The sequence below is a fragment of the Schistocerca piceifrons genome, chromosome 9 (assembly GCF_021461385.2).
Source record: "Schistocerca piceifrons isolate TAMUIC-IGC-003096 chromosome 9, iqSchPice1.1, whole genome shotgun sequence".
NCBI classification, from domain to species: Eukaryota; Metazoa; Arthropoda; class Insecta; order Orthoptera; family Acrididae; genus Schistocerca; species Schistocerca piceifrons.
Window position 1 is genome coordinate 156045747 of NC_060146.1, and position 144179 is coordinate 156189925.

At 42.3% G+C, this 144179-nt stretch overlaps 1 protein-coding gene across 1 annotated transcript; it reads right to left on the reverse strand.

Moving 5' to 3' along the window:
* Nucleotides 1-20788: 20788 nt before the first annotated feature.
* LOC124716787 (collagen alpha-1(I) chain-like) lies at nucleotides 20789-21775 on the reverse strand. The gene has a single exon (XM_047243335.1). The coding sequence runs from the start codon at nucleotides 21773-21775 to the stop codon at nucleotides 20789-20791; it is 987 nt and encodes a 328-aa protein (XP_047099291.1).
* Nucleotides 21776-144179: the final 122404 nt, after the last annotated feature.

The window sequence follows — 144179 nt, forward strand, 5'->3', positions numbered from 1 at the left end:
GTTTTTCCCTAATTTGCGTTTTTCCCTAATTTGCGTTTTTCCCATATTTGCGTTTTTCCCATATTTGCGTTTTTCCCATATTTGCGTTTTTCCCATATTTGCGTTTTTCCCATATTTGCGTTTTTCCCATATTTGTGTTTATTGGCGTTATTCCCCTTACTCATGAATCCATCCTACCAAGCGATTCCTTCTTTTAGTCAAGTTGTGTCCCAAATTTCTCTTCTCCCATATTTGCATTTATCCCGTATTTGCGTTTATCCCGTATTTGCGTTTATCCTGTATTTGTGTTTATCCTGTATTTGTGTTTATCCTGTATTTGTGTTTATCTCGTATTAGCATTTTTCCCATATTTGCGTTTTTCCCATATTTGCGTTTTTCCCATATTTGCGTTTTTCCCATATTTGCGTTTTTCCCATATTTGCGTTTTTCCCATATTTGCTTTTTTCCCATATTTGCGTTTTTCCCATATTTGCGTTTTTCCCATATTTGCGTTTTTCCCACATTTGCGTTTTTCCCACATTTGCGTTTTTCCCACATTTGCGTTTTTCCCACATTTGCGTTTTTCCCACATTTGCGTTTTTCCCACATTTGCGTTTTTCCCACATTTGCGTTTTTCCCACATTTGCGTTTTCCCCACATTTGCGTTTTCCCCACATTTGCGTTTTCCCCACATTTGCGTTTTCCCCACATTTGCGTTTTCCCCACATTTGCGTTTTCCCCACATTTGCGTTTTCCCCACATTTGCGTTTTCCCCACATTTGCGTTTTCCCCCACATTTGCGTTTTCCCCCACATTTGCGTTTTCCCCCACATTTGCGTTTTCCCCCACATTTGCGTTTTCCCCCACATTTGCGTTTTCCCCCACATTTGCGTTTTCCCCCACATTTGCGTTTTCCCCCACATTTGCGTTTTCCCCCACATTTGCGTTTTCCCCCACATTTGCGTTTTCCCCACATTTGCGTTTTTCCCACATTTGCGTTTTTCCCATATTTGCGTTTTTCCCATATTTGCGTTTTTCCCATATTTGCGTTTTTCCCATATTTGCGTTTTTCCCATATTTGCGTTTTTCCCATATTTGCGCTTTTCCCATATTTGCGTTTTTCCCATATTTGCGCTTTTCCCATATTTGCGTTTTTCCCATATTTGCGTTTTTCCCATATTTGCGTTTTTCCCATATTTGCGTTTTTCCCATATTTGCGTTTTTCCCATATTTGCGTTTTTCCCATATTTGCGTTTTTCCCATATTTGCGTTTTTCCCATATTTGCGTTTTTCCCATATTTGCGTTTATTGGCATTATTCCGCCTTACTCATGAACCCATCCTCCCAAGCGATTCCTTCTTTTAGTCAAGTTGTGTCCCAAATTTCTCTTCTCCCATATTTGCATTTATCCCGTATTTGCGTTTATCCTGTATTTGTGTTTATCCTGTATTTGCGTTTATCGCGTATTTGCGTTTTTCCCATATTTGCGTTTTTCCCATATTTGCGTTTTTCCCATATTTGCGTTTTTCCCATATTTGCGTTTTTCCCATATTTGCGTTTTTCCCGTATTTGCGTTTTTCCCGTATTTGCGTTTTTCCCGTATTTGCGTTTTTCCCGTATTTGCGTTTTTCCCGTATTTGCGTTTTTCCCGTATTTGCGTTTTTCCCGTATTTGCGTTATTCCCGTATTTGCGTTTTTCCCGTATTTGCGTTTTTCCCGTATTTGCGTTTTTCCCGTATTTGCGTTTTTCCCGTATTTGCGTTTTTCCCGTATTTGCGTTTTTCCCGTATTTGCGTTTTTCCCGTATTTGCGTTTTTCCCGTATTTGCGTTTTTCCCGTATTTGCGTTTTTCCCGTATTTGCGTTTTTCCCGTATTTGCGTTATTCCCGTATTTGCGTTATTCCCGTATTTGCGTTATTCCCGTATTTGCGTTATTCCCGTATTTGCGTTATTCCCGTATTTGCGTTATTCCCGTATTTGCGTTATTCCCGTATTTGCGTTATTCCCGTATTTGCGTTATTCCCGTATTTGCGTTATTCCCGTATTTGCGTTATTCCCGTATTTGCGTTATTCCCGTATTTGCGTTATTCCCATATTTGCGTTATTCCCATATTTGCGTTATTCCCATATTTGCGTTATTCCCATATTTGCGTTATTCCCATATTTGCGTTATTCCCATATTTGCGTTTAACCCATATTTGCGTTATTCCCATATTTGCGTTTAACCCATATTTGCGTTTAAGGGCATACGGAATCACCTATCCCCGCAATGTTAATATATGCCTACTATAGGGAACATTTTCTCACAAACTACTGGAGACAGGGAGGTAAAAATTTTACTGTATGTGCATTCATATGTTACAACAATACTGAAACAACAGTTTATTGTCAAAGTATTTTCTTACAGAGATATTGTACATTTATTTTTAAGTAAATTTTTTCCATCGCTTTTTACTAGACTATCACCCCTAAGTCTTTTGTAAATCAAGTAATTAAAAAATCGTTGTTTCAGTATGTAATAGGGACCTATGTCACTACGTCATAAAAATTTCAGACTTCTAGGTTGACCAGTACCTGAGATAATGTTCCTAGATGAAGTAAAAAGTAAACTTACGGGAAACGGAGAAAGAAGATTAAAACATTCCTGATCCGTAGCTAATACCCCCTTCACAGTCTTCATAATCATCTTCAAGTCTTCTTTTGGCACCCCTCTGCACCTGTCTTGCTTTTTTCACTAATGTCTTGATTATATTATCAGCATGCCTTAGTCTGTGCTGATCTAAAAAGAACATAGCACGTACCGTACGGGAACCAACACACATACCCAACTTTTGAAGGACCTGGCATTTAGTTATATTTCCAAGATTGAAGGTTGCCACAGCATCATACACACCAAAATGTAGTGTATTAATTCCGACAAACACTGTTTTTGGGAGACGATGCCATATCACACTATTCAAGCACTCGTTGGGGTTCTGCGTTTTTCCGTGAAGACATTTCATCAGAAGACTTCTGTCAGCCAGATCTCTGAAAATGGGCTTTATTTCTGCCATGATGGCTGATGGTAGACTGTGGTGGTGAATGTATTTCTCTCCTGTTGTTAGTCCCCTATTGTATTTACACCAGCTGTTTTCACCTTTGGGGCACAAACCATGTTGTGGATGCTCATCCGTGGATGCGGTGTGGAAATATAAAGCCCATATAGCTCTCCTCATTTCTTCAAGATTGCCTGTATTTTGCCTGATTGCAAGGCCATAGCAGTTGTGAATGTGGTCTATTATGGAATCAGTCAATCTTCCTCTGCCATCCAAGGTTTTCCCATCATCTAGTTTTTTCCCTTTCATAATTGGTTTTAACCTTATCAGCCTGGCACCCATTCTCTTCTGCACATGTCCTATACATTCAAGTTTGCTTATATTTACACTGTTCCCATATGGTTTGCTTTCCAAAACTTCTTTGAATGCTTTAGAGTCACCATCTCCCAGATATTTGACATAGCGAACATTATACCACTGTGAAGAGCGATGAAAAATTTTCTTCACCCCAGCAACCTCCATGCCACCACTACTACCATAATAATTAGCAATACAGTCATCACTGTGTTCATTTTTCAGCCTGCCTGTGCACCTACAGTATTTAGACATTATTGCAACATCAATAACCTTGCCAGTATCAACACTAGTTGCTGTTACAACACCGTTGTTGGAGGTGTGGCCCCTTTTCTGCCACGTGCCATCAAACGCCACTGTGAGGTCACGACTGCCGTCATTTTCTTCCACTGCTTCTTCCACAGCAACCTGCATTGACTTCTGTGCTACATCTTCAACTGCAGATCCTAGTACATAATTGTAAGCTTCAAACTTTGAAGGTGCACTTGGAAGATTTAGAACACCACATAGCATATCACCAGCTGCTTTGCCCTTACCAATTGCTCGCAATCCATAAACTAACCTAATATTTACACTATAAAGTTCAGTTTTCTTGTATCCATTATTTACAGTTACTGAAACCGAACTTGGAAACTTACAGCTGTATTTACAAACACTGCATATTAAATTAAACTGGGCAGCCAGGCCAACATGGGATTCTACTTTCAGAGAAACGTTTCCATGACATTTTTTGCAGCACAAACTGTTTTCAAGAGCTTCACACAATATATTCGTATCAATGAGTTCAAAAACTTCATTCCCTCTATCAAGTAAATTATATTTCTCTTCCAAATCTCTTAGTTTTTTATGAGAAGCACTGTTTTCATTTGGTGTAAGTTCGTTCGGCAAATCAGTAATAAGTGGATACACATTTTCCAACAGTGATGATGATGAACTGCTTTGCTTTGCTAATGAATCATTATTTCTTTTCTTTTGCCAGTTCACACGCTTTTTAAATACTTTTGCTTTAGCTCTAGGCATTTACACTGCGAAAAATGAAGCACTAAATACGAAATAACTCAACAACAACTACTTTCTTATATCACACTGTTTACAAAACAGTCCCGCCACAAAGTCAAAGAGTAACTTGAGGAAACCAGAGAGAAACATTTTCGGGCAACTAGTGTATAAATTGTCGCTGGAAACCGGGATATTTGAATTCATGTCACTTTAAAGGTACTGCCAAAAAGTTCATGGTCAGCCACGAGAGACGTGTATAACTAAAGCGCAATACCTGATCTCACAAATATATAAAAATAAAATAGTTATAATTGTAGTAGAGCTATGTATGATACGTCATTTTAAAGAGGAAACATGGCAGAATATAGTACGCCAATAAAAAAAAATTCGATTTTTTACCCCAAAATCCGATTCCGTATCCCTATAACCCATATTTGCGTTTTTCCCATATTTGCGTTTTTCCCATATTTGCGTTTATTGGCGTTATTCCGCCTTACTCATGTACCCATCCTACCAAGCGATTCCTTCTTTTAGTCAAGTTGTGTCCCAAATTTCTCTTCTCCGATATTTGCATTTATCCCGTATTTGCGTTTATCCTGTATTTGCGTTTATCCTGTATTTGTGTTTATCCTGTATTTGTGTTTATCCTGTATTTGCGTTTATCGCGTATTTGCGTTTTTCCCATATTTGCGTTTTTCCCATATTTGCGTTTTTCCCATATTTGCGTTTTTCCCATATTTGCGTTTTTCCCATATTTGCGTTTTTCCCATATTTGCGTTTTTCCCATATTTGCGTTTTTCCCATATTTGCGTTTTTCCCATATTTGCGTTTTTCCCATATTTGCGTTTTTCCCATATTTGCGTTTTTCCCATATTTGCGTTTTTCCCATATTTGCGTTTTTCCCATATTTGCGTTTTTCCCATATTTGCGTTTTTCCCATATTTGCGTTTTTCCCATATTTGCGTTTTTCCCATATTTGCGTTTTTCCCATATTTGCGTTTTTCCCATATTTGCGTTTTTCCCATATTTGCGTTTTTCCCATATTTGCGTTTTTCCCATATTTGCGTTTTTCCCATATTTGCGTTTTTCCCATATTTGCGTTTTTCCCATATTTGCGTTTTTCCCATATTTGCGTTTTTCCCATATTTGCGTTTTTCCCATATTTGCGTTTTTCCCATATTTGCGTTTTTCCCATATTTGCGTTTTTCCCATATTTGCGTTTTTCCCATATTTGCGTTTTTCCCATATTTGCGTTTTTCCCATATTTGCGTTTTTCCCATATTTGCGTTTTTCCCATATTTGCGTTTTTCCCATATTTGCGTTTAACCCATATTTGCGTTTATTGGCGTTATTCCCCTTACTCATCAACCCATCCTACCAAGCGATTCCTTCTTTTAGTTGTGTCCCAAATTTCTCTTCTCCCATATTTGCATTATTCCCGTATTTGCATCTATCCCGTTGTTGCGTTTATCGCGTATTTGCGTTTTACCAGTATTTGCGTTTTACCAGTATTTGCGTTTTTCCCATATTTGCGTTTTTCCCATATTTGCGTTTTTCCCATATTTGCGTTTTTTCCATATTTGCGTTTTTTCCATATTTGCGTTTTTTCCATATTTGTGTTTTTCCCATATTTGCGTTTTTCCCATATTTGCGTTTTTCCCATATTTGCGTTTTTCCCATATTTGCGTTTTTCCCATATTTGCGTTTTTCCCATATTTGCGTTTTTCCCATATTTGCGTTTTTCTCATTACTCATGAAGAAACCTTACCAACCGATTCCTTCTTTTAGACAAGTTGTGTCCCAAATTTCTCTTCTCCCATATTTGCATTTATTCCGCATTTGCGTTTATCCTGTATTTGCATTTATCCCGTATTTGCGTTTTTCCCGTATTTGCGTTTTTCCCGTATTTGCGTTTTTCCCGTATTTGCGTTTTTCCCGTATTTGCGTTTTTCCCGTATTTGCGTTTTTCCCGTATTTGCGTTTTTCCCATATTTGCGTTTTTCCCATATTTGCGTTTTTCCCATATTTGCGTTTTTCCCATATTTGCGTTTTTCCCATATTTGCGTTTTTCCCATATTTGCGTTTTTCCCATATTTGCGTTTTTCCCATATTTGCGTTTTTCCCATATTTGCGTTTTTCCCATATTTGCGTTTTTCCCTTATTTGCGTTTTTCCCATATTTGCGTTTTTCCCATATTTGCGTTTTTCCCTTATTTGCGTTTTTCCCATATTTGCGTTTTTCCCATATTTGCGTTTTTCCCATATTTGCGTTTTTCCCATATTTGCGTTTTTCCCATATTTGCGTTTTTCCCATATTTGCGTTTTTCCCATATTTGCGTTTTTCCCATATTTGCGTTTTTCCCATATTTGCGTTTTTCCCATATTTGCGTTTTTCCCATATTTGCGTTTTTCCCATATTTGCGTTTTTCCCATATTTGCGTTTTTCCCATATTTGCGTTTTTCCCATATTTGCGTTTTTCCCATATTTGCGTTTTTCGCATATTTGCGTTTTTCGCATATTTGCGTTTTTCCCATATTTGCGTTTTTCGCATATTTGCGTTTTTCGCATATTTGCGTTTTTCGCATATTTGCGTTTTTCGCATATTTGCGTTTTTCGCATATTTGCGTTTTTCGCATATTTGCGTTTTTCGCATATTTGCGTTTTTCGCATATTTGCGTTTTTCGCATATTTGCGTTTTTCGCATATTTGCGTTTTTCGCATATTTGCGTTTTTCGCATATTTGCGTTTTTCGCATATTTGCGTTTTTCGCATATTTGCGTTTTTCCCATATTTGCGTTTTTCCCATATTTGCGTTTTTCCCATATTTGCGTTTTTCCCATATTTGCGTTTTTCCCATATTTGCGTTTTTCCCATATTTGCGTTTTTCCCATATTTGCGTTTTTCCCATATTTGCGTTTTTCCCATATTTGCGTTTTTCCCATATTTGCGTTTTTCCCATATTTGCGTTTTTCCCATATTTGCGTTTTTCCCATATTTGCGTTTTTCCCATATTTGCGTTTTTCCCATATTTGCGTTTAACCCATATTTGCGTTTATTGGCGTTATTCCCCTTACTCATGAGCCCATCCTACCAAGCGATTCCTTCTTTTAGTTAAGTTGTGTCCCAAATTTCTCTTCTCCCATATTTGCATTATTCCCGTATTTGCGTCTATCCCGTTGTTGCGTTTATCGCGTATTTGCGTTTTACCAGTATTTGCGTTTTTTTCATATTTGCGTTTTTCCCATATTTGCGTTTTTCCCATATTTGCGTTTTTCCCATATTTGCGTTTTTCCCATATTTGCGTTTTTCCCATATTTGCGTTTTTCCCATATTTGCGTTTTTCCCATATTTGCGTTTTTCCCATATTTGCGTTTTTCCCATATTTGCGTTTTTCCCATATTTGCGTTTTTCCCATATTTGCGTTTTTCCCATATTTGCGCTTATTGGCGTTATTCCCCTTACTCATGAACCCATCCTACCAAGCGATTCCTTCTTTTAGTCAAGTTGTGTCCCAAATTTCTCTTCTCCCATATTTGCATTTATCCCGTATTTGCGTTTATCCTGTATTTGTGTTTATCCTGTATTTGTGTTTATCTCGTATTTGCGTTTTTCCCATATTTGCGTTTTTCCCATATTTGCGTTTTTCCCATATTTGCGTTTTTCCCATATTTGCGTTTTTCCCATATTTGCGTTTTTCCCATATTTGCGTTTTTCCCATATTTGCGTTTTTCCCATATTTGCGTTTTTCCCATATTTGCGTTTTTCCCATATTTGCGTTTTTCCCATATTTGCGTTTTTCCCATATTTGCGTTTTTCCCATATTTGCGTTTTTCCCATATTTGCGTTTTTCCCATATTTGCGTTTTTCCCATATTTGCGTTTTTCCCATATTTGCGTTTTTCCCATATTTGCGTTTTTCCCATATTTGCGTTTTTCCCATATTTGCGTTTTTCCCATATTTGCGTTTTTCGCATATTTGCGTTTTTCCCATATTTGCGTTTTTCCCATATTTGCGTTTTTCCCATATTTGCGTTTTTCCCATATTTGCGTTTTTCCCATATTTGCGTTTTTCCCATATTTGCGTTTTCCCCATATTTGCGTTTTCCCCATATTTGCGTTTTCCCCATATTTGCGTTTTCCCCATATTTGCGCTTTCCACATATTTGCGCTTTCCCCATACTTGCGCTTTCCCCATACTTGCGCTTTCCCCATACTTGCGCTTTCCCCATACTTGCGCTTTCCCCATACTTGCGCTTTCCCCATACTTGCGTTTTCCCCATACTTGCGTTTTCCCCATACTTGCGTTTTCCCCATACTTGCGTTTTCCCCATACTTGCGTTTTCCCCATACTTGCGTTTTCCCCACACTTGCCTTTTCCCCACACTTGCGTTTTCCCCACACTTGCGTTTTCCCCACACTTGCGTTTTCCCCACACTTGCGTTTTCCCCACACTTGCGTTTTCCCCACACTTGCGTTTTCCCCACACTTGCGTTTTCCCCACACTTGCGTTTTCCCCACACTTGCGTTTTCCCCACACTTGCGTTTTCCCCACACTTGCGTTTTCCCCACACTTGCGTTTTCCCCACACTTGCGTTTTCCCCACACTTGCGTTTTCCCCACACTTGCGTTTTCCCCACACTTGCGTTTTCCCCACACTTGCGTTTTCCCCACACTTGCGTTTTCCCCACACTTGCGTTTTCCCCACACTTGCGTTTTCCCCACACTTGCGTTTTCCCCACACTTGCGTTTTCCCCACACTTGCGTTTTCCCCACACTTGCGTTTTCCCCACACTTGCGTTTTCCCCACACTTGCGTTTTCCCCACACTTGCGTTTTCCCCACACTTGCGTTTTCCCCACACTTGCGTTTTCCCCACACTTGCGTTTTCCCCACACTTGCGTTTTCCCCACACTTGCGTTTTCCCCACACTTGCGTTTGTACCCACACTTGCGTTTGTACCCACACTTGCGTTTGTACCCACACTTGCGTTTGTTCCCACACTTGCGTTTGTTCCCACACTTGCGTTTGTTCCCACACTTGCGTTTGTTCCCACACTTGCGTTTGTTCCCACACTTGCGTTTGTTCCCACATTTGCGTTTGTTCCCACATTTGCGTTTGTTCCCACATTTGCGTTTGTTCCCACATTTGCGTTTGTTCCCACATTTGCGTTTGTTCCCACATTTGCGTTTGTTCCCACATTTGCGTTTGTTCCCACATTTGCGTTTGTTCCCACATTTGCGTTTGTTCCCACATTTGCGTTTGTTCCCACATTTGCGTTTGTTCCCACATTTGCGTTTGTTCCCACATTTGCGTTTGTTCCCACATTTGCGTTTGTTCCCACATTTGCGTTTGTTCCCACATTTGCGTTTGTTCCCACATTTGCGTTTGTTCCCACATTTGCGTTTGTTCCCACATTTGCGTTTGTTCCCACATTTGCGTTTGTTCCCACATTTGCGTTTGTTCCCACATTTGCGTTTGTTCCCACATTTGCGTTTGTTCCCACATTTGCGTTTGTTCCCACATTTGCGTTTGTTCCCACATTTGCGTTTGTTCCCACATTTGCGTTTGTTCCCACATTTGCGTTTGTTCCCACATTTGCGTTTGTTCCCACATTTGCGTTTGTTCCCACATTTGCGTTTGTTCCCACATTTGCGTTTGTTCCCACATTTGCGTTTGTTCCCACATTTGCGTTTGTTCCCACATTTGCGTTTGTTCCCACATTTGCGTTTGTTCCCGCATTTGCGTTTGTTCCCGCATTTGCGTTTGTTCCCGCATTTGCGTTTGTTCCCGCATTTGCGTTTGTTCCCGCATTTGCGTTTGTTCCCGCATTTGCGTTTGTTCCCGCATTTGCGTTTGTTCCCGCATTTGCGTTTGTTCCCGCATTTGCGTTTGTTCCCGCATTTGCGTTTGTTCCCGCATTTGCGTTTGTTCCCGCATTTGCGTTTGTTCCCGCATTTGCGTTTGTTCCCGCATTTGCGTTTGTTCCCGCATTTGCGTTTGTTCCCGCATTTGCGTTTGTTCCCACATTTGCGTTTGTTCCCACATTTGCGTTTGTTCCCACATTTGCGTTTTTCTCATTACTCATGAAGAAATCTTACCAACCGATTCCTTCTTTTAGTCAAGTTGTGTCCCAAATTTCTCTTCTCCCATATTTGCGTTTATCCTGTATTTGTGTTTATCGCGTATTTGCGTTTTTCCCATATTTGCGTTTTCCCCATATTTGCGTTTTTCCCATATTTGCGTTTTTCCCATATTTGCGTTTTTCCCATATTTGCGTTTTTCCCATATTTGCGTTTTTCCATATTTGCGTTTTTCCCATATTTGCGTTTTTCCCATATTTGCGTTTTTCCCATATTTGCGTTTTTCCCATATTTGCGTTTTTCCCATATTTGCGTTTTTCCCATATTTGCGTTTTTCCCATATTTGCGTTTTTCCCATATTTGCGTTTTTCCCATATTTGCGTTTTTCCCATATTTGCGTTTTTCCCATATTTGCGTTTTTCCCATATTTGCGTTTTTCCCATATTTGCGTTTTTCCCATATTTGCGTTTTTCCCATGCTTGCGTTTTTCCCATGCTTGCGTTTTTCCCATGCTTGCGTTTTTCCCATGCTTGCGTTTTTCCCATGCTTGCGTTTTTCCCATGCTTGCGTTTTTCCCATGCTTGCGTTTTTCCCATGCTTGCGTTTTTCCCATGCTTGCGTTTTTCCCATGCTTGCGTTTTTCCCATGCTTGCGTTTTTCCCATGCTTGCGTTTTTCCCATACTTGCGTTTTTCCCATACTTGCGTTTTTCCCATACTTGCGTTTCTCCCACATTTGCGTTTCTCCCACATTTGCGTTTTTTCCCACATTTGCGTTTTTTCCCACATTTGCGTTTTTCCCATTACTCATGAAGAAATCTTACCAACCGATTCCTTCTTTTAGTCAAGTTGTGTCCCAATTTTTTCTTCTCCCATATTTGCATTTTTCCCGTATTTGCGTTTATCCTGTATTTGTGTTTATCCTGCATTTGTGTTTATCCTGTATTTGCGTTTTTCCCATATTTGCATTTTTCCCATATTTGCATTTTTCCCATATTTGCGTTTTTCCCATATTTGCGTTTTTCCCATATTTGCGTTTTTCCCATGTTTGCGTTTTTCCCATGTTTGCGTTTTTCCCATGTTTGCGTTTTTCCCATGTTTGCGTTTTTCCCATGTTTGCGTTTTTCCCATGTTTGCGTTTTTCCCATGTTTGCGTTTTTCCCATGTTTGCGTTTTTCCCATGTTTGCGTTTTTCCCATGTTTGCGTTTTTCCCATGTTTGCGTTTTTCCCATGTTTGCGTTTTTCCCATGTTTGCGTTTTTCCCATGTTTGCGTTTTTCCCATGTTTGCGTTTTTCCCATGTTTGCGTTTTTCCCATGTTTGCGTTTTTCCCATGTTTGCGTTTTTCCCATGTTTGCGTTTTTCCCATGTTTGCGTTTTTCCCATGTTTGCGTTTTTCCCATGTTTGCGTTTTTCCCATGTTTGCGTTTTTCCCATGTTTGCGTTTTTCCCATGTTTGCGTTTTTCCCATGTTTGCGTTTTTCCCATGTTTGCGTTTTTCCCATGTTTGCGTTTTTCCCATGTTTGCGTTTTTCCCATGTTTGCGTTTTTCCCATGTTTGCGTTTTTCCCATGTTTGCGTTTTTCCCATGTTTGCGTTTTTCCCATGTTTGCGTTTTTCCCATGTTTGCGTTTTTCCCATTCTTGCGTTTTTCCCATTCTTGCGTTTTTCCCATGTTTGCGTTTTTCCCATTCTTGCGTTTTTCCCATTCTTGCGTTTTTCCCATTCTTGCGTTTTTCCCATTCTTGCGTTTTTCCCATTCTTGCGTTTTTTCCCACATTTGCGTTTTTTCCCACATTTGCGTTTTTTCCCACATTTGCGTTTTTTCCCACATTTGCGTTTTTTCCCACATTTGCGTTTTTTCCCACATTTGCGTTTTTTTCCCACATTTGCGTTTTTTTCCCGCGTTTGCGTTTTTTTCCCGCGTTTGCGTTTTTTTCCCGCGTTTGCGTTTTTTTCCCGCGTTTGCGTTTTTTTCCCGCGTTTGCGTTTTTTTCCCGCGTTTGCGTTTTTTTCCCGCGTTTGCGTTTTTTTCCCGCGTTTGCGTTTTTTTCCCGCGTTTGCGTTTTTTTCCCGCGTTTGCGTTTTTTTCCCGCGTTTGCGTTTTTTTCCCGCGTTTGCGTTTTTTCCCGCGTTTGCGTTTTTTCCCGCGTTTGCGTTTTTTCCCGCGTTTGCGTTTTTTCCCGCGTTTGCGTTTTTTCCCGCGTTTGCGTTTTTTCCCGCGTTTGCGTTTTTTCCCGCGTTTGCGTTTTTTCCCGCGTTTGCGTTTTTTCCCGCGTTTGCGTTTTTTCCCGCGTTTGCGTTTTTTCCCGCGTTTGCGTTTTTTCCCGCGTTTGCGTTTTTTCCCGCGTTTGCGTTTTTTCCCGCGTTTGCGTTTTTTCCCGCGTTTGCGTTTTTTCCCGCGTTTGCGTTTTTTCCCGCGTTTGCGTTTTTTCCCGCGTTTGCGTTTTTTCCCGCGTTTGCGTTTTTTCCCGCGTTTGCGTTTTTTCCCGCGTTTGCGTTTTTTCCCGCGTTTGCGTTTTTTCCCGCGTTTGCGTTTTTTCCCGCGTTTGCGTTTTTTCCCGCGTTTGCGTTTTTTCCCGCGTTTGCGTTTTTTCCCGCGTTTGCGTTTTTTCCCGCGTTTGCGTTTTTTCCCGCGTTTGCGTTTTTTCCCGCGTTTGCGTTTTTTCCCGCGTTTGCGTTTTCCCTTGTATTTGCGGTTTGTCCCGTATTTCCGTTTATTGGCGTTCTTCCCGAACCCATCCTACCAATCAATTCCTGCTTTTAGTCAAATTGTCCCAAATTTCTCTTCTCCCGTATTTGCATTCATCCTGTATTTGCGTTGATCCCGTATTTGCGTTTTTTCTGTTTTTGCGTTTTTCCCGTATTTACGTTTTTCCCGTATTTACGTGTATCCCATATATGCGTTTTTTCCATTTATGCGTTTTTCCAATATACGCGTTATACCCATATATGCGTTTTTCAAATATATGCGTTATACCCATATATGCGTTTTTCAAATATATGCGTTTTTCACATTACTCATGAACCCATCTTACCAACCGATCCTTCCATTTAGTCAAGTTGTACCCCAAATTTATCTTCTCCCGTGTTTCCGTTTTACCCATGTTTCCGTTTTTCACATATTTCGTTTGTCCCATATTTGCGTTTTCCCCAAATTTGCATTTTCGCCATATCTTCAATTTACCCACGTTTGCGTTATCCCCATACTTGCGTATTCCCCATACTTGCGTATTCCCCATACTTGCGTATTCCCCATACTTGCGTATTCCCCATACTTGCGTATTCCCCATACTTGCGTATTCCCCATACTTGCGTATTCCCCATACTTGCGTATTCCCCATACTTGCGTATTCCCCATACTTGCGTATTCCCCATACTTGCGTATTCCCCATACTTGCGTATTCCCCATACTTGCGTATTCCCCATACTTGCGTATTCCCCATACTTGCGTATTCCCCATACTTGCGTATTCCCCATACTTGCGTATTCCCCATACTTGCGTATTCCCCATACATGCGTATTCCCCATACTTGCGTATTCCCCATACTTGCGTTTTCCCCATACTTGCGTTTTCCCCATACTTGCGTTTTCCCCATACTTGCGTTTTCCCCATACTTGCGTTTTCCCCATACTTGCGCTTTCCCCATACTTGCGCTTTCCCCATACTTGCGCTTTCCCCATACTTGCGCATTCCCCATACTTGCGCATTCCCCATACTTGCGCATTCCCCATACTTGCGCATTCCCCATACTTGCGCATTCCCCATACTTGCGCATTCCCCATACTTGCGCATTCCCCATACTTGCGCATTCCCCATACTTGCGCATTCCCCATACTTGCGCATTCCCCATACTTGCGCATTCCCCATACTTGCGCATTCCCCATACTTGCGCATTCCCCATACTTGCGCATTCCCCATACTTGCGCATTCCCCATACTTGCGTATTCCCCATACTTGCGCATTCCCCATACTTGCGTATTCCCCATACTTGCGTATTCCCCATACTTGCGTATTCCCCATACTTGCGTATTCCCCATACTTGCGTATTCCCCATACTTGCGTATTCCCCATACTTGCGTATTCCCCATACTTGCGTATTCCCCATACTTGCGTATTTGCCATTTTTGCGTTTTTGCCATTTTTGCGTTTTTGCCATTTTTGCTTTTTTGCCATTTTTGCTTTTTTGCCATTTTTGCTTTTTTGCCATTTTTGCTTTTTTGCCATTTTTGCTTTTTTGCCATTTTTGCTTTTTTGCCATTTTTGCTTTTTTGCCATTTTTGCTTTTTTGCCATTTTTGCTTTTTTGCCATTTTTGCGTTTTTGCCATTTTTGCGTTTTTGCCATTTTTGCGTTTTTGCCATTTTTGCGTTTTTGCCATTTTTGCGTTTTTGCCATTTTTGCGTTTTTGCCATTTTTGCGTTTTTGCCATTTTTGCGTTTTTTGCCACTTTTGCGTTTTTTGCCACATTTGCGTTTTTTGCCACATTTGCGTTTTTTGCCACATTTGCGTTTTTTGCCACATTTGCGTTTTTTGCCACATTTGCGTTTTTCTCATTACTCATGAAGAAATCTTACCAACCGATTCCTTCTTTTAGTCAAGTTGTGTCCCAAATTTCTCTTCTCCCATATTTGCATTTATCCCGTATTTGCGTTTATCCTGTATTTGTGTTTATCGTGTATTTGTGTTTTTCCCATATTTGTGTTTTTCCCATATTTGTGTTTTTCCCATATTTGTGTTTTTCCCATATTTGTGTTTTTCCCATATTTGTGTTTTTCCCATATTTGCCTTCTTCCCATATTTGCCTTCTTCCCATATTTGCCTTCTTCCCTTACTAGCCTTCTTCCCTTACTTGCCTTCTTCCCTTACTTGCCTTTTTCCCTTACTTGCCTTTTTCCCTTACTTGCCTTTTTCCCTTACTTGCCTTTTTCCCTTACTTGCCTTTTTCCCTTACTTGCCTTTTTCCCTTACTTGCCTTTTTCCCATATATGCGTTTATCCGATATATGCGTTTTTCCTATTACTCGTGAACACATCCTACCAACCGATTCCTTCCTTTAGCCAAGTTGCGTCTCAAATTTCTCTTCCCCCATATTTGCATTTATCCAAATTCGCGTTTATCCCGTATTTGCGTTTATCCCGTATTTGCGTTTATCCCGTATTTGCGTTTATCCCACATTTGCATTTATCGCCTACTTGCGTTTTTACCATATTTGCGTTTTTACCATATTTGCGTTTTTACCATATTTGCGTTTTTACCATATATGCGGTTTTCCCATATATGCGGTTTTCCCATATATGCGGTTTTCCCGTATATGCGCTTTTCCCGTATATGCGCTTTTCCCGTATATGCGCTTTTCACGTATATGCGATTTTCACGTATATGCGTTTTTCACGTATATGCGTTTTTCACGTATATGCGTTTTTCACGTATATGCGTTTTTCACGTATATGCGTTTTTCACGTATATGCGTTTTTCACGTATATGCGTTTTTCACGTATATGCGTTTTTCACGTATATGCGTTTTTCACGTATATGCGTTTTACCGGTATATGCGTTTTACCGGTATATGCGTTTTACCGATATATGCGTTTTACCGATATATGCGTTTTTCCCATATATGCGTTTTTCCCATATATGCGTTTTTCCCATATATGCGTTTTTTCCCATATATGCGTTTTTTCCCATATATGCGTTTTTTCCCATATATGCGTTTTTTCCCATATATGCGTTTTTTCCCATATATGCGTTTTTTCCCATATATGCGTTTTTTCCCATATATGCGTTTTTTCCCATATATGCGTTTTTTCCCATATATGCGTTTTTTCCCATATATGCGTTTTCTCCCCATACACGCGTTTTTTCCCCATACACGCGTTTTTTCCCCATACACGCGTTTTTTCCCCATACACGCGTTTTTTCCCCATACACGCGTTTTTTCCCATGTACGCGTTTTTTTCCCATTACTCATGAACCCATCTTACCAACCGATCCCTCCTTTTAGTCAAGTTGTACCCCAAATTTATTTTCTCCCGTGTTTCCGTTTTACCCATGTTTAGGTTTTTCACATATTTTCGTTTGTCCCACATTTGCGTTTTCCCCAAATTTGCATTTTCCCTATACCTTCATTTACCCCACGTTTGCGTTTTCCCCATATTTGCGTTTTCCCCGTATTTGCGTTTTCCCCATATTTGCGTTTTCCCCATATTTGCGTTTTCCCCATATTTGCGTTTTCCCCATATTTGCGTTTTCCCCATATTTGCGTTTTCCCCATATTTGCGTCTTCCCCATATTTGCGTCTTCCCCATATTTGCGTCTTCCCCATATTTGCGTCTTCCCCATATTTGCGTCTTCCCCATATTTGCGTCTTCCCCATATTTGCGTCTTCCCCATATTTGCGTCTTCCCCATATTTGCGTCTTCCCCATATTTGCGTCTTCCCCATATTTGCGTCTTCCCCATATTTGCGTCTTCCCCATATTTGCGTCTTCCCCATATTTGCGTCTTCCCCATATTTGCGTCTTCCCCATATTTGCGTCTTCCCCATATTTGCGTCTTCCCCATATTTGCGTCTTCCCCATATTTGCGTCTTCCCCATATTTGCGTCTTCCCCATATTTGCGTCTTCCCCATATTTGCGTCTTCCCCATATTTGCGTCTTCCCCATATTTGCGTCTTCCCCATATTTGCGTCTTCCCCATATTTGCGTCTTCCCCATATTTGCGTCTTCCCCATATTTGCGTCTTCCCCATATTTGCGTCTTCCCCATATTTGCGTCTTCCCCACATTTGCGTCTTCCCCACATTTGCGTCTTCCCCACATTTGCGTCTTCCCCACATTTGCGTCTTCCCCACATCTGCGTCTTCCCCACATCTGCGTCTTCCCCACATCTGCGTCTTCCCCACATCTGCGTCTTCCCCACATCTGCGTCTTCCCCACATCTGCGTCTTCCCCACATCTGCGTCTTCCCCACATCTGCGTCTTCCCCACATCTGCGTCTTCCCCACATCTGCGTCTTCCCCACATCTGCGTCTTCCCCACATCTGCGTCTTCCCCACATCTGCGTCTTCCCCACATCTGCGTCTTCCCCACATCTGCGTCTTCCCCACATCTGCGTCTTCCCCACATCTGCGTCTTCCCCACATCTGCGTCTTCCCCACATCTGCGTCTTCCCCACATCTGCGTCTTCCCCACATCTGCGTCTTCCCCACATCTGCGTCTTCCCCACATCTGCGTCTTCCCCACATCTGCGTCTTCCCCACATCTGCGTCTTCCCCACATCTGCGTCTTCCCCACATCTGCGTCTTCCCCACATCTGCGTCTTCCCCACATCTGCGTCTTCCCCACATCTGCGTCTTCCCCACATCTGCGTCTTCCCCACATCTGCGTCTTCCCCACATCTGCGTCTTCCCCACATCTGCGTCTTCCCCACATCTGCGTCTTCCCCACATCTGCGTCTTCCCCACATCTGCGTCTTCCCCACATCTGCGTCTTCCCCACATCTGCGTCTTCCCCACATCTGCGTCTTCCCCACATCTGCGTCTTCCCCACATCTGCGTCTTCCCCACATCTGCGTCTTCCCCACATCTGCGTCTTCCCCACATCTGCGTCTTCCCCACATCTGCGTCTTCCCCACATCTGCGTCTTCCCCACATCTGCGTCTTCCCCACATCTGCGTCTTCCCCACATCTGCGTCTTCCCCACATCTGCGTCTTCCCCACATCTGCGTCTTCCCCACATCTGCGTCTTCCCCACATCTGCGTCTTCCCCACATCTGCGTCTTCCCCACATCTGCGTCTTCCCCACATCTGCGTCTTCCCCACATCTGCGTCTTCCCCACATCTGCGTCTTCCCCACATCTGCGTCTTCCCCACATCTGCGTCTTCCCCACATCTGCGTCTTCCCCACATCTGCGTCTTCCCCACATCTGCGTCTTCCCCACATCTGCGTCTTCCCCACATCTGCGTCTTCCCCACATCTGCGTCTTCCCCACATCTGCGTCTTCCCCACATCTGCGTCTTCCCCACATCTGCGTCTTCCCCACATCTGCGTCTTCCCCACATCTGCGTCTTCCCCACATCTGCGTCTTCCCCACATCTGCGTCTTCCCCACATCTGCGTCTTCCCCACATCTGCGTCTTCCCCACATCTGCGTCTTCCCCACATCTGCGTCTTCCCCACATCTGCGTCTTCCCCACATCTGCGTCTTCCCCACATCTGCGTCTTCCCCACATCTGCGTCTTCCCCACATCTGCGTCTTCCCCACATCTGCGTCTTCCCCACATCTGCGTCTTCCCCACATCTGCGTCTTCCCCACATCTGCGTCTTCCCCACATCTGCGTCTTCCCCACATCTGCGTCTTCCCCACATCTGCGTCTTCCCCACATCTGCGTCTTCCCCACATCTGCGTCTTCCCCACATCTGCGTCTTCCCCACATCTGCGTCTTCCCCACATCTGCGTCTTCCCCACATCTGCGTCTTCCCCACATCTGCGTCTTCCCCACATCTGCGTCTTCCCCACATCTGCGTCTTCCCCACATCTGCGTCTTCCCCACATCTGCGTCTTCCCCACATCTGCGTCTTCCCCACATCTGCGTCTTCCCCACATCTGCGTCTTCCCCACATCTGCGTCTTCCCCACATCTGCGTCTTCCCCACATCTGCGTCTTCCCCACATCTGCGTCTTCCCCACATCTGCGTCTTCCCCACATCTGCGTCTTCCCCACATCTGCGTCTTCCCCACATCTGCGTCTTCCCCACATCTGCGTCTTCCCCACATCTGCGTCTTCCCCACATCTGCGTCTTCCCCACATCTGCGTCTTCCCCACATCTGCGTCTTCCCCACATCTGCGTCTTCCCCACATCTGCGTCTTCCCCACATCTGCGTCTTCCCCACATCTGCGTCTTCCCCACATCTGCGTCTTCCCCACATCTGCGTCTTCCCCACATCTGCGTCTTCCCCACATCTGCGTCTTCCCCACATCTGCGTCTTCCCCACATCTGCGTCTTCCCCACATCTGCGTCTTCCCCACATCTGCGTCTTCCCCACATCTGCGTCTTCCCCACATCTGCGTCTTCCCCACATCTGCGTCTTCCCCACATCTGCGTCTTCCCCACATCTGCGTCTTCCCCACATCTGCGTCTTCCCCACATCTGCGTCTTCCCCACATCTGCGTCTTCCCCACATCTGCGTCTTCCCCACATCTGCGTCTTCCCCACATCTGCGTCTTCCCCACATCTGCGTCTTCCCCACATCTGCGTCTTCCCCACATCTGCGTCTTCCCCACATCTGCGTCTTCCCCACATCTGCGTCTTCCCCACATCTGCGTCTTCCCCACATCTGCGTCTTCCCCACATCTGCGTCTTCCCCACATCTGCGTCTTCCCCACATCTGCGTCTTCCCCACATCTGCGTCTTCCCCACATCTGCGTCTTCCCCACATCTGCGTCTTCCCCACATCTGCGTCTTCCCCACATCTGCGTCTTGCCCACATCTGCGTCTTGCCCACATCTGCGTCTTGCCCACATCTGCGTCTTGCCCACATCTGCGTCTTGCCCACATCTGCGTTTTGCCCACATCTGCGTTTTACCCATATTCGCGTTTTACCCATATTCGCGTTTTACCCATATTTGCGGTTTCGCCATATTCGCGTTTTCGCCATACTTGCGGTTTTTCCCATTATTGTTGTTTTTTCCAATATTCGCGGTTTTTCCCATGTTTTCGTTTTTCCATGTTCGCATTTTTCCCGTACTTGTGTTGTTTTGCATTACCCATGAGCCAATCTTACAAATCGATTCCTGCTTCAAATCAAGTTGTGCCACAAGATTCTCTGCTCCTGTATTTTTGTTTTTCCGATATTTGTGATTTTCCCATATGTGCTATACTCCGAGATTTGCGATTTTCCGATTTTTGCGATTTTCCCATATTAACGCTTTACCGACATTTGCGACTTTCCAATATTTGCGATTTTCCCTTATATCCGAAATCCCTACATTTGGTTTTCAGCCATACTTGCGTTTCTGCTATATTTGCATTTTCCCATATTTGATTTTTCTAGTATTTGCACCTTGCCCCGTGGCTGCGCCTTGCCCCGTGGCTGCGCCTTGCCCCGTGGCTGCGCCTTGCCCCGTGGCTGCGCCTTGCCCCGTGGCTGCGCCTTGCCCCGTGGCTGCGCCTTGCCCCGTGGCTGTGCCTTGCCCCGTGGCTGCGCCTTGCCCCGTGGCTGTGCCTTGCCCCGTGGCTGCGCCTTGCCCCGTGGCTGCGCCTTGCCCCGTGGCTGCGCCTTGCCCCGTGGCTGCGTTTTTCGCATGACTCATGATCCCATCCTACCAACCGATTACTTTTTTTAGTCAAGTTGTCCCATATTTGCGTTGGTTTTCTAGTATTTGCACCTTGCCCCGTGGCTGCGCCTTGCCCCGTGGCTGCGCCTTGCCCCGTGGCTGCGCCTTGCCCCGTGGCTGCGCCTTGCCCCGTGGCTGCGCCTTGCCCCGTGGCTGCGCCTTGCCCCGTGGCTGCGCCTTGCCCCGTGGCTGCGCCTTGCCCCGTGGCTGCGCCTTGCCCCGTGGCTGCGCCTTGCCCCGTGGCTGCGCCTTGCCCCGTGGCTGCGCCTTGCCCCGTGGCTGCGCCTTGCCCCGTGGCTGCGCCTTGCCCCGTGGCTGCGCCTTGCCCCGTGGCTGCGCCTTGCCCCGTGGCTGCGCCTTGCCCCGAGGCTGCGCCTTGCCCCGTGGCTGCGCCTTGCCCCGTGGCTGCGCCTTGCCCCGAGGCTGCGCCTTGCCCCGAGGCTGCGCCTTGCCCCGTGGCTGCGCCTTGCCCCGTGGCTGCGCCTTGCCCCGTGGCTGCGCCTTGCCCCGTGGCTGCGCCTTGCCCCGTGGCTGCGCCTTGCCCCGTGGCTGCGCCTTGCCCCGTGGCTGCGCCTTGCCCCGTGGCTGCGCCTTGCCCCGTGGCTGCGCCTTGCCCCGTGGCTGCGCCTTGCCCCGTGGCTGCGCCTTGCCCCGTGGCTGCGCCTTGCCCCGTGGCTGCGCCTTGCCCCGTGGCTGCGCCTTGCCCCGTGGCTGCGCCTTGCCCCGTGGCTGCGCCTTGCCCCGTGGCTGCGCCTTGCCCCGTGGCTGCGCCTTGCCCCGTGGCTGCGCCTTGCCCCGTGGCTGCGCCTTGCCCCGTGGCTGCGCCTTGCCCCGTGGCTGCGCCTTGCCCCGTGGCTGCGCCTTGCCCCGTGGCTGCGCCTTGCCCCGTGGCTGCGCCTTGCCCCGTGGCTGCGCCTTGCCCCGTGGCTGCGCCTTGCACCGTGGCTGCGCCTTGCACCGTGGCTGCGCCTTGCCCCGTGGCTGCGTTTTTCGCATGACTCATGATCCCATCCTACCAACCGATTACTTTTTTTAGTCAAGTTGTCCCATATTTGCGTTGGTCTCGCGTTTGCGTTGGTCTCGCGTTTGCGTTGCTCCCACGTTTGCGTTGCTCCCACGTTTGCGTTGCTCCCACGTTTGCGTTGCCCCCACGTTTGCGTTGCCCCCACGTTTGCGTTGCCCCCACGTTTGCGTTGCCCCCACGTTTGCGTTGCCCCCACGTTTGCATCTGCCCCATATTCCGATTTTTCCTATATTTGCGTTTGTTGCATTACTCATGAACCCATCCTACCAACTGATTCCATCTTTTAGTCAAGTTGTGCCCCATATTTGCGTTTGTCCCATATTTGCGTTTGTCCCATGTTTGCGTTTGTCCCATGTTTGCGTTTGTCCCATGTTTGCGTTTGTCCCATGTTTGCGTTTGTCCCATGTTTGCGTTTGTCCCATGTTTGCGTTTGTCCCATGTTTGCGTTTGTCCCATGTTTGCGTTTGTCCCATGTTTGCGTTTGTCCCATGTTTGCGTTTGTCCCATGTTTGCGTTTGTCCCATGTTTGCGTTTGTCCCATGTTTGCGTTTGTCCCATGTTTGAGTTTGTCCCATACTTGCTTTTGTTTTGCATTACCCATGAACTCATCCTGCCAACCGATTTCTTCTTCTACTCAAGTTGTGCCAAAAAATTCTCTTCTCCCATATTTGCGATTTTCCGATATTTGCGATTTTCCGATGTTTGGGATTTTCTCATATTTGGGTTTTTACCACATTTGCGATTTTCCCACATTTGCGACTTTCCTGAATTTACGTTTGTGCCGGATTTACGTTTGTGCCGGATTTACGTTTGTGCCGGATTTGTGTTTGTGCCGGATTTGTGTTTGTGCCGGATTTGCGTTTGTGCCGGATTTGCGTTTGTGCCGGATTTGCGTTTGTGCCGGATTTGCGTTTGTGCCGGATTTGCGTTTGTGCCGGATTTGCGTTTGTGCCGGATTTGCGTTTGTGCCGGATTTGCGTTTGTGCCGGATTTGCGTTTGTGCCGGATTTGCGTTTGTGCCGGATTTGCGTTTGTGCCGGATTTGCGTTTGTGCCGGATTTGCGTTTGTGCCGGATTTGCGTTTGTGCCGGATTTGCGTTTGTGCCGGATTTGCGTTTGTGCCGGATTTGCGTTTGTGCCGGATTTGCGTTTGTGCCGGATTTGCGTTTGTGCCGGATTTGCGTTTGTGCCGGATTTGCGTTTGTGCCGGATTTGCGTTTGTGCCGGATTTGCGTTTGTGCCACATTTGCGTTTGTGCCACATTTGCGTTTGTGCCACATTTGCGTTTTGTTGCCGTATTTTCGTTTTTCCCATATTTGTGTTTTTTCCTTGTTAGGTCCCCCAGGGAGCGCTCATCTTGCACATTAGGAGCTTGCACAACTAGGCACAACAATATGAAACACATATTGTGGTGGTCGCGGATCGGGAGACAATTACTGGATGATGTACTGTACCATCTGTCTAACTTCTATACTTACCCAATCTGGAAGCTCAAAGAATATTAATTTCACTTCAGATGCTATGTCCATCAGTAGAGGCCTAAAATAAATCCGCAGTGACCGCACAATGGTCAGCTAGTCTACATCTACATCTACATCTACATTGATACTCCGCAAGCCACCCAACGGTGTGTGGCGGAGGGCACTTTACATGCCACTGTCATTACCTCCCTTTCCTGTTCCAGTCGCGTATGGTTCGCGGGAAGAACGACTGTCTGAAAGCCTCCGTGCGCGCTCTAATCTCTCTAATTTTACATTCGTGATCTCCTCGGGAAGTATAAGTAGGGGGAAGCAATATATTCGATACCTCATCCAGAAACGCACCCTCTCGAAACCTGGCGAGCAAGCTACACCGCGATGCAGAGCGCCTCTCTCGCAGAGTCTGCCACTTGAGTTTATTAAACATCTCCGTAACGCTATCACGGTTACCAAATAACCCAGTGACGAAACGCGCCGCTCTTCTTTGGATCTTCTCTATCTCCTCCGTCAACCCGACCTGGTACGGATCCCACACTGATGAGCAATACTCAAGTATAGGTCGAACGAGTGTTTTGTAAGCCACCTCCTTTGTTGATGGACTACATTTTCTAAGCACTCTCCCAATGAATCTCAACCTGGTACCCGCTTTACCAACAATTAGTTTTATATGATCATTCCACTTCAAATCGTTCCGTACGCATACTCCCAGATATTTTACAGAAGTAACTGCTACCAGTGTTTGTTCCGCTATCATATAATCATACAATAAAGAATCCTTCTTTCTATGTATTCGCAATACATTACTTTTGTCTATGTTAAGGGTCAGTTGCCACTCCCTGCACCAAGTGCCTATCCGCTGCAGATCTTCCTGTATTTCGCTACAATTTTCTAATGCAGCAACTTCTCTGTGTACTACAGCATCATCCGCGAAAAGCCGCATGGAACTTCCGACACTATCTACTAAGTCATTTATATATATTGTGAAAAGCAATGGTCCCATAACACTCCCCTGTGGCACGCCAGAGGTTACTTTAACGTCTGTAGACGTCTCTCCATTGATAACAACATGCTGTGTTCTGTTTGCTAAAAACTCTTCAATCCAGCCACACAGCTGGTCTGATATTCCGTAGGCTCTTACTTTGTTTATCAGGCGACAGTGCGGAGCTGTATCGAACGCCTTCCGGAAGTCAAGAAAAATAGCATCTACCTGGGAGCCTGCATCTAATATTTTCTGGGTCTCGTGAACAAATAAGGCGAGTTGGGTCTCACACGATCGCTGTTTCCGGAATCCATGTTGATTCCTACATAGTAGATTCTGGGTTTCCAGAAATGACATGATACGCGAGCAAAAAACATGTTCTAAACGTTTGTCTGACTGAGTAAAACTACAAATATTCGTCCTTTGAATCCTAGTCTGTCATTAATATTGTGCAGTATTTCATATTTTGCAACATTACTGTCCATCTGTTGATAATACTGAAGGTTGAGTAATTTGACGGGCCTACTGAAATTAGATTTTTTTGTGCAAGTCCTTGGATTCCATAGTCTCTATCTAATACAGCATATCTTCGTCATACCTGGATCTTCCGCTGAAGTGTTTATTTTGCGCAGTTCGCTGTGTTGTGAAGTAGAAATGGGTTCAAAAAAATGTGTGTGAAATCTTATGGTACTTAACTGCTAAGGTCATCAGTCCCCAAGCTTACACACTACTTAACCTAAATTATCCTAAGGCCAAACACACACACCCATGCCTGAGGGAGGACTCGAACCTCCGCCGGGATCAACCGAAATGGGTTCGTAAACAGGTGAACGGGTTTTTCATGCAGAATGCAGAAATCACCAAAAGAGAACGGAGAAGTATGATCAAATGGTTCAAATGGCTCTGAGCACTATGGGACTCAACTGCTCAGGTTATTAGTCCCCTAGAACTTAGAACTAGTTAAACCTAACTAACCTAAGGACATCACAAACATCCATGCCCGAGGCAGGATTCGAACCTGCGACCGTAGCGGTCTTGCGGTTCCAGACTGCAGCGCCTTTAACCGCACGGCCACTTCGGCCGGCTAGTATGATCAGATAATTAAAGAGGTCAAATTCATTACAGAAAGAATTGGAAAAAATTAAGAGATCATCGAAAGGTGGACCTGGTGCTGACGAACTACTGAAGATTTCGCAGGCACAATTTATGTACTTCTTCCTTTTGTTCTTTTTTTAAAAAAATGGGATCTAAGTACATAAATATTACTCAAATATAATGACAATTACAGGTGTGGAGTAAATGTACCAAAGACTGCACTGTCCCAAAGAGAGCGCAGTCCCCGTTCCCGGGAGTTGGCTGAACTGATCATCTCTCCATAGGGCCCAACTGCGAATTCGTACCGTATAGTGTGTTTTTTGGCGTCTCAAGGATAATTTTCGTTTCAGAATGACTTCAAATTACGAGAACCGGACGTGGAGCTAATCTTTACTGAAAAGTTGCTCAGTAAGGCCAGGCAATGGATTGAAAATGGAGCAAACAAGGGAAAGGTTGCGGCTGCTCTTGTGACGAACGAGTCTACTTTAACCCTAGAAACACCAAACCATTTTTCATAATTAGCATTACCAAAGGTGGGGGAAGGGAGCGTACTTTCTGCCAAGCCTGAAATTATTTTTTAAAAATCGTTAATTCTTGTTAATTGTGTAAGGTGTCAGGCAAATCCAACACCTTCCATGAAAACCCTGACATGATAAGCAAATCCAGTAGTATGTCACATAGCTCCGAATAAATCGTGACATGAAATTAACCAAAGTAATACAAGTAACGAGTGAGCAAATGGAATACCACAGACTAACACAAGAATGCGTAAATGCATGTCATACCTACCCACCGTGAGACAGACGCAGTTCCGAGGGAAGAAACGAGAACAGAAGCCGAGAGCAGAACCGTGTTAAGCTAGAAGGCCCTACGATAAGGGACGGATACCCACGTCGCCAGCTAACCGCTAGGACCACCCCCAGTCCATGTTAAAAGCTAGAGCCCTCCAGAAGAACAGTATAGATCTTACGATAACACTAAAAGGGCCACCCCAGCCGCAAGTTTTAGCGTGAGACTTTTTCGCGTCTCTGTTACGTTGCAAACTTTAAAAACATTGCCCCACAACGAAAAGTATAATGTTTCTCATTGGATAGACAGAATTTTTATAGGCGGAGCTTAAGGTTAGCATTGAGACCCTGATTGGTCAGATGAAAACACAGCCAGATAGTTTTTTTAAACTAACTTCGGTAAATTGTAGTAAGGAGAAGTTAGGAGAGGGTTGCTTCCGAGACGGCGAGGTGAGCGGAGCTGTGCTGCCCGTCGCCCCCAGACGAACACCGACAAGGTAACGAACGCACGCGATGCTGCATAACAGTGCATAAAACTTCACTCAGAACTGCAGAAGTCTCATCTGTTACACCCCCTTATTGCATAATACTAGTGTCATTGTCAATTATAGCTCATGGTGTTCACATTTGCCACTTGAAGTAAAAATCTGAAACGCGATGATTTTTCTGTTATATAGTTATTGAGAAGCCACATCAGCCATTATAATTTACGACAAGTTAGATAAGTAATTAAAGATAATTGAGGGTCACTGAAGGCCATTTTGATAGTTTTCTCTTTTGTGAAACTTAATTTAAACCTAGATTATAGATGTGATATGGCATAGGTCATCCTTCGATCCATTGTAGAACTTGGAAACCCACTCAGGGAATATTCGTTCACATTTTTGTTGAACGCAGTTGGTTTTTACCATCCTGTATTATAACATTTCCTTTTATCAATAGTGCAATTTATAAACAATGTTTTGTGAGTAGAATAAAATTTCCAATGGTAAACTTAACTGCTTTTTCGACGTTATTTTACCAGCTAACTAAAAATAGGAAAGCCTCGAACCCATTCCACTAAATTTAGTTAGTATTAAGATTTTTTTACAGGGACTGCAGTGGAGCTGACGCTGAAATCATTAAGTATTTGGTTATATCATCGCTAGCCTCACTGAACTCTTCTGAACTCTACACGTCATGTGTGGTCTGGCGTCTCCTTACCAGCAACAGGTCCCAGGTTCAAACTAGTCAATTCCCTAAAAAACACGCTCAGAGCGTCGTTAAGCGAAAGTGGTAGGGAGACACGATGTAGAACAAATAGACACCACGCAGAATGTTACAATTGTAATAACAACATACTTTTAAAGAGGTATCAATATCTGTCCCGGATCCAGAGTCTGACAATACCTGTTACCAAGCAGTTATAATGGCCTAACAATAACGTGTATCACCGACTTTATCATTTAAAAAATTCAAAAATTTCAAATTCATTCTTTATTGTAGATTTTTACCCCCAGCATATTTTTTAAAGAGATTCTGATGTGTAACTAAGGCCTTGATCCAGGAGAAACTGAATACGACCCTCACTGCGAAATGTCACAACAACTAGCGAAACTTAAACTTTTAGGTTCAATTTAACTAAAAAATCAAAAGACAGTTGGTGAAAAAATTCATTAAATAACATTTTTTAAAAATTTTAAAATATAAACTGCGTAGATTACAATATTTTCAAAAGGTGGGTACTAAGTACCCCCGCCAACCTCTTTTGTATTGCGAGGGTTTTAAAGAAAAGAGTGACTGAAAGCCATGGCCGGCCGCGGTGGCCGTGCGGTTCTAGGCGCTCCAGTCCGGAGCCGCGCTGCTGCTACGGTCGCAGGTTCGAATCCTGCCTCGGGCATGGGTGTGTGTGATGCCCTTAGGTTAGTTAGGTTTAAGTTGTTCTAAGTTCTAGGGGACTGACGACCACAGCAGTTCAATAGAAAAGTAAATAGTTTGTGATCAAAACAACGGTTGTATAAAAAAGAATGACACGATTTTTTTAAAAAATCATAACTATGTTTTTTGAGATATGTGCGTGAATAACATACTGTTGGAAAGAGCAAACTCTAGAGTTTTACATGGTTCCCGCTAGGTAACAACAGTTTGCGCCCACTTCAGTTGTAGTGTGGTCGGGACAACAGAAAGCGTTTTGTGTTCTACGTCTTGCACAGTGCAGGTCAGTAATAACTGTTCAGCTTGACTTCCGTACTAGGTATGGTGTGAATCTTCCTACAGCACAGAGCATTAGACGATGGCATGAACAATTCCGAGAAACAGGTTGTTTGTGTAGAGGCAAACCGCCTGGCCATCCCCGAGTGTCTGACACAGACGTCGAACGCAACCGCCATAGTTTCACAAGGAGTCTCCAGAAGACCGTTCGCCGTGCAGCTCGACAGCTCGACATGCCCCCGATGTCCGTCTGGCGTGTGTTGCGTCGACTTTTACACATGAAATCGTACAAAATACAGCCACTGCAAGCTCTTCGTGAAGATGGCAAACAACAACGTGTGGGGTTCTGTAATTTCGTTCTTGGTAAGATGGAGGCCGACAGTTCTCTTCCACGCTTAGCGTTTAGTGACATTCCATTTACATGGAAAGGTGAACCGTCATAATGTGTGAATATGGGCTACGAAATAGCCACATGAAGTTGTACAACATGACAGGCAGTCTCCAAAATTTAACGTCTTTTGTGCAGTTTCACAAGAAAAGGTGTATGGTCCATTTTTCTTTGCCGAGAACACTGTTACAGGAAGCACATATCTCGATGTGCTTGAGAACTTTCTTTTCCCACAGTTGGAGACTGATTCGAACAACTTCATATAAAAATAGGATAGGGCACCGCCAGACGGACATCTGGAAGTGCGAGAAATTTTAAACCAAAGGATTACTGAACGATGGATCGGTCACACTGGATCAAACGATTAAGCCTTACATTACTGGCCTCCAAGGTCACCGGATCGGACTGTATGTGATTATTTCTTGAGGAGGTTTATAAAATACTCTGTTTATGTGCTCCCATTAGTAACAACAATGAATGAATTGAGACTTCACATAACAGCTGTGGAAGCTACAACTCAAGACATGCTCACTGCAGTGTGGCAACAATATGAATGTAACTCTTCAGGCTTTCCCGGCGATCTAATGACATCTTGGGTTGTCGTGTGTTCTGCCGGATATCAGCGTCGTACTTGCACGATATTTCGGTCACGTAGCTCGTAACCTTCATCAGGTGCGACCGGAGACTGCTCCTCGAGTGGACCTGGTTAAAGGAGCAACGGGGCCAGCTGCAACACTACACAAAGAACCAGAGACATGGAGACGGAAAACGAGCCCCTGACGGACTGCCAGGAGCACCAGACCGAAGATGGAACACCCAGAAGTGGGACTAGTGGGCGCGGACCGCTGAGGGAACACCTAGAACCGCAGCGGACGGAAAACGGAGCAGCAACGCTCCAGCAGGTCGCAGGGAATGGGCACGGACCACAGAGGAAGCGCCTGCAGCTGTTGGTGGAGGGGGAAGGCCATAGGCATAAATAATGGACCAGGTCCACTCGAGGAGCAGTCTCAGGTCGCACCTGATGAAGGTTACGAGCTACGTGACCGAAATATCATGCAAGTACGACGCTGATATCCGGCAGAACACCCGACAACCCAAAATGTCAACAATCTGAATGTCGCATTGACATATACCATGCATCTCAAGAGGTGCTTACAGAACACCTATGAAAAGGTTTGGAAAAAACATTTTTTGTGTTTCCCATTCAACAAAAAACAAAACTCATTAGATATGAAACTTCCTCTCAGATTAAAACTGTGTGCCGGACCGAGACTCGAACTCGGGAACTTTGCCTTTCGCAGGCAAGTGCTCCACCGTCTGAGCTACCCAAGCACGACTCAGGCCTCGTCCTCATGGCTTTACTTCTGCCAGTAGAGCACTTTCCCGCGAAAGGCAAAGGTCCCGTGTTCGAGTCTCAGTCCGGCACAGAGTTTTAACCAAAATGGTTCAAATGGCTCTGAGCACTATGGGATTTAACATTTGAGGTCATCAGTCCCCTAGAACTTAGAACTACTTAAACCTAACTAACCTAAGGACATCACACACATCCATGCCCGAGGCAGGATTCGAACCTGCGACCGTAGCGGTCTCGCGGTTCCAGACTGAAGCACCTACAACCACTCAGTCACACCGGCCGGCCCAGTTTTAATCTGCCAGGAACTTTCGTATCAGTGCATCCTCCGCTGCAGAGTGAAAATCTCATTCTTCATTAGATATGTGTATTACTTTCAGAAATATAGACGTGCCAAATACGGTGATGTATTTTTATAAACGGTGTGCTACTATTATCTGAGTTTTCTTTTAGGTCACTGTACCAGGGTCATAGGGGCGTTCAAAAAAGATTCAAGTGAGCTGGAAAAGGAATTATAGCATACCATGTTAGGGTTCTTGATGCTGCGTTCTGCGGTATTAGCGGGAGGCGGGTTGGCATATGAGTATGCAGAGGGTAAGAAGTTGAATCTACGCATCAGTAACACAAAGGCAGCTGAACAGCTCTGCATTCAAGATTTCTGCAAAAGGCACCACTTACACTTCCGACTCAAAAGCACCTGCGACCGAACGAACATAACTGTATGAATTGTGGTTACAGGAAGATTACGTAGCTCTCAATGTAATGTTGAGTGTGGTTTTTCTGCAAGGCCCTGCAAATGTGCTCCACTGTAGATCTCATTGTAGAGGCCACACTCATTGCAGATCTCTTAACTGTAAATGCAAATGAGGACTTTCAATAAAAAGGTGAAGGCTGTATGAATGACTCAAAATTGTACTATGAATAAAATTGAGTTCATCACACGTCATGACAGTTCATTTTACAACATCAATACTGCACTGAAGGCCATGTCACTGACACTTTTGAAGTTGCCCACGGCTTCACTGCTCTCTTGTACTTATGACAGAATGTATTTTCATTATTAAGAATCTTTCATGTGATTTCCTTTCTTCTCGTGCCATATATGTATATATACCGGGTGATCAAAAAGTCTGTATAGATTTGAAAACGGAATAAATCACGGAATAATGTAGATAGAGAGGTACAAATCGACACACATGCTTGGAATGACATGGTGTTTTATTAGAACCAATAAAATACAAAAGTTCAAAAATGTCCGACAGATGGCACTTCATCTGATTAGAATAGCAATAATTAGCATAACAAAGAAAGACAAAGCAAAGATGATGTTCTTTACAGGAAATGCTCAATATGTCCACCATCATTCGTCAACAACAGCTGTAGTCGAGGAATAATGTTGTGAACAGCACTGTAAAGCATATCCGGAGTTATGGTGAGGCATTGGCTTCGTATGTCTTTCAGCGTCCCTAGAGATGTCGATCGATCACGATGCACTTGCGACTTCAGGTAACCCAAAGCCGATAATCGCACGAACTGAGGTCTGGGGACCTGGGAGGCCAAGCATGACGAAAGTGGCGGCTGAGCACACGATCATCACCAAAGGACGCGCGCAAGAAATCTTTCACGCGTCTAGCAATATGGGGTGGAGCGCCATCCTGCATAAACATCGTACGTTCCGGCAGGTGTTTATCAGCCAGGCTGGGGATGAGGCGATTCTGTAACATATCGGCGCACCTCTCACCCGTCACGGTAGCAGTCACTGACGATTTGCTGTCCAGCGCCATCTGTCGGACATTTTGTGAGATTTGTTTTTTTTTTTTTTTTTTGTTCTATTAAAACCCCATGCCATTGAAAGTATGCGTGTCAATTTTTACCCCTCTATCTGCATTATTCCGTGGTTTATTAAGTTTTCAAATTTATACCGACTTTTTGATCACCCGATATATATACACGGCACTGCGGTTGGTAACGCCTATATAAATAAAACATGTGTCTGGCACAGTTGTTAGAACGGTTACTGCTACTACAATGGCAGGTTATCAAGATTTAAGTGAGTTTGAACGTGGTGTTATGGTCGGCGCACGAGTGATGGAACACAACATCTCCGAGATAGCGATGAAGTGGCGATATGCCCATAAGACCATTTTAGAAGCGTACTAAGAATATCAAGTATTCGGTAAAACATTAAATCTCCGACAGTGCTGCGGTAGGAAAAAGTTCCTGCAAGTGCGGGACCAACTACGACTGAAGAGAATCCTTCAGTGTGACAGAAGTGCAACCCTTCCGCAAATTGCTGCAGATTTCAGTGCTGGGCCATCAACAAGCGTCAGCGTGAGAACCATTCAACGAAACATCATCGATATGTGGTTTCGGAGCCGAAGGCCCACCCGTGTACCCTTGATGACTGCACGACAGAAAGCTTTACGCCTCGCCTGGGCCCGTCAACACCGACATTGGACTGTTGATGACTGGAAACATGTTGCCTGGTCGGACTAGTCTCGTTTCAAATTGTATCTAGCGGATGCACGTGTACGGGTATGGAGACAACCTCATGAACTCATAGATCCTACATGTCAGCAGAGGACTGTCCTAGCTATGTAATGGTGTGGGGCGTGTGGAATCCCTTATACGTCTAGATACGACTCTGACAGGTGTCACGTACGTAAGCATCCTGTCTGAACACTTGCATCCATTCATAGCCATTGTGCATTCCAAAGGACTTGGCCAATTCCAGCAGGACAATGAAACACTCCACATGTCCGGAACTGCTACAGAGTGGCTCCAGAAACATTCTTCTGTGTTTAAACACTTCCGCTGGCCTGCAAACTACCCAGACATGAACATTTTTGAGCACATCTGGGATGCCTTACGACGTTCTGTTTAGAAGATATCTTCACCCCCCCCCCCCCCTCCGTACTCTTACGGATTTATGGACAGCCCCGCAGGATTTATGGTGTCAGTTCCCTCCAGCCCTGCTTCAGACATTAGTCAAGCGCATGCCACGTCGTGTTGCGGCACTTCTTCGTGCACACGGGGGCGCTGTACGATACTAGCCCGGTGTACCAGTTCTTTGGCTCTTCAGTGTAGACATTTCACCTACAGGTTTTGATGAACGAGTTTGAGAGTCTCCAAATATGTCACATAGGTGGCTGTATTTTTTGATTGCATTGACTTAAATTTTTTACACCGCGAAGGGAACGTAGAGCTCAGCGTTTGGTTCGAATGGTTCAAATGGCTCTGAGCACTATGGGACTTAACATCTTAGGTCATCAGTCCCCTAGAACATAGAACTACTTAAACCTAACTAAACTAAGGACATCACACACATCCATGCCCGAGGCAGGATTCGAACCTGCGACCGTAGCAGTCCCGCGGTTCCGGACTGTAGCGCCTAGAACCGCACGGCCACTGCGGCCGGCGCTCAGCGTTTGACATATATTTCAAATTGATACGACTACCCGTTCCTGAGAAAAAGGTGCCTTCACACACGGACGATAAATGGCAAAAAAGTACTTTTTTATTTGATATAGTTATAATTAATTATTTTTGAGTGTTTTTCTTTGGTTGTACGTACTCTATGGGTTTTGATGACTGAGGCTAGAAGTATCAAAACATGTGGTCGTAGCTTTTGATTTAATTGTTTAGAAGCTTATACTTTTTATACCGTTGAGGGAACGAAGACATTAGTATTTGACGCAAATTTCAACTTGCTACCTTCACCCATTCTCCATAAAAAGGGAACCAAAGTGACGGACTGACATACAGAAGGGCAGAAGATGCAAAACCCTTAAAAATTACACGTATTCTTGTTTTTTTTTTTGGAAAGGATTTATTTATTCGTCCACATCAACGTTAACTCCTTGAAAATATTCTCCATTAGTAATTAAAAACTTTTGCAACTGCACCTTTGGGATAGCTTTCAGCTACGCTTGTAAAACGGCCGCCCTTTAAAGTTTCCTTTAATTTTGAGAACAGAAAAAGTGACATGCGGGCGATGTACCCATGTCGAACAGAGCAGCTGGATCATCGCTGTAATATTGCTTTTGGGCAAAAATTCAGGAGCATGCAACGAAATGTGGCACAAGTTCGATTTTGCACCCGGCCATTCTGGTTTAGGTTTTCTGTGATTTCCCTAAATCGCGGGATGATCACTTTTTTAGCCATCACGGTCAAATGTAGACGTTGGTGTGCGGTGGAGGAATGTTAAACGTGGATGGAAACTGCCATGGTGCGCCATATTAGAACTCGGCCGTGATCTTCAAGTGTTTTATTATTCCCAGCTAGAGTGCTGCATTCCTCTCTGTCTACGTCAGGGGGTCCCGCGATGCCGAGGACGCCACTTCGCTGTCTGCAAAACAGCTTGGCGCAGAAGTGCTACCTCAGCGACCCGTGCAACGTACTGCGGTGTGCCGGCCGATTACAGCCGGCAGCCGACTCACAAGCGGAGGCCGCCAATCGTGGAATTCAGATTCGATTCATACTGTGCATAATAAAAGCTCATGGCCAGAGGTGTAATGTGGCAAAGTATCAAGATGCACTTCTCAGCCGTAGTCGAGAAAATCGACAGTTAATAAGAAACCGTTGCGGTGAAATACTCTCTACGATCAATAACTTTCTACAGCGTCGTGGTGCAGCGGTAAGCGCTCGGGTTCGTAATTCAAAGATCGCCGGATCGAATCTCGCGCCATGCAACCTTATTTTTTTTTAGTATTTGTTAGGTTAGGTTAGTGTTTTTTAACGTCCCGTCGACAACGAGGTCATTAGAGACGGAGCGCAAGCTCGGGTTAGGAAAGGATGGGGAAGGAAATCGGCCATGCCCTTTCAAAGGAACCATCCCGGCATTTGCCTGATACGATTTAGGGAAATCACGGAAAACCTAAATCAGGATGGCTGGAGACGGGATTGAACCGTCGTCCTCCCGAATGCGAGTCATATATATATATATATTCACGACAATCAGTTGCAACAATTATGCATATAATAAGTTGTTGAAAGTCGTTTGTGGTGGAAAAACTGCCGACTTCGAACTTCATTATGTTTTCCGTAAACAAAGTTGTATTTCACAAATGTTATTAATTGTCTTGATAATGTTAACCACGTATATTTAACGGAAGACGTAGAAACGATATTCCGAAACGAATACGTATAGCGTAAGTCAAACGTTCGAATTAGAATAGAGTCCCCCACGGACACAAATTTGCTGTGGCAGGTATGAAATATAAACTCCGTTACTCGCTTGTTACACTTGAAGAACAGACGTTGAATGGGCCGAAACGAGCCGCCGCATAACTAGCGTAGTTGCCTGCTAACTTCGAAAGAAGGTAGATGCGGTCCCTAGCGCAACTTATAACATCGTCGAAAATCAGTGCGGACGGGAGAGCTTTGGTACACCCTGTTAAACAAACGGAAAATTGGAGGCAGTACAATTGGAGAGCGATCTGTATTCACCAACATGCATAAGCAATTCATTAATAGTATGTGTATATATATATATATATATATATATATATATATATATATATATATATATATATTTGAATTACAAAAAACTAATTATAAAAAAAAAATTGCATGGCGCGAGATTCGATCCGGCGACCTTTTTATGACGAACCCGAGCGCTTACCGCTGCGCCACGACGCTGGAGAGTATTTCACTGCAACGGTTTCTTTTAACTGTCGATTTTCTCGACAACGGCTGAGAAGTGCATCTTGGTGCTTTGCCACATCACACCTCTGGCCATGAGCTTTTATTATGCGCAGTATGAATCGAATCTGAATTTCACAATTGGCGGCCTCCCCTTGTCAGTGGCCTTTGCCTCGGGATGCCTCCGGCGCGTGTTGGGAGCCAACAAGACTGCCCGTGGAGTGGCCGCCGCTGGTTGGCTACGGACCCCACGTTGGCCTCAGAGGGTCGAACCAGCAACCCACTGTGGACTGCAACACTGGCGCCACATTTGCTTCTGTGTGCAGATGGTGGTGTGACACACCCCACCATCCGGGAGAGCCGCCACACTTGAATCCCCCCCTAGTTAGAAAACCGACACCTACGAGGACAGTTCAATAAGTAATGCAACACATTTTTTTTTCTCGGCCAGTTTTGGTTGAAAAAACCGGAAATTTCTTGTGGAATATTTTCAAACATTCCCGCTTCGTCTCGTATACTTTCATTGACTTCCGACAGGTGGCAGCGCTGTACGGAGCTGTTAAAATGGCGTCTGTAACGGATGTGCGTTGCAAACAACGGGCAGTGATCGAGCTTCTTTTGGCGGAAAACCAGGGCATCTCAGATATTCATAGGCGCTTGCAGAATGTCTACGGTGATCTGGCAGTGGACAAAAGAACGGTGAGTCGTTGGGCAAAGCGTGTGTCATCATCGCTGCAAGGTCAAGCAAGACTGTCTGATCTCCAGCGTGCGGGCCGGCCGTGCACAGCTGTGACTCCTGCAATGGCGGAGCGTGCGAACACACTCGTTCGAGATGATCGACGGATCACCATCAAACAACTCAGTGCTCAACTTGACATCTCTGTTGGTAGTGCTGTCACAATTGTTCACCAGTTGGGATATTCAAAGGTTTGTTCCCGCTGGGTCCCTCGTTGTCTAACCGAACACCATAAAGAGCAAAGGAGAACCATCTGTGCGGAATTGCTTGCTCGTCATGTGGCTGAGGGTGACAATTTATTGTCAAAGATTGTTACAGGCGATGAAACATGGGTTCATCACTTCGAACCTGAAACAAAACGGCAATCAATGGAGTGGCGCCACACCCACTCCCCTACCAAGAAAGAGTTTAAAGCCATACCCTCAGCCGGCAAAGTCATGGTTACAGTCTTCTGGGACGCTGAAGGGCTTATTCTGTTCGATGTCCTTCCCCATGGTCAAACGATCAGCTCTGAAGTGTATTGTGCTACTCTTCAGAAATTGAAGAAACGACTTCAGCGTGTTCGTAGGCACAAAAATCTGAACGAACTTCTCCTTCTTCACGACAACGCAAGACCTCACACAAGTCTTTGCACCCGAGAGGAGCTCACAAAACTTCAGTGGACTGTTCTTCCTCATGCACCCTACAGCCCCGATCTCGCACCGTCAGATTTCCATATGTTTGGCCCAATGAAGGACGCAATCCGTGGGAGGCACTACGCGGATGATGATGAAGAAGTTATTGATGCAGTACGACGTTGGCTCCGACATCGACCAGTGGAATGGTACCGTGCAGGCATACAGGCCCCCATTTCAAGGTGGCGTAAGGCCGTAGCATTGAATGGAGATTACGTTGAAAAATAGTGTTGTGTAGCTAAAAGATTGGGGAATAACCTGGTGTATTTCAATGCTGAATAAAACAACCCCTGTTTCAGAAAAAAAATGTGTTGCATTACTTAGTGAACTGCCCTCGTATTTATACGTGGCTGTGTGCCTCTGTTTTGCTAGTGCACCGCTCCGAGTCACGTACTCATGACACCTAGGTTGGGCCAGTGGCCCCGTCTGCGTGTAACTTGCGCCATGCAAACCGCTACGTTCACTCTTTTCGACGGTTCTACCGCCCTGTGGTCTCCATTCTACTTCGCAACCACTGGTCAGCATAATTTACTGTCAACAGGCCCACGCCTAGCTGTAACTTGTGTGCTCATAAATATAGCACCGAATCTAACTTTTTCCTGTCTTAAACGGTGGTGCCATTACACTTTGAAAGGGCATGGCCGCTTTCCGTCGCCATCCTTGACACAATCCGAGCTTGTGCTCCATCTCTACTGACCTCGATGTCGACGGGTCGTTAAACCCGATCTTCCTTCCCTCCTTCGAAGAACACGGTGTACATAAACTTTGGATTTGACTGCACTTGTCTAGCTTTTGTCGGCCTGGGAGATCCAGAATGATGCCCCTCGGACGATTAAGCCTTAGAATCGCCGTCATATCCGCAAACCTGTTTTCAATTCATGTTATGACACGTTTCGGTAGTTGTGCATCGTTTGTGACGTCATCTAGAAAGTCCTAAGCGACTCACACTCGTTGCTGGCTTTGTTCGAAATAAAACAATTTTGCAACAAATTTTGCTCTCACCAATTTCATACCAAAAACACTCCAAAACCGTTATTGACTCGAGCGAACCGACATTCAGATACTATCACCGAATTTTCTGATTGAGATTCCGCCATCATTCGTAATAGTTTCTCGTCCTTTTTCTTCGATTCAATCGGTTGATGACGTCCTGGTCGGCCGTCATCTTCATCGCCCACGCGCCCTCCTTCGAGACGCTTATCTGACTCGGGTTCGACTCACAGCACACTCGCCAAATGCAATATTTAACACTTCTAAGACTTTGCTGCACTTTATTCCCAGTTTCTGCAGCGAAATTTAATACAAATTATCTACTTGGTCACCGATAGCCCCAAAACACATCTACTCTCTTTGACAGCTGACAAGAGTTTAAGTGTCTAATGTGGCTAATTCCTCACAGCCACTTTCAAACGTAAATGGAAAAAAATCGCCGGAAATGGTCTAATACATCCTACAAAATTGAGAACTTCCCTATTATTTCTTAACATAGCATTTATAATTGTTTCATTTCTACAAATATGTTTCTGGCGGCCACCAGACTGCAGTTATTTTTTACAACACTTAGTCTGAAACAATAATACCTTCCCAGCGCGCACTAGCATTAAAAAATAATAGGTTAGATGCGAGTGGGACTCACACACGTTCAGTACAAACTTAACTATGTATACAGACAGTTCATCCAGGCCGACAGTTGAGAATCTCTACGATTTTTGCGTATTACCGACATTGATACTGACAGGATATCGGTCGCGGGAATGTTTTAATTTTAAGTTTGATGTAGGATAACAAGTGACAAAGGAAAATCTTTTCGTTTGGTATCATTAATAATAAGCAATTTTCTGATTTTTTTCCTTAACTTGAACTGTGGTACCTCGCTGCCTGCCGAATTTCATTATTCTAGGTCAGCAGGGACAACCCTATAGATGTTGATGATTGACTTAGAAGCTTAACATTTATACACAATCGACGGATCATAGACCTCAGTATGTGACAAATTTCAAATTGATACGGCTACCCCTCCCTGACAAAAATGTATGTTAACCGAAGGATAGGCAGAGAGAGTCGGATAACAAATGACAAAAACCTTTTTTCGTATGAGGTGGTGGTGGTGGTGGTTAGTGGTTAACGTCCCGTCGACAACGAGGTCATTAGAGACGGAGCGCAAGCTCGGGTTAGAGAAGGATTGGGAAGGAAATCGGCCGTGCCCTTTCAAAGGAACCATCCCGGCATTTGCCTGAAACGATTTAGGGAAATCACGGAAAACCTAAATCAGGATGGCCGGAGACGGGATTGAACCGTCGTCCTCCCGAAATTTCGTATGAGGTTTTCCCCTTTTACTTGCGATTTCTTCCTGCAAACATCATGATTCTAGCCAATGAGAAGTACCCTATAAGTTTTTATGAGTGAATATGAAAATGAATGGATGTGAAAATATGAGACATAAATGGCCGTATCTTTTGATTGTATTGGCTTAAGAGGCTTCAGTTTTAGACCGTATGTGACATAAATGTCAACTTGATCCATTCAGCGGTCGGACGTTCGGGCAGACAGTCAGACAAGTGTCAGAAATTATTTTCTTCGTTTTATATACAGTCATGCTCATAAATTAAGGATAATTGCAGAATGTGGTGCAATACAATGTGGCACTACACAAAACTGGCGCTAACAGCATAGGCATATAGGGAACACACACGTCACAGATCTGTAAGTCCACGGTATTGGTGACAAGTTGAGAAAACTATCGCTGAACACATGTGCTATAAAACGCGACTGTTTCCCGCGCATGTACCCCTACATCAATATGGGATATGATCACCATGCACACGTACACAGCCGGCCGCGATGGCCTGCGGTTCTAGGCGTTTCAGTCCGGAACGGCGAGACTGCTACAGTCGCAGGTTCGAATCCTGCCTTGGGCATGGATGTGTGTGATGTCCTTAGGTTAGTTAGGTTTAAGTAGTTCTAAGTTCTAGGGGACTGATGACCTCACAAGTTAAGTCCCATAGTGCTCAGAGCCATTTGAACCGATTGAACCACACGTACACAGGCCGCACAATGGGTTGGCATACTCTGGATCAGGTGGTCGAGCAGCTGCTGGGGTACAGCCTCCCATTCTTGCACCAGCGCCTGTCGGAGCTCCTGAAGTGTCCTAGGGGTTTAAAGCGATACGTCGACCGAGAGCATCCCAGTCGTGTTCGATGGGGTTCAGGTCTGGAGTACGGACAGAACACTCCACTCACCTGATATCTTCTGTTTCAAGGTACTCCTATACGATGGCAGTTCGGTGGGGCCGTGCGTTATCCTCCATCAGGAGGAAGGTGTGACCCACTGCACCATTGAAAAGGCGACATACTGGTGCAAAATGACGTCCGGGTACACCTGACCTGTTACAGTTCCTCTCTCTAAGAGAAGCAGTGGTGTACGTGCACCAATCATAATACTATTGGCGTGGAGATTTTTTTAGCATCCATGTACGATTCTCTTACTGATGAATTCGAAGAGTTCAAAGTATGCCAGAATACAGAAAGCGCAACATTTATTTCTAAATTATTTGATTTTTTTTAGTGAGGATCCCAAACAGTCGGGCAGAAGTCAAGACATATAGGAGTGTACGCGCACCAGACATAATCCCACCCCACACCATCGAACCACGAACTCCGTACACGTCCCTTTCAAGGACATTAAGGGGTTGGTATCTGGTTCCTGGTTTACGCCAGATGAAAACCCGGCGAGAATCACTGTTCAGACTATACCTGGACTCGTCCGTGTACATAACCTGGGACCACTGTTCCAATGGCCATGTACTGTGTTGTTGACACCAGGCTTTGGGCTCTCCTGAAACCAGGGGTCAGTGGAATGCACCTTGCAGGTCGCCGGGCGAATAAACCACGTCTGTAGTTTGTGTGTCTGGAGACAACTGTTCCAGTGGCTGCGGTACGGTCCCGAGCAAGGCTACCTGCAGTACTCCTTGGTCGTCTGCGGGCACTGATGGTGAGATATCGGTCTTCTTGTGGTGTTATACACTGTGGACGTCCCGTACTGCAGCGCCAGGACACGTTTCCTGTCTGCTGGAATCGGTGCCATAATCTTGAGATCACACTTTGTGGCATACGGAAGGCCCGTGCTACGACCTGCTGTGTTTGACCAGCCTCCAGTCGCCCTAGAATTCTACCCCTCATAACGTCATCGATACGTGTTCTTTGAGCCAACACACAATCACCATTATCACGTCTGGAAACGTCTGCACACTTACTCGCTGCACCGTACACTGACATACACCAATACACCTCTGCGTATGTGGACTGCTGCCAGCGCCACCGCACGACGACCGCAGGTCAAATGCACCGCATGGTCATACCCCGAGGTGAATTAAACCAGCAAACCGCCCACCAGAGCGTTGTTTCACCATGTATCAGCATTATCCTTAATTTATGAGCATGAATGTACTAACAGATTTACAAATTTGCACTTTTTCTCTTAGTTGTAATGTTAAACCCTGCTCCTTGCCAAACTTCATGTTTCTAGGTTATTGGGAAGTGCCATATAGGTTTTGACGAGTGAGTTTGCGAGTCTCAAAATATGACAAATGTTCATATCTTTTGACGGCACTGACTTAGAGACTTCAATTTTGAACACGGTCAAGGGACCATAGGTCTAAGTATACGACACAAATATCAACTTGATACATCAACCCATTCGCGATCAAAAAGGGCTTTCAACAGTCGGACAAATGGACAGGCAGAGAGACACACTGACAAGAAAACGATCCTATAACGGTTCCGTTTTTACCGACCAAGGCACGGAACCCCAAAAACAAATCATTTGTATACAGATTGTCTTAATAATAATGCAAGCGTCACTTTCCTGCCTATTATTTTGTGACAAACAGTGAGTGTGTCAGTGCATGTTTTAGCATACTGTGCGTTGGTGGTGTGCTCGGGTACGTGAGTGAGTGTGCGCGTGCTGGCTCTTTTGTACGCGAAGGCAGTGACTGGACTTGGACAGGATTTAGCAGCAATACCGCTCACCCTCGGCATGGAGTGCCCTTCAGCATTAATGTCGACATAATGAAGAGGGAGAGTGGAGAGCTACGGCATTTGACACTGGACAGGTGGCAGCATCAGGTTACGCAACCACCTGTCTCACTGTGATGAAGGTAAATTATTTAACCAGCTCTGGGATGTTTATATAAATACACTACTGGCCATTAAAATTGCTACACCAAGAAGAAATGCAGATGATAAACGGGTATTCATTGGACAAATATATTATACTAGAACTGACATGTGATTACATTTTCACGCAATTTGCGTGCATAGATCCTGAGAAATCAGTACCAAAAAAAAAAAAAAAAACCACTTGTGGCTGTAATAACGGGCTTGATACTCCTGGGCATTGAGTGAAACAGAGCTTTAATGGCGTGTACAGGTACAGCTGCCCATGCAGCTTCGACACAATACCACAGTTCATCAAGAGCAGTGACTGGCGTATTGTGACGAGCCAGTTGCTCAGCCACCATTGACCAGACGTTTTCAATTGGTGAGAGATCTGGAGAATGTGCTGGCCAGGGCAGCAGTCGAATATTTTCTGTATCCAGTAAGGCCCGTACAGGAGCTGCAACATGCGGTCGTGCATTATCCTGCTGTCATGTAGGGTTTCGCAGGAATCGAATGAAGAGTAGAGCCACGGGTCGTAAAACATCTTAAATGTAACGTCCACTGTTCAAAGTGCCGTCAATGCGAACAAGAGATGACCGAGACGTGTAACTAATGGCTCCCTATACCATCACGCCGGGTGATACGCCAGATGGCGATGACGAATAATCGCTTTCAATATGCGTTCACCGCGATGTCATCAAACACGGATGCGACCATCATGATGCTGTAAACAAAACCTGGATTCATCCGAAAAAATGACGTTTTGCCGTTCGTGCACCCAGATTCGTCGTTGAGTACACCATCGCAAGCGCTCCAGTCTGATATGAAGCGTCAAGGATAACCACAGCCACGGTCTCCGAGCTGATAGTCCATGCTACTCAAAACGTCGTCGAACTGTTCTTGCAGATGGTTGTTGTCTTGCAAACGTCCCCATCTGTTGACTCAGGGATAGAGACGTGGCTGCACGATCTGTTACAGCCAAGCGAATAAGATGCCTCTGTCATCTCGACTGCTAGTGATACGAGGCCGTTGGGATCGAGCACGATGTTCCGTATTACCCTCCTAAACCCACCGATTCCATATTCTGCTAACAGTCAGGTGGATCTCGACCAACGCGAGCAGCAATGTCGCGATACGATAAACCGCAATCGCGATAGGCTGCAATCCGACCTTTATCAAAGTCGGAAACGTGATGGTACGCATTTCTCCTCCTTACACGAGGCATCACAATAACGTTTCACCAGGCAATGGCGGTCAACTGCTGGTAGTGTATGAGAAATCGGTTGGAAACTTTACTCATGTCAGTACGTTGTTGGTGTAGCCACCGGCACCAAGCATGTGTGAATTCCTTGAAAAGCTAATCATTTGCATATCACAGCATCTTCTTCCTGTCGGTTAAATTTCGCGTCTGTAGCACGTCATCTTCGAGGTGAAGCAATTTTAATGGCCATTAGTGTAGTTCTAAGTTCTAGGGGACTGATGACCCCAGAAGTTAAGTCCCATAGTGCTCAGAGCCATTTGTACCATTTTTGAATGAAAGATCAAAATTGAGAAGTCTCTCGCATTATCATTTAATATTATAACATGAATTATTAACTATAAAAGATCGTCAGCGTCATGCCTGACCAAATGCTGCTACAGAAGATGAGCTCCCCGCAACTCGAACTTCTGAAAGAACTTGGTTAATGATAATTAATGGTTGCGACCATGAGAGGTGACAACTAAGTCTATAATACACACTTTCTAATAACAATTTCTATCATATTTTGCTCAAATACAGAAAAAACTTACATTAATTATCAGACAGCGTTACAATGGCGGCCTACCGCTAGACGAAACAAAAACAGGAGAGAGAGTTCAATCAAAGCATTGTCTCTGATCTTCTTCACCTATTTTACACAGAGATTATACAAAAAAAACTGTTCTTTGTTAATTACATCGATATTTGTGAGTTATGATGATAATAATTTACATTCTTCACTATTTGTTATACATCGCGCAGACGTACTTAGTCTTTAGATAATTATGGTTCACACGTCTCATAACAAAAACTTCTTTTCCCTTTCTCCAAATGTCCATTTATGTGACGTACCGTCACACGACCAACACATGTGACTTCGCTGACAGCACGACAGAGACTGCAGCGCCTCTCCTGGATTTGTCACTGTAGCGGTTGGACCATCGACGACTGGAAAACGGCACTACATGTTCCCAAACCAGGATGGATTTTTTATAGATGACAGTAAGCCATGTCAACGGGCCACAACTGTTCGAAATTTGTTTGAAAAACATTCTGAACAGTTCGAGCGAATGACTTGGCCTCCCAGATGGTTTGGCTGGATATAAGGAGTGGAGGTGGAAAAGGGGTTGTACTTTTCACTAATAAGGATGATGACGTAAAACTGTTTGTGTCACTAAGACAGTAGCCTCTGTGTGCGAGAACCACAAATGTAAACAAAGTGGTCCAGGTAGTTGGTGGACATACCACTAATACATTGAAAATTTTCTTTAAGAGAACAACAAAATTAATTTCCAGGAAGAAGTGTCCTAGTACTGGCTTCTACAGTCACGGGAAAAAAAATCGGAACACCAGGTAGGAGCCGCGCGGGATTAGCCGTGCGGTCTCAAGCAATGCAGTCCTGGACTGAGAGGATGATCCAGACCGAGGTTCGAGTACTCCCTCGGGCATCGGTGTGTGTGTTTGTCCTTAGGATAATTTAAGTTAAGTAGTGTGTAAGTTTAGGGACTAATGACCTTAGCAGTTAAGTCCCATAAGATTTCACACACACCAGGTAGGAGTTGTGTTACATAAGTTAGTAGGTGTGTTTCCACACCTGAAAGCTATGAGGATGCAAATCAGGTCTGATTTAAATACACGCTGTAACTGTCAGTGTTAGACGTGGTAAGTTGATGTTAGACAACAATACCTTTAAAGCTACAAAGAGGGCATTACCAACACTTCACTGAGTTAGAATGACGTCGTGTAATAGGGCTACAGGAAGGTGGCTGTTCCTTCTGCGATACCGCAGAAACACTTGGAAGGAATGTAGCTGCTGTTCGTTTTTGCTGGCAACGACGGTCACTTGAATGTACGCTCGCAAGGAAACCGAACTCCAGACGGTCACGTGGCACTACCGAGAGGGAAGACCATCGTGTTCGGCGTACGGTTCTGACGAATCGTAATGCATCTGCACCAGCTGTTTGAGCAGCAGTTGGTACCACGTGACAAAAAGAACTGTTATAAATCGGTTACTTGAAGGACAGTTCCGAACCCGATACCATGTAGCGTTCATTCCACTGACCCCCAACCACTGTTATATGCGACTTCAGTGGTGTCAAGCGAGAGCCCATTGGAGGGCACGGAGGAAGTCTGTTGTGTTTTGTGATGAAAGGTGGTTCTGCCTCGATGCCAGTGATGGCCGTGTGTTGATTAGAAGAATGTCAGTGGAAGGCCTGCAACAATCCTGGCTGCGTGCTGGAGACACTGGACCAACACCTGGAGTTATGGGCCGGTGTGGGATTTCGTATGACAGACGAAGAGCTCTCGTCGTTTCCTATGCACCCAGATTGCAAATTTGTACATCAGTCTGGTGATTCGATCTGTAGTGCTGGTATTCGTGCACAACATTCCAGGGGGTGTTTTCCAACAGGATAACACTCCCTCACATACCGTTGTCGTAACCCAACAGGCTCTACAGAGTGTCGACATGTTGTCTTGGCCTGCTTGATCACCAGATCTGTCTCCAGTCGAGCACATACCGGAAATCATCGGACAGCTCCAGCGTCATCCAGAAACAGCGTTAACAATCCCTCTATTGACCTAACAAGTGCAACAGGTGTTGTGTTGACAGATTGCCAACACTACGCACATTATTTAAGGGAAGCGGCCATTAAGCAAGCAGGCGGACTTGATGGTCTGTAACAGGATACGTGATGAATGTGATAAAGAAAAGAACGTAGCTACTAGAACACTTAACTTTTATATAGTCTTTTGGTATACAGCATTCTTGATGATACAAGTGAGACTATCTTGAGATACATGCAGTGGTACAATTGGCGCCTTGCTAGGTCGTAGCCATTAACTTAACTGAAGGCTATTCTAACTGTCTCTCGGCAAATGAGAGCAAAGGCTTTGTCCGTATAGTCGCTAGCAATGTCGTCGTACAACTGGGGCGAGTGCTATCCCATATCTCGAGACCTGCCTTGTGGTGGCGCTCGGTCTGCGATCACACAGTGGCGACACGCGGGTCCGACATGTACTAAATGGACCGCGGCCGATTTAAGCTACCACCTAGCAAGTGTGGTGTCTGGCGGTGACACCACATTCCTCCCCCGCAAATCGGCGAACGGTCGTGTTATAAGGCTTCCGCCCGCCGTGGGGAGGACCCCATGTTGACGTATGCGATGAGGTGGGGAGCCGAACAACAGGCGAGGCTGTGCCACCCGCACCCGGCCATTCGGTCCGAGGGGATCTAGGAAACGCCTGAAAACCTAGTCCAGGGTGCACGTCAACATGCGGTGTATGCGCCCATAAAGAGACAGGAGGGTCCGAAGGGTCGACCTCCATGGCGTCGGGGTATCCGACGCGCGAAGACGCCATGTGGTCCGGAGCGGGCAAGAGTTCCATGGCGGAGGACAGCTGGTCACGGGAAGCAATCGGCGGCGCGTGACCTAGCGAGGCGCCTGGCGGCCGCAGCGAAGCGTCCACTGCGGGCGGCGCCGGCGGGAGAATAGGCGGCGGCGGCGGCGGCGGCTGCGGCGGCTGCGGCGGCGCGTCGCCATGGGGCAAAATGGAAGGCATCGTCGGTAACACCTGGGGATGAGGCAAGCCAGTAGATGGGTCCCCAGGGCGCTGACCGGACGGCACCGTCGCTGAAAGCAGACGGGGAGCGGCAGAACCCGTGCGACGACAGAGGCGCAGCTGCTTGAGATGCCTACGCACCTCACCAGAGGCCCCCAAAACCAAATACATCGCGCGGCCGAGGCAGCGAAGAATGCGCCCTGCGAGCCAACGCCGTGAACCGCGATAGTTGCGATAGAATACAACGTCGCCTGGAGCAAAAGTAGAAGTCTGCCGCTGCACTGGAACCTGATGCAGCGGATGCAGCAAAGACATCAAGGTTCGATGAGGACGACCGTGGAGCAACTCAGCCGGCGAGCGACCATCTCGGGGCTGAGAGCAATACGACGACAAAAAGAGCAACAACGCGTCCTCCCGAGAATGCGACTCTTTCAACTTCAACATCTGTGACTTGAAAGTCCGGACCAATCGTTCAGCGACACCGTTTGACTGAGGCGAAAACGGCGCGGATGTCAGATGTTGAATACCATTGGCCTGGCAGAATGACTGAAATTCTGCGGACATGAATTGTGGGCCATTGACGGAAACAATAGTCTGCGGAAGACCTTCAATGCAAAAGATAGCAGACAACGCTTGGATGGTGGCAGATGATGTCGTGGAAGACATCCGGACAACAAAAGGAAAATTACTGAAGGCATCTACCACAACCAACCATCTAGCATTCCAGAATGGACCAGCAAAATCAATGTGCAAGCGTTGCCAAGGGGAACTGGCTTTCGGCCATGCAAAGACTTTCCGCGGCGGTGCGGATTGTTGTTCGGCACACGCCATGCAAGAAGAACACATATTCGTAATCGCAGCATCGATTCCGAACCAAGTACAGTGCTGACGAGCAAGTTGTTTCGTTCGCACTATACCCCAATGTCCTTGGTGAAGAAGCCGTAAAACAGAGGACTGTAACGAACATGGGACCACGACTCTGGACTGATCATTATCAGAACGCAACAACAAAACACCACGTCGTACAAAAAGTCTCTCCTTGTGAGCAAAAAATCGGCGAACCAACGGATCCTCGATCCGAGACTTTGACAAAGGCCATTGCGGAGCATTCACCGGCACGCCGGGGGCGCTGCGCGGCCCCGTAAACTGCCCTCGCGCACGTCCACGCAGCTGCCGCCACACTCTAAACCAGGTGTGCCGCGCCAGCATACAAATGCAGTGAAATCATGCCCGCGGTGTGCTACTAGACATTCGCGTGAACATTGCCCGTCATGCCAAGCTATTTGCTTTTTCTGTAATAAGAAACGACATGTTCAAAGTGTTTGCCAGAAAAAGCTCAGATCAGACGATCACAACCTTTCCAGGCCCTTTGCTTCGCGCCGGAATCGAACCAAGAAAACTCAGGCTCGTGGACCTCCCCCATGGACATTCATGTAGTTAATTCCGCTTCGTCCAGTGCCACTTTCTCTAACAGTGACTGTGTTCGTCCCACAAAAAGTGTGCGTCAATGTCGCCGGAAATCACGTCAATTAGCAAGTGATGCTGTACCTGTCTCGGTTCAAATTGTACAAAACAGTCGCTCTTGTCGTCAGCAGGACAATAAACTTTTTGTAGATTTGGACTTTAATGGCAAGGTCATACCATTCCAGCTCGATACCGGAGCTGCAGTTTCATTGCTCAATCATGACACGTACAAACAACTGGGCAAACCTCCGTTGCGTGCCGCAACTGTTAAGCTCACTACATATTCAGGACAGCAGATCCCTGTGTTAGGACAGTGCACTCTTCTTGCCACACACAAGGGACAAACAAAACTTGTGTCATTTTACGTTCTTCGTTCTTCTACTGCAGTGAACTTGTTTGGTTTAGATTTATTTCAGTTGTTTAACTTGTCTATAGTAAATCAGGTCCTATCAGTGAATCAGACTGTGCCTTCAGACAGTGTTTCTCGTCTGTGTGCAGAATTTGGAGACATTTTTGCACCGGGCCTAGGTTGCGCTCAGAACCATGAAGCCCATTTGGAACTGAAAGTCAACGCGCAACCGACATTTTTCCGAGCGCGCAATGTTCCCCACGCATTGCGTGCTGAGGTCGCAAGAACATTAAACGATTTAGAATCACAAGGTGTGAGTGAATGTCCGCCATGCCTCTTCCATTTCAGCTCCGCTTCATCGCTTACGCCGTACAGGTGTCCCGTTCGTCTGGACGACGGAATGCGAACGCGCCTTTCGCCAGTTGAAATCGGCGTTGTTTTCAAATACTTGCCTTACGCCATTCGGTCCCCAGAAACCCCTTTTGTTGATGGTAGATGCATCGGATTTCGGGATCGGTGCTGTGCTTGCGCACAAAGTTGACTCGCATGATCGCCCTATTGCCTTTGCGTCAAAATTACTCTCGTCTGCGCGACGAAATTATTCACAGATAGAGAAAGAAGCTTTGGCTCTCGTATTTGGTGTTACAAAGTTTCATGATTTCTTGTATGGTCGTCACTTTACCATCATCACAGACCACAAACCTTTGACGTCGCTTTTTCATCCGAACAAGCCTGTACCTCCACGTACAGCGCAGAAATGCATTCGCTGGTCTATTTTCCTCTCGCAGTACCGCTACGATATCTTGTATCGGTCCACTGCTCAGCACGGAAACGCCGATGCGTTGTCCCGTTTGCCTGTTGCTGAGGATAAAGCATTCGATTCTTCCGAACTTGCTTGCATGTTCATTGATTCGGAAACCGATGACGTGGTCGAATCGTTTCCGATTGATTTTCGTCGTGTAGCTACAGTCACAGCTGCTGACCCTGTCCTTGCTACCGTTTTGTGTTTTGTTGCTTGCTTAATGGCCGCCTCCCTTAAATAATGTGCGTAGTGTTGGCAATCTGTCAACACAACAACAGGTATGGAACTCCATGCCACAATCTGACATACGGCACCAATAAGACATAATGCACGGACGTTTGCATGGTTGTGTTCAGTATTATGGCGGTTGTACCGGTTATTAATCTACCAGAATTTCACATCTGCGTGTAGCGGGGCTTTGAATTTCGCCGCGCTACACTCGTTCCCTCAGATAAAAATATCCCGTCGCAGCGATATGAGCGCTTGACGGCAGAGAAAATACCAAAATTGTAACCTTTTTTGTTTTCTATCCGTTTTCAATTGTCTCTTGATAGCCGTAGCTTAAGGCAGGCGTGATCGGATGCTGATGTAAAAACTTAATGGCTAATCTTGATCTGATTGTAATGTGTAGACATTGTGGAAGTTATTAAGAAATTCGGTGGATGGAAGTAGCAAAGTGAATTAAATTGCATACAGCATCAAGATGATTTTAATTGGTATAAATTAGTGATCCCTGGACTATTGCAAGATTTCGGAGCAGATTTTTTCACGCTGAGATGAAGGAGATTTTTGAAGACGTGGACGCCGCCCTAAAGAAGATAAGTTAATCTGGTAAAGGATGATCTCTCGTCTACGCCACTTCCCCCTGTCAGTTACATTCTGTTATTCTCTGTTTCTTTTCAATAACTTTTGTAGTGAAAATTGGTTTAACTTTTGCTCAAAAACGCCACAAGGACCACCCCAACAATAGCTTTTCCGAATAACGAAGTCCGATAGCTTTTCTGTAATACAAAGTCCGATTTGCTTTTCATTCTTTCCCTTTTTCACGGTCTCTCTTCTCCCATTTTTTTTTATTAACCACTACAACTGGCGACTGTGACAGGACGCAATTTTCGGATGTGTCGTTTTTGAGCAAATTTGAAACTTTAATTTGTATTTTTCCCAACAGAGAATAAAATCCTGAAGTTTAAAGGGTAACGAAAACACCAACTTTATTGTACCTAAGCAAATGATACAACAATATTGTAAAGAATTTTTGTAACTAATTCAATCTGTTTTTCTTTGCATGGCATATATTGCTGCAAAACTGTTATTTTGAGACCTTTCGGTGATTATCCGATGAAGATGTATTAAGAAAATCCATATTTTGACAAATACGACTTACGCAGAAGTGATTGACCAGCCGCTGCAGGACAGAAAATTTAATGGTGAGTCACACAATTATGTTTCATTCAAGCATTCAATAGCCAACTGCAGAATCCATTTTTCCCTTTCCACACATCCTGTAGTTTTCTTCTAGATTTTTCCAAAATTATCTATCTCTATTGTACACTCCTGGAAATTGAAATAAGAACACCGTGAATTCATTGTCCCAGGAAGGGGAAACTTTATTGACACATTCCTGGGGTCAGATACATCACATGATCACACTGACAGAACCACAGGCACATAGACACAGGCAACAGAGCATGCACAATGTCGGCACTAGTACAGTGTATATCCACCTTTCGCAGCAATGCAGGCTGCTATTCTCCCATGGAGACGATCGTAGAGATGCTGGATGTAGTCCTGTGGAACGGCTTGCCATGCCATTTCCACCTGGCGCCTCAGTTGGACCAGCGTTCGTGCTGGACGTGCAGACCGCGTGAGACGACGCTTCATCCAGTCCCAAACATGCTCAATGGGGGACAGATCCGGAGATCTTGCTGGCCAGGGTAGTTGACTTACACCTTCTAGAGCACGTTGGGTGGCACGGGATACATGCGGACGTGCATTGTCCTGTTGGAACAGCAAGTTCCCTTGCCGGTCTAGGAATGGTAGAACGATGGGTTCGATGACGGTTTGGATATACCATGCACTATTCAGTGTCCCCTCGACGATCACCAGTGGTGTACGGCCAGTGTAGGAGATCGCTCCCCACACCATGATGCCGGGTGTTGGCCCTCTGTGCCTCGGTCGTATGCAGTCCTGATTGTGGCGCTCACCTGCACGGCGCCAAACACGCATACGACCATTATTGGCACCAAGGCAGAAGCGACTCTCATCGCTGAAGACGACACGTCTCCATTCGTCCCTCCATTCACGCCTGTCGCGACACCACTGGAGGCGGGCTGCACGATGTTGGGGCGTGAGCGGAAGACGGCCTAACGGTGTGCGGGACCGTAGCCCAGCTTCATGGAGACGGTTGCGAATGGTCCTCGCCGATACCCCAGGAGCAACAGTGTCCCTAATTTGCTGGGGAGTGGCGGTGCGGTCCCCTACGGCACTGCGTAGGATCCTGCGGTCTTGGCGTGCATCCGTGCGTCGCTGCGGTCCGGTCCCAGGTCGACGGGCACGTGCACCTTCCGCCGACCACTGGCGACAACATCGATGTACTGTGGAGACCTCACGCCCCACGTGTTGAGCAATTCGGCGGTACGTCCACCCGGCCTCCCACATGCCCACTATACGCCCTCGCTCAAAGTCCGTCAACTGCACATACGGTTCACGTCCACGCTGTCGCGGCATGCTACCAGTGTTAAAGACTGCGATGGAGCTCCGTATGCCACGGCAAACTGGCTGACACTGACGGCGGCGGTGCACAAATGCTGCGCAGCTAGCGCCATTCGACGGCCAACACCGCGGTTCCTGGTGTGTCCGCTGTGCCGTGCGTGTGATCATTGCTTGTACAGCCCTCTCGCAGTGTCCGGAGCAAGTATGGTGGGTCTGACACACCGGTGTCAATGTGTTCTTTTTTCCATTTCCAGGAGTGTAGTTTGTGGTAATTATAGTATTGTTGTAGCATATGAAGATCGTGAATTTGATCACCAAACAGTCATTTGTTACGAAAAATTTTGTCCGCCCTGCTGCATCTTTCTCAACCATTGTTTGCAATAGAGCAATCATTTACATTGACGAGAAAATATTTCAACCTAAATTTGAGTCAAATCTTTATTAATCAGACTTATATTATTCCCTTTTTGACTTACTATTATACATCCTATTACAATGGAACGTGGTAAGGTAGAGATAGTTTCGGCAGATGAGTTAAGTGAAGTAGATTCATCTTTCAACCAACAAGAAAGTCCGCGTTTCCCTCCATGGACGAGTTCACAGATCAATGCAATGATTTTGCCTCAAACTCGCAACATTTGTGATAATACACAGATGGCGATTTTAAATGACGAAATGTGGAATGGACGCGAGAGTAGACCGTCAGCGCCATTGTTAACGTCAATGTCAAAACCGAATATGAGACAAATTCAGCAATGTGACACAAATCGGACACAGGAAACTGACAAACTGGACCGACTATTAGAGTTATTTGCAGACATGAAACGAGACGTTAGAAAATTTACATATTAAACCATACTATGACCGAAAATTTTGAACGGACGACAAAACAGATGACAGAATTAAATAACACCACTCAACAGCTCAGCCAGCGATTTGAGACATTGTCCGATCGAGTCACTAAACAGGAAGAAACTTTGGTTACATTCACACACGAAACAAAAAACAGTATCACCCGATGTGAGAATCGGTTAACTCAAATAGTTAATGTGCAGCAGGAAGTGAACACTCGTACGGAAGAGTTAGCTCAGGCCCACACTTCAGCTAGCTCCACCCAAGAAAAGCTGACTGAAGAAGTGGGAAATATTACCCAACAACTCACAATGGTAGTTCTTGAACAGACCCACCTCGAAGAAAAGATAGAAAAATTAGAAGACCGAGCGGACCTCGCGTCACTAAACAACGACACCAACATGGCCGAAAGAATTGTACATGAATGTAAATTGTGTGACGACTATATGGACAAAAAACTTGAAACAATTACACAGGACATACTTTCAAAAGCATAGACACATGTTAAAGACGAGACAAAACACACAGAAGACGAAGTGACAAAATTACGAGACAATGTTGTGCCGTGTTTGGCGATTGGTGCAAACGCATCGCTAGGAAACGAAAAAAGAGCTAAAACCATGGCTAATGACACAGACAGAACACCTACTGTGGAATCACCTATTTCCAATCAAAATTACAATGTGCCGCCTTCTTTTCCACCAAACGAGCAATATTACGATACGACACCTAGAGTAGCAAGTGACACAAACTACGTCAATACAGTTATGCCAACCGGCATGGCCGATGACACGTTTGTAAGACATGGGCATTTCCAGACATTTTCCAGTGAGGACAAGCACAAAGTCCACGCTATTGTGTTTATTAGATCATTTGACGGTGTTTTTCCACGTAGTTGGTCAGAAGTCGATAAAATCAGATACGTCACCAATCTCATGAGAGGACGAGCAGCTAAGTGGGGTGCTGCTATGAAACGGCGGTGCCTGACGTTTGAACAGTTCGAACAAGCCTTCTTGGACGAATTCTGGTCCGAGAATGAGCAACAGAGTCTAAGGAGAGAAGTGTGCAACCCCGAGATCTATGACCCTAAAAAAGAGACATTAAGACAATACTTTGAGAGGTACGTAGACAAGACACTGTACTGGTCCAAACCAGCCGACTTGCCAGCGATAATTGACACTTTAAAGAGCCACTTACCCTTCCCATACCGAGACAGATTAATAGGAGTACCGGAGAATGACGTTAAGACTTTCTTAAACTTCTTAGATCAAATGGACGTAGTTTACAGAGGCGATTCACGCCATTCAAATTTTACTCATATTAGTAACCAAAATCAGCACCGACCCCAAAGGAACCGTAGTGACGGTGGTTGGTGGAACCATCCGTCCGCGCCGCGACACAATACGATGCCTGCGCGCGAAACATATTCAAATGGAAACGTGTATGACGGTAGGAACAACCGCAGAAATTCGTGGAATAATAATAGCAACAATAATTATCACCCATATCAAAATGGTAACTACAAGCAAAATGAAAATTACAGACAGTACAACAACAACAACAATAGGAGACGTGAGAATAACCGGTACAACCCGGGCTACTTTGACAGGAACATGACTTATAACAGACATAATTACCACCAAAACAATGACAATCCCAACAATCACCGACAGAATATGTGGAACACACAAAATTCACGCATGACAAATCATAACCCTCCACGGAATCCACCGCCGTTCCCCAGTACAGTTTTGCACTCCCCGCCACGAAGTAGCAATAACAATTGCGGAGCGCCATCAGCTGACGCGTGGGCGCCAACCGGCCGGAATGTAAACATAGTGGAGCTGGTCAATGAACCCGGCCAAACACAGCAGACGACGGAAAACAGTCGACGACTGAGCTAAGCGCTCGTGCTTTGGTCGTGAGGTGTTGTAACAGCGCAACGGCTGAGGCGGTTTGTTTCCTCAGGTACGACGACAAAATGACAGCAGAACAGGAATTAACGAACCTATCAGGTCGATGACCTCGTTCTTTTGCGTTCACATCCCAAGTCTACAAAATTAAAACAACTGAACAGAAAATGGCAGCTATTATATTCAGGTCCTTTCAGAATAGCAAGCATACCTCACCCAGGTTGTTACTCCCTAGAATACCCGTTATCTCACAAACCGAGGGGGCTGCATCCCCACAGACATTTGAAACCCTTTGTGCACTAAAAAAACATAATATAATGATAACTAAGTTGAACATGAGCAAGTTGCTGTGAAAACGAGATCATAAATATTTGTATTGAATACACGAACATTAAGTTATACAGCCTAAGAACACAAACATTCATTTATGGAAATTATATACTGCAGTTACACTTGTACACATAATTATGAAGAGAAGGTAAACCCAGGCGAGTACACTTACTAAATGAGAAAAGATATTCATATAGGAATGAGATCTACACAGGTTACATTTGTTGTTAATTGTAAATTATAAGGTGAATCAACAATTAGTTAGTTATTTCAAGGCACTCTAATGACAGGAGATAATAGCTGTTGAAATCAGTAATGACATAGGTATGTAGCAGAATGAATGAGGATGTAAGAATGAATGATCAGTATGAATGAGTTAATATTTAAGTTAATATAAGAAGATAAGTTACTGTGAAGTAGTTGATGGAGACAGATTATTTGAGGAAAATATTATTGGAGTTTTATGAGAATGGAAGTGCCAAATGGCCCCACGTATGTGATATATTAATGTTTGATGAGGAATCTGTTTAATGTATATATATATATATATATATATATTATGATGAATATGTGAGTAAGGAATGAGTGAGAATGTTTGGTAATATTGTGCTACATAGAGAAGTGAGTAAACAGTCTACATCTTTAAGATTACGTAAGAATTTCAGTTTGAAAGAAAACATTTGTGATGAGTTAGAACACGTGAGTACAAGGCGTTAAAGGTGAATCTATTTACAGTGCCATTGAAAATGAACGAATGCAAGAAAAGCAGAGTGAACATAATGATGATTACAGCTGTTGAAAGAAATGTAATAAGAAGGTAACTTGGAAACACATTAGCTTTAATTTATTTCAGAAGTGTAACTTGGTAACCTTTTGTTAAGTTTTGTTAAGCCACTGTGTGGAAGAAAACATTTATATTTCGTGTTCAGACAGGAGAATGATATTTTAAGGAACCTAAGTTGAAATATAGCTTTTACACAGCCCTCATGTGAATACATTTGTATAGAAAAAAATTTTTTTACACAAGACAGAAAACCCTGAGGAAGCAAAAGATAGAGTTATTAAGGCCGTTTTGCGATTCGTACAACTCCTCCACTTAAGCGAACAGATGACAAAATTACATCTACGTTGAAGACATTTGACTTTTTAGGCTACGCAAGGTAAGTGCAAAGGAGCAGTGACCATCCGTGCAGCCGACGTCGAGCAACGGACAGTGAGAAAGAGACATTTTACTGTCAATTATAATAATATGTTCTTTATTTATAATTTATAGATAGAAATGATATATATATACTACATACATGATGTTTAACCTTCACTAAAGTAGAAGAAAGTTCATGGTTGAACTCTTGAGAGGAAATTTGATATGTTATCATATAATACACATTATGAGAGAGACAATCTCTGAGCTACATTTTCCATTTGTATGGGCGGTATCCACAAGAAGTGGAGATATTGAGGAAGTACTGAGCAGACATGCGATTCACTCATGCAAGGATTTGTTAAGGTATAATACACTAAGTCATATGAACAGTCAGAACACAAACAGAGAATCTGTCATGATGTTACACTACACAGACTTGACGTAAGGACACTTACATTTACCCATGATTTGGTAAATTGTAAGCACCTCCTTTCACACACCCCTTGAAGGTGATGCAAACGTTATAATGTATTATGTTCTCTTTTCTTTTGTATTAGCAGTAGGATTTGGCAGTTATTAGGTAGTGAATAGTTTCTTCCAGTCTATCTTTCTTTCTTTCTCCATTATCCTACCACGTACTGCAGCTGGGTATTGTTTGTTTATGGAATGTAAGAATATAATGTGTGACAGTAAACTTTCAGGTATGAATAAAAAGACATGAATATTAATGGCATTACAAGCCTGGTTAACCACTAGCCAGCCAAGATATGGAATCAAAAGAAAGAAAGAAATAATAAATTAAGGAAAGCCCGTGCTTTAAACATTAAGTCTTATATCCCTTGGCACGTCAAAACCTTAACAAAGAAAATCAAAATGACCATAAACCCCAATAAAAGAAAGCCAATGGGGCTTAGTATAATTTTTTTAGTGTAAATATTTCACATGCATATTCTTGTAAATTTATATGTATTTGTATATGTGTTAAAACTTTGCATATTGTCAACATATTTTGAAACGTGACCACGAAATGTAAGCTTTCATAATTAACGATGTAAACATGCTTGAACAAAGTGAACTGTTAAAATGTAAATGTGGCAAAAAGTGTTGCAAACTGTGTTAAACAGTGAACGTTATAAACGACGAATTTTGTGTTGTTTGTGAAACTTATGGCGCATAAACCAAATAACTGTTTGTAAATCGATATAAACTGCAATTTACTTCGACGATAATGAGGATTTTCACGCTGCAAATGAACGTTTGTTGGCAAGTGTAAACAACGTGGTGAAACAGCTACCTTTGCGAACATCGACGCCGTTGTTCCTGGCCGGCCTTCAGATGCTTGGAGACAATAAACTCAGCACCTGTCGTAGGCGATGTGGAGGCTAAAAACTACATCGACCATATATGCCCCGGGAACAATAGTCATGAAACCGCACAAGGACCTGGAGTGTTGTGTCGTAACAGAAGACAGACATTGCTTCAGATCACGCACACGCTCAATCTTATGGTGTCACCGGACTTAACACGCCATTTATGCTGGAATAACAACTTGTAATGAACACTATGTGAGAGTGAATACTGTTGAAGACTGTCATAATACAGCGATTTTGAAACTGCCGCACGCGAAATTCAGTGATGCTACTGCGCATGCGCAAAGACTACGTGCTGCCAGAGGTGCATTGGGAAACCATCGCTGGGAGCAAACAACATTAACTGCTCTGGCGAACAGCTTGTTCACACAAACTGTATGTACATATATATATTAATTGGGTAAAAAGGATCCAAACTGTAATAATTGTATTTAGTATATAGGTTTAGAAAGTAAGTGTTGGTTAAGATTATCCCCTATGGATGCACGTGGCCTTTCCAATGAAAATATACATGTATTGACTTTTAGGTTTGCTATCCTGCGTGACAGTCGAGGGGGCGATGTAGCGGGGCTTTGAATTTCGCCGCGCTACACTCGTTCCCTCAGATAAAAATATCGCAGCGATATGAGCGCTCGACGGCAGAGAAAATACCAAAATTGTAATCTTTTTTGTTTTCTATCCGTTTTCAATTGTCTCTTGATAGCCGTAGCTTAAGTTAGGCGTGATCGGATGCTGACGTAAAAACTTAATGGCTAATCTTCATCTGATTGTAATGTGTAGACATTGTGAAAGTTATTAAGAAATTCGGTGGATGGAAGTAACAAAGTGAATTAAATTGCATACAGCATCAAGATGATTTTAATTGGTATAAATTAGTGATCCCTGGACTATTGCAAGATTTCGGAGCAGATTTTTTCACGCTGAAATGAAGGAGATTTTTGAAGACGTGGACGCCGCCCTAAAGAAGATAAGTTAATCTGGTAAAGGATGATCTCTCGTCTACGCCACTTCCCCCTGTCAGTTACATTCTGTTATTCTCTGTTTCTTTTCAATAACTTTTGTAGTGAAAATTGGTTTAACTTTTGCTCAAAAACGCCACAAGGACCACCCCAACAATAGCTTTTCCGAATAACGAAGTCCGATAGCTTTTCTGTAATACAAAGTCCGATTTGCTTTTCATTCTTTCCCTTTTTCACGGTCTCTCTTCTCCCATTTTTTTTATTAACCACTACATGCGCTTGCATTAAACTGTGATCCTGCAGTGTTAAACACTTGAATGTGTTACCTAAACAAATGTGTTCCCAAAATTTCATTACTCTACAAATATCATTTTCTGGTGTTGTGAGCTACGTACACCAGTCCATTCTTGAGATAAGACGTTGCAAAGTTTGCTGTAGAACTTCACTTGCTGTTGAGGAAAAATGGCAACATCGTCAACACATCTTTCTATTTTGCAACTGATAAACGTGACTGGTCTTTTAGGTTAAGTATGTCATGGCATACACCAGCTGTACTGTTTCCCTTTCGGTACATCGACACAATCATATACCTCTGTTTTTTATAAGCTGTTTGAGATGGAAGAGTTGACAAACTTTAATCATACTGCATTTAGGGATCTTACACACTTGCATTGACAACTATGTTTCAGCAGTATCTTTAAAATCAAAGAAGTCAGCAGTATGTACTGGTATTATATGGACTCAAAATCGTGTCTAGATCTTGCTGAACAAAGGCCTTGCCTACCTTCCTCTGTTTTTGTATAACTGTGAAATCTCTCTTGGATCTCAAAAAGTTCTACCCATTCGCCAAAAAGGTGGTGTCATCTCTTCAAACAATCCCAACCGAAACGCAGGAGTCCTTGACGTATGGCACTTGCAATTATAGAGGGAAGCACTGCTTAGTACAAAGTCCATGCGCCGTATAGTAACAAGTGTATAGTAACGAGTGTTTGAAACATTTTCTCCATGATCTGACTTGCATTAAATTTAGGAACATACAATAGAGTGCCGAGAACTCAATAGCACTGTAAATGCGTTTTGTTAGAAAATATCACATAGACCGTTTGACATTCCTGGTCTTCATTTATCTCATAAACAACGCCTAGGAATTATTGAAGAATGTTAGCAGCTTTCACTCAGTTCATAGTAGGCAGAAATCAAATCTGCATGTGGAATTCACTTCCTTGACTCTTATTCAGAAAGGAGTGCAGTATTCTGCTGCATGCTTTTTCAATAAGCTACCACAAGAACTCAAAAATCTTAGCAGTGGCCCAAACACTTTTAAGTCTAAACTGAAGATTTTCCTCATGGCTCACTCCTTCTATTCTGTCGAGGAGCTTCTGGAAGAGCTGAAAAATTAAGCAAATTCCAGTGTTACATTGTTGATTTTCTTTATTTAAACTTACGAATTGTCGCCTGAATATGTTACTTATATTTCATTTTATCTGTTTCTAATATCGTGCTATAATTTCATGTATTGACTCGTTCCATGACCATGGAGACTTCTCCTTAATTTGGTACCACGGAACAATAAATAAATAAATAAAATCCTATCCTTCCTCCCATGGGGCCTTAGTTGAGTATAACATGGGAGAAGACTCTCAAGAAAGCTGGATATCAACATGGAAATCGTGCCATTTTCATAATTTGACCCTCTCTGATAGGTGTCCTGGAATGGTTCATTCAGTAGAACGATCAGGATTAGAATTTCGGTCTGGTAGGCAGTTTAAATTTCTCATCACGGATAATCCTCTTATCCTGTCTGGCAGATAGAGACGAGCGAAGGTCTCTTCGCAGCCGAGACTCGAAATGGTTTCAGCCTGATCGAGCAACCAATTCTCATTGCCAGTCACTATCACCAACAATCAGATCAGATGTCACTTACAAGTACTGCATGTCATTGAAAATATATAGCGACTAGTCACCTGGATTAGATAGGGTAAGAAATAACTGTTGTCAGCTCAAGATACGTGCGGCTCTGCTCAAAGTACACATAGAGGCGTGATGCAATAGCAGTCGAGATAAGAACCCCAAACACAGCGGGAGACGTTGTTTGCTTGTGACAGGAGAGGCTGACTGAGACAACACTCACCTGGTGATGTCGAGAGCCAGCTTGTGCCACAGCAGCTATGCAGCGGAAGTTCCTCATGCCTTGACACCAAAGGAAACTATGCGAATGAATTGGCGTACACTGCACAAAATGGACATCGTCGACATTCAAGAAATGCCAATAACTGGCACCACGAACACCGAATGAAAAATGGCGCGCCACGGTGATCACGAAGGTTACCACCATCAAGATCGAAGGCGAACTCCTTAGGAACTACAAACCGTGCAGGACGTTCAGCTAGGTATCCACTCCTAAATAATGCATATCAGCGTAACGTGGTGATGAGAACTAATGGAATGTGATGTCGTGCAACCGGAGAGCTTATCGTGGAACTGGAAGACCTTTAAGGTGTAACTGCAGATAGTGCGATAATATGTTTCATAGGCACCCGAGAAACAAACATCCAGAGGCTGAATCTGTAAAGTGGTTCCAGGTGATATGAACTACAAGATCACAAACTTTTCAAGGGGGATGGTCTGCTCTAAATGAGTATGATTTTTATACGCCGTCCAGGAGTCAAGCAAAAGCGAGTTATCTTGACCAGTTGCTGGCCAAAAGCAGTGTTCATAACGTAGTTGTAATTGTGTTTCGCCCATGTTCCCATACTTACTTGTTGTGACGTAAATATTCCCCACTGCCCTAGTAATATCATGCACACGAGAAATAATTGTACGGGACGGAGCACCTCCAACTTCTCGCAGCTCAGTATACAACTTTTCAGCTAATTTATCATCCAGATTAACAGTCGGCTTAATTGTGTACGAATGCGTTAAGGCACTGCTGTTAATTGATCTTGATACAAATCTCTTGGTACCTCTAATTACCAGGGATCCCTTCATATGCATTTCCTCTTCAAATTCAGATTGGTCGGAGCTGAAATCATATTCCTTACTGAACGACGGGATAACTTTGTTTATTATTTAAAATTTCAGTATCTCACTGTAATCTACGTCGCTCGCAATTAGATGATGAAAACGTAATTGGTCACTATCATGCACATCTTGTAAATTGTATCGAGCATCCTTGAAACGTGCAGACACCAGTTTTTGTAAGAACTGCTCCCTGTACTCCCTTGAATATACGTCATTCTTCTTATGTACTACACGGTCGCATTACTGCGGACATTTTCGAAAGCTGTTCATAATTGTCTTTTTACTATGCTTCGGAGGATCTTCCAACTTGCGCAACTACGTTTAGTAATCGCTCCTTGTACAACGGTTAACTTTTACTACGTTTCAGGGGGGGGGCCTTGTTTCAGTACGACTTTCACTTCTTAAGCAGGAATCGTCATCATCGAACTCCTCACGTACACTACTGGCCATTAAAATTGCTACACCTCGACGTGCCACAGACGCGAAATTTAACCGACAGGAAGAAGATGCTGCGATATGCAAATGATTAGCTTTTCAGAGCATTGCCGACCGCGGTGGTCTAGCGGTTCAGGCGCTCAGTCCGGAACCGCGGGACTGCTACGGTCGCAGGTTCGAATCCTGCCTCGGGCATGGATGTGTGTGATGTCCTTAGGTTAGTTAGGTTTAAGTAGTTCTAAGTTCTAGGGGACTGATGACCACAGATGTTAAGTCCCATAGTGCTCAGAGCCATTTGAACCATTTTTTTTTCGGAGCATTCAGACCAGGTTGGCGCCGGTGGCGACACCTACAACGTGCTGACATCAGGAAAGTTTACAACCGATTTCTCATACACAAACAGCAGTTGACCGGCGTTGCCTGGTGAAACGTTGTGATTTCTCGTGTGAGGAGGAGAAATGCGTACCATCACGTTTCCGACTTTGATAAAGGTCGGATTGTAGCCTAACGCGATTGCGGTTTATCGTATCGCGACATTGCTGCTCGAGTTGGTCGAGATCCAACGACTGCTAGCAGAATATGGAATCGGTGGATTCAGGAGGGTAATACGGAACGCCGTGCTCGATCCCAACGGCCTCGTATCACTAGCAGTCGAGATGACAGGCATCTTATCCGCATGGCTGTGACGGATCGTGCAGCCACGTCTCGATCCGTGAGTCAACAGATGGGAACGTTTGCAAGACAACAACCATCTGCACGAACAGTTCGACGACGTTTTGAGCAGCATGGACTATCAACTCGGAGACCGTGACTGCGGTTACTCTTGACGCTGCATCACAGACAGGAGCGCCTGCGATGGTGTACTCAACTACGGATCTGGGTGCACGAATGGCAAAACGACATTTTTTCGGATGAATCCAGGTTCTGTTTACAGCATTATGATGGTCGCATCCGTGTTTGGCGAAATCGCAGTGACCGCCATTGGAAGCGTGTATTCGTCATCGTCATACTGGCGTATCACCCGGCGTGATGGTATGGGGTGCCATTGGTTACATGTCTCGGTCATCTCTTGTCCACACTAACTGCATTTTGGACAATGGACGTTACATTTCAGATGTGTTACGACTCGTGGCTGTACCCTACATTCGATCCCTGCGAAACCCTACGTTTCAGTAGGATAATGCACGACCGCATGTTGCAGGTCCTGTACGGGCCTTTCTGGATTCCAGAAAATGTTCGACTGCTGCCCTGGCCAGCTCATTCTCCAGATCTCTCACCAATTGAAAACGTCTGGTCAATGGTGGCCGAGCAACTGGCTCGTCACAATACGCCAATCACTACTCTTGATGAACTGTGGTATCGTGTTGAAGCTGCATGGGCAGCTGTACCTGTACACGCCATCCAAGCTCTGTTTGACTCAATGCCTAGGCGTATCAAGGCCGTTATTACGGCCAGAGGTGGTTGTTCTGGGTACTGGTTTCTCAGGATCTATGGACCCAAATTGTGTGAAAATGTAATCTCATATCAGTTCTAGTATAATATATTTGTCCAATGAATACCCGTTTATCATCTGCATTTCTTCTTGATGTAGCATATTTAATGGCAAGTAGTGTACATCGTCCGCGCAATCGAACGTGCACGACACTACCCTACACATTCCCTGACTCATCTTGCAAAAACGCTAACATTTCATCTGGCACTTCTTTCTCATTTTGCACAATTCCTTGGTTCTTTTCTGAAGAAATGCCAACTTCGGTAGCTGTTGTTGTATATACAATGTAACGTTTGCTTTGTTTATTGTTGGCATTGTTTGCTCTGATGTATCAACACCACTAGCACTGCATCACTGTTGTGAGTTACTGAGCAGCTCAACTACGCTCTGTAGCCTCATGCTTGGCTCACCATCGGATACCTCTAGTCCCACCTCCTGTTGCCATTAGCAGCCAATTTTGATGTTCTATGCAAGACAATATGTTTGGCTTCGAATGTCACAAACAGTGTGGCATATGCCTTCAACCAGACAATCATCGGTGACGTGTTTGGAGGCAACCCGGTTAGGCTGAACGCCTTAGACGCACTGTCCAGTGAGTGCAGCAAGGTGGGGGTTCCCTGCTGTTGTGGGGTGGCATTATGTGGGGCCGACGTACGCCGCTGGTGGTCTTTGAAGGCGCCGTAATGGCTGTACGATACGTGAATACCATCCTACGACCGACAGTGCAAGTATATCGGCAGCATATTGGCGACGCATTTGTCTTCATGGGCGTCCAGCATGTTCTCCAGACAGGAACCCTATCGCACATGCCTGGGATAGATTCAAAAGGGCTCTTTATGGATGAGGTGACCGACCAACTACTCTGAGGGATAATATTCTTCTGGGGTATGCAGCCGGATCATAATGTCTTCATGACACAATATTTCCGCGGTCCATCTAGGGTTTATGCAGGTTAATATTTAGAACAAATTAAAAATGTCAACTGGTAATGTTAATAATACTATTTATGAAATGGGCCTTTTTTTATAAATAACACTGGCTGGCTGCTGTTTTCTCTTTTTTGAGGGAATTAACTTGTACTTTCACACAGCCCAAATCCCACCAGCATTAAGATTAGTGAACAGTGTCCAGTCGACAACAATGTCGGATTGGGGAAAATGTGGGCGAAGAAACGATTTATTTCTTTTTGGAAGAATCTCGTAGGCACCTGTCTTAAGTGACTGCGTAGAAACGAAAGTTTGAAACAGAGGAGAAACTCGTATAAAATGCCAGAAACAAAATGTTTTAGTGCAGTGAGATGGTGATTTAAGAAAGGTTAACACGAAGAAGCAAACACACAGATTAACAATCATATTTTGTGTAGGCAGCGATGGACAGCTTGCAGGTACTGAAGAAACTTCACTGTATGATTACAGAACTGTAATTCTTGTATAGTAGGAACAGTCAGTATTCAAGGATATGACATGAATGATCATTTGAAGCAAACAGGCTTCTCATGGATATATGCCCTACTCTGAGTGGTTTCCAAGATAGAATACATTTAATGTATATTGTTATTTTTTCCCCACAGTATTGAAATATATTGTTGTTGTTGTTGTTGTTGTTGTTGTTGTGGTCTTCAGTCCTGACACTGGTTTGATGCAGCTCTCCATGCTACTCTATCCTGTGCAAGCTTCTTCATCTCCCCGTACCTACTGCAACCTACATCCTTCTGAATCTGCTTAGTGTATTGATCTCTTGGTCTTCCTCTACGATTTTTACCCTCCACGCTGCCCTCCAATGCTAAATTTGTGATCCCTTGATGCCTCAAAACATGTCCTAGCAACTGATCCCTTCTTCTAGTCAAGTTGTGCCACAAACTTCTCTTCTCCCCAATCCTATTCAATACCTCCTCGTTAGTTATGTGATCTACCCACCTTATCTTCAGCATTCTTCTGTAGCACCACATTTCGAAAGCTTCTATTCTCTTCCTGTCCAAACTGGTTATCGTCCATGTTTCACTTCCATACATGGCTACACTCCATACAAATACTTTCAGAAAAGACTTCCTGACACTTAAATCTATACTCGATGTTAACAAATTTCTCTTCTTCAGAAACGATTTCCTTGCCATTGCCAGTCTACATTTTATATCCTCTCTACTTCGACCATCATCAGTTATTTTACTCCCCAAAATAGCAAAACTCCTTTACTACTTTAAGTGTCTCTTTTCCTAATGTAATCCCCTCAGCATCATCCGATTTAATTTGACTACATTCCATTATCCTCATTTTGCTTTTGTTGATGTTCATCTTATATCCCCCTTTCAAGACACTGTCCATTCCGTTCAACTGCTCTTCCAAGTCCTTTGCTGTCTCTGACAGAATTACAATGTCATCGGCGAACCTCAAAGTTTTTATTTCTTCTCCATGGATTTTAATACCTACTCCGAATTTTTCTTTTGTTTCCTTTACTGCTTGCTCGATATACAGATTGAATAACATCGGGGAGAGGCTACAACCCTGTCTCACTCCTTTCCCAACCACTGCTTCCCTTTCATGCCCCTCAACTCTTATAACTGCCATCTGGTTTCTGTACAAATTGTAAATAGCCTTTCGCTCCCTGTATTTTACCCCTGCCACCTTCAGAATTTGAAAGAGAGTATTCCAGTTAACGTTGTCAAAAGCTTTCTCTAAGTCTACAAATGCTAGAAACGTAGGTTTGCCTTTTCTTAATCTTTCTTCTAAGATAAGTCGTAAGGTTAGTATTGCCTCATGTGTTCCAACATTTCTACGGAATCCAAACTGATCTTCCCCAAGGTCCGCTTCTACCAGTTTTTCCATTCGTCTGTAAAGAATTCGCGTTAGTATTTTGCAGCTGTGACTTATTAAATGGATAGTTCGGTAATTTTCACATCTGTCAACACCTGCTTTCTTTGGGATTAGAATTATTATATTCTTCTTGAAGTCTGTGGGTATTTCGCCTGTCTCATACATCTTGCTCACCAGATGGTAGAGTTTTGTCATGACAGGCTCTCCCAAGGCCATCAGTAGTTCTAATGGAATGTTGTCTACTCCCGGGGCCTTGTTTCGACTCTGGTCTTTCAGTGCTCTGTCAAACTCTTCACGCAGTATCTTATCTCCCATTTCATCTTCATCTACATCCTCTTCCATTTCCATAATATTGTCCTCAAGTACATCGCCCTTGTATAAACCCTCTATATACTCCTTCTGCCTTCCCTTCTTTGCTTAGAACTGGGTTGCCATCTGAGCTCTTGATATTCATACAAGTGGTTCTCTTCTCTCCAAAGGTCTCTTTAATTTTCCTGTAGGCAGTATCTATCTTACCCCTAGTGAGACAAGCCCCTACATCCTTACATTTGTCCTCCAGCCATCCCTGCTTAGCCATTTTGCACTTCCTGTCGATCTCATTTTTGAGACGTTTGTATTCCTTTTTACCTGCTTCATTTACTGCATTTTTATATTTTCTCCTTTCATCAATTAAATTCAATATTTCTTCTGTTACCCAAGGATTTCTATTAGCCCTCGTCTTTTTACCTAATTGGTCCTCTGCTGCCTTCACTACTTCATCCCTCAGAGCTACCCATTCTTCTTCTACTGTATTTCTTTCCCCCATTCCTGTCAATTGTTCCCTTATGCTTTCCCTGAAACTCTGTACAACCTCTGGTTCTTTCAGTTTATCCAGGTGCCATCTCCTTAAATTCCCACCTTTTTGCAGTTTCTTCAGTTTCAATCTGCAGTTCATAACCAATAGATTGTGGTCAGAATCCACATCTGCCCTGGAAATGTCTTACAATTTAAAACCTGGTTCCTAAATCTCTGTCTTACCATTATGTAATCTATCTGATACCTTTTAGTATCTCCAGGATTCTTCTAGGTATACAACCTTCTTTCATGATTCTTGAACCAAGTGTTAGCTATGATTAAGTTATGCTCTGTGCAAAATTCTACAAGGCGGCTTCCTCTTTCATTTCTTCCCACCAATCCATATTCACCTACTATGTTTCCTTCTCTCCCTTTTCCTACTGACGAATTCCAGTCACCCATGACTATTAAATTTTCGTCTCCCTTCACTACCTGAATAATTTCTTTTATCTCATCATACATTTCATCAATTTCTTCATCATCTGCAGAGCTAGTTGGCATATAAACTTGTACTACTGTAGTAGGCATGGGCTTTGTGTCTATCTTGGCCACAATAATGCGTTCACTATGCTGTTTGTAGTAGCTAACCCGCACTCCTATTTTTTTATTCATTATTATACCTACTCCTGCATTACCCCTATTTGATTTTGTATTTATAACCCTGTAATCACCTGACCAAAAGTCTTGTTCCTCCTGCCACCGAACTTCACTAGTTCCCACTATATCTAACTGTAACCTATCCATTTCCCTTTTTAAATTTTCTAACCTACCTGCCTGATTAAGGGATCTGACATTCCACGCTCCGATCCGTAGAATGCCAGTTTTCTTTCTCCTGATAACGACGCCCTCTTGAGTAGTCCCCGCCCGGAGATCCAAATGGGGGACTATTTTACCTCCGGAATATTTTACCCAAGAGGACACCATCATCATTTAATCATACAGTAAAGCTGCATGTCCTCGGGAAAAATTAAAATATATACTGTTATTTACTTTTCACAATATTGAATACACTGTGATGTTACACATGTACATATGTACAACATACAGTAAACATTACAACGTGTTTTAGAAAGTATCAAAATAAAAATATGTTTTTTTAACACTACATCTTTATGCAGTATCATAGAATGGTATTCTTCAACAGCAGCAGAAGCACAACCAATACAGGGGCTGTAAATATACACCGTTTCTGCATATTCTTCATTAGTACAGATGTGTGACACATACAAACAAGAGTTAACTGATGCTTGTTGCTGATACCCTCTCAATCCCTCACACTACTTCACTCACAACACACCGCACACAGTTGCAAGTTCAGTGGACTAGCTTAATGGCAGATAGACATCCCGAGCAAAGAGGCTGAAAGCAAGAAGACGGGTCAGGCTAGAATATAACATCAAAGAGGGTGGTTAAGAGACATATGTGCATGCCACAAGCCCAAAAGCAAATTTACAATAAATGTGTTCTATTGCGGAAACCATTCTGAATAGGGCATTTGTGCATTTGATGTTCCTTAATTCAAATGAATATTCCTGTCATATTGACTATTTCTCCTGGGGCACCCAGTATATATTCTAAAGATGACCTTATGGTAGACTGAAACCCTTTTCTAATAAAGAATATGTACAACTGTCTAATCGTACAGTGAAGTTTGTTGCAAATGTTAATGTGAAGACAAGCTGCATTATGCAACACTAGATTTATTTAGTAACTACTGCGCCACGACCAGAGATCCCGTAGCAGGGTTGAAAGCACAACAGACGGGGACCGGAGAACTTACAGCCCAGTCACCGCTGTGGAAGGCACCGAGGGCTGCTTCGAAGCCCGACGTGACGTGCGGCGTGACCAGCTCCCCGAGCTGCGAGTTGCGGAACAGCGCCCGCAGGATATTGAGGGCGTGCGTCCGCGCTCCGGGACAGAGCCGTCATCCAGTGCAAGTCCCAGCAGGATATCCATTGAGTCCTGGAAGCTGCGGGCACCGCAGCCGCGTGCCTGCGCCTCCGTGCTGACCAGTGCCTGTACATAGTGGGGGAGGCGTGTTGAGACGGTACAGAGTTTGACAGAATTAAATTTTGGGAAACTTCCCATGTGCATTGAAAACTGTGAAAATTTCTGTGCGCTAATTGTCTACAAATAACCGAGCGTGTGTTGAGGTAATTGTATCGTCCAATTTAATAATAACTGAAATGAACAAAAATGTGCAAGTAGAATGAGATTTTCACTCTGCAGGGGAGTGTGTGCTGATATGAAACTTCCTGGCAGATTAAAACATTGTGCCTGACTGAGACACGAACTCGGGACTTTTGCGGGCAAGTGCTCTACCAACTGAGCTGCCCAAGAATGACACACGCCCTGTCCTCACAGCCATAATTCCACCAGCACCTCGTCTCCTACATTCCGAGTTCGAGTCTCGGTCTGGCACACAGTTTTAATCTGCCAGGAAATTTCAGTGTGCATGTAGTCCACACTCAGACAATATCTTTTATATCTTCTGATAGTCTTGTGAATGAAAACATGGTCCAGGTAGGCTGTATTATTTTTTTATTATCTATGTGACTGGCCAGTTTTGACGTTTGGTCATTTTCAAGCATCCATCTTAAGCTTCCAGCTTCATTTTACATTATAATGTATTACTGGTACGTGTCAAAAGGAATACATCTTACATCTGTGTGTAGTTGGCGAAAAAACAATATACCATGGTACACAGTTAAATCTACTGACCTGAAGCTGGAAGCTTAAGACATCTGCTTGAAAATTACCAAACATCAAAATTGGCTAATCACAATAGATATTTAAAAAATAACACACCCTACTCGGACCATGTTTTCATTCACAAAACACGCTGAGGCTGTGGACCACTACATAAACAAAATTTAACAATTCTGATAGTTGTTTTGTGTTTTTTATTTTGTTTGGATGACAAGCAGTGGGCAGAATCAGTCAGCAAAAATCCCGACATAACAGCAGGTGCCACACAGAATTACTGATTTCCCTCAGAGTGCTGAGGGGAATCTTAGAAAACTCCATTCCATATGTTTGTATACATAGTTAGTACGAGTCTAGCTCTCGTTTCTGAAAGAACATCAGATGAGAAATTGTTAAGCATTAACGCAGGCAACTGAGAAACTAATTCTTTGAAAACTGAGAAAACAACAGAAGGTAAAAACACAATCACTTAATTATTTCTGAATCTGAATGACGCACACAATTCACAAGGAAAGTGTGACATTCTGGTGTAAATGCAGTAGATATGCAATGATATACTATCTCCAGTCCTGTATGAAGTGACCAAAATGGCTAACTGGCAGCACAAAAAAATGGGATGTCTTCAGTGATATTGTGAACTATATAGAATTCCACATTCAAAACAAAAAGGAACACAAGCAAAATATGACGGTTAAATTTTTAATGAAGATTCATGGGTGTCCCCATAGAGGCAGCCGGTATTAAGAAATGCAAGAGGTCTACAGCCGAAGCCTTCCTGCCTCCCTGCACCATGAAGGGCAGCCCAGCACTGCGGCGCGTGGCGTCGCCTGCCCCCTCGCGGACGTCGGTGAGCAGCTGCCGCAGCCACTGTGGCGGCAACCGGTGCAGCCCGTCCCCGCCCTCGCTGCGGGGCTCGCCACTCCACAGCCGCCGGCACAGACTGCTGAAGCCGACGAACGCGCCGCGGTGCTTCGTCTCGGAGAGCAGCTTCGTCAGGTGGGCGCCGATCGCCAGCAGCTGTGCTTCCTTCACGAGCCCACCCTCGGCGAATTCCCTGAGTGTAGCCTGAACAAATTCTCACGATGACAGAGAAGACGTGCACAAAATATGGGGATAAATGATTTGGAGTATCAAAAAATCTCAAACCAGTTTTACACACATCACAAATGTTCAGACCGTGCACCCTCTGCGGCACTACCAGAGACACACCACTGCCCACCCGTAGCTTGCGAGTCAAATAAGCTGTTGGCTGTGATCTGATGCAACTGCACTGTTCAATACTTCGACTGTGTTGTTACTGTGGGGTAACACCGGTATGCAGCATCAGAGAGATGTGATGAAAGTTTATTTTATTATTGTTCAATGAAACAGTGATTTAGGTAATAATAAGTAAATATATTTTATCATTGTTTAACTAAACTAGATGAAACTGTGCTTTTGCTAATCCATGTTTACTTTAGTAACACAAAGGAGTTATTCTTTACGTGTGTACAAAGCGTGCCGCACGTCCACTTGCGTTACAAAAAACAGTGCGCCCAGTCAAGGGTTAAGGATCATAAAGTTTCATACAACCTACCTGAGGGTGTAGGATAATCTAACACTGGTAGACCTCTTTTGCTAAATTATAAACAATACTATATAAGGGATTTAATTAAATGTAGTTAAAAGTGCATCCATTTCAAATTAAGCTACCACAAAAATCATATCTATATGACATTATCAAGAGGTAAGAAGCAAGAAGTAGGTATTAGCGAGCTGATTTTTATGGTTTCATACCTCAGTCAGTAAAATCAGAACCCTTATAGGTTCAGTTTGTTCTCCATCAGCTTGTCAGTCTGTCAGACTGTTAAGAACTAGAATGGGGAAATGTATCTAGTTAAAGTTTATACCACATACTAAAGTTTATGATCCCCAGCTGGTGTAAAAAATTTAAGCTTTGGCATCAATGTGAACAATAAGGCCATTTATGTCATATTTTATTATTCAAAAACTCACTCATCAAAACCCATAGGGTATTTTCCGTTGATCCAGAATCATGAAATTTGCCAAGAAGCAATATGTTTTGCTGAAGAAGTACATGAAAAAATTGACAATTTGTTATTATATCACATGAAAAAATGTTTTTTTGAGACATTATCTGACTGACTGTATGTCTGTCCATCTGTGTGTTAAGAGTGCCATGACACGCAAGCACGATTCTTATGCAATTGCAGCACCATGGGTAGGTGGTGGCCCTGTAGGGCATTTGATCGTGAGCCATTGACAGAAATCACTATTGATGGATCTCTTTGATAATAAAATATTGTCAACCAATGTAAATAAAAATCCTGAAGAGGTTTTGGTCATTTATAAAATCAATAGGCAGTTTGAACTGTTCTATTCATTCTATAAGTGACCATACCATACCAAAATGGAAGATAACAGAGAGAAGGCCAAAGTACTGCTGAATTTGGTCTTCTGACATTGTTTCACCATGGAAGACTATAAAACTGTCCTTCTTCCAATCACTGTACCAAAGTTGAGAAGGCAGATAACAAGATAATCAATTGTAGAATAGAAAAGCAATTACAATCATTTTGTAGTGGTAAATCATCAGGACCACATCTGATAACTATAAGATTCTACAAAGATTTTGCAAAATCACTTGTTCCCCTTCTAATAGCAGTTTATCATAGATCGCTGATGCAACGAAGGGTACCTAGCGACCAGAACAAAGTGCAGGTCATTCTCATTTTCAGGGTGGTTCCTAAGACAGATGGACATAATTATTTGCCTATATCTTTGATGTTAATCTGTTGTAGAATTATGGAACATCTTTTATGCTCAAGAACTATGAAGTTTAGGTGAACAAAATTCTCCTCTATGAAAATCCACACAGATTCTGCAGAGAGAGATATTCCATGAAACTCAGCTCGCCCAGTTCCTCCATGAGTTTCACAGTGCTGTAGACAATGGCGCTCAGATTGAAGTCATGTCCTTGACTCCAGGAAAGTTTCTGATGGCATCCCACACTGTTATTTAATGAAACAAATATGAGTTTAACATGTCTTTGACCATATTAGCAACTGGAATCAAGGCTTCCTCACAGATAGAACACAACACATCACTCTTAATGGAACAAAACTGAGAGATGTCATGGTAATTTCTGGAATACCCCAAGGAAGTGTGATAGGACCGTTACTGTTTACAATGCATATAAAAGATCTAATAGAAAGTGTTGTAAGCTCTTTAAGACTGTTTGGAGATGATGCAGTCATCTGTAAAAAAAATAGCACTAACAGAAGGCAGTATTGATATGCAGAATGACCTACTGGTGATTGATGACTGGTGCAGGCTCTGGAAGTTGACCCTGACTGTAAATAAATGTAACATATTGTGTGTACATAGGAAAGGAAATCCACTACTTACAACTACACTATTGATGAGAAATTGCTGGAAATATTATCTACCATAAAATAACTTGGACTAACTATACAGGGCAACCGTAAGTGGAATGACTACACAAAACAAATAGCCATAAAAAGCAGATGTCAGACAGAGATTCATAGGAAGAACCTTATGGATGTGTATCTCATCCAGAAAGGAAGTGGCTTACAAGATACATGTTTGACTGATACTTGAGTACTGTTCACCAATACAGGACCCTTGTCGGGTAGGACTGACAAAAGACATAGAGAAGATCCAACGAAGAGTGGTGTATTTCACTAAGCATTCATTTAACCTGCATGAGAGCATTACAGAGTCCAGTGGTAGACATTACGAGAGAGGCATTGTTCATCACGGAGAGGTTTACTATTGAAACTGCAAATAAATAGACAACATATTACTTTCTCCCACATACATCTCACAAAATGACCACGACAAGGTAATATGAAATTAGAGATAATATAGATGCTTATTGGCAAATATTCTTCCTACACACCATTTACGAATGGAACAGGGAAGGTGGGATCAGTTAGTGGTACCGAAAGTACCCACCACCACACAATGTTAGGTGGCTTGCACAGTACAATGTAGTTGTAGACAGCCTGAAGCAGCACTCCAGTCATGGACAATTTAGGTAATGTTTTGCAACTGGAGACTATTAGAGTAATGAGAATATCACACCTACTTTAACAGGCCTTAGTTTTTCAAATTTGGTTGCCTCACCACCAGATCAAGAAATTAAAATTACATCACAAAAAATACACGTTCTAGAAAATTAAATGCCACCACTCATCACGTGCTTTCGACTTTAAAACTATCTCTGGCTAGTGCCATCTCTCTCGATTATAGGTAATCGATAGTCACTTCATTGGTACAGAGTTGAGCGCCTTGTCTTGTCTAGTTTTAATCCTTCTTCTTTTTTATTAAAATTATTTTCGTGCTTGTAGATCTCTATAGCTTCTCTATGCATGCGGGTATAATGATGTGAGGTCCTAGCTATCACGTTTGTCTCACTAAATGTTATTTCGTTATCACTGTTTCTGAAAACGTGTTCCACTACAGCCGATTTGTCGATTTGTCCCAATCTACAGTTCCTTTTGTGTTCCGTTAGGCAGGTATTAACACTCCTTTTAGTTGTTCCAATATAAATCATGCCACAGCTACACGGAATTTTATGCACACCTGGGGTAGCTAAGGGGTGTCATACATCTTTCACCGATCTTAAACTTTCACTAATTTTCTTGGTAGGTCGAAAGATTGTCTCCACTTGAAACTTGGCCAAAGCTTTCCCAATACGGTCGTAGGAGTCATAAAAAACTTTAGTGGATAGGGCTAATAACATCTGTGAGCCAATTTATTTGCTAGATGAATTAAGCCATTTGCGAACGGCTTTCAAGAGAAATGGGTACATTGACAACGAAATAGATCGAGCACTCCACCCTAGAAGAAAAGTGTCCAAAAATACACGACAACAACAACCGTTGGCTGGAAAAGTTTGGGAAAGCTATTTGAATACCACAACATGCTAACTATATACTGAATGCTTATTATTTATTTTAGTAGCTGCTATCACAGATCAGTTGGTTAGTTTTTGAGAGAAGAATTAGCCAGTTTGGTGACAATTTGTGCAGTTGTCATTGTGGCCATCTCACTGATAGAATTATCTTTTATATTTACTACACAGAACCTTCATGCTTTATCCTAATGAAGTCCATTCTATCAGCATGAACAGAAACTGATGCACTTATAATTTTGAAGATTCCTAGTCATAAAATTTTCAACCAAGCCAATTAATTCTGAAAGAAATATTTTATTTTCACACATTTAATGATGGAAAGAGAGAGAGAGAGAGAGAGAGAGAGAGAGAGAGAGAGAGAGAGAGAGAGAGAGAGAGACAAGGATGGTAATATTATTATGAAAAACTCAGCACATTTTTCTCTCTCACCACTGTAACGGGAGTTCTTAGGTGATATGAAATTATGATTCACTATTGAATCAGTCCGACATTGGTTATTTGATTAAGCTAAAAGATTTTTTGTAATTCCTTCTTGTTCAAATTGCATATAAACTAAGTTACAACTGGCTGGTTTGGCTCTTGCCGATGTCTGAGAATAACGAGAAGAGAGAATGCAAGGAAATGGAAATGATAGAAGCATACCAATAAAGTGGACGATTAATGCTCTACTACACGGACTCCAATCACCAAATCTTGTCACAACAACAAAATAATAAAGTCAAAAGAATTTCCATTTGACACAGCCATTTCCACTCATAAAAATGTCTTTCTATGAAGCCCTTGCAATGGCGTACCCACCTAGGTAAAAAGCACTCTGTTAACTTGATGTGTCAGACTGGGATAAAACCACAAGCTTTTGATGGTGGATGCTGCTGTTGAAAGCTGGAGACTTTATTCAAAACCAAAAATCCCTCCTGAGGTATATCCTCCAAGTACCTCTTTCCTTCCACATCTTAACATTCACATGTTGGCCCAGTAGGGTGCTCAGTAACTCCCCATTATTATATTTGCAGCAGAAGTGTGTTTACAGTGTTCATATATTACCATTCGATAAGTATCTCCTGCTAGATTACATCCACCTCAAACTAGGCAATTTAAATGATGACAAATAAAAATATGTAACAAAAGTTGATTCCCACCATTTGAAGATACTATATACAAAACTGTGATGGTAGCTGTCCTTTTATTATCGAGCAGATTTTTCATGTGAAACAAATAAACTGTCTGTGAATATGCTGTTTTCTCTAAGGGTCAGAGCATATTATTTCCACCATCTTCCAGGGATGATGACTGGAGGACCAAGAAACAGTTTCACATCACAAGTCATCGGATGTTCCTTTTGTTTCCGCACACAAGCTCACATGATCAGTCAAACTGATGATTATTGTTCTTTCATTTTTCAAACAATTCATTTGGATATCCTCAACAACTATGTTTACCAGACAATTATATCTTGTGCTAGGTGCAAATGCTTCACCTAGAGACAGCAAATAAATGAAATACTTGTTGGACTGCCACAATTTTTTCTCAGAAGAAGTGTAAAAAAGTGAAGGTTAACATTTTATTACAAGAAACCAAAAGAAAAAAACTCAATGATCAATAACTTTTATTTCTTCTTAATTTTGTCTAAGACAGTGCACACATAGATTGTGTGGCCTCGTGCACAGGATGCAAGCGGAGCTTGCAATTTGTGGCATTGTTCCCACAGTTGATCAGGGTCCTTTGGCTTGGAGCTGAGTGGTGGGTCTCAACTGACACTCTGTGACACTCTTGGCTGTAGATTTCTAGACTTTGGTTCTCTGGTGAGGATTTGTAGGACTCACCTTGATAGGTCATGGGTGCACTACACATTTTTATTTATTTATTTATTTATTTTTTGAAGGTGGTAATTTGAGATTCTCGGGTGAACATTTGCCAGTCGATACGCAGGAAAGGGAAGTCAGACTGTATTCAGAGTAAAGACACTTTGACTGTGAAAATTTTATCAGTAAATTGTCGAAGTGTTTGAAAAAAAAAAAAAAAACTTACCGGATTACTGCCCTCCAGGGAAGTTGTCAGGCTCAAGTTATTCTTGGGACTAAGAGCTGGATGAAACCTTAAGTAGAAAGCTCTGAGACTGCCTTCATCACAAATTCTTTTATCATGTCGTTTCACTTTAAATCACTCTGTGTGCATTGGTCCTGATATTTAATGGATATGAATCTGCTTCCAGTGCTTGTTTGGTATAATTCAATTGCACAATAATCAGTCCTCCTGGAAATTTGGGTGCAGTACGTCACATTTATTTAAGTTGAGGCTAAACTGGCAATCCTTGCAGCAAGTCTTGGTCTTCAGCATGTACTCTTGTATAAAGCTAAAATTTTCTAATGTTGTGACTTCTCCGTATAAAATAGCACTGTCCACGTACGGCCTCGGTGAGCTTCTAGCGTTATCGACCTAGGTCATTAACATATAATCACGGTCCTACACAGTTCCTCAGTGTGTGCCTGAAGTTACTTTTATGCTGGACGATTTAACTTAATTAAAAATCATGTGTTCTGTTCTGTTTGCTAGGAACTCTTTGATCTAATCAGAAAGCTAGTTCAATATTCCGTAACTCCTATTTTGTTCGTAGGTGCCACTGTGGAAAGAACAGTATTGGACACCTATCGGAAGATGAAGAACACAGCATAGAGCTGGGTGACAGTATTTATTGTATTCTATGCCTCATGAACAAAGAGAGTGATCTGGGTTTCACACAATCACTGCTCATAAAGGTCATATTGATTCACACAGAGGATGTTTTTTTCTCACATGAGATGTGTTCTAAAACTCAAGAGAGCTACAGTTTGTGCATACTTTTGATGACCCTTCTTAAAAAGAGGAATGTGTCACGCAGTTTTCACATGTATAGCATTGCCTCATTTCTCCAAAGACCTTCAGTAGATTGCTGCCAGAAGAGGGGTGAGTTATTTTGCATATTCTATGTACAATTGTACCAGGTAAAGGTCTTTCTGCTATTGTGTGATTAAAAAAGAAACACACACACACACACACACACACACACACACACACACACACACACACACACACACACAATTCCACAGTCACTTACCTAGACATCTGTCAATGTCTGTAAATGTCACCTTCTGTAATCTCAAACCACTCACCCTGAGGCCACGGGCGCTCTCTCGGCGATGTCCCCAAGCAGCAGCGAGACCTCCTTGACGGTGCGCCACGAGCAGAGCAGCAACATCTGGGCCGAGCAGTTGACGTTCCGGAAAGTCACAGGGGAATCCTGTTCGGCACTCTGCTGCTGCAGCCGCCGCTGCAGGTCTTCGGCTGCAGATAAGGGGGCGTCACAATAATATAAGTACGTCTCACAGTGATAACGGAGGTGTAAGGTCTTCTCTTACATCTGACTGGGCATCCCTCATATGTTACACTAAATGCATTATGACAGCAAACATGTTTCAAGATTTCTTCAATTTAACACAGAGTTTAACAGTTAGTAATACTAGAAACAATAATACATCAACAAAAATAATGAATTTTTGAAAATATAATGTAATTAGATAGATAAAAAAGTCTAATCACTAAACGGTGCCAGGAAAACACACGACAAAAGGTATTAGCCCACAAGTTTTCAGAGCTAGTGGCTCCTTCTTCTGGCAGAAGGGTTGAAGAAGAAGTAAAAGGGGCGAAGGAAGAGGACTGGTGAAGTTTAGGAAATGGGTAAATTTCAGAAAAGTCACCCAGAACCCTGGGTCAGGGAAGTCTTACTGGATGAGATGAGAAGGACAGACTGATTGTCGAGGATTGCACTGGGTAAAATTTGTACACGTGAGAGCTTAAAGGTGGAAGACAGGGTAATATGCAAGAAACATATTACTGCCAAAACATCGTGCACAAGTTAGTAAGAGTGAAAAGCTAAATGCATTGTGTGTGAAAGAGGTGGGAGGAGGATGACAAAAAATAGATCAGAAAAGGAAAGATGTAGAAACCTAAAATGGAGAGAAGAAAGGATTAGTTATTGAGAAGAAATGGTGAGACCAAAGGAATTAACATAAATTAAGGACAGAGAACATGTTGTAACACAAGTTCCCAACTGGGGAGTTCTGAGGAACTAATGTCTGGGGGAAGAATCCAGAAGGCACGCACATCTACATCTACATCTACATCTACATCCATACTCCACAAGCCACCTGACGGTGTGTGGCGGAGGGTACCTTGTGTACCTCTATCGGTTCTCCCTTCTATTCCAGTCTCGTATTGCTTGTGGAAAAAAGGATTGTCGGTATGCCTCTGTGTGGGCTCTAATCTCTCTGATTTTATCCTCACGGTCTCTTCGCGAGATATACGTAGGAGGGAGCAATATACTGCTTGAATCCTCAGAGAAGGTATGTTCTCGAAACTTCAACAAAAGCCCGTACCGAGCTACTGAGCGTCTCCCCTGCAGTCTTCCACTGGAGTTTATCTATCATTTCCGTAACGCTTTCACGATTACTAAATGATCCTGTAATGAAGCGCGCTGCTCTCTGTTGGATCTACTCTCTCTCTTTTATCAACCCTATCTGGTACAGATCCCACACTGCTGAGCAGTATTCAAGCAGTGGGCAAACAAGCGTACTGTAACCTACTTCCTTTGTTTTCGGATTGCATTTCCTTAGGATTCTTCCAATGAATCTCAGTCTGGCATCTGCTTTAACGACAATCAATTTTATATGATCATTCCATTTTAAATCACTCCTAATGCGTACTCCCAGATAATTTATGGGATTAACTGCTTCCAATTGCTGACTTGATATATTGTAGTTAAATGATAAGGGATCTTTCTTTCTATGTATTCGCAGCACATTACACTTGTCTACATTGATATTCAATTGCCATTCCCTGCACCATGCGTCAAATCGCTGCAGATCCTCCTGCATTTCAGTATAATTCTCCATTGTTACAACCTCTCGATATACCACAGCATCATCCACAAAAAGCCTCAGTAAACTTCCAATGTCATCCACAAGGTCATTTATGTGTATTGTGAATAGCAACAGTCCTACGACACTCCCCTGCGGCACACCTGAAATCACTCTTACTTCAGAAGACTTCTCTCCATTGAGAATGGCGTGCTGCGTTCTGTTATCTAGGAACTCTTCAATCCAATCACACAATTGGTCTGATAGTCCATATGCTCTTACTTTGTTCATTAACTGACTGTGGGGAACTGTCATGACACAGGCACTGAGGTCTTCATTGTTTGGTTTTAGAGCACGCTCTGCAACAGGATATTGTCTGTTGGCAGAATACACCTTCTGCCTATGCCTATTAAACCTAACTGATAACTTGGTGGTGATCATGCCAATGTAAACGGCCAAACACAGTTTAAAAACAGCTGGTATATGATGTGTCATTTCACAGGTGGCTCTTCCTTTGATAGTATGTGTTTTGCCACCAGTTACAGAGTTGATACAGGTTGTGGTAGTACGGTGCATAGGGCAAGTCACACAGGAGATGGTCACAGAGCCAGGAGCCATAGGGTAGGGAGATGGTGGAGCATAGGGTATGACAAGGATATTGTGGAGATTTGGAGAGTGACAAAGAGCTATTCTAGGTATGTTGGGCAAAACGTCAGGCAGAATGGACATCATTTGAGGACAGGATTTTAGGAAGTGATAGCCTCGTCGAAGTAAATGATCAATACATTCAAGGTCAGGATAATACTGAGTGACAAGTGGTGTACTCCAAGTTGTTTTCTAGAGGATCAGCATTATCAGGACTGGATGCGGTGTATTGCTGTGATCTGAACAAATATGTTTGCCTCAAATGCCAAAGCTGTATGGGAGGGAATGTTTGACATGAAAAGGATGGCAACTGGCAAAATGCAAGTATTGCTGTTTGTTGGTAGGTGGGAACTGGCACTACAACATGTCCTCGGTTCTCGCCATCCACTTGGTCTTAATTTAATTTCTTCGGTCTTGGCATTTCTTCACAGTAACTATTCCTTCCTTCACTCCCTTTTAGTCTTCTACATCTTTTATTTTATGATGTGTCTATTTTTCACCACTTCCTCCTATCTCTGTCACATAATATGCACCTAGCTTTTCACTCCTATTAACTCATGCATGATGCTTTGGTGGTACAGTGAAACCTCTATATAACGTTTTTCCAAGGGACCACAAATTCTGAACACTGTGTAGAGGAAAACATTATAAAGAGGAGGGCTTCCAAATAATAATTATAGGGCATTACTGAAGATAGGGATATCACTAATCAGCTTTGACAAATGGTGCCACAGATGGCATTTTACATTTTCACAATACCGTAATATGATATTCATTGCAAATGGTCAATGTATCAAATGATTAGTATTTTGTAATTAAAACATGGGGCCCGGTAGGTGGACGTGTAAAAGTAAATGGATCAGTTTGTACTGTAAAAAGTTATAACAGATTCATAAGATATGACATCATTGTCCAAAGCTGACAGGTGGTATCCCGTTCTTCAGTTGATCCAATTATAGAATATGAGCCAAATTTTATTTATGATATACTGCACATATTACATAAAAACACAGTAAGTGGTACAGATTAAAAAAGAATTAGTTACAAAAAAATTACTTTAATAATTAAATTATGAAATGGAACTTAAATTTCAACAAAACTCTAGGAATCTAAGCAATCTGAAAATCACAGACCTATGATTTTTTAAAATATTCAAGCAAGCATATTTCTTTTCTGTTTCTCCTTGACTGTATGGCAATCATTTATTGATCATTCTGTCTTCAAGTCTATAGGCCATCATATATCTCCTAAATGTCTCAAAGGCTTCAGCTGCCTTAGTATATGAGGGCACAGGGTCATCTTCCTTGTCACTGTCACTTTCACTACCACTATTATTCTCCAAGCTTCTCTCTGCTGTCACCTCCTCAATACTTTGTACTCCTGTGGTAGCCACGTTGTCATCCACAGCCACGAAGTCCTCAAAAGTGCAGAATCACTACCTATTAATTCCTGAAACTCTTGCAAATCACTTGCAACATCTTCCACAGGAGCTGCCATTTCATTCTCACAGAATCCGCTTTTGTGAAACAGTTTTTAATAGTTTCAGCACTGACTTCCCTCCATGAGTACATAATTAAATTCATTGTCTGTAAAATATTCAGCTTCAGTTGTGAGCTCTGCTGGCTTCCTGGTTTTCTTTGGTCCCTCAAATTCAAGGCCTTTTTTACAAGGGCTGTCCGATATTTAACCTTAAGGGGGTGTAGTATTCCCAAGTCCAAAGGTTGCAGGTGGCTGGTGCAGTTGGGTGGCAGGAAAATTACTTTCACATTTCTCAGAAAGGATATGTCTGGTGGATGGGCCTCACATCTATCCACAAACAGCAGCACTTTTCTTGCAACACTCCCCATTTTGGCATCAAATTCTCTGAGAAAACAAAAATATATCACTCATCATCCATGCCTTGGCATTGTTTGTATATTTGCACGGAAACGTAGAAATGTTTTTAAAGCACCTCGGATTTTTTGGCTTCCCGATAACCAAAGGTTTCAGTTTTTCACTGCCATCGGCGTTTGTACACAACAAAATGGTAAGATGTTTCTTGCTCTTCTTACTGCCATGGCAATTTTCCCCACGAAAAGTAAATGTCTTATCCAGCATTAAATTGAGAAACATGCCAGTTTCGTCAGTGTTATGAATGTCACGCAGTTTGTAGCCATGTATCAGATTAGGGAGAGTCTGCATCCACTGAGTTACAGTTGGTTTGTCCACACTTTTACTTTCCCCACATTCCGCTTTGTATACAGCACCATGATGCTGTCAAAATTTATCAATCCATGCATTGGACACCTTAAAATTTTCCATTCGTAACTGCAGTGATATTTGAAGCACCTTCTCCTTCAGAATAGTTGAGCTTATAGGAATGTTTGCAGTGCATGCTTGCTGAAACCAAGTTAATAAAACTTCCTCCATTTCGTCGTAAGTCGATGGTTTCACAAGCATACGTTTCGAATTTCCACAATTCTCAAACCCTTCGATTATCGACGATCTGTTTTTCATAGTAGTGTTGAGTGTTGAGGGGGCCAGTTCAAATTGCTTCGCTAGCTCCACGTGACTCACACCAGGAGATGCCTCCACTTTTTAATAGAAGAAAACTTCTCTTCCTGAGAAATGTTCTTCCACTTTTCACTCATGTTCACTGATGAAAGCTTAAAAAATAAAGTTATATCGAAGACACACTCTCACTAGACGCACAAACTGTTTGCTGCTCAGCTCACACAACATGCTATGAATACAAAGCATCGACTGAAATGGCACCAGAAAGATTGCAAGCAGAACGTGCGTCACATGTCATGTGACCGGGTTCTGCCACTGACATATGAAACACGCTGAGCACAAGCTTCCTGAGCCGGTGCAAATTGTGAATCCACAGAACAAAAATCTATGTGTCTACATCCAGTCACTTAAACGTTATAAAGAGGTAAATAATTGACCAGGGTTCCAAAAATATGAGCGTTATATGGAGAAAATTGTAATATAGAGGAAACTTAGTAAAGAGGAAAATTTAACATTGTTTATAAGGGTTTTTAGTCGGGACCGAAAAAAACGGACTTAATATAGAGGAAAACATTATATGGAGGAACATTATAAAGAGGTTTCACTGTAATCTTTTTCTCGCGTATTACCCTATATCCCATCTTTAAGCTCTCATGTTTTCAAATCTCATCTGGTGCAGTCCCCAACAATCAGTCCCTCCTTCTCATCTCAACTGTTAAGTCTCCCCTGACCTGGGGTTTGGGGTGACTTTCCTGGATTCTACCCCTTTTTCTAGATAACACTAGTTCTTTTCCTTCGTCCCACAGCCTGAAGAAGGAGCCACTGTCTCCAAAAGCTTGCAAACATTGATACCTTTTATGTGTGTCACTTCTTGCCACAGCTTGATGAGTAGAAACAATAACAGCAATACAAGAAAAAAGTAACTGTTTATATATCTCTGTGGTGAATAGAATATAGGAGATGAGTTTCAGGCAGGTAGACTGAGACTCTCAGCTGTGGCAGCAATGAATTTGACAGGAAAGATGGCAGCATTTTCAGTAGCTGCCTATGTAGCTCTCCTCAAAAGTACATTAATACGTAAGTACATAAATACATAAAAGTACATTAATACATAAGGGTTCTAAAAAATGTACAGCACATGGTAACATATGTTTATTTCAAGTGAAATGAGATAAAAATGCAACTGTGCTTCTGGCTTGTGGCTTCACAATAGTCACAACTGGAGGAGGTATAATATAAGGAAGTATAAAAGTAATGAGGTGTGGAGGTGCACGCGTGCATGTACGCACACACACACACACACACACACACACACACACACACACACACACACACACACACACACACAAAATGGGAGTACAGTGTAGCTTCTTCCAGACAGCAGCAATGTTTTTGTTTTATGAGGTGTGTTCGAAAAATTACGGAACTTTGTCCACAAAACTTTTCTTTGCTTACCTTCCCGGAAGCTGTCTTGGTATGCCTCTTGTTGAATTGTGTGAGACACCATCGCAAAATTTCTTTCATCTCACATATCGTTGCAAATCTTTGTCCTTTCAACTTTGGAAACAAGAAAAAGTCCACAGGTCTGGAGAGTAAGGAGAATGAGCCAACATAGCGATTCCGTTTCTTGCGCAAAAGTCATGCATTAACAGGGATAAATGTGCAGGTGCGTTTTCATGATGCAAGAACCATGAATTGTCTCATCACATTTCAGGCTGTTTCCTCCTCACATTTTCTCCCAGGCGTCACAGCACGCACCGATATCCTTCAAAGGCAAAAGAAACCATCAGCATGGCTTTTACATTTGACCTGACCTGACAGGCTTTTTTTGGTCATGGAGAACCCTCCGACCCATTATGAAGAGTGATCCTTGGCCTCAACATCATAACTGTAGATCCAAGTCTCATCATCAGCTACAATTCTTCTAAGGATCATCTTGTTCTCGTTTGCATGATCCAAAAGCTCTTCACATATTGCAAGGTGAAGGTCTTTCTGGTCTTGAATCATGAGCTGTGGGACGAACTTGGCCGCAACATGATGCATTCCAAGATGCAGTGTCGGGATTTTATGACTCGATCCAACTGAAATGTTACATTCTTCTGCAATCTCTTGGACAGTCATTTGACTGGCATGCATAATTTAGTTGACATTCCTGACATGAGTATCACAGGGTGTTCTGAATGAGAGTCATCTTAACTTCAGTACGGCCATTTTTAAACTGTGTGAAACATTCATAACACCAAATATAGCTTATGTACTCATTACCGTAGGCTTGCTGTATCATTTGGTGTGTGTGTGTGTGTGTGTGTGTGTGTGTGTGTGTGTCCACGCACGTGTGTGTGTAAAGATATTGTTGAGTTTCACAGAAAATTTAATGCAAACACGTTGCTCCTTACTTTGCCATCTCGAAATTCACAATCTGTGTCACACAGTGTTCTACACAATACAGCACTGAACAACAACTAACAGACATGCAACAATGGAACTACTGGCAATTACACATTAAACACAGACATGTGCAGCGATGCCAAACACATTTCGGTCAGACACACCATTGGCATGAAATTAAGGATATTACGGAATTTTTTGTTCAGAATTCATATGGATGGGCACAGCTAGATACTAGATAAGCAAGACCTTGTGTTGTGACTATTATGTATCAGGTTCTTAACCTCTGATGTGAGCTAGTAGGTTGCATGTACGCTGAGGATCCAATGAAGTAGACATAGGGTGTGGCTGTCACATAAACTTGTGGACAGAATATAATAACGAGCTAAGAAGGAAAGGTCCCCAGCAGTGGAGTTGACTTTTTGAAATCACCTATATGCTGACGTAGGTTAAGATCCCAAGTTTCACACCCTGTAACCATTCACCCTGCAGGGTCCTCATTTGTGAGTAGTTAATGAAGGAAAAAAGTTCAGAATTTCATGTCATGCAATTTAGCTTTAAGAAGGCCACGTACAACAAACTCCTTGGGCAATATTACGGTGGAGGTACTAGCCTCATGTGTCAGAGCTTGTGGGTTCAAATCTCGTCAATTGTGTTGAAATTTTTATTTTTACATCTTTATCAAAAAGACTGATCATAGTTTTCATTCAATTAATTGGATTAAATGCAACTTTTTAAAAATTTTCATTGCTGTATCACACCATTTTAATCAACGTATTAACTTTTTCAATTGCTTCCTATCATTCTTTTTTCAGTTGGGGTCTTTGTGCAAGTGAATTTAATTATTTTTATTTGTCTATAAGAATATTTAAATATTTGAAACTGCCAATTTACTGGTTGAAAAACAAAAGCTGGAATAATGTATTTAAATTGACCGTGCAAAAAGATGTCCATTTTTTTGGATGGTTAACATCATAAACTCATTTAAAACATTAATCCTTATTTCACTGTCGACAAAACAATGCAGATAAAGATTTAAATGAAAGAATGGATTATAAATAAAACAAAATTTAAGCAAAATGAGGATAAAAATATAGAATGATAAATCAGAAGAAGTTACATCAAAGTTAATACGTAAAAATAATTAATATCACAAGCACAAAAATTCCAAGGGGAAAAAGAATGATAGGAAGAAGAAATGAAAGCAACTGTAAAAGTTGATATGTTGATTAAAATGATGCGACGAAGATAAAAAATTAAAAAAAATACATTTAATTCAGTTACCTGGATAAAAATAATGATCAATATCATTTTAATAAAGATTTAAAAATAAAAAAAATTTCAAGGCATCTAACCAAATTCAAAACCTCAATGTCTTAAATGTGAGGCCAATAGTTTAACCATTATGTTGCACAAGGAGTCTATTGTACTTTTTTTTTTTTTTTAACTGAAGCGGATCACGAAAAATTCTGAAATATTATTTTCGTTGGTTACTCACAAATGAGGGTCCACTAGGGTGAATGGCTGCACGGCGTGAAGCTTGGGACAGCAATGTTTGTAACCATATAGATGACTTCATAAACTTGATTCCACCACAGCAGACCTCTCCTTGTGAGGGGACAGGTCATCACTCACCTACAACATGCACCGAGTTGCACGTAGGCACACAGAAAGTATATACTGGCCACAAATGAGCAGAGGAGTAGGGGCTCAAGTTGCTCTGTGATGGAAACTAACCAACCCTGAGCTGCAGTGAAGGTGTGACGCCTCGTATGTGGTAGCAGATCATGTTACATATTTATAGCTGCATCTGCAAAAATGTCTGCAGAGTGCATTTGGTGTACCTGGTGTGAAATCCATGGGTAGGTGTCCCTCAGGTGATGAACTGTTCACCACTTCTTCCACAGCCTTGCAGGCCTCAAAGGCGAGCTCAATCATGTATTGCATAAACTCCTGCCAGTCTGGATCACTGCTCACTTCCCTGCGAAAAGGGCCAAACGAACAGTTAAATGTCACTTCTGTAACATGAAATTACAAGGCTGAAATAAACCGTCCAATAAATAATATAATGTCTGATACACAATAAATTATGACAGTGGTGGAAGGGAATTAGGTATTTGCACTGAACCAAAGACACATTTAAAATAAAAACACATTTACTAACTTTCTATGTCATTTACACTGGCTACAGGAGCATTTCACGTGGTTATCATTTTCACAACAGTTATCAAAATCTGCAAACACAAGCATCAGTACCTAACATAGCATTCTGTGTATAAAAGAGTGTAAATTTGTGGCCAATTTATTTTCAGTTCTGTGACATATTAGTTCCATTGCCACAAACACAATACATGTAATAACTTTTGTATCAAATAAAACAGACAGTTTAGAAAAAGACTATAAAACTTACAAGAGGGATAACCAAAAAATTTTGAATATTGTCTTTAAACCTTAAGGTTGCTTAAATAAACGTTTGGCTATTCACAAGTACATGCCTGTAGTCCCCGTACATATTGAAACCCTCTTTCTACAGTACTCTAGCCAGACCAAAATGACCCGACCCATTTGTAAAGTGGAGTATCTTGTGGAAATATGTTTTCTGTATTTGAAATGGAACAATGCTAATGTGTGTCGACTAAGTGGAAGTGTACTGCAACAACGCATCATCACATGACAGTGGAAAGGTGGGGTACAACATTCTGACCACAACAAAAGTCGCCACCCACTCACATCCACTGTAAAAATTCTGGTGAACCAAGACAGCAGTACAAATGTTGCAGCTGTCTAAGACTGATCCAGATGATTTCTTTAGCCACACAATCACTGCAACTCGCCACATACAGGAGGCACTGAGTCAGGCCAGCACAGCGAAAAAGACAGCTAAAATAATTAACCTTTCTGACAAAGTCATTCTTCCAGGCTAGACTGCTTCTCATTACATACAGGAGGCACTGAGTCACAGAAAGGCACAATGAACAAGAGTACAGAAACAATTATGAGCTGTGCACGCTCCCATATTAATACTGGGATTTAAGTGCATGCTCAGCTCCTACCAGAGGTATGTCTGCTGTGTGTTGACTGTTTCTGAAGGAGTCTCTCCGGATCATGGCCTGGACTTACTAACCATGAACATCTGCTCACCACATTTAGATGGCGCACATTTACTTTGGGGAACACACCTAGGCCTACCAGAGAGTCGCAGCATTCCCCTACCTGTGTGGATACAAATCACACTCCAGAGTTCGACTGGTCCCATTCCTGTTGTCTCGGTTGGTGGACATGCCCACGTACACTGTTTGTAATTCTCTGTCCTGATGCAGGAATAACAGTGAGCACCTCGCAGATAAGTGTCCACTGAGTTTCAGTTGGTGTTCTTCTTGTAAGTTGTCCCAGTTTATACTGCTGATGCCTTTTATGTGGAGCAGAATCCCATTAGTAAGAACATACCCAAGTTAAACAATGACTATGTGATAACAGTTAGGGTTGCGACCCGCCCCATTTTTTATGGGATGTCCCATATTTTACAGCTGAAATTCGTGTCCCATATCATTCACCTTCCTCCTGTTAAATTCGATGAGCTCTAGATTCGTATAAAAGAGGATATTTTAAGTTTGAGGTCCTGTTGGCCAGCAAATCACAATATTCTGTTTAATACTATTGCGAAGTCTATAGTTGAATAGCTGAACTTATGGAACAAAAGGAAATTGCCTCATTCACAGTGTTTGTGGTTAAACAACATTGTTGGAGACTGCTCAGTCTTTCCTTCTCAACCCGACTGTTAAGTCTCCCCTGGTCCGAGATTCTGGCCAACCTTTCCGAACTCCACCCATTTTCTCCACCCCACCAGTCCATTTCTTTCACCCCTCTTCTTTCTCCTTGAAGCCAATGGATATGAAAGCCTGCAAATGTAAATACCTTTATATGTGTGTACTCTTAGTACCACTCGTTGAGCAGATTTTTTATCTATCTGATTAGATTTAATTTTCATGAAATACTACTGGAAACATTTCTAAACTGATGACTATCGACTTGAGGAGGAGAGCAGAGAGAAGACACTTTAAGGTTAATTTTCCATTATTATTTCTTGCACTATTCTAGTTAATGATGTAAGACCTTTAACTCCACTGCTGGATATCTAACATCTATGTTTTCTGACATACTACTCGCAGTTCTTCAACATTTCCAATCATGTCCCTTATTTTTGTTAAATATCCCTTATTTGTGAGCTAGTGCTCCTTATTTCATTGTTGTAAAGATGCCAATCCTAATAAGAGCTGCTTATGAGAGATTTCTGCGTGTATTTTCCTAAGTTTGATGTTGTTTTTGTTGTTGTGGTCTTCAGTCCTGAGACTGGTTTGATGCAGCTCTCCATGCTATCCTGTGCAAGCTTCTTCATCTCCCAGTACCTACTGCAACCTACATCCTTCTGAATCTGCTTAGTGTATTCATCTCTTGGTCTCCCTCTACGATTTTTACCCTCCACGCTGCCCTCCAATACTAAATTGGTGATCCCTTGATGCCTCAGAACACGTCCTACCAACCGATCCCTTCTTCTAGTCAAGTTGTGCCACAAACTTCTCTTCCCCCAATCCTACTCAACACCTCCTCATTAGTTATGTGATCCACCTATCTAATCTTCAGCTTTCTTCTATAGCACCACATTTCGAAAGCTTCCATTCTCTTCTTGTCTAAATTATTTATCGTCCATGTTTCACTTCCATACATGGCTACACTCCACACAAATACTTTCAGAAATGACTTCCTAACACTTAAATCAATACTCAATGTTAACAAATTTCTCTTCTTCAGAAGCGCTTTCCTTGCCATTGCCAGTCTACATTTTGTATCCTCTCTACTTTGACAATCATCAGTTATTTTGCTCCCCAAATAGCAAAATTCCTTTACTAATTTAAGTGTCTCATTTCCTGATCTAATACCCTCAACATCACCCGACTTAGTTCGACTACATTCCATTATCCTTGTTTTGCTTTTGTTGATGTTCATCTTATACCCTCCTTTCAAGACACTGTCCATTCCATTCAACTGCTCTTCCAAGTCCTTTGCTGTCTCTGACAGAATTACAATGTCATCGGCGAACCTCAAAGTTTTTATTTCTTCTCCATGGATTTTAATACCTACACCGAATTTTTCTTTTGTTTCCTTCACAGCTTGCTCAATATACAGATTGAATAACATCGGGGAGAGGCTACAACCCTGCCTCACTCCCTTCCCAACCACTGCTTCCCTTTCATGCCCCTCAACTCTTATAACTGCAATTTGGTTTCTATACAAATTATAAATAGCCTTTCGTTCCCTATATTTTACCCCTGCCACCTTCATAATTTGAAAGAGAGTATTCCAGTCAGCATTGTCAAAAGCTTTCTCTAAGTCTACAAACGCTCGAAACATAGGTTTGCCTTTCCTTAATCTATTTTCTAAGATAAGTCGTAGGGTCAGTATTGCCTCACATGTTCCAACATTTCTACAGAATCCAAATTGATCTTCCCAGAGGTCGGCTTCTACTAGTTTTTCCATTCGTCTGTAAAGAATTTGCATTAGTATTTTGCAGCCGTGACTTATTAAACTGATAGTTCGGTAATTTTCACATCTGTCAATACCTGCTTTCTTTGGGATTGGGATTATTATATTCTTCTTGATGTCTGTGGGTATTTCGCCTGTCTCATACATCTTGCTCACCAGATGGTAGAGTTTTGTCAGGGCTGGCTCTCCCAAGGCCGTCAGTAGTTCTAATGGAAAGTTGTCTACTCCCGGGGCCTTGTTTCGACTCAGGTCTTTCAGTGCTCTGTCAAACTCTTCACGCAGTATCATATCTCCCATTTCATCTTCATCTACATCCTATTCCATTTCCATAATATTGTCCTCAAGTACATCGCCCTCGTATAGACCCTCTATATACTCCTTCCACCTTTCTGCTTTCCCTTCTTTGCTTTGAACTGGGTTTCCATCTGAGCTCTTGATATTCATACAAGTGGTTCTCTTTTCTCCAAAGGTCTCTTTAATTTTCCTGTAGGCAGTATCTATCTTACCTCTAGTGAGATAAGCCTCTATATCCTTACATTTATCCTCTAGCCATCCCTGCTTAGCCATTTTGCACTTCCTGTCGATCTCATTTTTGAGGCGTTTGTATTCCTTTTTGCCTGCTTCATTTACTGCACTTTTATATTTTCTCCTTTCATCAATTAAAATCAATATTTCTTCTGTTACCCAAGGATTTCTGCTAGCCCTCGTCTTTTTGCCAACTTGATCCTCTGCTGCCTTCACTACTTCATCCCTCAAAGCTACCCATTTTTCTTCTACTGTATTTCTTTCCCCCATTCCTGCCATTTGTTCCCTTACGCTCTCCCTGAAACTCTGTACAACCTCTGGTTTAGTCAGTTTATCCTGGTCCCATCTCCTTAAATTCCCACATTTTTTGCAGTTTCTTCAGTTTTAATCTACAGTTCATAACGAATAGATTGTGGTCAGAGTCCACATCTGCCCCTGGAAATGTCTTACAATTTAAAACCTGGTTCCTAAATCTCTGTCTTACCATTATATAATCTATCTGATACCTTTTAGTATCTCCAGGGTTCTTCCATGTATACAATCTCCTTTCATGATTCTTGAACCAAGTGTTAGCTATGATTAAGTTATGCTCTGCACAAAATTCTACCAGGCGGCTTCCTCTTTCATTTCTTACCCCCAATCCATATTCACCTACTACATTTGCTTCTCTCCCTTTTCCTACTACCGAATTCCAGTCACCCATGACTATTAAATTTTCGTCTCCCTTTACTATCTGAATAATTTCTTTTATTTCATCATACATTTTTTTTCAATTTCTTCGTCATCTGCAGAGGTAGTTGGCATATAAACTTGTACTACTGTAGTAGGCGTGGGCTTCGTGCCTATCTTGGCCACAATAATGTGTTCACTATGCTGTTTGTAGTAGCTTACCCGCATTGCTATTTTTTTATTCATTATTAAACCTACTCCTGCATTACCCCTATTTGACTTTGTATTTATAACCCTGTATTCGCCTGACCAAAAGTCTTGTTCCTCCTGCCACCGAACTTCACTAATTCCCACTATATCTAACTTTAACCTATCCATTTCCCTTTTTAAATTTTCTAATCTACCTGCCCGATTAAGGGACCTGACATTCCACACTCCGATCCGTAGAACACCAGTTTTCTTTCTCCTGATAACAACGTCCTCTTGAGTAGTCCCCGCCCGGAGATCTGAATGGGGGACTATTTTACCTCTGGAATATTTTACCCAAGAGGACGCCATCATCATTAACCACACAGTAAAGCTGCATGCCCTCGGGAAAAATGACGGCTGTAGTTTCCCCTTGCTTTCAACCGTTCGCAGTACCAGCACAGCGAGGCCGTTTTGGTTAGTGTTACAAGGCCAGATCAGTCAATCATCCAGACTGTTGCCCCTGCAACTACTGAAAAGGCTGCTGCTCCTCTTCAGGAACCACACTTTTTTCTGGCCTCTTAACAGATACCCCTCCATTGTGGTTGCACCTACGGTATGGCTATCTGTATCACTGAGGCACACAAGCCTCCCCACCAACGGCAAGGTCCATGGTTCATGTGGGGCTAAGTTTGATATCTTTAAAATTTCTTGTTAATTACTTTAATCTGGAAATATTTCCCTTTACCTGCACTACTAGTGCATTCTTTTCTAGTTTTAAGTACCTTGCAAATTTTTTAATTATTCTCTGCTAGACTCAATCTAAAAACACTTGCTTTCACTTGCACTACTCGTGTGCGCACTTTCAGACTTTAGATACCTTTAAAATGTTTTTGTCAGTTTACTTTTATGTAGAAAAATTTGCCTCTACATGCACTACCAGTGCATGCATTTTCTAATTTCAGGTACCTTTAACTTTTTATTGTCAGTTAATGTCAAAACATACAGTGTGTGTCGTAGTTTATTTAGTTATGTAGACTGTACTCTATTAAACTACTTGTAGGTTGAAAGGACTCAGACGTTTGTCGTCATTTCTTGTGTCATGACAGAGCCCGTGTGCTATTTGCCACTTACATGGTATGTAACTTTAATGTATTTTCTATTTGTATGTTTTATAATCTGTTGTGAGTTGAGCAACCATTCCGCGTTTGGGGCTAGCTCAAGCCAGTTGCTGTGAATTTGTTAATAAGCACCTATCAGGCCAATTACTTTTTATTTGTCCGTACTCTGTTTTGTGAATAATTATTACGCTCTTTGATTTGCTAATGCTCATCTTCCAATTTTAAAGCCACTGTAGCAGTATATGTTAGCTCATATATTTGGTTATATGGGAAGTTCCTTTCATGATTAAAATGTGTGCACAGTGTGGTCTTTGCAACATCGATTTATAAGTGACCAAAAAAGTACCGAAATCCAGTAATTGTCTCTGAGGTCATTTTCTAATGCTATAGAATTCAGTGAGTTTTGGTCAATATTAAAACTCTCTGTGTAATTGACCCTTGCTCTCCACCATTCCAGATTAAGTCCTTGGACTACTACTTTGAAAGAAGGAGTTTGTCTCAAAGATTAATTATTTTAGCAATTCTTTTCAATGGACCTGTCTCCAACTCAACACTTTCTATATGTAGGGAATAGCAATCTATCCTTTCCATATTGTTGTTTTTCTATCCTGGACTTTCCCTTTTTTAAATTAATATATTTATGACACTGGAAAGTTCTGAAATACAAACAGGGGATGGAGTAAAGGTAGCCACCAAGCACTGCACAGTGGATCAATTGATTGATTGGCACATAGAAGGTCACTGTAAGCTGCATGATTTTTCCTGTTTCTGCAGTTGTCAACCACTCAGAGCATTACTATCAGGTGAGTTGTGGGAACATTTACTCTGACATTTAACATTAATATCATGTTACACATAATGCAATGGCTGCAGTGAAAGTGCTACAAAACTGGTCACAACTTCTTTGTTAGCGATGCAGATAAAGAAAATTGTGCTTCAGCTGAATTGCAGTGATTACTTTCGTATGCAGATGTTTCTGAACCCTCCCTCCAAAGCACTGGCCAGCCTTTCTATCTGCTTGTAGTTCACACGTAAAACACTACATACAGCCATTTTTAGTTCAGAATGTTGTGCTCTCTGGCACTGCTACCGAATTCAAACATGACGACAACAGCAGCATTCCGGTCCTCACCTGAAGTCGACACCCTGCAGGAGGTGCCGTATGCAGAACAGTGGCCCGTACATAGGGTGGGTCGCAGAAGCTTCCAATAGGTTTCTGTTGGCGGCATTAACCAAATCTATCAGGCGGTCCTGCAGCAATTTCACTATGGCCAGAATCATGTCTTCATATGTAGAGTCACCTGCGGAAGAACAAATAATGTTTACAAAAAAGGAGAGAGAGAATAGAGGTTACTGGAAAACAGATTAATCCTAAAATTTAACAGGAGATGCTTATTTTCTCTTTATGTGTTTAATTCTTTCATCACAAGAACTGTGAGGATTTTGAAAGGAAAAACAGCTGGAATTATAGTGAAAAGAATTGGCAAGCAATGCTTATGATTTGCAGATGATACTGCCCTAAGAGTTGATAGTAAGAAACATATCCTGAATATCCTTTCTAAATTTTCAACAATACAGAAAAGGACGTTATATATTACACTATGAGACCAAGATGCTGCTGTGTTCGATTATATTTTTACTACAACAGGCGTATATTGGTATGACTGCCAATTTCAGGTTGTATCGGGTGGTCTTGATATCTATACAATATCGCTGCCTTAGTTGCCGTCACTACTGTATAAGTTTGCTGCTTTGATGTTGGTGTAGCTACAGTACTTGTTAAATTTTAGCTGGAACAGTTATTTCTGAAGTTGTTGAATTATGAAAGTTTATTTCATAACAGCATTACTTGACAGATGTCTTGGCAGTTGACTCAGAGAAGTGTCTTGGGATGCTTACTGCTCATGTTTTATATTAATGACCTCGTGGATAATATTAATAGTAACCTCAGACTGTTTGCAGATGATGCAGTTATCTATGGTGAAGTACTTCCTGAAAGATGCTGCATAAATACTCAGTCAGATCCAGATAAGATTTCAAAGTGGTGGAAAGATTGGCAACTTGCTTTAAATATTCAGAAATGTAAAACTGTGCACTTCACAAAACAAAAACAAATATGAAACCCTATGACTATAATATCAGTGAGTCACTGTTGGAATCAGACAACTTATACAAATACTTGAGTGTAACACTTGGTAGGGATATGAAATGGAATGATCACATAGGCTCAGTTGGGTGTAAAGCAGGAGGTAGACTTTATTTATTGGAAGAATAGTGGGGAAGTGCAATCAGTCTATAAAGGAGATCACTTGTGTGACCAGTTCTAGAATATTGCTTGAGTGTGTGTGATCCATACAGAACAGGACTAACATGGGATACTGAATGTATACAGAGAAGGGCAGGACAAATGGTCACAGGTTTGTTTGATCCATAGGAGTGTTACAGAGATACAAAGGAACTGAAGTGGAAGACTCTTGAAGATAGATGTAAACTACCCTGAGAAAGTCTATTAACAAAGTTTGAAGAACCTGCTTTAGACGATGATTCTAGGAATATACTACAACCCCCAACGTACTGCTCACATAGGGATCACGAGGACAAGGTTAGAATAATTACAGAGTGCATAGAGGCTTTAAACAATCATTCTTCCCATGCTCCATATGTGAATGGGACGGGAAGGAACCCTAATAACTCATACAATGGGAGGTACCCTCTGCCATGCACTTTCGGTGCCTTACAGAGCACGGATGTAGAAGTAGATGTCTAAAAGTAAAATACATTCTACTGTCAATAATATAATGTACCAAACACTGTTAAATTTTATGTCCCTATTACAGATGGTTTCAAGCATTTCAGGGGGAGGCTCTCCAGATTCATGTAGAATACCTCCACACTAGTGACCCTAACATTAGGAGATGCCACCTCAGCAAAGCACATACGGTCCAGGGGTAGCGGGCTCTCCGACCCAGACTCCAAGTCCACCGCCCTCCGCACGGCAGACGGGCCCGTCGTGAACCTGGCGAGGGTCGCCAGCAGGTAGGCGGCCGTCACCGAGTCTGGGGGGCGAGAGCTCTCGCAGAGGGTGAGCCCTGCCCGCAGCAGCGTGGGGCACTGCGTCTCGTCTTGCAGTGACACGTCACACAGTGCAAAAGTGAACTGCCGGAGCCTAAAAACTGAGAGGGGCGGTCACGCAGGGGCTGTAGCACTCTAGTTATGCTCAGGAAGATGAACAGGAGGAGGGAGGGAGATTGCTATTTAAGGGGGAAGTAACAGATTTGGGTCCAAAAAAAGCTATTTTGCAAAAAAATTATTTTCTTAACCTACTGAGTTTAATCTATGTTGTGTAGTTTCAGCTCTCTGAGACTGCAGATGTGTGTGTGTGTGTGTGTGTGTGTGTGTGTGTGTGTGTGTGTGTGTGTGTGTGTGTGTTTTATGTGCCTATCGTGATTCAGCACCTCCACTACATGGTGAGTAGCAGCTTTCCTTCTCTCGTATTGTTACATTCCATCCTGGATTTTCCATTGTTTGATAATGATAGGAGCATTAGAAAAGCCTTTAAAACATTAAACTGTTTAATTCTGCACTGGCAGACACTCCCACCTTTTCTGGCATTTGGGAAACTGCTTGCTTCCGCAAAATTTTTGAGAGTGACATCGGTCATTTAGGATTAGATCTGGACCGTGAGCAAGATGTTTGTTAACTTCCAGGGCTTCCAGCATAACATAAGGTATCACACCAAATATCTTCAAGTCAAAAAGAAAATAAGGTATTGTAAATATATGCAGTTCACCAAATATCTTCAAGTCAAAAAGAAAATAAGGTATTGGAAATATATGCAGTTTTCCATACCCAAGAGGGTACTGTGGCCATTGCCATTGCAATGGTAGCCCATGTTTGTTTTTCTGATTTATGGGGACATTTTCTACACGTCTTCACATCCTGGTATCTAAAAGAATACCAAGTGGCTGCAGCAGAGCATTTTGAATCAGACTTTTGTATCAGCCGTAATCCAAGAAAACAGAGTTTAAAATAATATTACTTAATTAATTCAAAATTGTCACAAAGGGATGGAATGTTGGATAATAGCTTCGTCCATAACAGTGATTAGAAATCAGTTTTATCTGTTACATTACGCATGTGTTTTGGAAGCGACTAACTCTTATTTGGGTAAACACCTTGGCACTTTCCCAGCGAGTAGTGTGGCTACTTTTCTGATAGGACAACATGTGTTGGCATTTGTGACCCACAGCAGAAACTATCAAACTGGAATAAATAACAAGAAACCATGTTTGTACGCCAGAAGACAGTGTTTAAACATTAATATTGTCAAAAATTATTACTATCCTCGTGGGTGCCCCAACAAGAATAATACACATAACATATTACATGAGACAACTTTTTTTTTTTTTTTTAAATATATTTTTGGTAAAACATAATGGGACAAATTTCCTCCACCAGTCTCACTGACAACAATGGCGATGCATATTAGAGGTAATATGACCACTTCTCAACAGGCGGCAGCAGTGTTCTGGACAAAAAATATGCAGTGGCTATTCTGTCATCCTTGCCACTTCACCACACCTTCCACTACCGATCTTACTATTAACTGGTAACCTAAATAAATTATTTTATAACAACAAAAACAATCAATTATTGACAAAATTATTTAAATGGGTAGATAAAAAATCTACACACCAAGTGGTGGCAGAACACACACATAAAAGACTGTTGTAATTGGCAAGCTTTCGGAGCCAGTGGCTCCTTCTTCAGGCAGAAGAGTTGAAAGGGAAGGAAGAGGGGTGAAGGAAAAGGACTGGAGAGGTTTGGGAAAAGGGCTAGATTTCGGGAAAGTCACCTAGAACTGCAGGTCAGAAGAGACTTACTGTTTGGGATGAGAAGGAATAACCCAAACGGTAAGTCTCCCCTGGCCTGCAGTTCTGGGTGACTTTCCTGAAATCTATCCTTTTTTCTAGACCTCTCCAGTCCTTTTTCTTCACTCCTCTTCCTTCCCCTTCAACTCTTCTGCCTGAAGAAGGAGCCATTGCCTCCGAAAGCTTGCCAATTACAACCGTCTTTTATGTGTGTGTTCTGCTGCCGCTTGGTGAGTAGATTTTTTATCTATCCAATTAAATAAATTATTTTGTTATATTAATGACAGAAACGGTAATATGAGACATGATCACGAAAGTTTACTAAATGTTTTGAATGTTATTTTTTGTTTACTCATTGCATTGTATTACAACAGCCTTAATTTGATTTCAAATTACTCGCTACAAACATGTACCAAATTTGAAGATGACCATTTGTATAATGTGCAAACACACACGTCCATATAATTTCCATTTGAGATTCATACCATTGTGGCTGATCAGTGCTAGCTGGTCACACTCGTGAGTTGTCAGCACTGAAAGACATACAGTAAAATATTAGCCCCCCTCACTTCTATTAACGCCGCAGTAGCCGCACTACATACCACTCTGCCCCTAACGTAAGCAGCAACCTTTACTTAGCTTAAAGCCAATTCAACGTCAATTAAAGTGAAGCATATATTAAAATGTTACTGTCTCAGCGAATATTTTTGTTTCTTAGTGAGAAAGAAAAATGCACTGTTAAATCTCTTAGCATCAGTTGTTTTTGAATTCTCTGTAGACTGCTATAAGCACATTGCTAGTATTATAAAATATGGCTGAGAACGGTGGGATGCATGTGGTCTGTGGGCCATAGTCTGATGGCCACTGACATAGAGGAAGTGTCGTGTCACAGACAGGTGCAACAGGGGCAGAAAAAAAGTTAGAAATTTTCAGCTTTCTGACTAAGTCTGTCTTCAAAACTAGAAAACTCACTCACACTCCCAAAAGTACAATTCTCACTGCATTTCAGGTGAGCAGCAATGGTTGGGTAGTGGGGTAAGGAGGCAGCATGGGGTGGAGAGGAGGAGGGATAGCAGGGCAAGGGTGGGGAAGATGCTGTAGTACTGCCTGATGGAGTGGGGATAGAAAAGAGTTGGTAGGTGTAGAATCTGGAAGCTGTGCAGGGAAGGGGGATGGGCTAAGGGGCAAGGAAAAGGGAAAAGGGCAACAGAGAAAAGGGGAAAGATTACGCAGGTGTGGTAGAGGAGTGGAAGCAGGGAAGGAGATATGTAGGTGGAGCGAAGGTCGAGGCAGGGGACATTAGGTGAATGAAGGATATGTTATACGGAGAGCTCCTATCTGTGCAGTTCTGAAAAGTTGGTGTTGGTGGGAAGAATACAGATGGCACAGGCTGTGAAGCAGTCATTAAAGTGAAGCATATTGTGTTGGGCAGCATGTTCAGCAATAGGAGGATTCAGCTGTCTCAGCCTCAGTTTGGCAGTGGCCATTCTTGCAGACAGACACCTGGTCGGTTGTCATGCCCATGTAGAATGTAAACCAAATGGCTGCATCCACAAGTGGCCTGCCTTTTATGGGGTAGGAGATGCCTGTGACCAGAATGGGGTAGGTGGCAGTGGGTGGATGTACTGGACAGGCCTTGAATCTCGATCTACTGCAGGGATACAAGCCACGAGGCCAGGATTTGGGAGCTGGGGTGGAGTAGAGATGTACGAAGATATTGCCTAGGTTCAGTGGGGTGGTGGAATATCACTGTGGGAGGGGTGGAGTGAATAACAGGGATCATATATCTTCCCCCCTCCCTGCCTTATACCTCTTCTGTACCCCCATGACGCACTCCAGCAAGATTGCTGCTAACCTCGAACACAGTTGCAGTCATACCTTAGGATCCAGAGGTGACAGAGGCCATGCGTGTGTGAATGTGTGTGAGTTTTCGGCTTCCAATGAAGGACTTACAAAACGGAAGAGCTTCTAGCATTCAATTTCATTGTGCATGCCTGCGTTTCGAAGGCTCCTCTAGGTAGTGAGGTGAAGTCTATCCATTCCATATCACTGTTTTTCCATCACGGACTTTTCACTGTTTACATTCATATTCTATGTCAACAAATTTGTCTTCTTCAGAAATGATTTTCTCATCCATAGCTGCATCACCAACAACTGTTGCAAAATCGATGTTGTTGCCACTGCAGGTCAACAAGCTGTATCTGCGATACGAGACTGTTCTTGCTGACAGGTTGTGGAATTAATACAATCAAAGCCCTTCGTAGTCATAGTCGAAATTTTCTGCATGCACCGCTTCATGATTGTTGTGATCACCATGAAACTTTTGCATTAAATCTAACACAAAGGTGTACATATTTCACATGTTTTGTTGTTTGACCACGTATAGTGCTAGTAGCTTGCAGCTCTCTTTGTGTTGCTCTGATGTTTTTGGTTTAACAGCAATATTTCATTATTTTTTGTGATATTTCACAAACAAGCAATGTAAGGGATAGTTTGTGTGTTTGTAGTTTTCTGCCTAATGGAGCAGACACAGTATAACCTCAAAAAGACGACTACTGTGCAAGAGATGCAGACAAACACAAACGCAAACAGCACACAAAATAATTAGGTCAATATTTGCACTTTACAGTGACAATAAATTCTTGAAACTCACTGTGGTAAGCATGAAAGAATACGTAACTGGTACAGAGTTTCATTATTTAAATAACAGATGACAGTTACAGGGTTTCCAAAAACATCAATTACGATGTATGCAATTAAGTCACACATTTCTACTTCCCAGACAGTTACAAGTTCCGGTTACATCAGCAGCTAAACATATTACAAAATTTACATAGCAAAAATCAAAACAATGGAAAATCGAAGATGGAAGGTAACACTATTGTGAAAAGGAAAGTTGCTCCTCACCATACAGCAGAGGTGCTGAGTCGCAGATAGGAACTATGAAAAGACTGTCACAAATGTAGCTTTCAGCCAGTAAGGCCTTCGTTAAAATTAGGCAACACACACACACACACACACACACACACACACACACACACACACACACACACGTAAACACACACACAAATGCAACTCACACATATACGACTGCAGTCTCAGGCAGAGGCCACACTGTGAGCAGCAGCACCAGTGCATGATGGGAGTGGTGATGGGTTGTTGTGTGGAGGAGGCTGGGGCGGGGAGGAGGAGGGGGAGCGATAGTAGGGTACGGTGGCAGACAGTGACGTGCTTTTCGGGAGCGTGTAGGACGAGGTGGAAAGAGGGTAGAGCAGCTATGTGCAGTCAGGAGGTCAGACAGAGGAGAGACGAGCTGTGGGAAGGGGGATAGCATAAAAGGAGAGAAGTAAAAAGACTGGTTGCAATGGACGAATGAGGGTAGTGTAGCACTGGAATGGGAACAGAGAAGGGGCTGGATGGGAGAGGACAATGACTAACAAAGATTGAGGCCAGGAGTGTTACGGAAACGTAGGATATATTACAGGGAAAGTTCCCACCTGTGCAGTTCAGAAAAGCTGGTGTTGGTGGGAAGGATCCATATGGCACAGGCTGTGAAGTGGTCTTTGAAATGAAAGATGACATGTTTGGCAGCATGCTCAGGAGCAATGTGGTCCAATTGTTTCTTGGCCACAGTTTGTCTGTGGCCATTCATGCAGACAGCTTGTTGGTTGTCATGCCCACATAGAATGCAGCACAGTGGTTGCACCTCAGCTTGTAGATCACATGACTGGTTTCACAGGTAGCCCTGCCTTTGATGAGACAGATAATGTTTCTGATCAGACTGGAGTAGGTGGTGGTGGGAGGATGTCTAGGACAGGTCTTGCATCTAGTTCTATTACAGGAATATGAGACAAGAGATAAGGAGATGGGAGCGGGGGTTGTGTAGCGATGGACGATTATATAGTGTAGGTTAAGTGGATAGTGTAATTCCACTGTCGGAGGGCTGGGAGAGATAGTGGGCAGGGCGTTTCTCCTTTCAGTGCATGACAAGAGGTAGTTGAAACCCTGGCGGAGCATGTAATTAAGTTGCTCCAGTCCTGGGTGGTACTGAGTTATGAGGGTAACACTCCACTGTGGCTAGATGGTGGGAATTTGAGGAGACTGGAAATATAAGGCGTGGGAGATTTGTTTTTGTGTAAGGTTGGGAGGATGATTACATTTTGTGAACACTTCAGTGAGACCCTCGGTATATTTCGAGGAGGATTGCTCGTCACTGCAGATGTAACGGTCACAGGTAGCTAGACTGTACGGAGGGGATTTCTTGGTACGGAACGGGTGACAGCTGTTAAAGTGGAGGTTTGCTGGCGGTTAGTAGGTTTGACATGGACGGAGGTAATGATGTAGTCATCTTTGAGGTGGAGGTCAACATCTGGGAAGGTGGCTTGTCGGGTTGAGTACGACCAGGTGAAGAAAATGGGGGAGAAGTTGTGAGGTTCTGGAGGAACGTACAAAGGGTGTCCTCACCCTCGATCCAAATTGGCAAGATGTCATCAATGAATCTGAACCAGTTGTGGGATTTAGGATTCTGGGTGTTTAGGAAGAATTCCTCTAGATGGTTCACGAATAGGTCGGCATAGGATGGTGCCATGCGAGTGCCCACAGCTGTACCCTGGATCTGTTAGTAGGTAACGCCTAATTCACATAACTATTTTTAGATAGCAAAAAGAGTCCCCGAAAATTGTTCTGATGCCTATTATGTATATACATCATACATAAAGCGAAAAATGAAAGTGGAGTATACGACACATAATGCTCACATTTTCCCACATTTTTGCAAAGTCCCTTGGAAAGTGTAAAAGTGGGGTTTCACTGTATTTTTCTTGCCCTCTCATTTCAAACTCATTTACAGCTACATTTTTTGATTACCATAAAAAGCTCGAGCAACGTAGCTGACAAACTGCGCAGGCCCCTCTCAGTGTCGACACGTGTGAGGGTCGAAAACATATGAGGTGTCCATGGGAAGTAAAATTCTCCTGTGGGTGCTGCTCTGGCCTGTGCAATGTGTGACACTCACCTCCAACTGCAGTGCCTGCGGCGGGTACTTGGTAATGAGGTGGTGCGCCAGCAGCTTATTGTTCTCGTACGTGTCCTTGAGGCACTCCAGCAACGTCACGCCGTTGCAGGGCAGCCACATGTCTGCCGGGGTCCTCTCACCCATTATCTCGGTGCACAGTGTCAGGATCTGAAATGGAGGCATCTGTTACGCACGTGCCACACTTTTAGGCACGGTGAGGCTGACAACCGACTGAACAAAACTGCAGCCCTACGATTTAAAAACTGTCATTCGAGCTCTACGGCCTTTTACTGTACGGTGACCCTAAAACTCTGTCGACTAAACTCCTGCACTTCAACTCGGGGTGACAACGTGAGATATCATTCACTGAAATGAATGCTGCTCCACATACTTGCATTATTTTGTACTAAAAGTAACAGTCTTATTACCTATTATTATTCTAGTTAGGATATCGGTTGTGTTTACATACTATTACGAACTATTACACTTGTGATAGCACTTTCATTACACTGCCTGTGAAGAGAGCTTCCTGTAACAGTGATGTAACGCCAGGTCTATACAAATATCTTGATATTTCAAAGTATCACTGTTTGTTTTTACTTATCATTAACACCTGACTTCCTCTTGGCATAATCTAAATTTACACAGAGCATTAGATACAGGAAAAATTCTACTGGTCTAAAGTTACCCTAAATGAAAGTGTAACTTTGTACCAGTATCAAAATAGAAATTTTACTGTAACTAGTCTTTTATCACAGACTCATTATATTTCTTGAAAGAAGTATTTTTCCTACAACAGTCTGTTTTCGTTTCTAAACATACACTTCACTTCAAGTCACTGGCACTAAGGAAATTTCTCCTTTATGGGGCATTGCTGAGCAACCTAGAGGCAAAAACAAAAAGGAATAATAATAATTATAGGCAGTTTCAAACAAACTAGAAGTCACGAGAAACATGCCACAGTTAATTACGTAACACAAAAGTTATGTTACATGCATCAGTTTGTCTGCACATCACGAACTACACAGTAGTGTAGAAATGATTGAAACATCACAGTGTCAACTACAAGAAGTGTAAAACATCATAGATATGGGAGCTGCTTGCATGAAAGTCAGCATTTAATGTAATTAACACCAAGTCAAACAATGTAAAACCCAGTATGGAGTAATGGCAATATTATCAAAAGGACAGACTGCTACTCACCATATAGTGGGGATGTTGAATCACAGACAGGTACAACAAAAAGATTGCGAAACATGTGAGCACTTAGCCAAAAGGCTTCTAAAGTAGAGAACACATATATTAACATATGCACAACTCACACACATGACCATTGTCTCTCCAGAGGAATGGTGGCCATGTGCGAATGAGTTGTACCTGTTTGAATGTTTGTGCATTGTCTACTTTAGAAGAAGGTCTTTTTGGCCAAATGCTCATGTGTTTAGCTGTCTTTTTTTTGTGCCTGTCTGTGACTCAGCATCTCCACAATATCATGAGTAGCAATCTGTCCTTTCCATAATACTGTCATGTTAGTACAAATTACACCAAGTGTTAAAGTACAAACAGATGGTTCACATACCGGCTTGGCTTTTGTGACATCTTACTAGTGACACTCTGACACTGCCATATAGATCATGGCAAATGGTCAGTCTTCACTGCCATTTTTGTGACATAACTGGAGATGTATTTTGTGAGTTGTTTGCTTGTATGTCAGGACAAATGTTTTGAAGGCACGTACGAGGTGCGTTAGAAAAGTCCGTGCAAAAATAAAAACTATTTACCTGTTTGGGGTAAACCTTTTTTATTTTTCGGCATAGTCTCCTTTTAGACTTAGACACTTCGTCCAATGCTGTTCTAATTTGTTGACCCCTTCCGAATAATAGTAATTGTCCAAGTCTGCAAAATAGCTATTAGTTGCTGCAATCACCTCCTCGTTTGAATAAAATCTTTGTCCCGCCAGCCATTTCTTCAAATTGGGGAACAAATAGTAGTCCGAGGGAGCCAAGTATGGAGAATAGGAGAGGGGGGGTTGAGGGTGAAATGAGTTGGAATCCTATTTCCATTAATTTTGTGACCACAACTGCTGAGATGTGTGCTGGTGCACTGTCATGATGGAAAACAGCTTCTTTGCGGTCCAATCGCCGGTGTTTTTCTTGCAGCTTCGTTTGCAAACAGTCAAATAACGATGAATAATATGCACCTGTAATAGTTTTACCCTTTTCCAGATTGTCGATGAGGATTATCCCTTTTGGTGAACATTCTACCATGGTAACCCATTGTTTGGATGGTTGTTTGGTCTCAGGAGTATAGTAATGTATCCATGTTTCATCCACAGTGAAGAAACAATGCTTTAAATCCTGAGGATTCTTCCTGAACAGCTGCAAACCATCCTTGCAACTCTTCACACGATTCCGTTTTTGGTCAAGTGCGAGCAATCGCGGAACCCATCTCCCGGATAGCTTTCTCATGTCCAAATGTTTATGCAAAATATTATTTACCCATTCATTCAAGATGCCCACAGCACTAGCAATGACAAACACCTTAACTCTTCTGTCATCCATCACCATATCATGGATTTTATCAATGATTTCTGGAGTCGTAACCTCCACAGGGCATCCAGAACGTTCAGCATCACTTGTGCCCATATGGCCACTTCGAAAATTTTGAAACCACTTATAAACTGTTCTAATCGAAGGTGCAGAGTCACTGTAATGTTCATCAAGCTTCTCTTTATTCTCCTGAGGCATTTTGCCTTTCATAAAGTAATGTTTAATCACCACACGAAATTATTTTTTGTCCATTTTTTGAAAATCACTCGACTTCCTTGATTCACACGAATGCCAAACACAAAGAAATAGACCAATATGGCTGAAACTTGGTGTGCATTCTTTCCAAAGATGCTACTAACTAAACATGACTTCAATATGTGCCGTCGGTGCCATCTCTCGAACTTTCCACGGACTTTTCAAACGCCCCTCGTATACTAGGATGTAGGCATAACATTTCTTCTCATTTTACCTCTGGGCTGCTTGATAATCCACAACAGAAGTGAAATTAGCTAAATGCCTATGACAAAGTGTTTGCTGCAGAAAATAGATTTCTTTCAGCAAATATTGCACCATTTCAGTGACACCATTTGACACACTGTAAAAGGACCACAGCATCACTTTTCATGTGAGGAAATGCTTAGAAAGCACAGTGCCCTGGAAATTCATAAATATGTTAATGTTTGGTCACAACAAGTACGAAGTGAAAAATATGAATGCCTTGTTCATGTGGAGCAATGCAGATGAAAATTTTCCTGAAATCAGACCCTGTAAAGTCCGATATAAACTGCAAAACAAATTAGAAAAAATTGGCAACTGACACTAAATAATGAAAAGTGTGAGGTTGTCCACATGAATGCTAAAAGCAGTTTGTTAAACTTCAGTTACACGATAAATCAATCAAATTTAAATGCCTTAAATTCAACTAAATACCTTGGAATTACAATTACAAACAACTTAAATTGGAAAGAATACACAGAAAATGTCATGGGGAAGGCAAACCAAAGACTACATGTTACTGGCAGAACACTTAGAAGGTGCAACAGATCTACTAAAGAGACTGCCTACACTCTGCTTGTCCATCCGCTTTTGGAGTGCTGCTTTGCAGTGTCGCAGTGTGGGATGCTTACCAGATAGGAGTAACAGTACACTACTGAAATTCACAGAAGGGCAGCACATTTTATATTATTGACTAACAGGGGAGAAAGTATCCCAGACATGTCACAGGACTTGGAATGAACATAATTAAAAAAAGGCATTTCTTGTTGTGGAAGGATCTTCTCATGAAATTTCAATCATCAACTTTCTCCTCTGGATGTAAAAATATTTTGGAGACACCGACCTGCATGGGGAGAAATGATAATCATAATAAAATAAGGAAAATCAGAGATTGCACAGAAAGATACAGATGTCCATTTTTTCCGCTTGCTGCTCAAGAGTGGAATAATAGTGAATTATTGTGAAGGTGGGATTGATGGAGGACATCGAAAGGGTGCAAAAAAGGGCAGCTCGCTTTGTATTATCATGTAACAGGGGAGAGAGTGTGGCAGATATGATACGCGAGTTGGGATGGAAGTCATTAAAGCAAAGACGTTTTTCGTCGCGGCGAGATCTATTTACGAAATTTCAGTCACCAACTTTCTCTTCTGAATGCAAAAATATTTTGTTGAGCCCAATCTACATAGGTAGGAATGATCATCAAAATAAAATAAGAGAAATCAGAGCTCGAACAGAAAGGTTTAGGTGTTTGTTTTTCCCGCGCACTGTTCAGGAGTGGAATGGTAGGGAGATAGTATGATTGTGGTTCGATGAACCCTCTGCCAAGCACTTAAATGTGAATTGCAGAGTAATCATGTAGATGCAGATGTAGATGTAGATGATTAACTCTCTGCCAGGCATTTACAGGGATAAGTGTGATTTGCAGAGTAGCCATGTAGATGAACCTCACAGGTATCTCACCTGGTCCAGTTGACCTTCCGCTGTTGAGCGATTTTAGTTGGCTTTCTATACCACAATCGATTACCTCAATATCTGCCATTTTGGTTTTTATACAATTATTGAAAGGAGAAGCCACAGTATGATCTTTAGTAGTGAAAGAGTTTCTCAAGACAGATTTCATTATTTTAGCATTCTATCTGTAATTTTTCATTTCGGTACCAGTACATTCACTAAGTAAGTGAATGGATTTATTTATTTATGAATAACTTTTCTGCTACCAGTCACAATTTTCTTTTATTTATATTTTGCAGGCTGCATATTGGGAATGATTCCCATTTTCGAGTGTGTGTTTCTCTGTGTACTATGCCATTTTACATAATTTTTTGGTAGCTATAGGTGAAATTTTGAAAGAACTTTTAGTTAGCTTTTTCTATGGACCATTTGCACACAGTCTCGGAATGAAATGAAACGAAATGTCATGTGGCTAGGGCCTCCCATTGAGTACACCGGTCGCCTGGTGCAAATCTTTTGAGCTGACACCACTTCGGTGGCTTGCGCTTAGATGGGGATGAGATGATGATGAGGAACACAATACAACACCCAGTCCCTGAGTGGAGAAAATCTCCAACCCATCCCCCTTGGCATGGCATTCCGTCATGCTGACCTCTCAGCTATCGAGGTGGACATCTCAGACTCATCAAACATCCCCCCCCCCCCCCCCCCCCCCCCCCCTGGACCCATTCTTCTGTGCACAGCATGCATTCAGAATTACTTAAGTAATGAAACATTTACAACAACTTTTTAGATGTAGCAGACAAAGATAATGTTGCAGGTCTTCCACAGAGTTTAATGCATTTAGTACAGAGGGTATTTGTCTTAATCATAATTTGCTTATATTTATTTTACAATGGTGCTTATTTCTATGTGTTACTATTTTTATTTAAGTGTAGAGTTGAAGCATCTGAAGAAATTCACTGATTCACTTTCAAGTTTTTCATTTCATATTTTATCTTCATATCTTCTATAATGTGAATACAGCTCCAGTTTTTCTAAGATATCCATTTTCTGCCATTTATTTAGTCAGTATGGTGCTTTGACCTTTTGCTCTACTTTTCCAAATGAGTGTTCTGATTATGTATGTGTGTGGCTACTTCCAAAGTTGTGTGTCTGTTGTGTGTACAGGCTTTTAAGGTGCTATGCGTACCTGGTATTAAAATTTTGGTCTGTTTGTCCTAGATAGAACATGGAACACTGCAGGCATTATTTTGCATATTTCAGAGTCTGAGTATGGGAGATGATTACATGTTGTATTATGTATTATTTTTGTTGTAGTTTATTACCTGTAGAAAGTCCAATTTTTACTTTGCGACTGTTGAAAATATTTGCAATGTTTTGTGATCTATTGCCAATGTATGGGATGCTAGATATGCATTTGTTTTTGTCTTTCTTTTGTGGTGCAGTTCGTATCTGGTCTTTCTTCTCTTTGTCTATGGCTGTCTCAACCATGCAAGCAGTATAACCATTGGCAACTGCAATCTGTTTCACTACATTTACATTTCACTATGAGGTATTTTAGTTGCCCTATGTGGTACTGACCTGTATCCTGGCTGTTTATGGATGTTTGGGTCACATGAGGTTGCAGGGCTTGTGGTGTCAATCACTTTATTTTTCCTATAAATTTTGGCTGTGCATGTGTTGCTGTGTCTTGCAATATTTAGGTACCGATAGTTGATACTTTTCTTTTGTTCATGTTCTACGGTAAGTCTAAATTTCTCATGCAGATTACTCAAGCAATTTAAAATCCCTGTCACGTGTTTCACATCCCATTTCACCAACAGTAGGCTTATTCCATGTCAAGTGTCCTAGTTTAGAAGACGCTCACAGCTTGACCATCTTCAATTTTGATGAAATTTGTACAGTATGTACCTGAGGGCCCTACATGAACTTATGCCAAGTTTCAGGCTCACCTGCAACTTGGTTGAGGTGCTAGAGCCACTTTTGTGAAGACCACTTTTACCGAGACCGAACAGTCGCAAAGAAATCTTCAAGTTTGGCATTCCACTGTTCCTAATGTAAAATGGCTAGACTCTTGCTTCTGTTTATAGTGGTACAACCTTTTGTGCTCTATACACAAATGATGGAAGTAGAACTCAGAAAGCAATGCATTTGGCATAATCTCAGTTCAAAGTGGGCAACAAATCATGTCACGAGAAATTTGTACATGCTTAAGCGAGGCGTAAGTATTGGAGAAAGTGCGCTATGGATCTGGTCTTTTGCCAAACTACTGTCTGTCTGGGTGTTTAATACTAGGTGATCAAAAAGTCAGTATAAATTTGAAAACTTAATAAACCACGGAATAATGTAGATAGAGAGGTAAAAATTGACACACATGCTTGGAATGACATGGGGTTTTATTAGAACAAAAAAAAGTGCACAAAATGTCTGACAGACGGTGCCGGACAGCAAAACGTCAGTGACTGCACGTGACAATCGTGTAATGAGAGAGAGAATGAGATGCGCGCCAGCAGTCGCAGCATGTTGACATTACCTGAAAAGACGCTTTTAGTGAAGCTGTATTATCAGAATGGGGAACGTGCTAGTTCAGCATTACAATCCCATCGCCATAGGAAGGGGATTCGCGCGGGTAAAGGTCCGTTGACAAATGCAGCTGCGGCGAGAATGATTTTGAAGTTTGAAGCCACGGGCTATTTAGACGATAGACCCTGTCGTGGCCGACTGAGCACAAGGTGTAATGCTGCTGAGACAGTTCAGGAAGAAATGGAGACTGTAGCGGGTTCGTCTATGCACGGGGAACTCAGCGCTCGTGCAGTCGCACGTCGCACCGGCATTCCATACACTACTGTTTGGTTGGCACTGAGGCGTATTCTCCGATGCTATCCATACAAAATCCATCGGCATCACGAACTGTTACCTAGCGATTTAGTGAAGTGGAGGGCATTTGTGGTGTGGGCGTTTCAAAAGATGGCGGAGATTACGATTGGTTGAGTAACGTGTTGTGGACTGACGAAGCTCATTTCACGCTCCGTGGGTCTGTTAACGCCCACTACTGCAGAATTTGGGCTATCAAAAATCGTAGACCTGTCGTGGAAACTCCATTGCACGACAAGAAAGTCACGGTATGGGTCAGATTTACCACATCTACCGTTTTCAGGCCTTTTTTCTTTGAGGAAATGCGTGATTCTGGTTTTGTACCTGCTACTGTGATGGGTGAGAGGTACGCTGATAAACACCTGCTGGAAAGTACGATGTTTATGCTGGATGGCGCTCCACCCCATATTGCTAGACGCATGAAAGATCTCTTGCACGTGTCGTTTGGTGATGATCGTGTGCTCAGCTGCCACTTTCGTCATGCTTGGTCTCCCAGGTCCCCACACCTCAGCCCGTGCGATTATTGGCTTTGGTGTTACCTGAAGTCGCAAGTGTATCGTGATCGACCAACATCTCTAGGGATGCTGAAAGACAACATCCGATGCCAATGCCTCACCATAACTCCGGACATGCTTTACAGTGTTGTTCACAACATTATTCCTCAACTACAGCTATTGTTGAAGAATGATGGTGGACATATTGAGCATTTCCTGTAAAGAACATCATCTTCGCTTTGTCTTATTTTGTTATGCTAATTATTGTTATTCTGATCAGATGAAGCACCATCTGTCATTCCAAGCATGTGTGTTAATTTGTACCTCTCTATCTACATTATTCTGTGATTTATGCAGTTTTCAAATTTATACTGACTTTTTGATCACCCGGTATATCACAAATTTGGGCCAGGCTTGTATAATTCATTACTGTACTACCATCCTGTACATTTGCTAAAAAACCATGAATGTATCAAAATATACCCATGTTCAAAGTCGTGTATCAAAATGGACACCTACCACATTACGTTCATTAACACCATTCAACAGAGCACATTTCATTCTATTAAAATAACTTATTTTCATTTTGGTGTCTCTTTGGGCAAGGTGCAAAAATTGCACCTAAACTATTGAATTTTTTTGTAATTTGAGAAAAATTCTTGTGTTGGTCCATCGTGGCTATGTCACAACCAATCTCAGCGACTGGTAGCAAAAGGCTATTTACAGTTCGTACAAAAACCAGATGGCAGTTGTAAGAGTCAAGGGGCATGAAAGGGAAGCAGTGGTTGGGAAAGGAGTGAGACAGGGTTGTAGCCTATCCCTGATGTTATTCAATCTATACACTGAGCGAGTAATAAAGGAGACAAAAGAAAAATTTGGAGTAGGAATTAAAACCCATGGAGAAGAATTAAAAACTTAAGAGGTTTGCCGATGATATTGTAATTCTGTCACAGTAGACATGGAAGAGCAATTGAACAGAATGGACAATGTCTTGAAAGGAGACTATGAGATGAACATCAACAAACATAAAATGAGGATAATGGAATGTAGTTGAATTAAATCAGGTGATTCTGAGGAAATCAGATTAGGAAATAAAATACTTAAAGTAGTAGATGAGTTTTGCTATTTGAGGAGCATAATAACTGATGATGTTCGAAGTATGGAGAATATAAAATGTAGACTGGCAATGGCAAGAAAAGCATTTCTGAAGAACAGAAATATGTTGACATCGTGTATAAAGTTAAGTGTCAGGAAGTCTTTTCTCAAAATATTTGTATGGAGTGTAGCCATGTATGGAAGTGAAACATGGACGATAAATAGTACAGGCAAGAAGAGAATAGAAGCTTTCGAAATGTGGTGCTAAAGAAGAATTCTGAAGATTAGATAGGTAGATCATGTAATTAATGAGGAGGAATGGAATAGAATTGGGGAGAAGAGAAATTTGCTGCACAACTTGTCTACAAGAAGGGATTGGTTGGTAGGACATGTTCTGAGGCATCAAGGGATCACCAATTTAGTACTGGAGGGCTGTGTGGAGGGTAAGAATCATAGAGGGAGACCAAGAGATGAGTATACTAAGCAGATTCAGAAGGGTCTAGGGCGCAGTAGAGATTAAAAAGCTTGCACAGGAAAGAGCAGCATCGAGAGCTGCATCAAACAAGTCTCTGGATTGAAGACCGACAACCAACCGTGGGAAAAACAACACTCAATTTGGCAAAAACAGCACTGAACTGGCAAAACATTATGGAATTTGGAAAAAAACATTAATTTGGCAACACAATGGATCTGATAATAACAGAGAAATTGGCAAACACAAAACATAAATTGGCAAACAGTAACTTGCAAAAAATTATGGAATTTGGAAAAGAAATAATAAATTTGGCAAAACACCACCAAATTTGGTAAAAAAACACCAAATATGGTAACAACAAATTTAGGTAAAAGTAACACCAATTCTGGCAAAAAATAACACTGACATTTTAAAAAAATAACGCCAATTTTGGCCATACAATAAAATGATTTCCTCTCGTCCCTAAGTATACAAGATGCCAACTGGGATGTAATTATTGCCAGTGTAAGATTTCAGACAATAGTCTGATCTCAAAACCTAGTCACATAATAAACAAACAGTTTAATGGTTTGTTTGCTCTAAAAATGTCTTATCAAGTATATGGTTGCTGCAGAGCATCCAAAAAGCAACTGTAAATAAATACATTAAATAAAAGTCTACGTAGAAAGTCACTGTCTTAAAACTATCCACAATGCACCTTCATGTGGGAAGAAACTGGTCACATGTCTTACATCAGAAGGTGCATTAACATTCAAGTTTCCATTCCTCAGAGAGTAAGTACCTGTGGGCACACATAAAAAATTGTTTGGCAGCAGAAACGACTGCGAGAAGTCCGACATGTGTACCTGAAGAGCGGAGCCCCGCCGGCTGAAGTTAGCTCCCGGAAAGATGCTGGAGAAGCTGAACTCGACAAGCCACTGGAGGAAGAGTGAGGCAGTCGCCAGAGCCTTCTCTGCCTCCACTGCCCCCTCGCCGGACTTCTCAGCTGCCTTCACCTGGCGCTCCAGAGACTGCCAGGAGTCCCTCAGTCGCTCCAACAGCTAGAAACGGGAAACCACAGGACAATATTCGGCACGCCCAAGAGAAGAAAATCTTACACAAACTCAATGATACAGGAGCAAACCGTGATCGTGATGCACAATGTGTGGTGCAAACTCCTGATAAATCCTTCTCCTCAGCTTGAAACAGTACAAGACAAACTGCACTATCAGTAATTTACCTTATTTGTTCAATTAGTAACAATTTAAGACACTCATGCCTCTAATTTTTCAATTTATCAACAAGAATCTCAGAAACTCTATGGTTAAAAGTTTGCTTCAGTAAGACCTCAAAGCAATGTGTTTCAGAATTAACACACATTATTTTGCAGAGTGATTGTTACAACCAGTAGAACATCCTAAAATGCCATAAAATCACAGAACATACTCAAACAAAAATTCAGAGTGCAATATGTATTAGCCATAACACTAGTACTAAATATCGTCCATCCATTCATGTATGTATTATATGTAGAAAAAATAAAGAATTTCTCATCAGGGGGTATATGCGGACAAGAAAAAATTCCCTGGATTTCCCAGTTGAAAATACTCTTCTTATCAGGTGAAAATACAATGTACCTCTGGTGAAAGCAAATTTTTTTCCGTGTTAAGTGACAGTATATCATACCAATCACAGCTGATATTCAGAGCATAGCACACCTGATGTAATCAGCTAACACCAACATAACTGTTAAGTAGCACGAACATGCAAGTAGGAAAATTTAATGGTTTAAATTAATATACATACTGTATAGCTACAAGAAAAGATAAGCTTTCACATATAGTATTAGGCATTCAAAAATTTTTGCAGTTTTTTTTCTGGGGTGTAGTCAAGCATGGTTCCACGAGCACAGCTTAAATTGCAGCAGCTGAATATTTCTGACAAGAACAATTATAAATTTTACTATTGTGCAGTGCACCTAAGATTTCATGGGTTACCTGGCCCAACACATGTTCCATCAAGCACTTTAACTTTTCCACAGAAAGGCCAATTACAGGTGAAATTGCTCAAGAACTCACTTCACAATTGTTTTTCTTTCTTTTTAGGATAATTATACTTCTTGCCATTGTTATTTCATAATTTGTAATTGATGAAAGAGTTAAAATAAATATTAAACATTAACCTTTAAACTTGGTCTTTTTTAGCGTGTGTTACCCTTTAAGATATATCAAACACAAATGTGCCAGTAAAATTTTAAATAAGAGGACAAAACACTGGTCTTCTGGGCTTGAAATTTTTCTAAGTGGCTGGTTCTCAATCAAGTTTTGAATGAGAGACAATGCTCCATGATTTAAGAAATTCATCACACATTCTCACATGTAAGATAATTCATTTTGTGTAAAAGAAAATTTTCTTTGAAAGTAGCGCTTCTCAAACCACCATTTGCATTTTATTTTCCCACAACCTGTTAGAAATGTAAACAGTTGTGACGTCAGCCCCACTAAAGGGAGGCCCACAGGAAAGACGCATTGATAGCAGTCTGTTGTTGCGAAGTATTGCACAGTCTTTGATACGTTCTGCTGTCGGTAGATGCTTGTGTGTGCACTGTGTTTTGCTGTAAATGGCACATTTTCTTTGCAACTAAAGTTTTATTTTGGTGTTATTCACTTGTTTATGTTTTATTGCTGCAGTATTATTCTCAGTAGCAGCCTAAAGGAAAATTCTTTGGTAGAGTATCAGTTCTTACCAGTCAAAATTACAAAAATTTAACTGAACACTAAAACACTGAAAAATTCCTAATTCTAAAAAATTCCTGGGTTTTTCTTGGATTTATGAATAATTCCTTGCCACCTGAAAATTTTCAGTTTATTTTTGAAATATTCCACTCTACAAATAAATTTTAGATTATACACAGTTGAAGTTGTAAATTCATTAAAGTTACCCCCACTATATGACCCTACATGCAAACAGTTAGATAAATATGGAAGACATACTATGCATACATGTATCACCTAACATAATCTTCCAGTAAATTGGTAATATTTGCCACTATAGATTTTTGATGTTGAGATATCTAACAAATGTATATCACAAGCTACTGTAACTAGCATAATCTAAGTTCTGCTTAGTCACAGGTTTTTACTTTAACTAGAAGAATATTCTGAAGATCTAATATTGTTTTTACTAAAAAGAATTTTAACAAAGTACTTGAAGATGGCCTAAGACCAAAATTGTGCAATACCATGAATATAATCTAAAAGGTAACAGTTGCAGGCAGTATGGACTCATTTAAACCCAAGTTCAAAGAAACTCACTTTCTATATTTCTGCAACTATTATTTATTTACACACAAACCAGTTCAACTTTTCTCATTTTATTTATTTATTTTTTATAATGAAATACTTCTGTTTCTCAGAACTATATAACTACATAACTAATAACTCTGTACATACAATAAAGGAAAGGCAAACACTTATCTTTAGCAGACAACAGAACACAGTATTAACGACTAGGATTCGAGCCCTGCCTCTGGCTCACAGGTCAAACCTCATTTTATCTGAGACTGTGTCATTCAGTTATCGCCTGACAATGGCCTCAGAAGCTGAGGATGAATTTGTGAGTATATAAGTATTAGCTTCAGACTATAGACAAACTGTTTAGCTATTTTATAACAACAAAAATAATCAATTATAATATACTGTAAATGGAGAGCAGCATCAAACCAGTCTCAGGACTGAAGACCACAACAACAACAACTGTAAATGGATAGATAAAAAAAATCTACGCACCAAACAGCAGCAGGCATTCACACAAAATGATTTAACTTTTACAAGCTTTCAGAGCCAGTGTCTGCTTCTTCTGGCAGAAGAGTTGAAGGAGAAAGAAGAGGGGTGAAGGAAAAGAACTGGAAAGGTTTGGAGAAAGGGGTATAGTTCAGAAAAGTCACCCAGAACCCCAGGTCAGGGGACACTTGTCAGACAGGATGAGAAGAAAAAACTGAATGCTGGGGACTGCACAGGATGAGGTTTGAAAACCTAAGGGCTTAAAGGTGGAAGACAGGGTAACGTGCAAGACAGAGATTACTGCTATAACATCGTGCACAAGTTAGTAAGAGTGAAAAACTAAATGCATTCTACGTAACAGAGGTGGTAGGCGGGTTGGCGAAAAATAGACAAGTCAGAAAATGAAAGAGAAGAAAACTAAAATGGAGTGAAGAAAGGAGTAGTTACTGTGGATAAATGCTGAGACGGAAGGACTAATGTGCAATAGTATTGAAGGAAATTGACGGAGATCCGAAATGTGAAATAATTTGGGTGAAGGTCATGGTTAAAGCAGGCTCAAACATGGTAATTGGATGTCTCTATAGGCCCCCTGGCTCAGCAGCTGTTGTGGCAGAGCACCTGAAGGAAAATTTGGAAAATATTTCGAGTAGATTTCGCGACCATGGTATAGTTCTGGGTGGGGATTTTAATTAGCCGGATATAGACTGGGAGACCCAAAAGTTTTAACAGGTGGCAGGGACAAAGAATCCAGTGAAATGTTTTTAAGTGCATTATCTGACAACTACCTTGAGCAGTTAAACAGAGAACCGTCTTGTAGCGATAACATATTAGACCTTCTGGTGACAAACAGACCCAAACTACTTGAAACAGTTAACACAGAATAGGGAATCAGCGAACATAAAGCGGTTACTGCATCGATGATTTCAGCCGTAAATAGAAATATTAAAAAAGGTAGGAAGATTTTTCTGTTTAGCAAAAGTGACAAAAAGCAGATTTCAGAGTACTTGATGGCTCAACACAAAAGTTTTGTCTCAAGTACAGATAGTGTTGAGGATCAGTGGACAAAGTTCAAAACCATAGTACAATATGCATTAGATGAGTATGTGCCAAGCAAGATCGTAAGAGATGGAAAAGAGCCACTGTGGTAAAACAACCAAGTTAGAAAACTGCTGTGGAAGCAATGGGAACTTCACAGCAAACATAAACATAGCCAAAGCCTTGCAGACAAACAAAAATTACGCGAAGCGAAATGCAGTCTGAGGAGGGGGCTATGCGAGAGGCGTTCAATGAATTCAAAAGTAAAGTTCTACGTACTGACTTGGCAGAAAATCCTAAGAAATTTTGGTCTTATGTCAAAGCAGTAGGTGGATCAAAACAAAATGTCCAGACACTCTTTGACCAAAATGGTACTGAAACAGAGGATGACAGACTAAAGGTCGAAATACTAAAGGTCTTTTTCCAAAGATGTTTCACAGAGGAAGACTGCACTGTAGTTCCTTCTCAAGATTGTCGCACAGTTGACAAAATGGTAGATATTGAAATAGACGACAGAGGGATAGAGAAACAATTAAAATCACTCAAAAGAGGAAAGGCCGCTGGACCTGAAGGGATACCAGTTCAATTTTACACAGAGCACGCGAAGGAACTTGCCCCCCTTCTTGCAGCGGTGTACCGTAGGTCTCTAGAAGAGCGTAGTGTTCCACAGGATTGGAAAAGGACACAGGTCACCCCCATTTTCAAGAAGGGACATCGAACAGAGGTGCAGAACTATAGACCTATATCTCTAACGTCTATCAGGTGTAGAATTTTGGAACACGTATTATGTTCGAGAATAATGACTTTTCTGGAGACTAGAAATCTACTCTGTAGGAATCAGCGTGGGTTTCGAAAAAGATGATCGTGTGAAACCCAGCTCACGCTATTCATCCATAAGACTCAGAGGGCCATAAACACAGGTTCCCAAGTAGATGCTGTGTTTCTTGACTTCCACAACGCGTTCGATACAGTTCCCCACAGTCGTTTAATGAACAAAGTAAGATCATATGGACTATCAGACCAATTGTGTGATTGGATTGAAGAGTTCCTAGATAACAGAACGCAGCATGTCATTCTCAATGGAGAGAAGTCTTCCGAAGTAAGAGTGATTTCAGGTGCGCCGCAGGGGAGTGTTGTAGGACCGTTGCTATTCGTAATATACATAAATGACCTTGTGGATAACATCGGAAGTTCACTGAGGCTTTTTGTGGATGATGCTGCGGTATATCGAGAGGTTGTAACAATGGAAAATTGTACTGAAATGCAGGAGGATCTGCAACAAATTGACATGGTGCAGGGAATGGCAATTGAATATCAATGTAGACAAGTGTAATGTGCTGCGAATGCATAAAAAGAAAGATCCTTTATCATTTAGCTACAATATAGCAGGTCAGCAACTGGAAGCAGTTAATTCCATAAATTATCTGAGAGCAGGCATTAGGAGTGATTTAAAATGGGATGATCATATAAAGTTGATCGTCGGTAAATCAGATGCCAGACTGAGATTCATTGGAAGAATCCTAAGGAAATGCAATCTGAAAACAAAGGAAGTACGTTACAGTACACTTCTTCACCCACTGCTTCAATATTGCTCACCAGTGTGGGATCTGTACCAGATAGGATTGATAGAAGAGGTAGAGCAGATCCAATGGAGAGCAGCTTGCTTCATTACAGGATCATTTAGCAATCGCGAAAGCATTACGCAGGTAACAGATGAACTCAAGTGGAAGATTCTGCAACAGAGGCGCTCAGTACCTCGGTATGGGCTTTTGTTGAAGTTTCGAGAACATACCTTCACCGAGGAGTCAAGCAGTATATTGCTCCCTCCTACGTATACCTCGTGAAGAGACCACAAGGATAAAATCAGAGAGATTAGAGTCCGCACGGAGGCATACTGACAATCTTTCTTTCCACGAACAATACGAGACTGGAATAGAAGGGAGAACCGATAGAGGTACACAAAGTACGCTAAGCCACACACCGACAGGTGGCTTGCGGAGTATGGATGTAGATGTAGATGTAAATTAAGGCCAGGTGGGTGGTGAGAACCAAGGACTTGCACCACAATGTGCTTTACTGTTCAGTTCTAAGAGTGTACATTCTACCTTTAGTGAAAGGAAAGATTATTAAAGTAAAATTAGAGAAATCTGAACTCCCGCGGAAATTTACTAACAGTTGCTCTTCCTGCACATAATTTGTGAGTGGAACAGCACAGAGGGAAAGTGCTCATGGTACACAAAATGCTCTCTGGCTTTCAGAATGCAGATGTAGATGCAGAAGAAGAGTTTGACATTTAGCTCAGTGCTGTCCATCATCCAACGTGACAGTCAGAAAGCAGAGGCTGCCACCGACCACATGACCACGTACTCGGGGGCTCACCTTTTTGATGAGGGTGAGACCCCGCTGGCGCGCAGACGGCTCCTGCACGTTCACGTTGTGCCGTAGGAAGGTCCAAACCAGCTGCAGCTCCGCAGGCGAGAACGGCTCCGTTGACCTGTGGCCCTCGACTAACAGAGAGAGAGCCGACATCCTCGTCTGCATCAGAAAGCAAAATGTCTAGTTGATGGACAAATATATGAAAATGATTACAACATGATAGAAATAAATAAATAAATAAACGCCAACTGAGTACATGCATCAGCTTGGTGTGAGCCTTTGTATTTGATGCCAGTTCAGTGGGTTTCCTATCAGTCTCAGTGCTTACTTTAGAAGGTAGTCTCACAATGCTGTGCAGATGCCATTCCAGAAATTTCCACCACAGAAAAATCTGAGGAGGTCACTGAGAATCAAGACCAGGACTGCCTGCGATGTCAACCAGAGGACAGTGGAGGTGGTTCATCATGACATAATGACCACACGAACCCTATTTAAAATGAGACCTACGACAGAAAATCAATGTTAGTACAAAGCTCGACCACACTGCTGTTTGAGTGTTGTCATCGGCCATTCAGTGTCCACTGCTGAAGTACATCTCTACGCATTTACGTTTATCTATACTCACTTGTGTTGCTTGTAGTGGGTAAAGACCACTAGTATCACAGCTGTCTTTTTCTGCCAAGTGACATCAGGTAAATATGCATAGTTTTATACCTCAAATACATTTCAATACACTCACATCAGACCAGTTTATTCATGAGAATGCAGTTCCAAAATGCAGTGTGTTAAGTTTAACACTATTTGCAATAGCTATCAATGGCATCTCAGTCAGTCACAGTCAGGAACCCTTGTTAGGCGTTCATTCTTTGTGGATAATTTTGTAATTTTCTATTGTTTATCTGCTCTTAAATCAACAATTCACCAAGTACAGGTGATCACCACAAGGCTAAAAAATGTGTGAGTACAACTGGTTTTACGTTCTATTCAGAGAAAACTGGGTAAATTGTAACCACATTTGAGTTTTAAGCAACCAGAGCTCAAAATGGTCGACAGTGTTTTAAATTTCAAGGAACTAACATGGATGCTGCACTTTGGAGGGGCATAAAATCATTAAACATTTGGAAATGTCTCAGAGGAAAGACACGGTGTGCAGACAGGTCCATCTCCAGCAGTTTATTGGAACACTTGTGAGATCCCCACAAGATTATGGCAGCATTGTTCATATATCGGAATGAGCCTCCTACCTCAAGATGCCATATGCTGTCCACTACAGAGGTATCATGCTGTCAACAGAGGCCTGTCAGCCCGGACCAGTGTCGAGTTTAGGCTAGTAAACCACCACTACAAATATGCTCACACATCTTTGAAGTGAGGCAAGGTCTGAAAATACTAGCACTGCCTCAGCTGTTGGCAGTTAGTGAACTATGTACATTAAAACCCCTATTTTAACTTTTTGTGTAGCCCAGACTTTAAAAACACAAAACAAGGAAAATGCAGAACTGAGGAAATTGTTAAAACCCCCACAAAATATAAGCAAAAACAAATATAATTGGCATATATGATTAAAAATCACAATCCTCTATAATACTCTGCATAAAATCTGTCTAAGTGAAGGAAATTAAAAGTAAAATACAATGTCTATACAATAATTTGTGGCAATGAATTTCATCAGTTCTTGAAAAATCACAGACGTGTATCAGCAAGTAAGAAGTCCTCAAAAAATTTACCCTGCAACCTAGCAGTAGTTGTATCATAATTGTGCAGTGAAGCTAAATGTTGCGAAGTTGTGTTGGCAACACTAATCGTGGATTATGTCAACATTTCCTCTTACACATCGCCCCTCTCCACACAAAGGCCTAAAATATTTCCTTAATTCCGACACCACCTATAGAGTGTCATCACTCTCTTGAGTCACTTTTAACTTGTCAGTCATATTGAACGTCAACAGGAAGAAAAATGAGAGAAGTGAGCCATGGGGTAAGAACTTAAAATCAAGGTAAACCTTACTAGGAAGAAATGTACAACCGAGGAATTTTTAACATTGATCTTATGGGTTTTTCAGAGGAGCTACAAATTTATGGCGAAAAACATAAAATTGGAGACTGTAAAATCGAAGTTCCTCTGTTATGTGTTTGTGGGAAGACTGTTAGACACAGAAAAAACGGAACACTAATACACTGAAGTGGGTACTTATTAAGATACCGTAAAATGAGGTAATCAGATCAAAAAGAGCACTTTTTTCCCCATCCATTTACTCTTGTGATATGAGAATAAAAATTCAGTAAATTAATTTCACAACCCTGATAATGATATATTCATGTTTTACGTTATTTTTGGTTTATAATTACAGTTATTATTTTAAGTTAATTGCTGACTGGTGTCACCTCCCCTGTGGAGGCGAATCCGATCACCATTGTATTTTGTATGCAGGAACAGAATCAGATGTCCAGTGGAGTGAATCTGATCACTATTCTGATTTCTTAAAAATATACTGCTTTACTTGCAACAAAATTTTACAATTTCTAGACTAAACAAATTTTTACAAGCACATTAAACTTGAGATTTTTGCTATAAAAACACTTGCATTCACAAAAACTGGCAAACAAATATTAAGTTTTAGTTATTGAATGTCACAATCAATGTGAAAAGTATTTACTTAATGTCAATCATCTATCCCTTCAAAAATTAATTTACCTTGCCTTCTATGTTCTGGAACAAATTTTTAAAATAATTTGGCCTCTTTCTACCACATTTGCATCACCAGTTTCTGGAAATACTAAATAAACATTACCATCAAGAACTTTCTTTCTCACAAACATCATTTCATAGGTGTCATTAGACATGCTTTCAATTTTACCAATAAAAATTCTGAACCTTTTTTTCATAGGAAATTTTACTACTGTGAAATTGTTTTTATAAATACATGCCAATCTTTACTCTTCTCCTTGTCCATTTCTTCATTTTCATTTGACTCATGCTGTTATAGATCACTGTTACATGTTCTGGATAGGGAGTCCCTTATGGCAGCCCTGTCACTATCATTTTCATTGAAGTCACCGAGTTAATGCTAAACGCTTTGTTTGGCGCGGCTTTTCTTTTGTTTAGTTAGAGCGAGCGTTTTTGGATTGCATTTCAAATGATGTAAAAGTGCTATGGTCATAAGTGCCCATTCTGTGGCTTGGTGAAGGGTAAAAAGCTGATATTTAAATCGGCAGCAATGGAGGTGAAACTCAAAGAAAGAGGGAAACTAAAAACGACAGGAAATCTTAGAAAGTTGCTATTGAAGGGTGTGTTGTTTTCCCCAAAACGAGCTTCAAATGACCGATGTCATCTCACTAACACTGATAAATTCAAGAACATGATTGGCTGAGCGCATGTCATCTGCTAAAAGTGAAAATATATGACGACAGCTGTAAACAGGCATGTAGCAGATTAAAATAGGGGTACTGAAGTTAAAGATGTCTCACCATCCACGATTGAGAACAATGGGGGAAAACGGGGCAGGATCGCCACATAAAAGATGTCAACGGCTAAAAAGATAGTGCCCAACCCAGAGTCTAGTTAAAATTACCTCCCCTCGATGACAAGACCAGGAGGAAGAGGTCCAAGAACAGGGAAGAGATTTTATGTCCCGTAATTTATTATCCTGTAGTGCAGACCAATGTGTGTGCCATAAAAGAGCAACATGATGACATAAAACACTCTGTAGATTGGCAAAGGGAACCATGCACACAGCAGGCCAAGGAAGAGAGACAACAGCTTTTGCCGCTATATTGGCTGCCTCGTTTCCGCATACACCAACATGCCCTGGGATCCAGAGGAATGCCACAGAGATGCCCCCCAAGTGGAGCCCATGGAGGCAACCCTGAATTCGATAGACCTGAGAGTGGACGGGATAAAGAGCTTGGAGGTTGAAAAGAGAGCTGAGTGAATCTGAGCATATAATATACTATATCCCTTGATGGCAACGGATGTACTGGACAGCCTGGAGAACAGCGTCAAGTTCTGCAGTAAAAACCGAATACTGGTTGGGAAGCTGAAATGTAATGGGGGTTTCGTCAATAATATAGGCACTCCCAAAACCAAAGGTGATCTTGGAGATGTCAGTATAGATAATTGTGGCATCCTCCATTTGTGCACATATAGCAGCAAATGCCCAATGATAAACTATATGGGGGGGGGATACTATCCTTGGGAAGCTGACAAAGATCACGGAGAAGGCAGGTCCAAGGGTGAAGCCAAGGTGGTGCTGTACCCCCATTTGTCAAGAAAGTTTTAGGAAATTGGAAGGAAAGTGAATGTAGCTGTTGATGAAAGCAGACTCCTGGTGATAGTAGAGAGGAAGGGCTGTCTGCATATCCGAAATCCAAGGAGGTGTCGAAAAAAAGGGCACAGGTTGGATGAGCAGGCACGGAAGCCAGATGACTAGCATAATGACTCAGAAGGACAGCTCGCCAATTGGACAATGGAGGTTCAGCAGTCTCAGCGTAAAGGGTCTCCACGAGGTTAGTGTAACAAGCTCCAAATGCTACAGGCAGAATCTAGACGCCAAAGAATAGACGGCGATGCAGAGGAGTAAACTATGCTTCCACAGTCCAATTTCAAGCGCACTAAGGTGCAATATAGGCGGAGGAAGATGACTCGGTCTGTTCCCCAGGGGGTACCACTCAGAATACGAAGGGTGTTGAGGGATCGTAGACAGCGACCCGAAAGGTACGAAACACAGGAAGACCAGTACAGCTTTCTGTCAAACACAAGTCCCAAGAATTTGGTGACATCTGCAAACAAAAATTCAACAGGGCCAAGATGTAGGGAAGGCGGATGAAACTCCGCAAGAATTAACACAGACAGTCTTACTGGGAGAAAGTCGGAAGCCGGTTTCGATGCTCCACGAGTGGGTGTGATCGAAACATCCTCGAAGAGATCGTTCAGGAACACTGGTCTGTTGAGAGCTGTAGTAAATCGCAAAATCATTGACAAAGAGGGAGCCCGAGACACTGGGAAGAAGACAATCCATAATTGAATTTATGACGATGGCAAACAGTACAGCATGGAGCTTAGGGGCACCCCATTTTCTTGGGAGAAGGTACGGAATAGAGTAGTGTTCACCTGCAATTGCGTTCGTGCTTTTGTTTGTGTGTGCATGTGTGTGTGTGTGTGTGTGTGTGTGTGTGTGTGTGTGTGTGTGTGGAGACGTGGTGCCAACTCCCTACAGTAACCTACCAAGGCCTCTGGACATACCGGCCGTAAGGTAGGTGGTCATAATGTTCTAGCTGATCAGTGAATATATATCTACTGCTTGTTTAGTTGTTCTCTGAACTTTGATTATCATTGTTGCCACAAATGCATCACAAATAGTGATACCAGTTTCAATGTGAACATCTCCAAAGAGATTATGTCTATTTGTAGCCATTAGATCCTATATATTACCATCATGAATGGGGTTTATCTGTTCTAGGTAGTTTTCATAGAAGACATTTAGTAATGTTTCAAAGGATCATGCCCACCACTAAAAAAACTGTAATTTTCCCGATTGATTGTTGGATGACTGAAGTCTCCACCAATGCTTACAGCATGATTGGGGCATGTATGTATAACTGAATTTAGGTTTTCTCTAAAGTTTTTGGCTACATCAGAATATGTGTCTGGTGGGCAACAGAAGGACCTAGTTACCACTTTATTCCTACCCTTGATGCTGAATCTTGCCCACACAATCTCACAAGCGGCTCCAATATCTATGTCAGTGGATTTGGGTGTCTTGACTACTGCGACAAATACACCACCAATTCCCATTTGCCTATTCTTTTGATATACACTTCAATTTTCCCCGTAAATCTCATTGCTATCAATTTCAGGTTTCAACCAGTTCTCCATACCTAGTATTACGTGAGAGTCATTGCTTTTCAGAAGTGCTTCGAACTCGAGCACTTCGTTGTGAATGCTTTGGCAGTTAAGCACTAGGAAATACTCTCACCTGTGGGAGGCATTTCTTTCCCTCTTACAGTGACACTTCTGGGTTACCTGGACTGGATGGAGAGTCGCCTAATCTAAAAAACTGTTGCGTGCGCCCTGCCTACCTAGGTATCAGTCTCTGACATGTAGTGCACACGTGACCCATTTAGGGGCACCCTACAGTTTTCTATCCCATGGCACAAGGCCAGGAAGTCGCAGCCTCGCTTTTCACAGAACCGTCAAAGTCGTTGGTCGAGTCCTTTCACTTGACTCAGAACCCAGAGGCTGCGATCAATTCTGGGGACAATGCTGCAAATTGTGACCTTAGTTGAAACTCTACATGTAATTCTGGTCTTCTCAACATTCTCTGTCAATCGCTGCAAAAATCCAAGTACGATGTCGGAGCCCAACGACATATATCTTTTGTTCGAGCATGTGCCACAATCAGCAGTTGCTTGCACCCTGTTCCTCAATGGCTTCCAGAATAGCCTTTTCAATACATTGAATGAGGCCCCCAGGCATACATACTGACTGCACCTGGTGTCCTTTCTTGTCCCTTGCTGCCATTTCCCTAAGATGTATCCCGAAGATCCTTCAAACAAAAAACTGTGCCCAGAGGTTGGAAGAAATCACAAGTGACACCCACCTACAAGGAGGGCAACAGAAGTGAACTACAGAACTATTGTCCAACATCCTCGACATACATTTGCTGTAGAATCTGAGAGCATATGCCAAACTCAAATGTAAAGAGGAATATCTAAGAGACTGACCAATTTCATGCTAATCAGCACAGATTTCAAATACACTGATCATGTGAAACCTGACTTACACTTTTCTCATATGACAGATCATGGCAGTCAGGTAGATGCAGTATTTGTTGACTTCTGAAAGGCATTTGACTTGATATTACCTATACACTTATTATCAAAAGTACAATCATTTTGAATACTGAATGAGATTTAAAACTGGATTGAGGAGGTATGAAGGACAATGCAAGATATCTTGGACGCAGAGTCATCAACGGTTAGAGAATACAGCCAATACGTAGCTGACAAGGGACAGCAGATATGCTGCAAATGTTTGAAGGCAAGACTGACAAGTACTCGCAGTCTCCTTTATCGCCCTAAGTTTATTTGGGGAGTCCATGATGGACCACTCAGAGTTCCAGACATCTAACAATGATGGTGTAGGAGTAAACTCAATGTCAATTTCTGAAACTCCCATTTCCAAACTCGGCATCCTGGTAACCAAATTTGCCAAGTGCATTATACAAGAACTGTTGGCAACTTTCCCTCCACTTACCTCCTCATTCTCGTGCAGCAGTGCATCCTCGAGGGCTCCGTAGGACAGTACGCCCTTCCAGAGACCTGGACGGCCGGCACCCTCACGCAGCCGCGCATCCAGTGCACCTTGCCGGTGCGCCACGCGCAGCCACGCCAGTGCCGCCCGCGCACTTCCACCGGCCTCTGCACCGCCTGCACCTCCGCCGATGGCGGCGAAGGCCGCCGGGCAGGCTCGCGTTGCCGCTGCCACCAACCGCTCCGCGCCGGCTGCCGCTCCGTCGGGCACCTCGAGCGACGGCAGCAGCGGACGCACCCACGTGCGCACCCACACCTGTTCTGCCTCCTCTCCACAGCCGCGGCTCTCCTCCCAATGCTTCAGCATCAGTGCCTCGTATGCCGATATCACCTGCGGCAGTGTCACCGGTGGCCACAGTGTCAGTACAGAAATGGAAAGTCCTCAGGAAAACTTAAATTACGTAACGAGTACAGTCAAGACTAGAGCTAACTAATATGGAACATCGTACAACTGCACAGCTACTGTGACAGCCACCTATCCACATTCTGTGCTGAATACACAGTGTAGCCACCCAGTTCTACATTTTTGTACAATGCATATTTTGAATAAGTTAAACAATGGAAACTCCAGATTGGAATATTGAGGTGTAACATGTCATTCACAGAATGACATGTTCCATGTCCTCAGTATCCACTGGCCAATGCGGGATGTTCATCCGTTAAGCAGGAAGCACCCCCCCCCCCCCCCCCCCCTTTCAGGAGGTTTTTTGACAGTTTGTGCAGGTCGGAATTGTAGAGATCCTGTCCTGTTCGCAGCGCAAGCCACGAGCTGGTGATACTACCTGCTGACCTGCTGATTGGAGTTGTCTGCTCATTAAGAGAAGTTAGAGTTGTACATTACAGGTAACACATTGAGTTCAACTTCTCTAAGAGCATTATTCCACTGGAACAAGAAAATCCTCTTTTGGCATCTTTGATACAACAGATCAAAATCCCCACAGGAGGAGCCGTGTCACGATTCAAGTGCACTGAATAGCAGAACCCTTACAGCACTGATATTGAACAGTGATTGTGGAAAAAAGTGAGAGGAGCAAGAAACCTAGCAAGGCATGGAAGTTACAGATAGACTACAGGAATGTTTCAACGGCCTATTCCTAACACCTGTGTTAGGGAAATAAAAGACCAAGGAAACATTCTAATATCAACAACACGAGGAAAAGAAAAAGATTGTTACCCACCATAAGATGCCACGTTAAACCGAAGACAGGCACAATGAAGAGACACTTCCACATTAGCTTTCAGCCAAAGGTTTCTTCAGAAAAGGAAACACAACATTTATTCACACAAACAAACACACCTCTCACACACACATGTATGCCATCTCTGGCAAATCAGACTGGAATGAAACCGTCACTTGGAATGAAAGCAGCAATCTGGAGGGGGCAGGGAAGGGGAAGTGATAGTAGAGAATGGGTGAGCGGAAAGAAGAGCACTTTCTGGTGGAGCAGGCAGGAAATGCAAGTTGTACAACAATTTTGCTTCCACCGTTTGCCAATAGGTGGCAACAACGGTAAGTAGCAGTCGAAAGAAACAGATCACAGACATCAGGCAGTTAGCTTGGACCTCGGTCAACATAACCTTATTCAAACATTAGTCGATTTGTGTCTGCATCATAAAGTTGTTCTTGATTGAAAATGTCAGTTTACGAGTCTAATTCTTGGTATTTGTGGGAGGTGTTACTGTTTTATTTCAATATGAAGAAAACAGCAGCTGAGTCTCATCGAATTCTCTCAAGTATGCATAGTAAGGACGCTATTAGTGAAAGAACGTGTCGTGAGTGGTTTCAACACTTCAAGAACAGTGATTTTAACATCTTAGACTGGCACAGTGGTGGAAGAGAGAATGGTTTCAAAGATGTGGAATTGGAGACATTGGTGAGTGAAGACTCATATCAGACAAGAAGAATTGGCACGGTTAGTGGGAGTGACACAGCAACCCATCTCAAAACGTCTCAAGGCTATGGGCATGATTCAGAAAGAAGGAACTTGGGTCCCATGTGGGCTGAAACCAAGAGACATTGAATGGCATTTGTGTGTTTGTGAACAGTTGCTTCAGCGGCAAAAACGGAATGGATTTCTGCATCGCATTGTGACCAGGGACGAAAAATGGGTTCATTACAATAACCCTAAATGCAAAAAATCATGGTAATATCCCAGCCATGCTTCCATGTCGACGGCTAAAGCGAATATTCACGGCTCCAAGATCATGCTCTGCATTTGGTGGGACCAGCTCAGTGTCGTGTACTATGAAGTGTTAAAACCAAGTGAAACAATCACAGGTGCTCATTATTGAACGCAATAAATGCATTTGAGCAGAACATTAAAAGACAAACGGCCGCAATACTGCGAGAGGCAAGATAAAGTGATTTTGCAGCACGGCAACGCTCAATCCCACGTTGCAAAAGAGGTCAAAACGTACTTGGAAGCGTTAAAATGGGAAGTCCTACCCCACCCACCATATTCTCCAGACATTACTCCCTCTGACTATCACCTGTTTAGATTAATGGCGCATGGCCTGGCTGACCAACACTTTCAATCTCACGAAGAAGTCACAAATTGGATTGATTCATGGATTGCTTCAAAAGACAAACAATTTTTTCAACATGGGTTTCGTACACTGCCTGAAAGATGGGAGAAAGTAGTGGCCAGCGACAGAAAATACCTTGATTGATACATGTGTAACCAACTTGTTTCATTAAAGCCTCAAAAGTTTGGGAAAAAAACGTCGGAAGCAAAGCTGTACACCTTGTACATGGAAGCATAACAAGACAGTCACCAGGCACAGTGTCAGTAGTCTGTGGGGCAGGAGGGGGGGGGGGAGCAGAAAAGGAGAAAGGGAAAGACAGGCAGGTGGCAGGTGCTTTGGTAGAGGGTGACACACAATGAGGGTGAGAGACATGAGTGGATAGGACAGAGGGGGTGGAAACTGTTGGATGGAGGGGTGAGGACAGTAGATTACCATAGGTTCGATTCTTCAGGTTGGCTAAGTTGTTTTGTAGGGGGGGGAACATACACATAGTCTTAAATGAAACCCCAGAGAAAGAAATCCAGTGGCATCAAGCCTGGAGATCAGTGAAAGTAGCCATTTTATCTGTGTACTGAGCTGGTACTCCTGGTGGTGAAATGACGTTCTGATGTACTGTGTGAATCAAACTTCAGGTTGTTTTCTACAAAATGACACATCTACTGATTCTGCAAGATATCTCAAAAACTTTCTGTAATATTCCAAAGTTTTAAAGTCCTTTTTGAGTCCCCCAGTGTAAAAAGATGTGTAATTATTGCAGCAGAGCTGATATATGACATGGCTGCTTTCACAGGTAGCCCGGCCTCTGATGGGGTATGAGATGATGATCACGCATGTCAGAGGTGTGGTTGTTTGTGTCTATGAATGTATGTGTGTTTTCTTTTCTGAATAAGGCTTTGGCCTTTAGCTAAATGTGTAAGCCGTTTCTCTATGCTTGTATGCAACTCAACATGTCATCCTTTGTACTAGTTCGCTCTGAAGGAGACACTGCCAGAAAGCTTAGTGGAATTTGTGATCTCCCTTACATTGACAATGACCAAAGAAACAGCATACCGTAACTATAACTCAATTCTTACAAATGAAGTTCGGTTTGTTCCTTAATCGAACATTTAATTGCTTTGCTTATTGTTATTTTGCCCCAAGTTTGGATACATTTTTAGTGGCGTGAGGTGCAAACAGTGTCTCAGGCTACAAATCCGTGCAGGATGAAATCCAACCCCTGAAGAGCATCTTGAACTGAACGGATATTACTGGCAACAGATTTGCAAGACGTTGCACATGAAATCAAGGTGCAGGTGTGCAGTCATGAATATGAGGGCGGCACTTTCCTCAAGAAACACAGTGCAAAGTGGTCTTCCAGTCTGCTAAGAAAGCAGGTGCCTTTCTCAGTTCTGTGAAGGATGACTCTTCAATTCCAAATGCGAGTGTGTACCAGGTTCCTTATGGGTATTGGAGCACTTCATGTATTGGTCAAACAACATGAAGTGTTTGTGGCAGATGCACTGAACATCGGCAGTACACTGGCTTGTTACATCTGGACAAGGCAGCAGTGGCAGAACGGTGGATATATACGTGCCACTCTAGAGACTACAAGGCCACAGAGATTGGATTAGTAGATCACTTAACAAACTGTGATCATGGTTTTAATTTGGACATGACATGAGACCTGGATCTCACTAAAATTAAATCACACAGAAGTTCCCACAGTGTTGCCGTCATCAAAGATACATAAGAGTGCAGACTCAAACATCTGAGTGCTTTCTCAACCACCCATGGGGCCACCAAAACAGAATTTCCACGGGTGCATGACAGAAATTTAATGTGTTATCCAATACACTGTGAAAAGGTGAAAATGCATGCTTATAACTCTCTTGCTTTAAAGGCTCCTGTTTGCTATTTATGCCTACTGGCTGTTGCAATTGTCATACCCACCTCAAAAGGATGAAACTGATTTTTACATGTGTCTACTTTGCACTCATATTTCATCTTGCTGTAAGATCAGCTGAGGGATATGAGACAGCTCTAGAGTGGGTATGGTGAATGTGGAAACAGTTCGAATGGCACTGGGCTACTACTATTAGTACTACGTCATGCCTAAATGGCTGAAGACCAGTACCAAAAACAGAAATAATAGGACAACATTTCTACCTGTGTGCATCGAACTAGGGAAAAGTTCCTTCATTATCCATACAATTAATGATACATAACAGACATGAGAAAACATGCTTGTATGAGGTGATACCAAAAGTATGTTCTCCACTTTTTAAAAAAATATAAAGAAGCGTTTATGTACAATAAATTGTGCATAGTTTGAAGCTTGAACATTTTTCTATTTTTTGACATAATTGCCATTTTGATTGCTACATTTCTGGAAATGCTACAGCAGTTTTTGCCTATGACATACCAGCCTGCTGCCATGCTACTGTAGAAGTGTCAAACCTCATCTTTCCCCTGTGCATTCAAACCAAGTGTTCTTTCAACTTGGGAATCAAGTGGTAGTCACTGGGTGCTAAGTCTGGACTATAGGATGGATGAGTGATTATGTCCCATCCACAATGCCGCAGAAGATCCACAGTTTGACAGGCAATGTGGGGCCAAGCATTGTCGTGGAGAAGGCTTCTGCCCTTGCTCAAAATTCCTCTTCTTCGGTTCTCAATCACCCGTCTGAGTCTTTTTGATGTCTGACAATACCTGTTGGCATTTATTGTTGTCCAGGAGCCGTGAAGTCGACGAACAATATCCGCTTCCAATACAGGGACACAACTGCAACAACTTTACTGGCAGACTGCGTTATTTCGAATTTTCGCAGCTCGGGTGAATCTGAATGTCGCCACTGTCATGCTTGTTGTTTCATCTCGGGTGTGAAATGGAAAGCCCAGGTTCCATCGACTGAGACTATCGAATCCAAAACAGTGATGTTTTCATCTGGACAGCATTGAAGAAATTGGCAGCAAGCTTCAACGTGTTGCCATTTGTGGTCTTCTGTCAGCATTCTCGGGACCCATCTTGTGCATACCTGAAGTTTCAACACTTTGCTCAAAGTCTGGTGAACGGTGCTTCAAGAAATCTCAGGAACAACATTGCAGAACTATACCGCCATCTCAAAGCACAATTTGTTCAACTTCTGTGACAGTCTCTTCGGGAATTGGTGGTCTCCCGCTTCTTTCCTCATCACAAATTTCAGTACGGCCGCTGAAAACTCTCTACACCACTTGTGGACATTTTAGACACCCATTCAAGACTCTTCACACACTACTGACATCTGTCAACGAATGTCGATCAGTTTAATGCCTTTTGCACTAAAAAACTGGATAACTGTGTGAACTTCACACCTGGCTGTAGTGGCTAACAGGAGCTCTATAAAAACCGGCTGCCAAGCCGAGGCTAAAATCCCCAGTGGATGTGCAATGGTTTCTGTAGAGAAAGGAGGGAGCAAGGAAAAAAACAGTGTGGCCAACAGCCATGCAAACAAGCGGCCCCAGTACTTTGGAGACCTTGCTTTCGGGATTACCCTCATTTAGCAATTTGACCCAGAGCCAAACAGAGAGAGGAAGGTGAGGCTTACGTGTGGTGCGAGCGTCCTGTCCTGGAGTGCAGCCAGCAGGTCTTCTGGCAGGGTGGGGGCTGCAGCCAGCAGTGGCAGGCAGCCGGACTCCGCGCAGACGGCGGCCAGCGCGAGGTAGCGGCTCTTGCGGTCCACAGGCGCCTCCAGCACTGCCCGTCTCACCCTCTCCAGCACGGTAGGCACCTCTACAACACCGTCAATCCCACGCTTACTCCTCAGTACCCGCTACTTGACGCAATTCTCTGCATTTGCAATGCAGAGGGGAGAGACTCAGCTGGTCATATTATTTCTCTTATGTCTGTAGTTCGGATATCACATGTACAAAGCCCTATTTTCTGTTTCCCCTCAGTTAAGTTAAGCATTTTACACTCATTTCAGGTTACAACAGTAAATTCAATTTTATTTTTCATTTTTTGTGAAAAACATTGATTCCTTCACAACATAAAAAGAAATAATTTGTCTTGTAAACATGCCATATCTCTTCATTTTATGTATCTATAACAATGACAGGATGATACTCAAACTTGGAAAAAAATCCCTGCGAATTCCAGGCATGGGGAGGTTGATAATGCCATAAGAAGCCCCTGAGAAATTTAATGGTAGGGGGTGGGGTGGGGGGAGTGTACTTTGAGGATCTCACAACAGTGACTTTTCTTTCCTCTCAGCTGTAGTTCCAAGCACAGCATTTAAACATCAACATAATTTATATGGACTAATATTCAAATAATTAACTCACTTTAAAATATTAAGTATTTTAAAATTTGTGATTTATAAAGCTCCATAAAATTAAATTACAATGTTCAGTTAAAACACAGAATCCCTTGAAATTTTACACAATTACTGAGATTTCCCTGATTTTTCCAGGTAAAATGCAATTCCCACCGAATTCCAGGTTTTCCAGAAAACTTGCCACCATGAGCAATGTCTGTGTATGTCGTTAAGTCATTTCCTCTGCAGTTCCAATGTCATCTGAAGATGCCATATGGAGACAAAAGCTGGTTCTCTATTATTTAAATAGTTGTAGAAACTGTTCTCAGGCCAGACATCAGATGTCGTCGTGAAATTCACTTGGACAGGGTGCTTATAAATTAGTTATACAGAAGTAATCTTTAAGTATGACAAAGGTAAGTAACTTACAGAAATGTTTGATACAGCACAGAGCATAATATATATCTTCAAGAATAAATACTAGAAGGTACAGTCTTGAAACATTAAATGGTATTTTATGGAACCAACAAATTAGAAAGAAAACAAAACAATTATGAGAAACAGATAAGAAGTATGAACAGTTAAATCTCAATTAATGAAAAGACAGATGGCAGTTGAGCTGCACTTTTGTAGACAGTGTGCAGTCCAGGCAGAAAATGATCAGAAACGAAGTCATCAGAAAGAAAATGGATGTCACAATTCGAGTTCCTGATTTCTTGGAAGAAACGGAACTCATATGGTGCAGACATATGAACAGCAGATCATAGAATGGAAACTACTAGCAATGAAGAAATAGGAAAACCACAGACCACATGGATACAAGACATTAACTAGAAGAAGAAATACAGAAAAAAATTTATGGACACACAGGCATAAATGGAAAATGAAAATTAAATTTGATGTATAATCTTAGGTTACCAGAAAATGTTAATATACTGGAAAACAAAGAATAATAATAATTTACGAAATATCAGGACAGCACTTCCTTTTCAGTATTATTGTCATCATCTGCCAACCACTGACTGAAAATTAAGTTAAAATTAATATCAAATAAAAATCAATATACATATCATCAAACTATCAGCTTGAATGCTAAACAACAATTGTGTATACTACCTGAAAGTGACTCTGACAAACTAAATGTAGGCAGGCAGGAGTCGGTTGATTATGTTTTTTTGGTTGGCTGCTGTATTTCTTCAATTAATTTAACCTGTAGCCACAGTGCTCAACCAACACTGTCATGGCCAAATGAAGTTACTATCTGCTTCATAGGAGACTAACTGTTTCGCCCTTCATCATCCAAGCTAATGGAACTCATTAATCCTCATTTAATTTAAAAAAGTTATTCCATTAATTTCCCAATTACAATACCAATACCACCACCACCCCCACCATCTTAAAATCAGCCACTCACACACAAGCAGAGAAAATGCAATTACAGAAAATACCCTTCTCATGTTATACGGTTTACTAGCCCTTCAGTAAGGAATCCCAACTGCAACTTTAATTCCTGTAAACAACACGGTCTAATTGAAAATGACTTTGGGTTCCATCTATGCAGTAAATCTGTAGCTACTGTATCTGCTACAGGCAATGAAAGTTTATATACACCTTGTATAGAAACAACTAGTGGAGAAGTGGAAGAAGTGATCAACAGGAGAACTGACTCAGCATACAGAAGTCGGAATAACCTTCAGTGAAATAAAAAGCAAGGACAGAAACATTAAGAATGTAATGGGAATTCCACTGTTAAGAATATAGGAGAGAGCTGATAGGTGGAAAGAGTACACTAAAGGTCTGTATGAAGGGGAGGACTTGCCTGATGACATGACAGAATAAGAAATTGGAGTTTAGACAGATGACACAGTGGATCCATTAGTCGAGTGAGAACTTAAAAAGGCACAGGAAGACTTGAGATCAAGTAAGACAGATGGGATAGACAACATTCTGTCAGAATATCTAAAATCATTTGGGGAAATGGCAACAAAATGACAATTAAAGTTGTTGCGCAGAACATACCATCAGACTTTAGGAAAAATATAATCCACTCAAGTCCAAAGAGAACACCAGCAGATAAATGCGAGAACTAGTGCACAATCAGCTTTAACAGCTCACGCATCTGAGCTGCTGGCAAGGATAATAATATACAGAAGAATAGAAAAGAAAATTGAGGATTGGTTAGATGATGATCAGTTTGACTTTAGGAAAGGTCAAGGCACCAGAGGAGTTCTGACATTCGGCTTGATAATGGAAGCGAGACTGAAGAAAAATCAAGTCTTGTTTATTGGGTATGCTGACCTAGAAGAAGCATTCAACAATGTAAAATAGCACAAGATGTTTGAAGTTATGAGCAAAATAGGAGTAGGCTATAGGGTAAGACTTGTAACATACAATACGTACTGCAAACAAGAGGGAACAATAAGACTGGGAGACCTAGAATGAAATGCTCAGATGAAAAAGGGTATAAGAAATGGATTGAGGTTGCCACAAGTTACCCCTAGTGAAATTCCCTAATATTTCCCCGATTTCCAGACAAGTTTAGCATTTTTCCCTTACAAATTTCTAGATAACAAGGGTAACGACTTAAGCTGTAAAAAAGTAAGGACTTCCATATTTCTAAACGTGTGAGCAAAAATCTTAAGTACTAAAATCAACATCTTTTGTAATAAACTGTTTTTAGATGGAGAAGGCATGCAAAATGGTACATATATTTCATTAGGACCACTAATGTTATTTTATTTCAATAAAATGAAACACATTTCCTTAGAGTCACAATACAGATTTAAAATATCTTCACTGATTTCAGAAGTGACCTCAGAAAAAAGTGAGCCTCTTCAAAGAAGTGAATACGGCAGAGAAAGTTGTGTAAACCAGCACTATAGGTGATTGCGAATAAAATGTTGGTTTCACTATGTTTGTTATTGGTGGTTATTACCTACTGTGTTATGTCTATTATTTTACAGGTATTATGTGATTTTTCTGTCAAGAAATACACGAGTACATAGCATACAAACTGTTAGCGACTGCCACAATATTCTGCTTCTTATCGTCCGTACTTTCTAACATATAAACTACTTTCAAAGTGTCAAAAATGTACCAGAATAATAAAATGTCTATAAAATGTCACACTGTACAATGTACTTGCAGTGAGACAGTCATAATTCCTGAAATCCACCAACCGTGGCCCCTGGCCTGCCGAGGAGCGCTACAGTCTGGGGTCCATGGGTAACCACAAAATCCACCACATTGTGCCATACAAAAACAGACTTGGCTTGCGGACAGATCGGTGAGATGAGATCCGACGGGCAGGACCTCCACATTAGTGGGAAATGATGAGCTTCAGATTGGCAGGCATGACCCTTTAGAGATACCCACAGAAATGGTTTGCAGTTTCGGCCTGTCACGGAAGTCCACTTGTGTGGCCAGCTATTCACGTGTCACATACACCATGTCTCAAAAAGAGTTTATGCGATAAATATCGACAACAGTGAAACACTGGTAATGGAATGTAGTGAAATTAAATCAAGTGATGCTGTGGAAACTAGATTAGGGTGTAAGACAATGAAAGAATAGTAGATGAATTTTACTATTTGGGCAGCAAAGTAAAAGGCAGTGACCAACAAAGAGATGTTAAATGCAGAGTAGCAATAGCAAAAGGACGTTTCTGAAGAAATTATATATGAGGCTATCTTTTCCAACAGTATTTTTCTGGACTGTAGCCCTGCACAGAATTGAAATGTAGAAGCTCTGGAAATTTGAATTACCTTTGGTGTGACGTCATAAGCGAGTGACTGCGTGTGAGATCACTCTCCAAGTTTTTATATATTTTTAGGTTTCAGATACATATTTTAACGGTTTTTGTGATAATATTTACTATATAAGTGACTTATTAGTGGTTTCTTCATTCACCTCTGCCTTTCTTGTGTTGTGACCTGATATTTGTGAGTGTTTCGTATCGAGCAATGTAACCTCTTACCTGTGTTTACATTCTGCGCTGACCAGTTGCAGCTGTAGCAGCGCATCGAAAGCTAAGTACTAATTAATTGTTTGTGTATAGTGGTTTATTTAGGAACTTTAGTAGTCTTCAACTGGAGTTTATGTTTTCTGGTGAAATAATTTCAGAAGAACCTTTTGCGAACTGTTTTCAGCTTCATTACTGTGTCATTATACATTTGATTCTCTTTCTGTATTACCGTATTTACTCGAATCTAAGCCGCACTCAAATCTAAGCCGCACCTGAAAAATGAGACTCGAAATCAAGGAAAAAAAATTTCCCGAATCTAAGCCGCACCTGAAATTTGAGCCTCGAAATTCCAAGGGAGAGAAAAGTTTTAGGCCGCACATCCAAATCGGAACAAAGTTGGTCCACTGTAATATGAGACACAATTTAGGTCGAATGAATGACGATACAGCTACAGTAGTTTGGTTCGAGTCTTAAACTTTACCATGTAGCCACTGCTATGCGTCAGGTGCTCCGTCCGTATTTTTACAGGTACCATTCCTTTTTCACGTGCTTCGTCTGGTGTGATTTAATTGCTTATTTTTCTTTGATCTGGTAAGTGCCGTTCTCTTTGTTATAGCTGTAGCTGAAAATGCATAACTATACTGTGTCATGCATTGTTTGTCGCATTCTGATAGTGAGTGTTTACGACCTGTCGCCGCTCACGGCATGGCTTGCTTTTGTGCGCGCTACAGCCGCCCTTTTTTTTTTTTTTTTTTTTTTTTTTAAATAAACAATAACAAAAAAAGAGGAATCGTCTCATTAGCGAAACAATGGGAAGAGACTGCTTGCTATTACTTACACTGTTGCTTTCTTTGATAATGATCAACAAGAACCAAATAATAGACTGCGTATGATAGAAGATGTTCTGAACGAGAGATTAGCGAAAATTTTTCTCCGGTTGAAAATCTTTGCAGACGCCTCTTTAGTACCTAGTACATTACATTCTGCACAGAAATTAGTCATCTTAGATTTAAAAATCTTGTCAATTGCCGTGTTTCATTTCTGACTGTACCACTATTAGGCATAAGAGCAATACGAATATAAACATGACATGATATGTATATTAATCCGCGTTTGCTGTTGTCTCACTCTAGTTTCGTAGTTTATTAGGCAGACAGGATTTAAATGAGATAGCAGCAAACACGAAAGAATACATGGCAAAATGTTTATACTCGTACGGTATTATTCTTATGGTGAAAAGAATACTGCATGCGATTCACAATTCATAAAAGCTCTTATTAGCAACGATCTCTTGTCACAGGTAGGAAAAAATTCAGAACGTAGAGTTGGCCATATTGACAAACATCCCAAACAATCTTGCCAGTCGGATTTTCGTAATACATTGAAATGCTGCTACATTCGAAGATGAACAACACGGAATTTGTATTTATTTCGTTGGATAATGTATGAAAATGCAGTAGTCAAAACTCGGGGGCGGTGAAAAAAAGCTCGTCTTCCACCTTTTTTCTTTTTTTTTTTTTTTAATTTTCTGATGCAGAGATTTTGTCACCAGTATTTACCTTTGTGCCTGCAAAGCATGCCAGTGTAGCGCTACATAATTTGACGGCAGAAGTTATTTGAGGCGGCACCTACCAACATTTTTCAGAACTTCCGCTTACTTTGCACTCGATTCTAAGCCGCAGGTGGGTTTTTGGATTACAAAAACCGGAAAAAAAGTGCGGCTTAGATTCGAGTAAATATGGTAGTCTTTTGTTATATTCACATTTGTTGTTTATTAATACTGTTAATAATAGTAGTTACTTCCCTTGTAAAGTAAGTTTGTGATTACTGTAATCAGGTTTTTAACATCTTCTTATTGTAGTAGCAGAACTTAGAAAAAGTAAAATTTTACCATGCGTGAGAAGTGTGGGCTTTGCCGTAGGTTGGTGAGTAGTGGATTGCAGTGTGAGACTTGTTCGAAGTATTTTCATTGGGGGGAATGCAGTGGGCAAGCCAGTGGGCATTCTGGTGAGATCCTCTCCTGGAACTGCAGGTTATGTAGCAGGAGTAAGTTAATAGAGGAGCAGGAGTGTAAGATCTGTGTCCTGCAGGTGCAGTTGAAAAACGCACAGGAGGAGCTAGATAGGATGAGGAGGGAGAAGGGGGTTGGGGAATGGGAGCTGGCTGTTGGCAAGAGATCTCCTAGGAGAAGAAGATTTTCGGATAGTTTTACTATTGGTGTTTACAATAGATATGACCAACTGTCAGAGTCTAGTGGACAGGAATCTCTAGTAGCTATAGATGTAGGAAGTATGCAGCAGACCTCAGTAGTTACGGTGGCTAGAACAGTTGCAAAGTCGGAGAGGAAGAAGAAGGTTCTGCTGTTAGGTAGTTCTCATGGCAGAGGTGTAGGCCAGCAGTTGCAGGAAGTGCTGGGGAGCATGTACCAGGTCACCAGCATTGTGAAGCCTGATGCAGGATTGGCTCAGGTGACTGTTAACATAGGGTGCTTATGTAGGGATTTTACTAAAGAGGATCAGGTAGTGATTGTGGGTGGGGCTGGTAATAGTATTGATAGGGATGGGGAGTATGACATAGATGGTGACCTGGAAAAGATAGCCACTCAGACTGGCAACACGAATGTGCATTTCGTGGAACTGTTTCAGCATCACCTCATCTTAATACAGCCGTCAGGCGTAATAACATGAGACTTGGGGGTGCGCTGATGACAGAAAGCATGGGTAACATTTCAGTGGTGTCGGTGGAGTCTATCAGCAGGGCAGGTTTCACTAGACATGGCCTGCACCTCAACAGGTATGGGAAGGGGAGGTTGGCAAAGCTTATAGGTGACAGCATAGTTGGGGTTGGTGGGATCACTCATGGGAAAATTCCTGCAGTAGTGGGTGTTAGAGCTGCACCTTTTTTAGATTGAAGTCAGCTGACAGGTATTCCTGCTTAAGGGAAGTCTCTCTAACAAAGGAACCACTTTTGACAAAGCTTAGGTATCTGACTAATGAGGGAATTAGTATATTTCATCAAAATATACAAGGTATTAGAGATAAAGTTAGTGAACTGCGTATAGATGTTGACTCTGAAATTATTGGTATATCTGAACACTTCTTAAATAAGGAGATAATTCAGAGGCTTCCTTTACCAGCATACAGGTTGGCTGGCAGCTTTTCGAGGAGCTCTTTGCGGTGTGGGGGAGTAGCCATCTATGTGAGAAACGGCATCCCATTTGAGTCAATTGATGTTTCAAAGTACTGCACTGAAAAGGAGTTTGAACGTTGTGCAGGTGTGGTTAAATTTAACGGAGCTAAACTTCTAACTGTTGTTATTTATAGATCCCCTGACTCCGATTTCACAACATTTTTGCTAAAGCTAGAGGAGGTTCTTGGTTCACTTTATAGGAAATACAAGAAGTCAGTTAAATGTGGTGACTTCAATATTAATTGTATAAGTGATTGCGCAAGGAAGAGGATGCTGGTAGACTTCCTTAATTCATATAATCTTATGCAAACCGTATTCTTTCCAACAAGAGTGCAAGGGAACAGTAGAACAACCATAGACAACATTTTTGTTCATTCCTCATTACTGTTAGCAAAAAGGTGAATGGCCTTTCAGACCATGATGCACAAATTTTAACTCTAAAAGATTTTTGTGCTGCAACATGTGTTCAGTATAGTCATCAGCTGTTTAGGAAAGCTGATCCAGTTGCTGTAGAGACCTTTGTAAATCTTATCAAGGAACAAGAGTGGCAAGATGTTTATAGCACTGATACAATAGATGATAAATATAATGCTTTTCTCAAGACTTTTCTCGTGCTCTTTGAAAGTTGCTTTCCGTTAGAACGTTCAAAACAGGGTACTAGCACAAAGAGGCAGCCTGGGTGGCTGACTAGAGGGATAAGAATATCTTGTAGAACAAAGTGGCAATTATATCAAAATGTTAGAAACAGTCAAAATCTAAATGCAGCAGCCCATTACAAACAGTATTGTAAGGTGCTTAAAAATGTTATTAGGAAAGCAAAAAGTATGTGGTATGCAGATAGAATAGCTAAGTCTCAGGATAAAATTAAAACCATATGGTAAGTCATAAAGGAAGTGGCTGGTCTGCAGAGAGAGGTCGAGGATATAGAATCAGTGCATAGTGAGAATGTCCGTGTTACTGATAAGTCGCATATATGTACAGTATTTAATAATCACTTTCTGAATATAGCAGGTGAACTAAATAGAAACCTAGTCCCAACAGGGAATCATATAGCGCTCTTAGAAAAAAGTGTTCCGAGACTGTTACCTGAAATGCTCCTCCATGATACTGACAAGAGGGAGATTGAGTTAATAATTAAATCACTAAAGACCAAGAACTCTCATGGATATGATGGGGTATCTAGCAGAATACTGAAGTATTGTTCTATGTGTGTTAGCCCAGTACTTAGCCATATCCGTAACTTTTCCTTTAGGAGTGGTCGGTTTCCTGACCAATTAAAGTACTCGGTAGTGAAGCCACTTTATAAAAAGGGAGACATGGATAATGTTGACAATTTTAGACCTATTTCTATGCCATCGGTGTTTGCTAAAGTTATCGAGAAGGTTGTATATACAAGGTTACTGGAGCATTTAAATTCACATAATTTGCTGTCAAATGTTCAGTTTGGTTTTAGAGATGGTTTAACAACTGAAACTGCTATATTCTCTTTTCTCTGTGAGGTTTTGGACAGATTAAATAAAAGGTTGCGAATGCTAGGTGTTTTCTTTGATTTAACGAAGGCTTTTGACTGTGTTGACCACAAAATATTACTGCAGGAGTTGGAGCATTATGGAGTAAGGGGAGTAGCTTACAACTGGTTCGCCTCTTACGTTAAGAACAGAAAGCAGAAGGTAATTCCCCGCAATATTGAGAGTGGTAGTGATGTTCAGTCCCCATGGGGCACTGTTAAGTGGGGTGTTTCCCAAGGGTCAGTGCTGGGGCCACAGCTGTTTCTTATTTATATAAATGATATGCCTTCTAGTATTACAGGTGATTCAAAAATATTTCTGTTTGCTGATGACACCAGCTTAATAGTGAAGGATAGTGAAGATCATGAAATAAGTTCGTGGTTTGTGGAAAATAATTTGATGCTAAATCACAGTAAGACTCAGTTTTTACAGTTTCTAACTCACAATTCAACAAGAACCGATATTTTGATCAGACACAATGGGCATATTATAAGCGAGACGGAACAGTTCAAGTTCCTAGGCGTTCAGATAGATAGTAAGCTGTTGTGGAAAGCCCATGTCCAGGATCTTGTTCAGAAATTAAATGCTGCTTTATTTACCATTAGAACAGTATCTGAAATAAGTGACACTTCAACACAAAAAGCAGTCTACTTCGCATATTTTCATACGCTTATGTCATATGGTATTATTTTTTGGGGTAATTCTTCAGATTCAAAAAGGGTATTTTTGGCTCAAAAACGGGCTGTTCGAGCTATATGTGGTGTAAGTTCCTCTTGTCGACCCCTATTCAATAGTCTGGGAATATTTTCTTTAATATTGTTTGTTGTTAGCAATATTAGCCTATTCCCAAGAGTTAGCAGCTTTCACTCAGTTAATACTAGGCATAAATCCAATCTGCATGTGGAATGCACTTCCTTGACTCTTGTGCAGAAAGGAGTGCAGTATTCTGCTGCATCCATTTTCAATAAGCTACCACAAGAACTCAAAAATCTTAGCAGTAGCCCAAACTCTTTTAAGTCTAAACTGAAGAGTTTCCTGATGGCTCACGCCTTCTATTCTGTCTAGGAGCTCCTGGAGGAGCTAAAAAAATTAAGCAAATTCCAGTGTTACATTGTTGATTTTCTTTATTTAAACTTACGACTTGTCACCTGAATATGTTTTTTTTTATGTTTCATTTTATCTGTTTCTAATATCATGTTATAATTTCATGTATTGACTCGTTCCATGACCATGGAGACTTC

Excerpts from the sequence above, each read along its gene's own strand:
- LOC124716787 (XM_047243335.1), bottom strand. The coding sequence starts at position 21,775 with ATGCGAAAAACGCAGCCACGGGGCAAGGCGCAGCCACGGTGCAAGGCG.